We start from the raw sequence: 121,896 nt of genomic DNA on the forward strand, positions 1-121,896 counted from the left end.
AAGGGGGGTGTATTAATTAAGGGGGGTGTGGATTAATTAAAGGGGGCTGTGGATTAAAGAATTAAAGGGGAGGTTTAAATAATGGGGGTGCAGGGTTTTTTTGATTAAGGGGGTTGCAGTATTCTATTTATTAAGGGAGGATGTGCACTGCAGATTTTTGTTTTTTTGTTAAGGGGGTGTGCAGGGTTTTTATAAGGGGGGTGTGCAGGGTTTTTATAAGGGGGGTGTGCAGTTTTTTTGTTATTAAGAGGGGTTGTGCACGTTTTTGTTTTTTATTAAGGGGGTGTGCAGGGTTTTTTATTAAGGGGTGTGCAGGATTTTTATGTGTAGGGAGTGAATGAAATTTATGTGATCGGGGTGCAGGGTTTTTATGTGTAGGGAGTGTATGAAATGTATGTGATCGGGGTGCAGGGTTTTTATATGAAGGGCGAGACAAGGGGCTTTGTAGAAAGGAGCAGGGCAGTTCTCACCAGCCCCTTTCTACAAAAGCACTGGTCTTCCCCCTTCTACAAAACTGGCGCATTTTACAAATGTTACAAGCAGTTTACAAATTTGTGCAATAAATATTATTGAAAACATTGAAAAAAATGTGGGTGTTTTCTTACATTTTTATTATGGGGGGGGGGGGGGCAGGGGGGTGCCACACTCAGGGTCCGCCCCGGGTGCCAAATGCTCTAGGTACGCCCCTGCACCCATGTACACTAGGCCATGAGGGAGGGCCAGGAATTTGTCTCGAAGCGTGGACCAGAAGGCAGGCTCCGGTTGATTTGGTGACGAATTCAGAATTCTAACTGCACAGATCATGTTATAATACTGTAATTCAGGACATCAGTCAGCAATCTAAGTACTTAGTATCCACCATCATGAGGATCCAGCCTCATACTTATCCTCTGATTACACTAGCACATTTTGTTTAGTGTACAAATGTAATATTACAGAAGCATTTGGGTTGATAAGTCTGGAAAACGACATAGATGTTTATTTTCAAGGGACCAGCTGTTGAAATCATGGAATGAATAGATCACCAGAATGAAATAGAAGCCCTACACTAACGAAATGTTAAATATAATAAGTATCTACATTCTGACAGTTTTTATTGAACCCTTGGAGAGAGCTGAAATCTCTTGGGGAATGCAAACATTATTGAGGAAATCTAAGCAGGGGTAGCAGAAAATCAGTTTTTTTCACTATAGGAAAGAGGCCATCTGTCCCCTGTTTGCCCATCATAAAATGCTCCCATTGGAAAGCCAGTGACTCAGTGACTGCGAGATTCACATATTATAAAACATGTGTCTAACTGGCTGATAAGACAGTGTGGGTGTTGGGTAGGCAGTGAGTGGGAGGATCAGTGGTCAGTCAAAAGTGTATATTAGTGTAGTTAACACCTTCTGCTACACTGAACACTTTCACTACAGAGTTCTTTTCATTTAATACACTGCGACTATTTAAAACAATAAATGATTTGCTATTGCTAGCACATTAAACATACCACAAAACAGCAGTTCGAAAAATGTAAGTTTGCCAATTTCTGTCAACACACAACAAGATGTGTTGGGGGGGTGGGGAGGGGGTAACACGTTTTAGAGATTATACTGTATCCATCTATTATCATGCAATATTACAAACAGTCCTGTACTGCAAAATTATTTAGCCTGTATATAGATAAGGTTGGAAGAGATGGCGTTAAAAGGACACTATAGTCACCAGAACCACTACAGCTAAATGTAGCTGTTCTGGTGTCTGTAGTGTGTTCCTATAGGTTTTTCAATGTAAACGCTGCCTTTTCAGAGAAGAAGTAGTGTTTACACTGTTGCCCAGGTACACCTTTAGGTGCAGACACTCAGATGTCCACAAGAGGTGCTTCCTATACGTTCAGGGTCTCCACGCTCTGTATGGAGATGCTGAACGCTTCCCACAGAGATGCATTGATTCTATGATGTTGATTAGCGCAGTGTGACATTTTGGCATTCGCGATACCACACACGGAGTAATGTTCGGCAGATTTTACCCTTTTTCTGCTGAAATGGAAGAGGCCCATTTTCGCCGGAAAATGTAGGCAGGCGAAAGTTCGGTGCATCCATCCTTTCAATGCTTTACTATGGGTATAGCATTGGATTGGCTGAGATCATGAAGCCACAGAGGCGGGATTAGCACAGAGATGGTCTCGCTGTGGCTGGCAAAAATAAGTTTAAACACCTTTTCTTTTTTTTTTTTAATTCTTTATTTTTCATTCAATAGCACGTACAGGTGCACATCAGTTTACGGGCTTACGCAGAAGCCGACATTATCGACATTATGGTAAAATACAGCGTTACAATCACAGTATTATAAGCCTCAGTTTTCTTATCAAAACCGATGGCGCCTGCCGGCCATTGAGGTATTTCGTAAATTTTAACTTCACAGTACCCCTTGTTAGTATATACATCATTTTACTTTTAGCTCCACAGGTAAACAAACTCTGTTAGGCTAAGGAAGAGGCCAAGTAAATTACAAACCCTCCTTCGGAGACCTTAGTTCTCTGTAACATTGTAAACGTGGGTCTGAACCCAGGCTTGGCACTCGCCGTTTGTAGGGGAAAATTATGTTAGGTATATACACAGGCCAGTGGGCTAAAAATAGTCAGCTATCGTATGTGCCAGTTAAATTTAAACACCTTTTCATGCGCTTGGAGGACATGTTTGTATTCCTAACACTATAGTGTTCCTTTAAGGTAATAGATTCAGAATATAAACACTGCAATTATGACTCAATTTCTATAAACTGAACAATTAACAGGTAACATATTAAATTTTAAATATTAAATATTAAGCCAAAAGTGAGTCCTGTTCAGTCCAAAAGAAAAAATACATTCAGATATGTAAATATATTCACATACACACACACACACACACACACACACACATATATATCCGTTAAAGTGGGAGAGAGATGACTGAGCAGTTTTAAGACACTCCTATGCACGAGTGTATAAAATGCTTTTAAATTGACTAAGAGGGACTCTTTCATTTTAGGGGTATGACTGGGGGTGTGGCCAGTAGCAGGGCTATTTTGAATTTTTTTTTTTTTTTTTTTTTTGTAAATCTGTTTATTGTGGTATAACACGTACGATAGATCGGCTCGCAGGCCGGAAACAAAGGAGTACATTGTTTTAAAGGTTAACAGGGTAAACATTAAAGTATGCGTTTCATCAAAATACAAATATGCGCATCATGTCTAGTCACATTCCAAAGTTCTGGGTGCATGGTTGGATACAGCACCTATGGCACCTAACCTCAGGGAAGAGGTGCGACATGTTCCTCTCGTCCATGATTGGTATATTCGCATAAACGGACCCAACCGTGACTGTGGGCCCAATAGGCTGCAATATACTTATGATCGCTTTGGGTGAAAGCGTTATGCATAATGTGGGTGTACAAGTAAAAGTATAATTTAACAAACTGCGGATAGGTTCAACAATTGTATGTAGGTACAGGTGCACCCAGCGCACTGACATTTTTATGTCGGAAACTACTTGTGTTCGTGTTTGTTGTAGGTTAGGTTAATACATCTTATATATAGTCATCTCCAACTAAGCAAAGTCATTTATACCCTGTCATGTTGGGGGGAAGGTGAGTCGGGTAGCCCGTGAAGAGGGGTATGCCATTTCAGGTCAGGAGGGACAGGGTAGTATCGAGCCTAGGAGGGGCAAGGGTCGGGGACCAACTGGGTTATATCGGGCACATGCGGTAGGGTATCAGAGTTATTGCCTCTTCCGCGTCTTGGTCGTGTATCAATTATGCTGTTTTGTGGTTAATGACGCCTATGTATCTTTTTCTGCCGGGTTAATCATCCCGTTCCCCGTCCCTCCCCAGCTCCAAACGCGGAGTCCACAACCCATATTTGAGAGTATCATCCCCTAGGGCTCGTGACTAAGGGGGGGGCTCTTCCGATCCCCACGACCGCCACCTGAAGCGGAGCTCGAGACTCAGTTGTTGGGCTATGTCGGCCCCATTCCATTGTATCTACGTCAGGATCAAGTCTCATGCGAGTCATGGCCGGAGTTACCGAACCCGTCACTCATGTATTGGTAGGTGCTGTTTAGTCGAGGCATCGAAGTTTAGATTTCGTCCCGTTCATAGGTCGGTCAGGGCGGTACTTATCCCTGGTGATGGGTGAGTAATCCGCGTCTACAACCCGTTCTCGGATTACAGTCAAAGAGTCACTATCCTTAGATGTCATTGTCTGTCACAAGTCGTATGTTGAAACTTCCGTTCTGTATGTGACCCTGCCAGTCCCGGGCCCGTGTACACCTGGCCCTTATGGGTCCAGAGCATAGTGGGGAAGGAGGGGAGTTAGAGGGGGGTGGGCATTGCACTGTCAGCACCGCTACCACGAGCTACCTCCTCCTGTCGATATCTGGCAATATATAAGAACCACGGGGTCCACATTTCGACATGTTTGGTCCCCCGGCCAGTGATGGTGGCCCGAGCCTCCTCTGCCCCTTGAATCTCCTCCACCCTGTGCATCCATTCTTGCTTGGTCGGCACCACGTCCGTCTTCCAGTGGGCTGGGATGTTTGCTTTGGCGGCGTTAAGTAAATGTCGGAGGATTGACTTCTTGTATACTGAGATGGGCTGAGTGGAGATGTGTAATAGGGCAAGTTCTGCTGTCCAATCAGGTATGTCCCCCAAGATGAGTTCCAGCGAGGTTTTGATCAGGTCCCAGTAGGGTGTTATTATTCTGCACTCCCACCAGATATGGGATACCGTCCCCCTTTCGTCTTGGCATCTCCAGCACACCGAGGGGTGGGACGGATTAATGCGGTGCAAAAATACTGGTGTCCTGTACCATAGGGATATGAGTTTGTAATTCATCTCTTGGTAGTAAGAGCTCGTAGTACTCTTATGTTGCCAAAGTAACGCTAATTCCCACTGTTGAGTAGTGAGTGCTCTTCCCAGCTGACACTCCCATTGTCGTTTAAATGTCGTCTGGGTGGAAGCGCCACCTGCTAGCAAATGTTGATATAACTTCGAGATAGCATGCTCAAGGGGGGTTCCCCGGTCACATAGTTCTTCGAACCAAGTGAGGTCTCTATTTAAACGTTCGTTATGCGGTATTGAGGCATGGAAGTGTTTCAGCTGTAGGTACCGAAGATGTAAGATAGGTGTCCGTGGTCTGTCCGCTAGCAATGATGGGAAGTCTCGCACCCTTCCAGCAGAGAGGACCGTGTAAATGGGTATATAGTCACGCGTGTTCTCACTGGTCCACGTTCCCGCTGGGAGGCCTCCGCCCAGCTCCTCGTTATGCGTGATCGGTAGCATAGGGCTGGGTAGTGGGGATATGTGTTCCTGTCCCCTCAGTGTTTGCCAGCTCCGCAGGGTCTGTAGGGTCAATCCCTCCTCGGTCGCTGGGGCGGGCCGTCCCGCATACTTCCCCCAGATTTTTGCCTCCATCGCCCGGCCCATAAGGCCCCTGTCCAGGGTCACCCATTGTTTGGTCGTAGGTGTTATGTGCCAATCCAGTATGCGTTGAAGTACTGCCGCCTGATAATACTTCCGGAAGTCCGGCAGTGCGAGCCCACCTTGTATCCTGGGGCGACACAGAATGTCATGACGTAGCCGGGATCGGCTTCCATTCCAGACATATTTGATCACACCCGTTTTTAGGGCAGAGAAGAAAGTTGCTGGCATGGCAAGGGGTATGGTCTGCATGAGGTATAAAACCCTCGGGAGGATATTCATTTTAATCACAGCCACCCTGCCATGCCACGAGATGTGTGGGTGGGACCATCTAGCCAGATCCATTAAGATCTTCTTCAGAAGGGGTGTAAAGTTATGATCGTACATATCCGTAGGTTCCGTGGTCACCCATACACCTAGGTACTTCATCTTGCCATAGCACCAGTGGAACGCGAATTGTGACTCCAGGGAATGGTATTCCTCCGCAGGGAGCGAGATGTTCAGCGTTTCACATTTGGAAATGTTAAGTTTGAAGCCGGATATCCGTCCGAATCTGTTGATTTCTGTGAGGAGGCAAGGTAGAGTGACTCGTGGGTTGTGTACGAAGAAGAGGAGATCGTCCGCGTAAGCAGCTACCTTGTGTTGTATACCCTGCCACTCGTAGCCCAAAACGTCTGGGTTTCGCCTGATCGCCTGGAGAAGGGGTTCCAGGTGAAGCGCGAACAGCAGAGGCGAGAGTGGGCAGCCTTGTCTGGTGCCGTTGCGGATTGGGAACTCGGCAGTTGTGGCGCCATTAATCCGTACCGTTGCTCTGGGATCCGTGTATAGAGCTGAGATCCACGTTAAGAGCCTCTCTCCAAAGCCCAGCCACTTCAACGTTTCCAACAGGTATATCCAGTTGACCCGATCGAATGCCTTCTCCGCATCCGTTGACAGTAGCATTATTCGGGTCCCCCGTTTTCGAGCGTGGTGTTGGATAGCGAATAGTCTCAGCGTGCTGTCTCTGGCTTCCCTACCTGGAATAAATCCCGTTTGGTCCGCGTGTACTAGGTCAGGCAGGAGGTGTTTCATGCGGGATGCCAGCACCTTCGTGAACAGTTTGGAATCTACATTTATGAGCGAGATCGGGCGGTAGCTACCGCACTGTAGGGGGTCTTTCCCCGGTTTGAGGAGAACAGTGATGGTGGCCGCCACCGACTCTCTGCCCAGGGTTCCCCCTTCTCCCGCTTTGTTCAATGCATCAGTAAGTCGTGACAAGAGCAGACCTGAGAAGCTTTTGTAATATCCTAGGGAGAAGCCATCTGGGCCTGGTGCTTTGCCAGTCTTGGACGATTTGAGAGCAGCTGCCAATTCCTCTACGCTGATCGGGGCATCCATCATCGCCGCCGAATCCCTATCCAACGTGCTCAAGACTGTTTCAGATAGATAGTCATGTATCGTCAAACGTTTCCGTGCAGCCTCGGCGCCAGCAGCAGTTGGGTGTAGATTGTAAAGTTTCTCGTAGAAGATCCTGAATTCCTCTGCGATCTTTTCGGGAAAAGGGGAAATTTCCCCAGTTGACAAGCGTATCTGACGGATTTGTCTATGGGGGGCGGGGCCTCTCAACAATCTAGCTAAATATTTGCCGCCTTTATTAGCGTGGGCGTAGTAAAAGCCCTTGGTGCGTTGCACCGCGCGGAGATGTCTTTTCAAGAGGAGCGCTTTGAGTTTCCGCCTGTGTTCCATCAGTTCGCCATACACCGCGGTCAGTTGTGATCGCTTGTGGCGGCATTCCAGAGCTGCGATTGTTTGATGTAATTCGGTGAGTTCGGCCATAAACGATTTCCGTTTCTGCGAAGCAAGGCGTATGAGCGTACCCCGGATCACACTCTTATGTGCTTCCCAAAGGGATATCGGGGAGATGTCCGGAGTATCGTTTTCCTGGAAGTATCGTTCTAACTCCTGCTGAATCTGTTCCTTAATGTTTGGGTCCAGTAGCAGGGCTTCATTCAATCTCCAGTTCCATCCCGCCGGTTTATATAAGGGGGCAGCGAGTGTCATCTCGACCGAACCGTGATCCGACCAGGTTGCCGGGGTGATGTCAGCTCCCTGCAAGTGTGTCAGCCCCTCACGTGTGATAAAGAGATAATCTATGCGAGAATAGCGGTTGTGGAATGCCGAGTAATAGGTATAATCCTTCACCGAGGGATGAAGCACTCTCCAGCAATCTACTAGTCTTAGATCTTCCATCGTTTGTCTGATTAATTTGATAGTACGCTGCGGTATGCAGCTATGTCCCGTCGAGGAGTCTAAGATCGGGTCCAGCGGGACGTTGAAGTCACCTCCCGCAATCAAGATTCCATCCGAGAAGTCTTCCAACTGCTGTAGAGTGTTGCGGAGGAAGGGGGCCTGCCTCTTATTTGGTGTATAGATGGAGGCTATTGTGTAGATCTTGCCGGCTATAACTCCCTTAAGGAAGAGATATCTCCCTAGTGAATCCTGCTGTCGATCCAGTTCCTCAAAACCGAGTTCAGCTGCCAGGAGAATGGCCACTCCAGTTTTGTGCGACATAGGGTGGTTACTGAAATAGTTATTGGGGTAATGTCGATTCCGTAACCTGGGCTGTGAGCCCTCTTTAAAGTGGGTCTCCTGTAGTAAGGCAATCGACACATGGTTTTTCCTCAGTTCCCTCAGTAGGTGGGTCCTACGCTCTGGTATATTAAGGCCCCTACAGTTCTGTGTGACAATCTTCAGGGGGGTGTTGCAATAGGCCATGGTTACTGGGCCAGTCGACAATGAAGGTACTGTATTGCCCCAGGGAAGGTGCTCAGCCGATAGAGCTACTAGTGCAGTGCCCAAGCGGAGGAAGGAAGGGGGGGGGAGATAGCGATGGGGGGGGGGTAGAAAGGGTCAGAGAGAAAGCGGGTACGTTAAGAAGGAGAGTAAGTCAGGAGCCGGTGGTCCAGGTGCGGGACTGGTAATCCTGTTGTTAGTTAAAAGGAGGTATGTATCCCTATCGTGGATACCCTCTCAGAATTTGGACTAGGTCCAAATCTATGTCCCCCTTCCCGAGTGGGGGGGGGGGGATTGTCTCGTGCAGCGACCGACACTAGCGGGACCTCGGACCGGAACCAGCCCAGGTGACCGAAGCACTCCCTGTGTGGCCGCGCTACGGTCAGCACGAGCGTGTGGGTGTGAGGGTGTGTCTCGAGCTCCGACCAGATGAGGTTCACTGATGAACGGTATGCTCCCGCCCCCGTTCGCCCCCTCAGTGCTGTATTTTTTTTTTTTGACATTCTTTATTTAGTTTTATGTTTAGGTAACAGTACAAACATTTTTTTTGACATAACAATGGTTTGCTAAAGACCCCATCTAGTATACCCTTCCCCCGTGTCATTCCCTCCGTTGAGTTACTGGCCTATTGTTGGGGCTCCGCAGGTGATTGAGTCCGTGTGGGTTGGTGGAGTCGGCCCCTGGAGGTCAACTAAGGATGTCACTATTCCCAATGCCCACCCCACGGCCCCCACACCCACCCCGTGGTCTTGGGGGGGTGGCAGACCGGGGGGTGCATTTCGATGTGCGGTTGGGTTGTGGTTCCTCGGTTCGAGGTGTGGGTCATGCCCGTTCCCCTAGGGGGAGGGTGGTAGGTGGAATTGCCCTGTGGAGCGTCAGTTTCCCTAGGGTCGCGGCCTCGTCGGCCTGATGTACGGGCAGTGTCTCCCACCATCTGTGTCTTGGGGATGGGTGTCGTAGCGTCCCTGAGCCGTCCTGGGTGGAGAGAGCCACCTTTGGGCTGCCTGCGTCGCTTATGTCTTGGCCGGGGGTAAGGGGTCCCTGTACGGGTCACCCCCCTGAGAGATCCTATCAGTACTATGGTGGGGCCCACTGGTCTCGTCCGATGTCCGTCTAGTTTTAGAGCCCGGCTATGTCCTATCGCTTGTCTAGTTGTGTGCAGCGAGTGTGTCTCTCCCCGCTCTGTCTCCCACCCGCTTATGTCCGCCTATGGAGTCTGGTGTCGCTATGCTACTCGCGCGGGCCTATCGGTCCCCCTCGTGGCTGCGCTCGGGCCTCGGGAGGCTAGTCTTGTGTGGGTGGGGGCCCTTAACGTACATTCCGAGTCCTATTGGTTGGGGGGGGTGTCAGTCGAGTCCTGTTGGTCGGGGGGGGTCAGTCGAGTCTTGGGCGCGAGGCAAGGGTAGGGGGTGGAGGGGAAGGGGGGGGAGAAGGGAGAAGAAGAAGAAGAAGAAGAAGAAGGAAGGGAAAAAAAAAAGGGAAGGGGGGGGTCTGCGTCCCTGTGTCTCACGTTCCCCCCTATGCATCCCCAGCTCCTCCCCCAGGTCCCTGGCGGGCCCGCCCCGGCGCGTCCCGCCCCCGGTCCGCCATGTAGATGATCCAAGGGGTCCACAGTTGGGTGCAGCGCTCCTGAGTCCCCCGTAGCTCAGCCGTGAGGGTCTCCATCGTGTATGTTTCGTCCACCTTATCTATCCATTGTGATATCGTGGGGACATCCGCCGACTTCCATCTGGCTGGGACCAGGCTCTTGGCCGCATTGAGGAAGTGCCTAATTAGAGATTTTTTGTAGCGTGGTATCGGCATCTGCGTGTGGTTGAGCAACATAGGCATGGGTTCCATGGGTATGTCTTCGTCTAGGATTTCCACGAGTTTGTCATGGATCTGTTGCCAGTAGCCTGTGATCCGGGGGCATGCCCACCACACGTGTAGGTCTGTTCCCTCGGCGGCGTTGCATCGCCAGCATGTGCCATCTGATGTCAGCCCCATGGATCTCAGTTTGGATGGGGTCCTGTACCAGCAGGTCAGGACTTTATAGTTAAGTTCCTGCATTTTGGTGCTCAGTATCCCTTGGTGCGCTAGGATATGTATCTTCCCCCATTGCTGGTCCGTCAGGGCGACCCCCGTAGCCTGCTCCCACTTAGAGTGGAAATGTGCCGGCGTCCCTTGGTCAGCTGACCCGAGCATTGCATAGAGTGTCGATATTCCACGAGTCAAATGTTCTCCATTGGAGCAGAATGCCTCGAATTGTGTGGGGTCTCTGTGTAGTAACTGTTTCCCTTGGAGAGTGGCGTAGTAATGTTTAACCTGGTGGTATCGGAATTGGTGTAGGCCCGTGGGCCTGGTATGTGTTGTCATGGCGGCACATGTTTTCATTTCTGTCCTGGTACACCACGCCCGGAGGTGTTGGGCCCCCCTCCCTCCAAAACCTTCTATGTCCCGCATTCGCAGGCCGTCAGCCAGTTCCGGGTTGTGTATTACCGGTGTCATGGGCGCGGGGTAGGTCGTGAACTGCAGCTTGTAGCGGATGGTCGACCATATCCTCAGTGTCGCCCCAATAAAGGGGTGGTTCCTGAGTTCCTGATCTCGCATCGGGGTTCGTGTCCACACCACCAGTGGGATCCGTCCCCCCGCCCACGTCCGCTCCAGGTGGACCCATTGTTTGTCCGTGTCCGTCACATGCCAGTCGATGATGCGGGAGAGATGGGAGGCTTGGTAGTATCCCTGTATAGATGGCAGTCCCGTGCCTCCACGATGTTTCGGGAGGGTAAGTTGAGCCCTCCTCACTCTCGGTGGGCCCGACGACCACACAAATTTCAGTATCGCAGAGCCCAGGGACTTGAAGAAGGCTTGTGGGAGAGCTATTGGAATGGTCTGGAACAGATACAGCAGGCGTGGTAGCAAGTTCATCTTCACTGTATTTATCCGTCCAAACCATGATACACATAGCTTCCCCCAACGCATCAGGTCCGTTTGGAGTGTGCGGAGGATGGGGAGAAAGTTCTCCTGGTAGAGCCGGTCCAGGTCCCTCGTCAGCCAGATTCCGAGGTATTTTAGTCGTTGCGGGCACCACCGAAAGGGAAAGCGTGCCTCCAGTTGTTCCACCTGCCCGTGAGTCAGGGATATGGGGAGAGCTTCCGACTTTGTCGCGTTAAGTTTCAAGTTTGAGAGTGCTCCATACGCGTCGAAAGCCGAGAGTAGGTTAGGTAACGAGACCAGTGGTGTTCTTATAAAGAAGAGGAGGTCATCCGCGTAGGCTGCCACTTTGTGTTCTCGGTCGCCCTGGGTGATCCCCGTAATACCCCCATCCCGTCTGACCGCCTCCAGAAATGGTTCCAGAGAGAGGGCAAACAGGAGGGGGGACAGGGGACACCCCTGCCGGGTCCCGTTTGTTATCTCAAATGTCGGGGAGAGAACCCCGTTGATCCGGAGCTGGGCCCTCGGGGTCTCGTAAAGCGCCGCGATCCATCGCAGTATGTTGGGACCGAAACCCATCCTCCGTAGCGTGGTTTGTAGGAACTGCCAGTCCACCCTATCAAAAGCCTTCTCGGCGTCGGTGGAAAGGAGAAGGCTACCCCGGTCGGAGTGCTGTTGTGAGTGCATGATGTTAAGTGCCCGGACCGTGTTGTCCTTGGCCTCTCTCCCCGGGATGAAGCCCGTTTGATCCGGGTGGATTAGAGTGGAGACCAGTCGGCCTATGCGGGTCGCTAGGATCTTTGTGAATAGCTTAAGGTCCGAGTTTAGCAGCGATATCGGCCTGTAACTGGAGCATGCGGCCGGGTCCTTGCCCTCCTTGGGTATGACCGTTATGGTTGCCAGAAGGGTGTCCCCCTGAAACCGTCCATCCTCCAGAAGCGAGTTCAGGCCCGGCAGCAGCTCTGGCAGCAGTATCTCTCCGAAGGCCTTAAGGTAGCGTGGGGGTAGCCCGTCTGGTCCCGGGGCCTTGTTGAGCGGAGTGTTTTTTAGGGCCCCCTGTAGCTCCTCGATCGTAATGGGGGATTCAAGTTCCTCGCTTTGTTCTTGTGTGAGAGTCCGAGTAACGTGCTGATCTAGGTATGCTTGTATCTGCGTTTGTCTCCTGTGTGTCTCAATGTCTGTTCTGTCAGGTGTAATGTTGTAGAGTTTGGTGTAATATTCCCGGAATTCTCCTATTATTTTGTCGGGGACTTGCGTGAGGGGACCACTGCGCGTCTTGATTTTGGTAATGTGGCTCTGGCGGCGTTTCTGTTGAAGCATTCTGGCGAGCAGGCGGCCACACTTATTGGAGAACTCATAGAAGTGGCGGTTGGACCTCCTCAACGAGTGTGCCAGTTGCTTTGACAGTTGGCGTTGTAGGGCCCGTCGGGCTTCCAATAGCGCTTGGTATGCTTCTTCTGAGTTTGTGGTTTTGTGCTCTTGGTCTAGCTGGGCGACCCGCGTATGGAGATCCGTTAGGAGCCTGTGTAGTTCCTTCTTTCGCGCTGTGCCGACCTTGATAAAGTGTCCCCTGATTACGCACTTATGTGCTTCCCAGCGGGTCAGGTGCGATGTCTCCATGGGGTCGTTTTCATCGAAGTATTGGCGAAGCACTGTTTTAGCGTCCGCAAGGGCTATCGTGTCGGTCAGCAGTTGGTCGTTCAGTTTCCAGTGCCGGCGCGTGGGCTTATGGAGGGGGGACGCCATGACGGCCAGGACTGGTGAGTGATCGGACCAGTTAGCAGGGAGGATCTCACACGAGTGTAGCAAGTGAAGGTACTCCTGTGAGATAAAGATGTAATCAAGCCTACTGTGTCCACAGTGTACTGGGGAGTAGTAGGAATAATCCCTCACCTCCGGGTGAAGGACCCGCCATCCATCCGCCAGCCCTGCTGTTCGAAGTGCCGTCTGAGTGGCCCGGAGGCAGGTTCCCGACAATGAGCTAGTGCCCCTCGAGGTGTCCATTCGGGGGTCCATTGGGACGTTAATGTCGCCTGCGAGGATCAGGAGCCCCTCCCGAAAGCTTTCCAATAACCGTAAGGTATTAGCGAGGAAGCGGTGTTGTCTGGCATTGGGGGCGTATACAGAGGCGAAGGTGAAGCGCCGGTCCGCTATTGTGCCTTTAAGGAACAAGTAGCGCCCATTCGGGTCCGCCTTTTCTTCTATGCAGTGAAATGGCACAGTGCTAGCGAAGAGGATGGCCACTCCTGCTTTCTTGGAGTCTCCGTGGTTGGCGAAGTATCCCAAGGGGTACCTCCAATCCCGAAGTGCCGGGGCGCTACCCCCCTGGAAGTGGGTTTCCTGGAGGAATGCCACCGACGCCCTGTCTGCCCACATTGTTCTCAGTAGGTGCGACCTCCGTTCCGGTGTATTCAGACCCCTAACATTGTTGGACCAGAGGCGCAGGGGCGCCGGGGCGAACCCCCCAGCCCCCGGGGAGGGCATGAGGGCAGGGACGGCGACGCAGGGAGGGGGAGGAGAAGGGGTCGGGAGGGGGGGGGGGAGTCCGGGTGTGTCTGTCTGGTGTGGTAGGCTCGCGTATAGTCGGTATCCTCAAGTCGCGGTGTCGCGGTGGGGTGGTTGCGTCTGTGATCGCGGGGTGAGTGGGTCAAAAGAGGTAAACAAACACAACAATGAAACTATGTACAAAGGTCGACTTGACTGTCTAGGTGGCGGATCCGGTCTGGGCGTTCCGTGTCTTAAGTTAACAACCCTTCCGTTCCCCAGTCCTAGTGTGATTTACAGTCCGTCTGTGGGTGTGCGTGCGGCCTGCAATGTGGGCAGGTGTGAAGGATGGGTGTGTCCCCAGATAAGAACTACCTGTCCTGTATATATGTGGTTCCATCGTGACCTCCCCCCTGGCCCTCAGCGTCTGTCTGGGCCAGCCATTACTAAGTTGCGGTCTGGTTTGAGAATATACTGGTCAGGTTCCCGTTCTGATGCTATCATGGTGTGGGGCAGTGTCGGGCGGGCTGCTCCGGCGGGTCTCTCTCGGTCCAGTCTCCCACAACCCAGGGGACTTAAAGGTCTGGGGCGACCGCTAGTCGGTCTCCGCTGGTGGCCCCGGGACAGATCCCCCCCCCCCACCAGCCCCCCAAGCTTGATCCCCCCCGCAGCCCCTCCCCCCCCCGCAGCCCCAGACCAAATTGACCCCCATCCCGAGTCTCCCCGGGTGCTGTCCAGGCACAGAGCGTACAGTTCACTTCCCCGAGTCCCACTCCCCGTCCGCACTCCAAGTGCCCTCACAGCCCACCCAAAACCCCGGGCAGGGGCTACCGCTTCCGGTCCCTATTCTAACTCGGGGGGTGGGGGGGTCGCTGGTGTGTGTAGAGTGCCACTCAGTGATTTGTGGTTGGCTCCCGTTCGTGGCCTTACTTGCTTATATGCGACTGCTGTCTAAGTATAACAAAGCGCCATGTGGGATGTGTGTTATGTGTCCACAATGAGCGTTACCAGCTTTCTTGGGGGTTGTGTGCTCAGGCCAGTGGTTGCATGAGCTGCCCATCCATTATCTGCTCAAACGCGCTGTGTGCTATCCTCACAATATGGACCTTGAGAGGCCTCTTGTTCGTGTGAAATGCTCCTCTGAATGGGCGGCCGCGGCATCACGCACAGCCCAATATTGGCAATAGGCCTATGCTTCTGGGATAGGGCCAGTGAGCTTCGCAGTTAGCACTGTTGCAGTTCAGTTATCGCAATCTAGGGGACTAGGATCAATGGGTTCAGGAGGGACTGACTTCTAGGGTTATCCTCCGCTGGGGGGGGGGGGGGGAGGGGGGCACAACGAGTACTACAGTCACGGTTACATGGGGCACCGCGGGGCAGGGAGCCAGGGACGTCCTGCCCGGCAGAGGAGGCGGCTCCGTTGATGTTCATGGGGTTGCTTCGTCCTCCCACCCCACCTATGCTAAACTATCCCGCTAGGGGTCTGCTGCTCCCCAGCTCCCAGGACCACCCCAGTACCTCGCGGTCCGGTCGGTACCGGACCGCTCATGCTCCCTGTTCCAGGGTCACTCCTCCGCTCCGCCCGGTCCACCCCACATCCTGGGTGTCTGGGCATCTTCTCTCCTTGTCGCGGGCGGGTGGTCCTCTATGCCCGGGTCCTGTCTGGGTGCCAGTGGGGTGTCCAGGAGCCAATTGCGGACCCGGATGCTCGGCAGTCTGAGGGTCCTCAGTGCCCTGGGGATATCGTCGGGCCAGCGCACCTGGATCCACGTGTTGCCGTGCTTGATTTGAAGGCTGAAGGGGAAGCCCCATCGGTAAGGGATCCCCCTATCTCGCAGGGTGGTCGTGAGGGGTCGGAGGGCACGTCTGGCATCCAATGTGAGGCTGGAGAGGTCCTGATAGAGGGTTACTTCTGAGCCTCGGAACTGGATGCTCTCTGTGTCCCTGGCAGCTGCCATTAGTTTCTCCTTAAGACTGTACGCGTGGAGGCAGCAAAGGACATCGCGAGGCCTGCTGTCTGGGCGCTGGGGCCCCAGTGCCCTGTGCACGCGGTCAAACTGGATCTCCCTGGGGCACTCCTGGCCCAGGATCTGTTGGAAGAGGGCCCGCAGGGTGTCAGGCAGAGGAGCTGTATCGGGCTCTGGGAGTCCCCGGATCCGAATATTCTGCCGCCGACTCCTGTTTTCCAGGTCTTCAACCTGGCGTCGGAGGGATAGCAGCATGTTCCCTTGTCTCGTGGTCGCCAGTTCCGCGGCCCGGTGTTGCGTGCGGCTGGCCTGCGCCTCAGTCTCCAGGGCCTCCACTCTCACCTCAACCGCCGTCAAATCAGTCCGCAAGGCCGTGATCTCCTCCCTGATAGCCGTCCGGAGTTCCTTCAGGAGGCCGCCCGAGTCAGCTTTGGTAAGCATTTGGGTTGAGATCCTGGACAGCTCCTGCCTGATCTGGGTCAGCGTGTCGTCTGGGAGGGAATCCCCCATGCTATCTTGGCTCGGGGATCCGGGCGCCATTTTGTCCGGCGGTCCGGAGCTGCCCTGTGTGCTCGGTGTGCAGATGAAGCTGTCCATCGTGCCCGTGTGGCGGCGTGGGGAGCCACCCTGGGCCTGGGATTTTTTGTTTCGGACCATTTTGGATTATTTTGGATCGTTTGGGCCGCTATTTATTTGCTATTTGTTAGCCAGGGGGTGAGGAGCTCGGTCCCTACACGTCCTGCTGCATGCTCAGCTCGGCCACGCCCCCCCTCAGTGCTGTATTAGCAAAGTAAAGCAGTCCCTGTAATTGGGCGTCAGCGGTAAGAAGATACATAAGCGTCAGGGGTTAGGTTTTTGGTGATTATTCTAAGAGTTACTTATGATCTGGCTATTTTCCAGAGGAACCCCACTTTCCCCAGGTATATCCCTCCCACATGGAGCTCCCGTGTGAAATTCCTTCTGCTTACTCTCGGTGTATCCCAGCAACCTATGAGTGAGGAGTGGCCGTAACGGCAGTCTGGTGACGTACGTCTGGTTCCCCAAACTAATGGTATGTACAAGGGTCCGTCGCTAGGGGACCTCATTCCCCTCCAGAGTGACCCTCTGTATCAACTATCCCCTATCCACCCGCCGCGGTTTTGCGTTACGTCCGCCTTGAGTGTCGCAATGTCCCTGGAGGGGGGGGGCAGGTGGAGAGGTGGAGGGGAGGGGGGCTGAGTGAGAAAGAGGGGGGTCACGTTTGTGTATCAGTTGTTAGGTGGCCGCGGTTAGCGGGCCTGACGTGGGGTGTACACGCGAAGGTGTATGTCTAGGGCGTGAGTAGCAGACATTATGTGGATGTGAGGTGTGGTATGTTTGGGGGTATATATAAGTGTGAACAGTCGTAGTAAACATATGCAGTCAACGGTGTGCACATAGCAGTAAAAAGGCAATACATTAATACATGTTTCGACATAGAACATAACCTGATCTCCCTCCATGATCCTCCCCCAAGGCGTAAAGGTGAGTTGTCATGCAAGTGTATCCTATGGGGCGCTTAGATAAATCTAGAAGACCAAGCAATCGCAAGATCCACATGAATGTAACAGTTTATGCATATCGGGAAAAGGTAACATATCAATACATGCATTAAGAATAAAACACAACGCTACTAGTTCTCCTTCCACAAGACCCCTCATCTACCAATATACCACCCAATTTCTTCCATGCCCACCTCTCCCCCCAGATCCCCCCACCCAAGGGTCCGCCAAACTGCTCCACTTAAGGTATTGTCTCTGGTCAAAAAGCTGTGAGTCTCGCTGAGAGAGTGGAGTGGAGTGCGGGAGGTATAGGCGTATGTTTAGATGTAGATGTAAGTATGCCAGGACCAGGTATGTGCCCCCCCTCCCAGTGCCCCCCACCCCAAACCTTGAATACAGTGTCCCAGAGTACCTGAAAGCACACTACTCGTGAATCTCGGATTCTGTGGATCGGTAGAAGCAAATGCGAGGCCCTGTTCCCGTCAAGAGGGGGAGCTCAAGTCGTGGTGTCAGCATCGTCCTGAGACAGGACCCTCTAGTGGAAAGTATCCTGCGGTTGCCCGCGGTGGGTGGATGGGGCTGCAACTATTCTTCCGGTGATGTCGGTCTTCCATATCGTCCGGGATGGGGGGTAGCCTGGGCACCCGTGGCCCGTTGTCTCGGCTCCCTCCGCGGCCTCGGGGGGGGGCCCAATGAGCTGAGAATCCAGTTGGGGACTGTCTGAGAGGGGAGGCCTAGTTCCTCCAGGAATCTCGGTACCTCCTCAGGCCATCTCAGGGTAATCCATCGGTTTTGGTGTCTTGCCATTAAAGCGAAGGGGAAGCCCCATTTGTAGGTTACGTTATGTTCCCTCAGGGCCGCTGTTACAGGGCGAAGAGCTCGCCTGGCATCTAGTGTGATAGGCGATAGGTCATTATACAGCGAGACCTGGGCTCCCCGGAAGGGCCAAGTGGGCCTGTCCCGGGCTTTTGTCATGATGTTACTTTTCACCGGGAAGGAGCTTAGGCAACAGACAAGGTCCCTCGGGCCATCTTCTGCATTCCTGGGTCGCAGAGCCCTATGAGCTCTGTCGAAATCAATTTGTGGCAGGGGGGTAGGCAGCATAATGAGTTGAAAGAGTTCCCTAAGGGTGTTTGTCGCATCCTCCACCCCTTCTTCTTCGGGTACACCCCGCACGCGGATGTTGCATCGCCTACCTCTATTGTCCACATCTTCAAGGTGGCGACGCATATTCAGCAGCATCTCCCCCTGTCTGGCCACCGCTGTGTCTGTGGACGCTGCACGCGCCGCCAGGGCTGTATCCGCCTCTTCCAATGCGGTAATGCGGCCCGCATGAGTGGTTAGTTCTGCGCGGAGCCCTGCGACCTCCGCCCTCATGGACTCTTGAAGCGTGGCTGTGGCGGTCTGTAAGTCAGCCTTCGTGGCCATAGCTGTTGTTAGGTCTCGGAGTGTGCCCTCAATCCGCTCCAGTGCAGCGTCTGTTGCGGTGTGGTTAGGCCCGGCCGCCATCTTGGGGCTCGCGGGATCACCGCTCGCTCCGTGTTGCGGGTGAAAGAACCCGTCTAAGGGGCCCTGTTGGGAGTTCCCTGGGGTCTGGGGATGCTCTGGGCGTTTTGTGCGCCCCATGGGTGCTTACTTGCGGCTTAGAAAAGCTTCAACGGGGGTTCGGCGGGACGGAGCTCACTCCTCACGCGGCCATCTTGGTCTGCGCCGAAACCACGCCCCCTTTTGAATTTTTTTTTAGGGGACTTACTAATCATTTATGTAACTAAACATTCTTTTTAAAAAAAGAACAATGTATCCCATTTACACAGATTAATTTCCAAATACATTTATTTATTTTACTGTGAGTATTATTGCTATGGAGCTCTGTTATACACTCAGACACAAACAATATGGAGCTCCTAGAAAAGAGGGACATTAGGTAGAAAAGAGGGACAGAGGGATTTTGGACCAAAATAGGGACTATCCCTCCTAAATAGAGACTATTGTGAAGTATGTTTAAGCCAGGTGTGATAATGATTATAGCCTGGCTTTTATTCCAGAGACATTACCATGAAAAAATAGATAAAAAACAAAACAATAAACAAAATATAAATGTAGCCAGTGACAAGAGAAGGGCTTAGTAATAACCAGATTAATAATGTTGATAATGGATTTATAGACTGGGAGGTGAAGAAAAAATAGTCGACTCTAGTGGTGCAGTTTACTAATAAGGATTAACGGTTTAGCACAATACAAATAGTTAATGTAAAGGCTGAAGGACCTATCAATACTATCCTGGAAGATTACCTCGATTGCCCATTATTATAATCCACCGTCCCCCAGCTGCAGTATAATGAGGACAGGTATGAGGACTGTATTCTGTTACCTAGAAATGTTTATTGATGGTACTGATCTCCACGTTGTTTTATTAACCCCTTAAGGACACATGACGTGTGTGACATGTCATGATTCCATTTTATTCCAGAAGTTTGGTCCTTAAGGGGTTAAATTAGATATATGGAGGAATTTGGAGACTAAAAAAAACAAGAAAGAATAATATATATACAAGGAACAATTTGTATAGTAACAAAAGCCATTTGAAATATGCATCGGAATCTGTTGGCGCTATATAAATGGCAATAATAATAATAATAATAATAATAATAAAATAAAAATATTTGCATGTTCTCCAAACTTGGTCACTTAAGCCAGTATGACTGCCACCCACTGTGAACTTTGACCCCTTTATTGTTCTCTTTAGCATTTATTATGTTCAAATAAAATAGTGCTATTTTTTTTCTCAATAAAGAGGCATTTTATTTTATCTCCAGAAGCCTTTGCATATTCTTTAAAAAACATGATATACCTGGGCAATGTGTGGCAGCCATGAGGTGAAGCTAAAGTTATACTTACCTAAATCGCTCCCTTGTGGGCGCTGCCATCTTGTATTCTTCAGTTCCTGGCACTTTATGTGCCAGTTACCACTGTCACTGACACTGCTCTACTGTCCAATATGCACGAGGGTTAGAGCATGGAGCATGTGTATAGAGGATTCAGCAAAACGTGTGATGCACAAGATGCATGTTTCACACAGTCAATGTTAGCATACATGTATGCCTTTCTCACATTTTTTTTCATTTATCTGATTGATTGTACATTTTTGTTGTAATACTTATCTGGGTATTTTTGTTTATGTGTTTGACCGATTTCTATTGTATTGTATTCTAGGTATTTTATACCTACATCTTACAATTTTATTTTCCAATTAATATTTTTAAGTTCTTTTATGTGACTTCGCGCAGCAAAGATAACTTGGCGTTGATTTGATTAATTTAAAGAGGACAACATAATTGTGCTGAGAATTCAATGTGAATTTTACATTTACGGCACAAACACCTGAAATGGAAGCATACCGGACTTGGAGAATGTATCCAGTTCTGAAATTATTACTTTGAATTTGATATTCACTTTAAATTCTCACTTTTGTGAATAACCCTGTAACAGAAGAAAGTAAACCTGTCATAGCAGCCAGGTCTGGGTTTGCCCTCCTTGCTGCCACAAGGCCAATTTACTCAATGTACCCCTCTCCATTACATATATTACACATACACGGATGCAAAAGCTTGGTATGCGTTTGTATGCGCTAATGCAAGGTTTGTCAAGATGTTGCTTGCGGGGTTGCGTGTGTGGAGTGGCTGCTGGTTGTGTTGCATGTTTGTGGGTATGCGGTTTCTGAGGATGCTGTTTGTGTAGTTGGTTGTGTGTGTGTTTGTGGGGATGCCGCTTGTGGGATTGTGTATGTGGAGTAAGCTGATTGTAGGGTTGCAGGTTTTGTCGGTGTGGGGGAGATGCTGCTTGTGTGGTTGCGTGTTGTGTATGTGGATGGTGCTGTTTGCGATGTAGTATGGTTGTTGGCATGTCACGATGGTTTGTGGATAGTGGCTGTAGTGTGTGTGTTAAGATGGATAGTGGCTGTAGTGTGTGTGTTTGGAAGGGGAGGGCCTTTTTGTTTTAGTTGATGAGGATAGCGGCTATATAGGGGCTGTATTTTGTGTTTTTGGAAAAAATGTGGCTATAGAGTGTGTGGGGAAACTGAGGTTGTAGGGAGTGTAAGGGGGATCAGGTCTGTAGTATATGTGTGCAGGGAATATAGGCTATATTTTGCATTTTGGGATGATAGTGACTCTTGTATGTGTTGAGAGAGACAGTGGCTGTTATGTAAGTATTAAGAGGGGAAGAGGGGCTATGGTTGTGAAAGAAGGGGTACAGGTACTGTAGTGAGGAGATAGTGGATTAAGTGGGGGGACAGGGCAGTGGTGGGGGACAAGGGCTGTGTTAGGAGCTACATGGGCCATGGTGGGGGGTTAGGGCTGTGTTGAGAAGATAGAGAAAACATAGCATATAGCGGGAGGATAGGGGCAGTAGTGTGTGGGATAAGGGCTGTGGTGGCTGGATAGTGGCAGTGGTACAGATACTGTTTTGAGGGTAGAGGCTCTGGTGGCTGGGTAGTGGCAGTGGTTGTGGAACAGATATTGCTTTCAAGGTAGGGGCTGTGGTGGGGGGATAGGAGTGGTAGTAGGGGAATAGTGGCTGTAGAGGCACCTGGTGGCTGCCATCAGATCATTCTGCCCACTGCTGAGGGATTGTATCAGAGTGTTCCCGGGAAATGCTCTGATGCAATAAAATGTACTTGAGTTCCATCAGACCTGCAGGAGATCTCCTTGTCAGTTTGGATGGGATATCAGCTGGCCAGTACCGCTCCTTGCGCCTGCCACCCGGAGGCTGTGGTCTTGGTGGCCTTGTGTCAAATCCAACCCTGATAACAGCTTCACTTTAAAAGTTAACAGTTACTAAAGCAGTAATTAGTTCTGTTATCTCATAGGTAAGTTATATTTAAATTACTTAAGAGATAACAGATATATTGTTACTTATCTCCTCTACAGCTTCCCAGTGCCACCATAACAGAATGACCATTCATCCACCTTTGGAATGATTGGCCCAGTTTGGGAAAACTTCTCCAAGCAGAAATATTCTCCTCCGTAACGCTAACACACTGCCTTAATTGTCATTCCATTCCTATGCTCCTCTAGCAATGAGAGACACATTTGTTATGGGAGTAATCACAGCAACTACAGCGCATGTGCTGCAATTGATGCTCCTGAGATGGACAGCAGGAAATGCAGCAGTAGGAAGGTTCTCCTGCCCTCCCCTGTCACTCAATTTGTATCACACAAGTTATGCCAAAAATTGTCTGATAGGTGAGGGCAGTGCCCACATTTCTAGAATTGCAGGAAAATCTTAACATTTGTTAGAAATTTTTTTTTTTTTTTAAATTCTTTATTTTTGCACTCGACAGGAAAGGCAGAAGCAATACGACATGTAAGCTTGCGCAGAAGCCAAAATATACAGGAACATATAATCAAAAACAAAAATATAACACCTTTGGCACCCACAACAATTCAATGTATGCAGTCTGTAATACCTGCCCCCTATCGAGGGATTTTTTTTTTTTTTTTTGTAGCAACATCAATTAAGTTCCTCACTGTTACACAGGAGAGGCATAGCGAGAAATAGCGGTAAGGCAAATCCTGTGCAATAGTATACAATGTTAGATAACCCCTACCAGAGCTCTTATCGTAACACATACCAGTCCTATAGATAATCCACCTCCGGAATTCCAGGCTATCCGCCTCTCTGCAAGTATTTTGTACTACTAGACAGGTCTTGTACCTTAAGCAATAGCCCAGAGGCCACCCAAAGTAGGATGAGCCCCAGGGATCCCCGTCTCTCCAACATGTCCCATGTCTGTGCTAGGAAGGAACCACTTCCAAGTGAACTGAGACAACACAAATGAAAGAATAACAGAATAGAAGAGAAAACCCCTATATATATCAAGGGTTTTGTAGAAGTATAAAAAGAAGAGAAGAAGAGAGAAGAGAGAATAGAAACAAGGATTGAGGAATAAAGAGGGGGGGGGGAGGGAGGGCTGACGAGCTAGGGACCCCCCGAAGTAGTGTGCGTGATCCCATCCCATTAAGTATCCCCAGTGCCCGGGGCGCTATTGTCCCACGGTTCCCAAACTTTTTGGAAGGCCGCTACGGTCCCTCGCATCCTGGCAGTAAGATCCTCCATGATCCTGCTGTCCCTTATTCTAGAGATCACCCCCCCGAACTCCGGTCCTCCAGGTGTTAACCAAGCCGCTGCTATAGTTCTACGCGCACTCAAGGTGATTGTCCTCACCAATCTCTGTTCTTTCCTGGACCATCCCTCTATAGTTCTATTTAAAAGATAGATCCAAGGGTCTAGGGGGAGGGGTCTGCCAAATGTCTGTCTCATTAGGTTTTCAACAGCCTTCCAGAAACCCTGGAGCGCCGGGCATTCCCACCACATATGGAGATACGTACCCCGGAAACCGCAGCTCCTCCAACAATCGTCGGAGTCTAGTTTGTGCATTTTGTGTAAAATGACCGGGGTAGTATACCATCTGAGCATGGTTTTCCATGCCTGTTCTTGTTGTGTGACGCATATAGAGGCGCTCTTGGTGGCTTCCCAGATTTCCTGCCATTCGATACCTTCGAGTACTTCCCCTAAGTCCTGTTCCCATTTGTCAATGTACGCCAGTCTGCCCCATTCTCTAGTTTCTGTACTAAGGTGAGCGTATATGAGGGTGATCATCCCCTTGGGGGCAGATGCATCTCTACAAAGTTTCTCGTAGAAGGTGAACTGCCCCTTGGCCGCGGCTATAATATCTGGTTTCCTAGCAAAGTCCCTCACCTGGAGGTATCGAAAATAATCTGTTGGAGTCAGGTGGGTGATTTGTTGGAGGTCTTGAAAAGGGATCACGGTCCCCCCTCGATAGAGTTGGTAATACCGTTGAACCCCGTTTTTTTCTATATTGCGAAAATTCCTCGGGGCCATACCAGGTGGAAATGCTCGATTCCTAAGTATCGGAGTCATGGGGGAGGGGGATGAGGTGAGTCCGAATTTGGTGCTGTTCACATCCCATAATCGTAGAGAATTAAGGATGGCCGGGCAGGTTACTCTGACCATGGGCCTATGTTCTCTCGGGACCCACATAGTGAATTGGGGAACATCAAGACCGACCATCAAAGATTCTATTTCCACCCATCTCCTGTCACCCACAGGGGAATGCCACATAATCACCTGGGACAGCTGGGCCGCCAAATAGTAATAGTACAAGTTTGGAAGCCCCAATCCCCCTCTATCTTTACGCCTATACAAAACTTGTCTGGCTATTCTATGCCGCTTATTCCGCCACACGAAGTTACAGATCGCCCTTTGTAGCGGCTGTAATTGAGATTTCGTGACGCGGATGGGGAGGGCTTGAAACAGGAATAGAATACGAGGGAGGATGTTCATCTTGGCGGAGTGAATACGACCCAGCCAAGAGATAGATTTATCGGTCCATTTGTCCATGTCATTCATTAAAGCCCGTAACATGGGTTCGTAATTGCTAGAGTACAGTCGGTTCGGGTCTGCCGTCAAATGAACTCCCAGGTATTTGAGGGAGTGCGGTTCCATTCGTATGTGGTAAGCGGTCTGTATCTGAGCCACATCTTCAGCTGTCATGCCGATTGGCATCGCGCTGGATTTTGGAATGTTTGCTTTGTATCCAGATAGGTCCCCGTATTCTCCTATAACTCTCTGTAATGCGGTCATCGACTCGAGCGGGTTCGTAACGGTGAGGAGATCATCTGCGTAGGCAGATACGGTGAATTCTACCCCTCCGACTTCTACTCCATGAATGTTCGGATGCCTGCGAATCGCCTGTAGAAGAGGCTCGAGGGCCAGCACAAAGAGGAGGGGAGAGAGAGGGCACCCCTGCCTGGTTCCATTATGTAGGTGGAAAGGAGTAAGCGGGGCCCCTGAGATCTGTATCTGAGCCCTTACATCATGGTACATTGCCCTCATGATGTGCACGAACTCGTCCGGAAATCCCAGGTGTGACAATACAGCGAATAGGAAATTCCATTTGACCCTGTCGAAGGCCTTCTCGGCATCGATAGATATTACCAGGGAGGGCGTATTCGTCGCCACCTGTTTCCAGATCAGATCAACCGTTCGCCTTGTATTTTCGAACAATTGTCGGCCTTGTATGAACCCCACCTGATTGGCATGTATAAGAGTAGTCAGAAGTGGGTTCAGCCTGTCTGCCTGTATTTTGGCCAAGATCTTCACATCATGGTTAATCAATGATATAGGCCTGTAGTTTTCAGGTAGGTGTGCATCCTTATCCGGTTTGGGTAGTAATATGATCGTAGCCAATGACATGTCAGGGCCCAGTCTTCCTCCCTGTCTTAAGGAATTAAACAGCGTGGCCAGGTGAGGTGCTAGCTCCTCCCTGAAGGCCTTGTAGTATGATCCATCATATCCATCAGGGCCAGGTGCCTTGTTCCCTTTAAGGCTCGATATGGCCTTGTCTACCTCCTCAGTACTGATCTCCGCCGCCAGGTTCCCGGCAGCGTCCCCTGACAATTTGGGCAAGTCTAGTCCCTCGAGAAATCGTTTTATGCTTCGGTCCTCTTGGCCTCCCATCAAGTGACCGTTCGGGGAGTGATTATACAATTGTTTATAATATTCTTCAAATACCTTTGCGATGTCTGTCGGTTTTGTTTTTGTCGTGCCATCTGGGTGTCTGATGGCCGTGATGTGGGGCCGTTGTTGCCTGGGCCTAAGCGTCCTGGCCAATAGCGTATCCATTTTATTGGCTTTATCGAAATAGGTCCGTCTGGACCATGTCATGGCCTTAGCCGTGTCATCTAGCAGAAGTGTGCGTATGTCCCGTCTGACTGCCTCCAGTCTACCGTGTATTTCAGCGTCCGGGGTAGCCTGGTGTTGCTGCTCAAGGTTCCTCAGCCGTTTAAGTAGAGTTTCCAGGTGAAGGTGTTTTAGTCGTTTCTTTCTTGTGGCCAGTTTAATCAATTCCCCTCTTATGACCGCCTTGTGTGCAGCCCAAATCGTGCTGTTGCTTACGTCAGGTGTGGTGTTGACCTGAAAGTAATCCGTAATAGCCTTCCGAATGCTGTCTAGAATCGACTCATCTCTCAGCAGCGATGAATTCAGTCTCCAGGACCATGGACTCGCCGTGCAAAGATTACCTAAGACTATAGATGCGTCAGCGTGGTCAGACCAGGATATACTTCCCACCTCTGAGCTCGAGAGCCTGGAAAGGCTAGCTGCATTTATTAAAAATAGGTCTATTCTAGAATAGGTGCCATGGGGAGCAGAGTAAAAAGTATAATCTCTGTCCATAGGGTGTTGCGCCCTCCAAGCATCCACCAGTCCTGTTTCCGCAATAAAGGTCTTAAGCTGGCGGTCCTGTCCCCCGCGTCCCTGCGATCTCGGACCTCCAGCCCTGGAGCTCCTATCCATCGCCGGACAGGGTGTAGCATTAAAATCTCCCCCCATAAGGACCATTCCGTGTGGCAATGCGGCAACCTTATCACGCAGTGTAGACCAAAACCCAGCATCTGGCTGATTCGGGGCGTAAATGTTGATCAGGTGTACAACGTGGGAGTGGAGAGTCCCGGTAACTATAATGTATCGTCCCTTCGGATCCGCATCCTGGGCAGACAGCTGGAAGGGGCAAGAGCGTTTGAGAACTATAGCGACACCGTTCCGTTTGCGATGCGACCTGGCTTCAAAGGAGCCCGTGTAGACATGGTCTCGTAATTGAAAAGTAGCCTGTTTAGGTAGGTGAGTTTCCTGAAGGTATACAACGTCTGAGTTCATCCTTTTCAGGGCCCTAAACATTAGACGTCTTTTTTTGGGTGGTTTCAGACTTTTGACGTTTAGAGTGGTAATCTTAATCGCCATCGTGTGATAGATTACTCACCGCTAACGCTCTGCTGCCACTGTTTGTATTAGGGAGGATCTCCTGAGCAGCCGGGATCCGCGTCGGGATGGTCCACTCGTCCGCCCCCCCCCAGGAGCGAAGAAGGGTGGGAAGGGTCAGGATGGGAAAAGAAAAGAGAAAGACAGAAGAAAGGATATGACAGAAAGAAAGGCATCCGGACAAAATCCGATGCGGTGAAAATTCTGGTCTTACAACTCGCCAGAACATTTTCGGTAGCGAGGGCCCTCGTTCCCTGCACGATCAACGCGTGGAGGATACTGAGGATCCCTAAAGCCCCGCCCACCCGCGCCCTAAGCATGCTATAGAGACCTTACCGGCATAGTGGTATCCCGCCCCCAACCATCCCGGATCCCACCCGATGGACATAAATTACGGTAACCCCTTTACCGGACTGTCCCCAACCGCCAGTTAATCTCTCACCCCTGAAAATACCCCGCAGCTAATGAGGGGCCGCTGCTCCCTGCCTCCGGTTAAGCCACCACTACCATTCCAACACATGTCGCGTTTACAGTATCTACATTAGGTTTTTACACATTGGCTGATCATATTCTCTCCCCCTGTTTGTTTTGGATTTTGATAGGATAAATGCGACTCGGCTACCAGCATGCATCAGGCCCTCAAACAACTAAATGTAGCGATAACCAATTTTTAAACATGCATAACACGCAATAAAACGTAGATTAGTAGAGATACACAAGCTTTGAAATGTTCCATACCGGAGGAAGGGCAAAGGGTGCTCTTTGTCCCCATTGCCCCCGTGTCATCATACAATTTTACCCTGAACATATATACATTCATTTTTGTTTTTTAAATATTTTGCTGTTTTTCGTTGTTTTTTATATTTTCTGTAGTGCAGCAAAATGCAGCTAGGCCAAGAGCACGTAGCAGGCTATCAACCTACATCGCTCCATGTCCTCTGTGCTCCAGCTGCATCCCACAATTTTACCATAAGCACATATACAGGTAGTGACAGAAAGTGCAATGTAACTTGGCGAGTGGTATACATCAAGCTATTGAGACTACTTAGCATTTCGCCCCCTCTGCTCTAATTTTACCGTATGAATTGAACATATAACATATATACAATTATATATATTTTTTTGTTTGTTTGTCGTTTTGTTTTTAATATTATGGGGATAAGCAAAATAGCACTAAGCTAACAGCTTACTTCAGGTTCTAAAGACTGTCCCGGTCCCTGTCCCCCATGCTCCGGTGTCTAAATGGAGAAGCAAAGTGTAACTAGACTAGTCGTACAGACCGGGCTATCAAACTGCTGTGCCCCTCGTCATCTTTGCTCCAGTTTCGTCAAACAATTCCGCCCTAAACAGATATACATTTTACATATTTTGTTATTTATTTTTCATCATTTTTTTTTTTCCCCTTTTTTTTCTGTTTTTTAAATTTTAACTTATTTTTTTTTTTTTTTTTTTAAGTTTTAGGTAACGGCGAGCAATACAGAGCCTGGTAAACCGGGCACCTCAGGCTATCGAAGTGTTCCGCTCTGCATTCTCTCCGCTCTGGTGTTTACCACGCCATTTTAACAAATACAAATTAACATTTTAAATTTTAAACAATTTTGTTAAGTGTATAGCCGCCACACCCCAGACTCAGCAAGGGTGTAGCCACCATCACCCACAGAACCCCGACCCCCTCCACCCCCCCCCCCGGGGGCGCAGGGCCTCAGCCGAGGAAAAAAGGACCAGGCCGGAGACCAGGCCCGTATAGACGGGGAGAGGACCGAAGCCCCTACAGCCCCAACCAGGAAAATGGCGCCCCCCGGGGGGAGGAAGCAGAGAGGTCGAGTGAGCATTATTAGGGAACAGGAGCAGGGGAAAAGGACCAACAAGCAAACCAACCCGGAGAAGTCCAGTCCGATCCTCTCTCGTTGGAAGATTCTTCCCTAGGTAAGTAACACCCCGTGTTGCAGGAAAGGACTACAGGTGGAAGCAGCATAGCCCGAAACCCCTCCCAAACCAACGGCAAGCCCTCCCAGACCCTAACGGGCAAAAAAGAAAAAATACAGCCCGGTGACAGAGGAGGAGAAGGGCAGTCCGCAGCACTCCTGCAACTCGAGGTAGGCAAGTCCGCAGGCCCAAAGGACATGGCTGGGCAGCGTCCACAGGGGGGGGGTACCAGGCTATAAAAATAGAAAAACAAACCCACAACTTTGGGCTCCATCCCGTACCCCACCCCAATTAAACTTTACTGAAAAAACCTCCAGCCTTCCGCAAGGCACTGGCTAGCATAGGCCTGGGAGACCAGGGAAACCAGCTAGAAGGGAAACAACGATGCAGGCTACCTTCAACTGCGTCCCCGCGATCCTGCCTCCTTCCACTCCGACACCAAACGAGGGAGATCCTCCGGGTATATCGCCAAATCGGGTAGGTCAGCAGGCGGATGTATGCCCAGGCCGTTGAGCATGCGGCGGGGGTCCCCTCCCGGTGCGAGTATGTGCACTCGATCTCCCCGGAACACCATCAGCTTGAAGGGGAACCCCCATGCATACCTGATGCCGGCTGCCCGCAAGGCCTCGGTGATGGGCCGCCAATCCCTTCTCCGTTGCAGCGTGGAGGGAGCTAGATCTTGAAAGAGGGTAATCTCGTTACCGGCATATCTAATGGGCCCCTCTCGGCTCTTTTTCATCAACGCCTCCTTGGTGCGGTAGTATAGGAAGCGGACGACGACATCCCTCGGGGAGTTGGCGTCGTTCCTCTGGCCCCTAAAGGCCCTGTGAGCCCTCTCCATGTGCCACTGATCGTCTGGCAATTGTGGAAGGAGCGGTTTCAAGACGGTGAACAGGAGCCCCTGTAAATCCTCACCAGCGCTCTCAGGTAGGCCCCGCAGGCGGACATTATTTCTCCGGGACCGGTTGGCTAGATCTTCAAAGGCAAGGTCCATCGCCACCAGCTGGGTCGCCATGCCATTGAGCCTGTCGACAACCGCGTTGTGGGCCTGAGTCGAGGCCTCCATGCGGTCTTCCAGTTTCGCGGTACGCTCTCCCAAGGCCCCAATCTCGGCCTGGAGGACCGCTGTGGATTTGGCGATTTCGCCTGCCAGGAACGTTTTCACCTCAGCCAGTGTAGCCAGTATAGTGTCCCGGTCGTCGGGGGAGGCCTCCCTGTCCGCACGAGGTGATGCCTGAGGGGTCGCTCCGGCGCCATCTTGGGGCCCCGACCGGCTCTGTTTCTGTGCCGACATGAGGTCTAGGACTGATCCGCCCGATTCCGTGCCCCGTCTTTGCTGTCTTTTAGGGGGGGGCCTCTTCTCCATGTCAGCAGGTATCTTGGGGTAATCAAAAGTCTGGTAAGGTCGCTGATTTTAGCTATTTTGGGCGTGTTTCGCCGGGAGCTCTAGTGAGACACGTCTAGTCTCATCGACGGTCAGACCACGCCCCCACCTTGTTAGAAATTCTAACAACGTGACAGGTACACTTTAAGGTTTATTCCTCCACATTTCCCACTTTCATGTCTATGTATTACACTGTAGCTTGCAAGAGGAGAGAGCGGAGTAAAATTCATATTTACCTTTTCTTTTCAGCCTGCAGAGTTAGGCAGCTAACTAAAATCTAAATTTTTTGAATGAGACAGTTGGCTCAAAGTAATGTATGTCCCTTAAAAACAAGGAAAAATGGAATATTAGTGAGAAAGTAAACCAAAACAACCAGCATAACTAATTGGATATAAAATTACTCCAGTGGGTACTGGAGTGTCTTTTTAAATATATTGGTCAATAATTTACCCTTTGAAGTTGGTTACTAAAACTGTTTTCTAAAACCTTTAAAAACAGATTTACAAAAACACCACAGCAATTTTTGCTAGATTATTCTTTCTATGCCGGGAACAAACGCTACGTATAACATCAGAATTGCCGTCATGTTGTAACAAAAAAAACAAAACAGTTTGACATTTACAAGCCATGAGTCAATCATTCCAGTAAACAGCAACTTAGTGACAACCAATCATTTTTGTTCTAACGATTCACTGACCTGAAACAGTGTATATCAGTTTACACTTGTAGGGGATTATTCACTAAACAGTGATCTGGAATATCAGTTGCAAATTATTAACCATAGTTCCAGGATTGAGGAAAATAAATCTGTTGAAAGCAATTTCCATGGATTATGTTGACTTTATGGAACACTCCAAGCATCATAACCTCTACAGCTCTCTGTAGTGGTTATGGTGCCAATAATACCCTGGCACCAACATTGTAACTAGTAAAACCATTTTAGAACTGTTTGACTTCTTAAAGGAACACTATAGTCACCTAAATTACTTTAGCTAAATAAAGCAGTTTTAGTGTATAGATCATTCCCCTGCAATTTCACTGCTCAATTCACTGTCATTTAGGAGTTAAATAACTTTGTTTCCGTTTAAGCAGCCCTAGCCACACCTCCCCTGGCTATGACTGACAGAGCCTGCATGAAAAAAAAAACTGGTTTCACTTTCAAACAGATGTAATTTACCTTAAATAATTGTATCTCAATCTCTAAATTGAACTTTAATCACATACAGGAGGCTCTTGCAGGGTCTAGCAAGCTATTAACATAGCAGGGGATAAGAAAATCTTAATTAAACAGAACTTGCAATAAAGAAAGCCTAAATAGGGCTCTCTTTACAGGAAGTGTTTATGGAAGGCTGTGCAAGTCACATGCAGGGAGGTGTGACTAGGGTTCATAAACAAAGGGATTTAACTCCTAAATGGCAGAGGATTGAGCAGTGAGGCTGCAGGGGTATGTTCTATACACCAAAACTGCTTAATTAAGCTAAAGTTGTTCAGGTGACTATAGTGTCCCTTTAACTGTGTTCATCAGATGCTGCTCCTGCCTCCACTACCTCCTATGGGAAGTTCTGAAAGGGGCTTCTGTTAGCTCTCTTGAACTTGTCGTGCAATGCAGGCTTAGCTCATTGGCTAAAATGGTCTGGTAATTACCCTCAGGCAGATATGCATGACGTAGTCCCGATCGAGAACTTCCATTTTTCTATAGGAAGTGTTGGGGGCGGGCAGCAGTGTATAACAAACCCCAGGTGAGGTGCCATAAAAGCTGACAGAGATGTAACCGCTGTAGTGGTTATGGTTCTTGGAGCAATTCTTTAATTTCATAGCTCAGTTTTCAATGTATTGCAAATCACTGTTTATTCCAAGGGACACTATATGCACCAAGACCACTTCATTTCATTAAAGTGGTCTGGGCGAAGTGTCCCTGTTCCATTAACCCTGCAATGTAAAACATCGAGGCTTCAGAGAAACTACAATGTTCGCATTGCAGCATTAAAACTGCCTCTAGTGGTTGTGTTCCAGACAGTCACTAGAGGGGCTTCATGGATTATAACCTCCCAATGGGGAAACTCTAACACGTGTGCCGAGAATGCACATTAGGTTCCTCCATCGCTGTAACGTCCCTGGAGGGGGAGACCGATCCATCACTCTACATATCTTACAGACTATCAGGGTTATTCACTACATCACAAATTGTCAGGAATTGTTAATTTTGGGCAAAAATTTACTTCACAACCCTTAAAGGTTTGGGGGTGTATTCACTAAACATTGAGCTGTACTGAATTGATATCCAAAATGTAAATTTCAGGCGAAAATAGCCGTGTGGCGACTATAGCTGGCTAGCAGAATTTTATTTTCTTCAAATCAGCTATTTTGGTCCAAATTTTGCATTTCATTTTTTTAATTTAGTTAATAAACTCCATAGTGAACAAACTTCTCTTCTGAAATATCTGAGCTGAAAGACAGGCTAGTTATAGAAAATGATTAGAATGACTATTCTGCCCTACAATTTGTAGTTCCCCAATTTGGTCATGAATAAACCCCAATAGGTAATACAAGTGGGGGTCATATTTATTCAGAGTTGTTGCGGGAGCTGGCCTCATATCTGCTCAACATGTCCTTTGCAACCCAGTCAATAAATAGCCATACAGACTCTATAATGCATGGCACCGCAGGCGACTGATCACATGAAAAAATGTGTGTTTTACAATATTCGTATAAAGGGCAGCACAATGAGAGGCGAAGACAAAGGTTCAGCTTAGAGAATACACATGGCACTGATGGCAGATGCATGTGTCACACAGGGCAGACCCTATACAAGTCTCCCAGTGACACTCTGTGATACCAGCTGTTACTTTGTCATACACTTGTCTCAGGTCTCAGACTCCAGAGCCTAAGCCTACAGAGGGGAACTTGAAACTGCCAGAGCTTTTCGCTGATTGGTGGAGGGCCCTGTGTGACGCTTAACTCCCCCATTATCAGGAAGGAGACTGAGAACAGGATCCCAAGAGGACAGAACAACCCCCCCTCCTGCTGCTGCCTGTAACATTATATGACTTGTGTATACCCCCCCTGTGTTCACTCCACGTGTGGCTGTGCTAACAGTTCCTGCCCTAAAGAGCTTTCATTCTGTTCTGTGGTTATGTACCGGACATATAGAGTAACTCTTTCAGCGCCAGCAGGGGATGCACGTCACAATGGCTGGAAGGAGTGGGTTTTTTAGGGCAGCGTGGCCAGATTAGACGTGATATAAAACACTATCCCCAAAATATTGCCCTTATAAAATATCTGTGTGACTAATAAAAAATATAATAATACATTGAAGCACTGCATTATTTTGTATCTATCTATTATTGGAATTTAACAATAAATGAAATAATTACAAAATGTTACAAGAAAATAGGTTGATGAGGCTCTGTTTAAATGAGCTTTCTATCTATCTATGTATCTATCTATCTAATTATTACTAGTATTTATAAAGCGCCAACAGATTCCGCAGCGCTGTACAATTAATGGAGGACGTACAATATACTCAGACAACTACAAAACGGTAGAGAGGGCACTGCCCGTAAGCTGATATCTAGCCATTTAACCTCTTTTATACATAGTGCTTAGCTAGATAGCCCCTCAGCTTACAATCTAAATGACACAGTGGGGATGTGAGACAAGAGGTAGCAGCATTTCTTTCTTTCTATCTATCTATCTATCTTTTTACAGTCTTCCCCTTTCCCTTCATATAGAGAGAGGTTAGTTAGTGTATTTTTAGGGAGGTGTGCATTAATGTGTGAGAAATTGGGAGACCCCATACTGAGATTCTGGAGAGCTATTGTACTGCTGTGAGAGATTTAACTCACCTTGGTATATAACGCCCAAAAGAATGATCCTCAATGTAGCGAAAGGTCTTCAGTACGCAGATTGCACCAACATCATTGCTAGAGATACATTTAGAATGGCTCTTTGTGAAAAAACAAAATATGTGCACAAATATATTAACTATAAGAGAAAAAAAAACAAAAAACCCAAAACATTTATTTAAGATAGTGTGTCAATATACAGTGGTGCTTTAAATATATGTTTATAGAAGGAATTTAACAAAGACAGGCTTTGATTGGATGATTTTCGGGCAATTAAAAAGTAGAAGCTGGCTGGATGGGGTGACTTATGCATATGGACTGGTTTTTTTTTTCACTGTAGGAGCATCCTGCTCAATCACAGACTGAAATAACCGTTTTACTAAAATGTGTTGCACACCCCTCACCCCTGGCAAGAAGAATTGCTGAGTTAGGCAATTTCTCCATTTGGGTTATTTTGTTCCGAAATTACCCTGAAATATGTCACAATTGCCAGGTTACTAAATAAACCCATGCATTCTCATTTGATCGAGCACAAAGAAAAACCCATTATAAAACACCCAGGTCAATAAAGGGATATTATCCCTTATTTATAATAAATCACCATCTTCCACTGAGATACAAATGGATAAAACAGATACAGGATTAGGATCACCAGATATATTACATTTTCCCGGACACATATCATATATTGACGGGTACTGCTCTGCAATTTGTAAAATTCATATTTTGTACGTAGGAACACAATCTTTAAAAGAGGAATCCTGCAGTATTTGAATGATAAATCCTATAGGGCAGCACTTCTGATAAGCTGCCCATCAACAGGGGTGGATCCAGAAATGCAATTGAGCAGGGGAACTACTGGATTCTTACATAAAGCAGGCTATAGGCATTTGGTTGGGTGGTCTTGCATTCCGTCTCGAGAGCTCCCTCCTGCACCCGCCACTAACCATCAACATGAACAAGTGATAAGTGTTCTGAAAAATATGGTGCCTTTTATTAGGATTACTGCTGCAAATCTGTTCAAATATCTATTTTGTTTTCTTCAAATTTTGGTACTTTGCTCTACGCCCCATGATGGTCTGCCTGGCAGTATGGAGCCAATAAGAGTGAAGTATTAAAAGTTAACCAGCACAATTCTATGGAACATGTTTCGGACATTAAGAAAACCATTTGGTGTTCGTCAAGAAACCAAACATTATGGAAAATAGATGAGAGAATTTTAGTCTGAAATACAATTTTTCAATTTTCCACAATTCTAGAGTAATCTTGCGAGGCTGATGCCTGTGAGCCATGGGTTTATGAAGGAGCTTCCTTTTTTCTTTACTATAGGTATTTACGGTGCTTTCAGGGTAGGGGTATCTTGACTGTTAATTGATGATGTGGTGGGCGCAGTGTTATTTCTACTAGATCTAGGCTTACAGACTGAGGAGATGATCTATTGTGAAGGCAATTCCTCCCTGCTTGAGACACAAACTAGCAATGTGTGGTTGTAAATGTAAAAGGAGGTTACACACTGCCATCTGCTGGTAGTATAATGACACACATTTGCTAAACATCGACACTATGGGATGATTTTGTTTTTTGACTAGTGATAAATTAAAGGGTTACTCCAAGCATTATAATCAATAAAGCCTGCTGTAGTGCTTAGGATGGAAGGAGTACCCTGGCCTTGTTTTACGATAACAGAGCAAAATCAGCAAACCATTTTGCCTTGGTCTTCAACAGGCACTGAGGGCAGGGACGTATTAGCCTGCGAGGCAAACAAAGCATTTGCCTTGGGCGCCATTTTCCAGGAGGCGGCTTTTTTTTGCCCAGGCAAATGTCTTGTTAGCCTGGCGGCTAACTAAATACCTGGGCGGGCGGTCGGCGCTGGCGAGGGAGCACTGATTAGTGAGCTCTCTGTTCAGCCCCCTCGCGCACCGCAGAGTGATGCTGAGAGCCGGAATATGACATCATATTATGGCTCCTGGCATCACTCTGCGGCGCGCCTGAGTTTTGTCATGCCTAGGGCAGCACAAAACCAGGATACACCACTGACTGAGGGTACTCTATAGTGACGTCAGGTGCCACCCCGGAACTCTTCATTCTCTTGAACTTCAACAGAGAAGAGCAACGGAATGGCATATTTCAGGGAAAATGGCTAAATTAAAAAAGAAAAAAAAATCTTTATTTTCTATTTTCTCACTTTTTTTTTTGTCCTGAAGCTTGCAATCTTCTTACACATTTCCAGAATTCTGATGAATGAAAACTTGCACAGGAGATACCATTGACACAACATCAGGATCTCACACCCAGGAAGAATTATGAAAGAGTTGATGGCAGTACGATGATCTAAGAGAGATGGATTTGATACAATATTAAAAATAAAATGTATGATTTTTTGGGGAAATCCTCTACATTTTATGTTAAACAGAACGTACAGTAAGAATAAGACAATTATAGTACTTTTCATAGGTATCCACAATATTTAAGTGCAATAAGATATAGCAAGGCACAGAAAAAAAATACTTTCTTGAATAAAAAGTTCTCATAAGAATGTGTACTGAGTGTCAATAGTGGAACTTGACTGTAGCGTTAATAAGGAACATCATAGACGTGCAAAAATACCAACTGTGGTCAATACACTAAAATACGTCAGATGTATAAGATGAGAATTATAACTTCATAAAATGGAACTGGAAAGATAAATTCAGACCAAACAGAATAGTCCTTGCTGGACAGTGCTTAGGATTAGGAGGAGAACCAGGGCTTGATGCAGCCAGTTTCAGCCGGAGAGGAGACATTGTGTCAGACACAAGATCAGCATTGACAGATACCACTTATTGCATAATTATACTAGTATCAACCTCCAAAGTGTCTCCGTTTAGGAGGGACAGTCCCTATTTGGGGCCCAAATCCCTCTGTTCCTCCACCATTATAACACTCCAAAATGTTATTGTTGATGTGTCTGAATGTGTAACAGAGCTCCAATGTGATAACACACCAACATTTTATGGAGGCTCAGGGGTCCAATACCACGATGTTGATACACTATGTCAAAGGGTTCCACGGGAAAAAATAATTGGGAACCCCTGTCCTGTTTCTTTTAGGAAGATTAAATCCTAGGGGGCGGGGCCGGACCGCCGAGCTGGACGGTCGCACACAAGAGCAGCTCCTGCAAACCACCGACATTAATGCTTTACAATAATGCCTTATTATACACAATCAGACCGTCAGCGATGGTGCCCAGAACACAGGGACTGCTGGACACCGGGAGAGGCTGGCTCAGAGAGCTACAGTCCCCGGGAGGAGATACTCTCGTCGCCACGAACGGGGCCTTCTCCAGCGGTGAGTGGGGCAGACGGCCGCTGCCCCACTATCCTGCACCACGGTTCCCAGCTCGAGGCGCACCTGCAGGTGGATCCGGACCCCCTCCTCCCCCCTTGGACCGGCGGGGGTTATCCCGGTCCTCACCCGGAGGCCCCTCTCAGGATAACGCTGAGGGAGCTGGAGGCCTGAGAACGGCTACCAAGATGGCGGGCGCCATGTGCGCGGGTGGCGGGAAGGAGACCTGCACCATCTCCACGCTCATGGGAGACAACGGAACCCCAACACCCTGGCCCTGTAACAAAAAAGGGGCGAACAACCCTACTCCAGCAGCCACACATGCCGAAGCTGAGTGGCACAAGAGACCCCAAAGAGCGTTGTGAGGAGAACGCACCGGGGGGAAGAAACATCGTCCCATGACAACTTCCACATGGGATGTCAGAACCAGCCACCGAGCGAGCTACGCCTGCACGAAGAACCACCTTGCACCATACTGCCACTCAACATGCAACACCCCGAAAACAGCAAACACATGGGACCGAGGCCGAGCTCCCGACTAGACCTGACTCCAGCCTCCAGACAACCGACATTGGCAAGTCCCACAGCAAGGGAACACGGCAAGGAACTCAAAAGACAACGCGGATGGACTATGCCTGGATACCTGCTCTGATGGACGATTGCAACCTGACACTGAGTACTAGCAGAGCAGGTATCGGTTAACCATTTCACTCCTCCGGTTTGTCTGGACTCGGAAACACTATGAAGTCAGCCCTGTCTCACGGCAGAAACATGGGAAACCTCCATGATACATCAGGGTGACAGATCTACTACAGCGACCTGCTTTGATTTCTTCTGTGACATGTATTGTATATTATCTTGTGTAATAACCGTATGACACTCATATGCACACACCCGTATAATTATTGCTACCCTACAGGCAACGCACAACCAGCACAACGCAACCACACTGCAGCATGTCATACAACAACATAGCGAGAATGTCCACTTGCAATGTGGTCCTAGCTTTAAACAGCTTACCTGACACGTCAAGCATCGTAACACACCACACTGTCACACCAAGCGACAACGACTTTAATATGTACGCACATAGCCTAGCGTGTTTATCATAATCCACTACTGTCTTATAGCTCGTTAATTTCAAGATGAAAATAGAAAACTGTGCTGTTTAATCTGCCACGTTTTGTGATGTTCTGAAACTGCTTGCAGCAGCTGTCGTGGCTCTGCATGCTCATTGTCAAACCATGCACAAATAAAATAAAGAATTAAAAAAAAAAAAAATCCTAGTTCAGGTTAGACTAGCAGGCATTGTGGTGGGTGTTGGTGGATTGCGTTTGTGGGTGGAGGTAGAGAGACCAAACCTGAAGACAAGACTGAAACATTGTTAAAAGAAGAGAGAAATCCAGCAGTCCCCTAGGTCTCCAACCCTTGGGCCCTGAGGGGGGTAACTTAGTAGAATCATGGTAGATCAGAAAGGTGAACAAATAAAAAGAACTGCTTGGTCTTACAACCTGTGCCAGGTTTAGTGTTTGAAGGAATGTGGGTATGTCCTGTATAGGACCGGTCGAGGACCTATTGTCCCAGGTGTCGTGGAACATGATAGAGGTAGGTCCTGGGGTTCTTCCTGCCCCAGGTGTGTGACAGTTTGCACGTGACCGATGCACAGCAGGGAGTGGAAGTGCCGGGGGCCTTCCCTGTTGGTGTTTGGTATCCTTTGGTGGTTATGGGGTTGTGGGGTCCCTGTTTTTCCCCCACAGGGGTCTTGGTTGCTGTTGTGCTAGGGGATTAGGTGTAAGGTTCGGCCTTGCCATACCCTTGTTGGAGTGGGGATGTGCGTGATTTGGAGTGGAGACAGGGGCGTGCCCCGAGTGATAAGGGTGTGGTAGGGGCGGCATGGGACAGCGCATGCGTATATACTTTACAGACAGTCATAAATACATACACATATATTTCAGCTTGCGTCCATATACCTCAGTGTGGTTCCCCGTCTTTAGGTGTTTGTATTAGCCGGTATGTTTCATCAGCGCTATCCCTCCCCTCCCCTGTTTTGGGGTAAGGGAGCTATTCGGTGGTGTCTAGCTTAGTGGTTGCCCCCTACTCTCCCCGTCGGGGTGTGCCCCACAGAGTTTAGCAATATTATAACTTTAACCACAAAGGGATCTACACATTAAGCAGGCTTTTTTTTTTTTTTTTAAATTCTTTATTTTTGCGAGTATTTGCATCCAATGTAACATATATTGTGATCACCAGATAAAACAATTTTACAGTACAACAATAATTTCGCCACTTAGCTTATTCAACTCAGTTTTAATTTTTGGTATATGCGGGTTCACCCAGGTGTCCCTAGCGGCCTTCCTTAAGCTTGCGACAGGGTGGGGCGGTAAACTTGGGCCTTATGTGCCTTGTGGCTAGTTTACAGTACGCCTTGATACCAAGGCCAGATTGAGGCACGTTATAAAGGTTTTATTGGGTAGGGGAGCCCTTGGGTCCGGGTGTGGGTTCCCGGATAGTTTTGCTGTATCTGGGGGTGGGAGTTGTGCTCTGGGTACCCGGAGGGCTGCTATTTTTAAAGCTAGCGTGTCGCATGGTGTCGCTTGGGGGATGCTACGGGGTTGAGCTAGGTCTAAGGCTTTCGGAGCCGGCAACAGAAAATAACAGATATAACGTATAGAAACATATACAATTAGAAACATAAACATAGACCACTTCCTTTCTCTATAAAGTTAGTGAAGGAAAAAGGCAACAGGTTTAGGTATAGGGTTTTGCGAAAGGCAAAGTTCAGTCCCGAGGTTCAGGGTGGCTGTGCTGCTGTCGTGGGTGTTCCTCCTCTTGGCACAAATGGAGTAATGTCCGCTACATTCCAGGTTGGATGGGCTGTGGCCTGTGGCTGCGCTGTCGGTAGACCGAGGGCATGCAGGAAAGTAGAGGCTTCAGCAGGGTGTGAGATAGCGTGTGTTTTCCCTGCCATATTGGCCAGTAGTCTGCGGGGGCCCCACTTGTAGGCAATGGATTTCTCCTGAAGCACTTGGGTTATGGGCTTGAGAGAGCGCCGCCAGGACAGGGTATATCTGGAGAAGTCCCGATAGAATGCCAGCTGGTCGCCCTCGAAGGGCACCGTGGGAGTACCCCTTACTGCCCCCATAATAATGCCACGGTCCGCGTCACGAACCAGTTTAAGCAGAACTTCCTTAGGCGTCTCCTGGGTTGCAGCAGCCGGTTTATTAAGTCTGTAGCAGGAGTCCACTATTATCTGTTTAGAGTGCTTGGGCATCAGGAGGGTGGCAAGGAGCCTCCTGCAGTAGTGGGGGAGTTCTGCGTCCGATATAGTATCTGGAATGCCTTTTATACGTAGGTTGCGTGCCCTGGCCTTGTCCTCCAAGTTAGCCAGTTGGGCTTGCTGAGCAGCGCTTTGTTTCTGTAGTGCTTCTATGGCAGCGTCTGTGGCTGTCTGAGCGAGCTCGTGGCCTGCCATACCTTCCTCCATTTTGTGCATGCGGGTATTGAGTGTGGAGACCTCCTCCCGTATCGGCGCCAAGTCCGCCTTGAACATTGCCTGAATCTCAGCTACCAGGGCTCTAATATCTGCCCTCGTGGCAGGAGCCGAGTCCCCAAGCGTTGTGGTCGCTATCGGCTCCGTTCGCCGTCTCGGCGGAGGAGAGAGGTCGTCAGCTGTGTTGCTGTCCTCATCTGAGGACAGATGCGTGTGGGCCGCTGCGGGCGCCATCTTGGCGTGTGTCGGCCTCACTGCCGACCGCATGTAAGTGGCTATATCCTGCGAACCCGAGCCCGGGTCTGGACGCAGCTTTTTGCTTTTTTTCCCCATGTCGTCGGGGATCCGACTGCTACTAGTGGAGGTCTAGTTGCGGGGTATATCGGGGTTTGCTGGCTTTTACTCGGGCTGAGTGTCGGAGCAGCTCCGAGACACGTCTATCTCGTTTGGGCGCCGGCTCCGCCCCTCATTAAGCAGGCTTTTAACTTGCAATAACTTCGAAAAAGGATATATGTGAGAGTTCATTTCGGTTGTAACTTGCGGTGAGGATTAGTCCATCAGGATAATAGACCAGAGGAGTTTGTCCTTGGAGGCACTTTTAGGTGCATAAATTGTGGAGTACCAATGTCCATGTGTTTATGGAACGTTCGCTCTGGTGCCTGGCGTTGCTTGTAGCTGCCTCTTCTTGGAGCGGTTCCGAGGTGGTAAAGGATTCTCCCATAAGGGAGGTACTGCTGGTCGGGTTCCTGCTGTGTAAAGTGTATTTTTAGCTAAGCAAGCTATAATAAATTTAGCTAGAATTAACACTTGAAAATCTGTCATTGTTCGCACATGGAAGCATCCATGCAACTGATCACAAGTTTTCCAACTGCTATCAATAAAAAAAATAAAAAAAACAAAAAAACAGGATTTGCAAATCAACGCTCAGCTTTCCAGAGTGCAGGAAATAGGAAATAGTTCTTTAAACTCTCTGTAAACTGTCTGTCCATGGCGGGATAGAAGCTATTTATTTGAGGTTTATAAAAAAAATAATAGAACAAACTACATACAGAGTTCCGAACATTTTAACATGCTATGTGATGGTGAATAGTCCGTTTCATTTTAAAGTGAATTCATTCTGATGTAACCTCCCTTCTGTAAGTCCTATATCTTCCTTTTAACAATGCCGACCTTCCAGAACCTGACTTTTGCATATCTGCCTTTTATTCACGTCGTACCTCATACTCATTTTAGAATTCTTTATTTAAGAGATAAAAGAGTAAAAAAAAAACACTACACAGTCTGATAAAATAACTGCAAATGAACAATGAATGGTAAAGAAAAAAAAATTCTGATATTCAATAACGGTACATAAAACTTTACCAATAAAGAGGAGTAGAGCAATGAGGATTAAATTGAATAAATTGTGATATTATGAAAATGGAGTCGGTGATGGGACCATCTACTTTTTAGGGGATTAAAAAGGATCGGCCCTGGTGTGGTAAATAACCTTGAACTGTATTTGCCTTTAGAAAATTTGTGAATTGCAAGTACTGATGAAAATAGTTATTTTATCCAATCTCGACCAAATGCACTCTTTCAGGGTTATTCACAAATGTGAGAATTCAGTGGCTTTTACATTTTAGATCATAATGGGCAAATTGGGAAATTTCTCTAAAGGTCAGCAATGCTTTCAGTTTGGCTTCTCTGGCCTTAAAGGGACACTATAGGCACCCAGACCACGTAATCTCATTGGTCTGGGTGCAGTGTCCCTGTCCCATTGAGTCCTGCAATGTAAAATAGATAGCCACCGGAGGCGCTTCCTGGATTTTCTGAGTCTCTTAAATGACGCGGGACCTGCTCACGCTGTGCATAAGGACATCCAGTGTCAGTTAAATCCTCATAGGAGAGCACTGACAGATTGCTTTCCTATGACGAGTAGGGCCTAATAAGCTCACAGTGCTAGCTGCACATGTGCATTGGTCCCCCGTTGGATGACGTCAGAGGTTGCGAACTGCCAACCCTTGGTGCTGGAATTGGGTTAGTGAATAAAGTATTTTTTTTTAACTCTTTACATGTAGGAGGAGGGGCCGTGAGGGAGAGGGGGACCAAAGGGCATTAAAGTCTTAGGAAAACAGGTTTTCTGAACAATATAGAATCCCTTTAAATTTGTCTCATTTAATTATCACTTTTAGTCCAGTAGTGGTTCACCAACCAGTGCTCATGGCCCACCACCAACCCAGGACTTCCCTGCTTCATTCTAATGGAGATACAGACAAAACCTGGACTGTTATTGGGTCTTGAGGACTGGCTTGGGAAACACTGCATTTAGTGAATAACCCTGTCAGTGTATACCCCCCACCCATTTGCATGTTGTCCCTGTTGGTACCTGGTGACGCTGTAATTCATTGTGCAGTCAGTAGGGAGGCGGTAAGTTCTGTTGATGGAAAGTGGCGCAGAGAATAGTTTGGGCCACTTTGCATTTGTTTATAGAAGTGTTTGGCATTTTATAAAATCATTTTGTTTTTGCATTTCTGAGCATTATGTAACGTTTACACTTACCTGACAATTATTCAAAATGACTTATTAAAGATTTGCAGAAAATTATATTTTGCTATTAACCCAGTCAGACTGAAGGCTGCTCTCTGTTAACCCTATCACAGCCACCAGACTGTTTGCTATTAACCCTATCAGACTGAAGGCAGCTCTATTTTAACCCTATCACAGCCACCAGACTGTTTGCTATTAACCCTATCAGACTGAAGGCAGCTCTATTTTAACCCTATCACAGCCACCAGACTGTTTGCTATTAACCCTATCAGACTGAAGGCAACTCTATTTTAACCCTATCACAGCCACCAGACTGCTTGCTATTAACCCTATCAGACTGAAGGCAGCTCTCTGTTTACCCTATCACAACCTTCAGACTGAAGGTAGCTTGTGTTTAACCCCTTCATAGACTGCTTGCTTTTAACTCTATAACAGACACAGGTCTGAAGGCAGCTTACTATTAACCCCATTCGAGGTGTCAGACTAAAGGCTTCAGTGTCAGTCCAGTTCTACTCTCATTTAAGAGATTGACCAAGGGATCCTGAATGAGGCCTCCAGCCTGCTCACTTCACTCCCTCACTGATGCAAACTAATCCCATATGACTGAGTTCCTGTGTTCCCAGTCCGCACAGTGTAGGAACTGTTTGTTTATTTCAGGAGGGTTGGAGATTACACTCTTTTCCAGTGACATGTAAAAAATTATGTTCAGACCCAAACCAGAGACATGCAGTCAGGAAGTGAACACCTTGACCTCCTGGGCTGCATTGCTGGTAAGATCTGAGTATTGATATTGTTCAGATTATTCTACATCTACACTATGGATAATTCGCTATTGACAATCCAACTGTTCTATGGACTACTTTACTCAGTATGCTCAGTGAGGACTAGATGTGCATCACTTGCAAACACTTGCCAGAAGGTAGGATATATCAGAAAAGGACATAGATACAAACACAACTATGTGAATCTTTTGGATAATTTGCATTTCCTTGTAGAATTCCAGACAATCCCCAATTTAAAGCAACACTCCAAGCACCATAACTACTACAGACTGCTGTATTGGAGAGACATCGACTTATCCTGCAGGAGATGCCGGATATGGCACTGGTGCTTGGGTGGGTGGGGTGTAAGTTAAATCACTGATGGGAGGACATGGAGGAAGCACTGTTTCATTGCTCTTTGCAAGGCTCTAGTGCCCTGAGTGAGGCGCTTGTGCTACACTTTTTGGTGACCGTTCCCTGATGTTCTCAAAAGCAGGTTGGCCTAAAAGGGCATAAAAATCGTGACTACCCCGCAAAAATGAGGATGGTTGGAAGGTATGTATATACACTATTTAGATCACATGACATTTAGAGATACAGTATTCTCTAGGAGAGTCCTGATAACACTGCACGATGATCATGTTACATATTTAGCTGTAGCAGTCTATGTAGCATTCTATGTCTGATCCAGCCCTAAGATCTCTTTACAAACAAACCCTGCACTGCCTGACCCTGTTTAGTAACTCTGCAGCCTGGAGATCACATTACATATTAACCCTTTACTGCCTGAGCCTGTTTGACAACCTACAGCCATTGAATTTCACGACATTTAAATCCTACATTTCTGAGCCTGTCCTGATAATTTGCAATCAGGAGATGACATTTCACTAAACATTAGCCCTGTTAGATTGACAAGATCTCCTCTAATGAAATGTGCTATTCTCGCCAGTGTTTGTTGGAAGTCAAGATACGGACATTCCCAAAATGCACAAAGTGCCAGAGGGACATGTTTGCTCTAACAGGTTTAGCTGGAGTAGAGCGGTTCAAAAACATTTTGAGTGTTTTCATATGGTGTAACTGAATCCCCATATTTGTTAAGATATGGGATTTTAAGTAGTCTTGTAAAATGTTATTTTTGTGAGTGTGTGCTATTCCTTAATCTGTATTGTGCATATGTTCCAGGTGTGCTACTAATTCCCATTTTCTTCTGTGTAGATTTGGAATCCAGACCAGATTCCTTTTGGGCTGAGCATCCCACCCATCCTCTGTAGGTGTCCCTTTGTAAGGTGACCATGGTAAAGCATAAATTGAGGAGTTTCTGGATGCAGTTTAAGCTGTAAATATTGCAAATTTAACATGTAAATCTCCCATGTAAAAATTTGAGTAGACCCATCGATATTGGGGTACTGTGACATAGGGTGGGCTTAACACAATATGGCCATATGGTGGAACTGAATCCTCATATTTGTTTGCTAAGATGCGTTGTGGCAAACGTGCCTATGCCACAAGCTCCTGGAGGAGCCTGCTAGCTAGCCTCTTGCCCAAGGATTATGGTCCGTATCCAAAGACCCCGTTCGGGGGTTAACCTGCCCAGCCTCCCCAAGAGACTTCTCCTTGGTTCCCCTGGTTCAGTACCTTGCCTCTCCTATATTCAGCTGAACGCTCGCTCCCTGGCGGTCTTTCGCATGAACCAACTTGCGAATCAGCGGTACTCAGCTGCGATCACTCTGAAACAGTTTTTTGGCTATGTGATCTTGCGGTTCCTGGTCATATTGGTCCAGTTTTTTGACCCCCTTGCCGACCCGCCAGGAGAGCGCTTTTTGGAGGGAAGGTGCCTGAGAGCCAGGAGAAGCACCTCATAGTTCGTCCACAGGAGCTCCCAAAAGTTGACCAGCAAATGCACTGAACGCCCTGGAACTATTTTGGGAATAGGACTATGTGTGCGGCCGGTCAGAACTTGACCCCAGTGGCGTTTTCCCTATATTGCATGGATCTGAGTGCTATTTGGACAACTTGGGCGCTCAGATCAGGGCTGTTTAGGGGTGTAGGACATGTGGGGTTATTGTATGTTTTTATTATGTTTTGGGGTACTTTTATGTTTTTGTCTTGGATCTATGTTCCCGGGAGATAATTAGCTTACCAGTATTTAACTCAATTATCTCCCAGGCACAGAGATCTCTGGGAGGGGCTTGTATTATATTGAATGAAGACCCCATGCTGGGGGTCTGTGTATAAATTAATTAACCCTATCAGACTGAAGGCAGCTCTCTGTTAACCCTATCACAGTCACAGGTGTGTCTTGTCTGAATAAACCAGTTCATTTTCACCCTTCACTGAGTCTAGGCTAGTGTTTGGGTGAACCGGCTATACAGCCATACTCTCTTATGCTTAAAGGGAAACTATAAGTGCAGAAGGGGTTAATAACCCCTTTTGTCCCTCGGAGCTGGCTCAGCTCTGCCCATGCTTCTCCCCTGCCAAAGTCTGCCAGCAGGGGAGACCGTGCTCGCATTAGGATCTCCCCATAGGAAAGAATCGAATAATGGGGATTTTGGCGATGCTGGAAGTAATTGTAATTGTCCCATTTATAGTTAAATCCCCCCTCTCTTAATATTGGAAAGCGCTACAGAATCTGTTGGCGCTATATAGATGGCAATAATAATGATAAGCACCGGGAAGTTCCTCTAGTGGCTGTCTGGTAGACAGCCACTAGAGGAGGAGTTAACCCTAGCAGGTAATTATTGCAGTTTATAAAAACTGCAATAATTACATGCTCAGGGTTAAGGATGATGGGAGTTTGCACCCAGACCACTTCAATCGGCTGAAGTGGTCTGGGTGCCCTCAGTGTCCCTTTAATCACTTGGAGCTGTACCCTGTTCCAGGACGGGAAGCTACGGAGAAACCCTAGTCAAGCTGAGGCAGCTATGGGCTGAAGCACTACGGGTGTCCCGGTTGAGAACTAGGAAGCGAGCTTGACGGAGGTCCCCAGCTGGGGTGCCATGCAGTCCGGTCCGTCACAAGCGTGATTTTAAAGGAGCACTATAGGGTCAGGAACACAAACATATATTTCTGACCCTATAGTGTTAAAACCACCAACTAGCCCCCCCTGGCCCTCTCTTGCCACCCTAAATATAGTAAAATCTTACTTGTATTCAAGCCTGAAGCTGCTGTCTCTACCCCTGTCTGCCTCAGACCTGAAATCTGTCTGCTGACATCATCAGAAGTGTTATTCTGAGCCAATCACAATGCTTCCCCATAGGATTGGCTGAGACTGTGAAGGCTGGCTGGCATTTGACTCCAATTTTGCACAGGATTGATATTAGCCAAAAACTCTTATTCCAGACTGTCTAATGATACCCAATGACACTTACAAGCACCATAACCACTCCAAATCTATGAACTGGTCTGTAGTATCTCTTTTAATTTTCCTATAAATCCAATTTTAAAAAAACAACAACAAAAAATGGACAAAGAGACGTATTGATTTAATTCCAAACAGTTGCCTCCTTGAATATTACTTGAAACATAGTTTAATAACATCCGAGGTGACAAAGTTAGCCATATTCTCGGAGTACTGTGAGCCAGCCCTGATAATCTCTAATCCGCAGATTACGTCTTGTTTGGTAGAAGCCCTGCTCTGTCCTTGTCTTTTATAATAATTTGTAAGCAGCTGAGGTTACATTAATTTATATATAAGCCCCTTACTATTAATCTACAGGCCTTCATTCGGTTTTGCAGTGTGATTTTGTATATTTTCTTTGATATATTCCAGCAGTAAGCAGAGCGTCTCTGCGTAGAATGTCAGAATCCCTGGTTAGAACACGCCTGCTCTGCTGGATTGAGGAAGTTTGTTTGTGGGAGGGAGAGGAGGAGGGCCGGAGAGAGACAGAACATGTCCTGCACTGAGGCTCTGCAGCAGGTGGAAAGGCTGGACTGAGAGGAGGGACTGGGTTCTGTGTGAGGTACTGTAACAATGTCTCTCCAATCCTTACCTTCTCTCCTACCTCTGGACATGCAAGCCTTTCTCTGCAACTGTTACCAGTCTTAATCCAATCACAACATCTGCAGTGGGAAATGAAACCACTTTATTTACCAATATCTGTGTCTTCTACTTCAAGCCGCTTTCTGAAACTCTCCCAAACTGTTTTATTGCATTACATACATACATGTCCCAGCTCGGCGAGTCTGTGTTTTCTCCAGTTTCTCCAGTCTCCAGTTCCTTTGTGCCCTATCTCTCCTGCTTCCTACTGCTTTAGGTAAACACTCTGTAGAGATACCATTCACTGTATGTTGCTTGTAACTCCTAATTATTCCTCCAATAACCCCTCTGCCTCTGCATGTACTATAACTCATCCTTCCCAGTGCACAGAGCAACCTCTGTATGACTATTCTGTATAGTAGCACCCCAAACCTCTTCATTAAAGCTAACATCAGCTCCCCAGCTGTATAGGCTGCAAGCATCTTCCATTTCTGGGACTGACTGAGAGTGTTGGGAGTTTCCAGCAACGGCTAAAAGCTATCCATTCCCCAAACTGTCCGGTAACCTCTCCAATTTGTTTCTATGATCATTCCAAACTTATTACCATCACCATCCTATAATGCATGCTTGTTGTGTTTACAAATGCATAATCAACTTATAGACCTGTATTTTCGATGGCTAACATCTGCCACTGTGTACTGCGTTTCCCATGGTGCTCTGTCAGCTGCTAGTTTTCTGTGCATCATGGGATATAACGTCTAGATTTTAACCATCACTGACGTCTGTCGCACTATATAGTTTTAACATTGGTATTAACGTTCGGCAGGTTCCTCCTGAAGGGCAAATCTGCAGTTCTCCATCATGGAAGATGGCACTGGGGACCTGCGCCATCCCACAGAGGTGCACATGAGTCAGATGGTGATGCCATGCCATGCCAATCACCGCGGTCAGCTCAGTTCTGGGCAACTCCTCAAATGGATTGACACAGCAGCCTGCCTATCCGGTGAGTAGGCACTGACACCTGGGTGTGTTTGAGATAAAAGATGTGTTACTAAAGGTCTGCATCACATTTGGCAACAAAGTAGCCGTGGGGGGCATGGTGCCAAATGTAAAGCAAAAAACTACAAAAGCAAACATATACATTGCAGACTATAGTGCACCTTCAAAGTCAGCACACTGGCATTTTAGCAGGTATCAGAATCCACTGATACATTATGCTTGCCAACTCTCAAAACAAAGACCATAGTCGTTTCCCCATTAGACAGCATAAAATGGAACATGCACTGAAATAGAACATAATAGCACACCTACGGGGACAACAAAACGCTAATCATAAGCTACGCAGACTCCGAACCCAAAGCATAACCAACAAATTGAGAATAAGCACGAGAATCAGAGACGGATGCTCAGGCACCCCTCAGAGGAGTACAGGATAAGGGGCATAGACAAGGCTCTGTTACTAAGCCAAAAGTCACGGGGGGAACAACCCAAAACTCCGATCCTCGCACCACGCAAGAACCTTAAAACAATGCATATAACATAGATGGTATTTGCATATAGATGATCTGAAGGAGACCTGCGTGTCCCACAATGCGAACCTTCCTGCCTTATGTATCGATTGTAAGACAAACCTTTCAATAAAAACAAATTGACAAAATAAAATTGTGCTGGCCAAATTGCTAGCAAAAGTAGAGATACAATATTCTTTATCAATGAAGATGCATCTATGCTAATCAGAGAGTTGCATTTCTCAGCAAAACAAAAAGATGGGTATATTATTTCAACAAAAAATGTTTTTCTTTAAAAGAACACTATATGATCAGGAACACAAACCTGTATTCCTGACCCTATATTGTTAAAACCACCATCTAGACCCCTCTTCCCTCTCTAAATATAGTAAAATCTTACTTGTATTCAAGTCTGCAGCTGCTGCCTCGGCCCTTGACCTGCCTGCTTACAGGTGACCTCATCACAACGCTTTCCCATAGGATTGGCTGAGACTGTCAAGGAGGCAGATCAGGGGCAGAGCCAGCACAAGCCAAACAAAGCCCATTGAATCAATGCATCTCTATGAGGAAAGTTCAGTTTCTCCATGCAGAAAGTGTGCAGCACTGCCCCAGGAAGCACCTCTAGCAGCCATATGAGAAGTGGCTAGTGGAGTTATCCCTACACTGTAATGTAAACACTGCATTTTCTCTGAAAAGACAGTGTTTACAGCAAAAAGCCTGAATGTGATTAGTCTACTCACCAGAACAAATGCAATAAGCTGTAGTTGTTCTGGTGACTATAGTGTCCCTTTATTTTTTTGTAAATTTTACTTTTTTATATTTTTACACTCCTTTTTTTTTTTTAATTCTTTATTTTTACGTGCATGAAAGATACAAGACAGCTTACCACGCCACAACAGCGTTTGTAAGTCTAAACATATCACAGTTATCGTATAGTTATGGCATTGAAACAGAGCACTGTTTTTTTTTAAATGACACAAGCTTATTCGTTGTAAGGCAATATATGAACAATAAAGTGGTAAAGACATGCAAATTGTCAATTGATTAAGCTAGAGGTACATAAAAGTAAGTCTGACAATGTTGCAGAACATATAAACTCTTAGAGCGATTAATACTGTTTTATTCCTAGCAGTTATCTCTTATATTAGATTGGGTTATGCTTGTTTAGTTTGGGCCGTTAACAGGAGACACATACCAGGGTACAAGTTTTAAGCCGCGCGTAGCATAGTAGTAATAAATAAATAAATTGAATGATGCTTGACAGGTTGGTTGTGTTAGAGTAGATATAAGGTAGGAACAGTTATTTAGCTTTAAGTGGTCTACATTATGCTGGTACAATATACACATCTTATAGGTAAACTGAAGCTTGCCCCTGGGGCCGACCTCGTATTTTTAAGTATCTATATGTTTGTCAGGCTTTAGTTCCACTGGGAATGAGTAAAAAAAAACTATAAAAAGAGTAAACTTGAAAACATATCATGCATGAAGAGAATAGTAATACTGCATAAAAACAGGCATTATAAACATGCTTAGTGAAGTCTCTAGCTTAGTAGGGACTCTGCTGAGCAATGATTTGTGTCCAGTCAGCCAATTCCCAAGATACCTATGTGAGCGTGGCCGCTATATAGGTCGGTCATATAGAGCTTCACCCGGAGTTGCAAGGCATGGCTCTAGTGAGGTTATGCTATAGGTGTGTCAGCCTATGCCCCTCATTGGTAAGTCCCGGTCAGTGCCATAGTAAGTTCCTCCTTCGGGGCCCCTGCACATGGTGTCGCCGCGCCTGGAATCAGCTCCGGTGGTACTTCGGGGGATGTGCAGCCGCACAGCCCCTTGTGTTGCAGCGTTGGCGGTGGGGAGCTGGTTCATGCTGCGCTGGCCAGTGATGGTTTTGTCCGGTGAGTGCTCCGTACGGGTGGCCTGTGTAGCAGTCCCGGGTTTGTGTGACAGCAAATGAGAGCGTGCATATGAGAGACTTGGCACCGTATCCCGCCTCGAGGAGTGCTGGAACCTGCGTAGCCGGACTGCCGCTTTGGAGGCCCGAGGTATGTGCCTATAGTGGCTGCGTCGTGCAGCCGGTCTGAGCCAAGAGGCTACGATTGTTTCTGCCTCGTGGTAGGTTCTTCCCCCGCTATGCAGTATGTCCCAGAGCCTCTTGCAAAGCCAGTCAAGATTTTCTTGTTGAGGTTTGAAGGTCTTGGAGTGGGCGCTCCGCTCTTGGGGCATTTGCTGGGCAGCCATTTTGACAGGGCCCTGGTGGCCTGTTGCCCCTGCATGCCGTGGAGCCTGCTTGTCCGCTTTTCGCTCCTGCCGAGTCGTCCAGCGGGGACCGGGATGTCCCCCACCGGTCCATAGGGGGGGGGGGTAGGTTGCCGTAGTGTCGCTTGAGGGCCCTGGTGCCGGGGAGAGCGGCCGCCTCCCCCCAGCTCCAGCCCCAGTAGGCCGCATTCGTTTGTTTATTTCCCCGGCTCCGGCGAGCCCCGGGGTGGTATCTGTCGGATTTGCTGTGCACCCCTGACCTGGGTAGTGCACCTTTGAAGGTCCCTGGACCATGTAGCTGCCGCTTTTACCCCGTTTTTCAGCCTGTCTAGCAGGAGCTCATGGCAGGTGCGTCTGCACGGCTCGGTACCCAGGCTCCGCCCCCCTTTACACTCCTTTTAATTATTTCTTTCTTATTTTTCTTTTGTCTGGCTCTAGGAATCTTGTTGGTATAGCCACTGCTTTTTGTGTTGTTTGTATTATAGTCAATGCCTGTTGGTAGCTTTGCTGGGTTACATTATAATACTTCCCTGATGTGGACCCGATCATGCAAACATTGTGTATCAGCAGTCTGCTTTTATTGAGGATTGAACATTTTGTAGTATATCTTGTGCAACTTTCCGAATAGGTCCACACGTTGGTGCAGATGGTGACACATCGTGCATTGAACTTGCTGGTATTCAGCCTAGCGTAGGTCATAGATCTTTAAATAGACAAGCAGAACACTATTGCCACAATGTTATAAGGAAAGATTCTGTGATGCACAAAGCTTTTCCTTACTCGTGTGACTCATGATGGGACAGGCAGTGATTTGTGATTGTTCACAGAGCTGACTCACTAAATTTCAAGGGTCATTGTGTTCCCAAGAGCACTCTTAACATCTTCACTCTGTTCTAAATTTCCATCACTATTATCTGCTCAAGGACCAATTTTCAAACATTGCGTATTACATCTCTCAGTTCCTCTAACTTGGGTGTATATTGAGGCTTGTTTTGATGTAGCAGACGTCACTTACTGACATTTGTTGGTTTTTTTTAGCATTCTTTATTTTTGTGTGCAGCGATTTATATACAGGTTTGGGTTGACATACCCACATAAGAAAAGTTGCAGGTTTTGTACAGGGCATGTCATGAAAAATGGCACCTTTTTTTTGAGAAATATATAGAACAGGGGTCCTCAAACTCTGGCCCCCCAGATGTTGTTGAACTACAACTCCCATGATTCTCTGGCTATCTATGTAATTCAAAGAATCATGGGATTTGTAGTTCAGCAACATCTGGGGGGCCGGAGTTTGAGGACCCCTGATATAGAATAAGAAAAACATGAGAAACACTTATCCTGTGTAAGCTAGACAAAATAATGCCAAATCGATATACCTAATACAGAACATGTTGCAGGAAAAACCACCAGGTAAGTATCAGAATGGCTTTGTAGGTAACTAAAGAAGGGGGTACAGCTATATGTAATACAATGTATAGAGCAGTAAGCTCGGCTTGAAGTAAGCCAATGTCCTTGCATCAGCCAATGCCGTGGTTATGCTGCAGATGGGTGTAAGCTCTGCTTTCCTCCAGCAGATGCCTGTTAAGCCCCCTACCTCCTCCCAGTTTCATGTAGGAATCCTTCGTGTCGCTGGGAGTAAGATGTTGGTGCGTCTGTGTCTTTGCATCCCATGCCCAAGTTGGTGCGCAAGCCAGTGTCTGCTGTCCCTGAGGTAGTCTAGCTTCAGAGTTAGGGCCAAAATCCTGCTGGATAGATAGCCTTACAGGGTTGTGAATGGTCGACGGGACTACTATCCATTGGGGCTGTAGACCCGGATGAGGTACGGAGTGTCGGAGCACCTCTAGGGGCCTTCGGGGTCGCAGCTGTGGTATGTATCTGTTGTTTCTGGAGAGATGCAATACGAGACCAAAAGACGTCACACACAGCATCGAAAGCCGCATAGAACCTTGGCTCCCACTGGGACAGTGAACTCTCGGGCTGCGTGGCAGCCATCTTAGGTGTGCCGCAAGGACTCTTCACGGGTAGATGAGAGATGCCTTCAGGTTCTATAGCTGTCACTGGTGGGAACGGGAATAACCCCCACCAGTCCAAAGGGGGGGGTAACTGGTCACCTGGTCAGCTACAGTGCGGCTAGAGCTCCAAGTCAGGGGATCAGCCGCTTCTCCCGACAATTCGCCTGTCGGCCTCAAGGCTGGTTGTGTGTGAGTCCGCGGTCTAGGCGCCACGAGCCAGGCTACAGAGTTGGCGAACAGGATTTAGGTTGGCAGCTTGTGACTCTGAGCCTTGTGTGCAGGTGGATTAGCTTGCTTTATGCTGTTAATGTAATGAACGGTAAGAGCTCCACAGAAACACATCTTGCCTGTCAGGCACCTGACAGTTTTGTTTTGCTCATATTTAAGTTTCAGTACAGCCTGAATTATTATAAAGTAGTTTTATGTCAGTATATGTATTGTATAGTATTGTAATCTCGTGTGTGTGTATATATGTCCACCTCGTCTCCCTTTTCTTTTTTTTTGCAAGGAAATAAATTCAAATTCTTCCCTAATTAGACTGCTTTCAATGAACAGAAACCTATATGGCAGTCTATGAGCTCCAGTGTCATTGAACTTCATCAACAGGTTCTGCAGACGACAAAATCGTCAAGTCAGGCCAAGCTGTGGTTTTTAGTATAGAGGAAGCAGACAACTGCTATCAGCAAACTCGGGTTCTCCACTTTTGCAGGATTAGATCTTGCATAATACCCCGCCAGACATAGACACGGATATCACATAGTATTAGTTATATATCATATATAATCTAGCGTGTATACTTATACAAATTATGCTAATTGTATGTCTTTATGTTCAATCAATAAACCAGAAAAAAATTGTTAGATATTTTTTGTTTTAACTGATCTTAAAGAGTTATTCCAACCAAAAATGTAAAGTCCCTTAAAGGAACACGATATTCACCCAGACCACTTCATCTCAATAAGTGGTCTGGGGTCTGGATGCAGTGGTCCTGTCCTTTTAACCACATAATGTAAAATATTGCATTTTTTCTAAAAAAAAAAAACAAAACAAAACAAAAAAAAAAACTACAATGTTAACATTGCAGGGTTAAATCCACCTCTAGTAAAACTCAGTCATGTGATGCAGAAACCCACATTAGGATTCATATATTTTTCTATGGGGCACTTTGAATGTGCATGTGATGCTCGCAATGCATTTGCATTAGGTATTTGCATTAGATCTCAAATTCTCCTTTCGGAACATGATGTCGCTGGTGGCCGAGAGGTGGAGAAAGGTAAGTTAATCATTTAGTATTTATGGCATATGTGGATGGGGCGCATTAATAGCACCAGGTTTGTATTTCTAATAGTATAGTAAGGACGAATGGTTTAAATAGGAAATCTAAGAATTGCCTTCTACATTTGTAGTGTGTGTCAAATTTATTTCTTTTTCTTTTCTGCAAATCACGATAATTCAGATAGAATGTTAAAGGTTCCAAATGTTAGATTGTAATTCTAAATACGTAGTTTTTGCTGTTTGCTGTTTAGTAGATAGGAGAGTGCGCTGGATCTTGTGTATTGTTTATTGTATATTATGGCCCCCAGCAGCACCCCATTTAACCCCTTCAGGACCGGCCTGTTTTTGCGATGTTTGTACGTTAAGGACCAGAGCAGTTTTAACACTTTTGTGGTGTTTGTGTTTAGCTGTAATTTTCCGCTCTCTCATTTACGGTTCCCATACAAGTTATATATTGTTTTTTTCAGGACAAAAGGGGCTTTCTTTACATACCATTATTTGTATTATGTCCAATATTGTATTTAAAAAAAATAATAAAATATGGTGAAAAATTAAAAAAAAAAACATGTTTTTGGACTTTTACTTGAAAAATCTTTTACTTATCTACAAAAGCTAATGAAAAAAACTGCTAAATAGATTCAAAATTTTGTCCCGAGTTTAAAAACACCCAGTGTTTACATGCTTTATTGCTTTTTTTTGCAAGTTATAGGCCTATAAATACAAGTAGGAAATTGCTGTTTCAATATATATATATTTTAAATGTATCAATAGTGACCTTGTAACACCGTTATCTGTCATAAATCCCCAAAACACACCTAACATGTACATATTTTTTTAAAGTAGACAACCCAGGGTATTCAAAATTGGGTATGTCCAGTTTTTTTTAGTAGCCACTTAGTCACAAACACTGGCCAAAGTTAGCATTTATATTTGTTTGTGTGTTAAAAATGCAAGAAACGCTAACTTTGGCCGGTGTTTGTGACTAAGTGGCTACTAAAAAAGGCTGAACATACCCCATTTGCAATACCTTGGGTTGTCTTCTTTTGCAAATGGTATGCCATCATGGGGCTAATTCTCATTCCTTGGCTACCATACGCTCTCAAAGGCAACCTAACCAATCCGACAAATTTCAATTAAAAAAAAAGTAAAATCAAGCCTTATATTTGACCCTGTAACTTTCACAAACACTATAAAACCTCTACATGTGGGGTACTGTTATACTCAGGAGACTTCGCTGAACACAAATATTAGTGTATCAGAACAGTAAAATGTATCACAGCAATAATATCCTCAGTGAAAGTGCTGTTTGTGTGTGAAAAATGCAAAAAACTTCACTTTCACTGACAATATCATCGCTGTGATATGTTTTACTGTTTTGAAACACTAATATTTGTGTTCAGCGAAGTCTCCCGAGAAAAACAGGTTTTAGGGTGTCATAGAAAGTTACAGGGTTAAACACAGTGCTAGCAAATTAAATTATCTGGACTTTCGGCCTGGGATGGCAGGCAGGTCCCTCAAATTGCAATCATTAAAATTACTTAATTAGGTAAAAATATTACATAAATACACATGTAGAATTTTAATATATATACATATTTATATATTTGACGTCTACGTGTATATTTATGAAATTATTTATGTAATTATGTATATGGACATATGTATATTTCGTATTGTTTTTATTTATTTATTTATACATAGATATATATATATATATATATATATATATATATATATATATATATATATATATATATATATAAAATTTACTGGAGAAAATTCTGGATAGATTATTTTGAAAGGAAATTTTTCTAAATATTTGGCTTTTTAAAAATGTATTTATTTATTTTTTGTATTGAAGCGGAGAGACATGCTGGTTGTGCCTGTGTTACTGCATCTATGGACGATATTTACTTTGAGCACACAATCAGGTACTTTCTCCTATGCTGTATCTATTACTTTATCCCTTCCAAAAAGCATACTTATCTATAATTGTTCAACAGACCAGGACTATTAAAGTAAGTCGTCCCCACCCCCCCCTGATAAACAAGTTATTCACACCTGTGGATTAGCACATTAAATGATTTGCAGAATTTGGGACCAATTTACAGATATAGAGCTTCCACTTTCTATAACTCACGGATCTGACACCAGCCTTGCAGGATCCTGTTTGGAAACCAGGCTTAAAGGTCATTGATTGGAGGACTTTTATCAAAGTACTATCAGAATTGGTTCTTGTGCTAAATGTTTTCCAAAATATTTTGGCTGACAAGCAACACTGTACCATATCGAATTGTCCTCCGAAGCATGCCAGGAGAAAACCTTTCTATTTTCAGATTATAGGATCATTGGAATCTAATTATAGGATCATTGGAATCTAATTATATTTCATCACCTAATTCTTTATATACACAGATAAAATATTCCAATATATCACCATAATAAAATGTCATTTGAAAAAAAAAAATAGAAATGAGAAGATGAGCACAGGTTTGTTAGCATTCTAAAAGGGACATGTTTAATATTTGCATCATACAGCGTTATTAATATAGTTTGAATTATAACTGTTCCATGAAATAACTGTTTGTTCTATGTTTCATTGTGTCCCTTCTAGCGTGGGACAAGTTGTTAACGTGAAGACAAAAGTGAATCGTGCTTTTAACTCCAGCATGGAGGTTTGTTTCAGAGGATTATAATTTCACTGTGTTTTATTTTCATATATACAGTTTGTGGTAGGCCCTGTAAATATTTCTTCAAACTCTTCTTTTATGGTTTAAATAATGCAACTCCATTGTCCGCTTGTAATTCATTACTCACTGTTTAGTGCACAAACCTCTAACGCTTAAGTGTTATTCAGTAAAATGTCATAATTTCTGGTACTTCAAAGCAACATGTCCATCTGAAACATTAGCTTTTTCCTCATTTATTTAAATGTAGTTATTATTATTATTATTATTATTATTATTATTATTATTAGAATGTTATGGTCCAGCACTTTGGTCTAATAAGATATTCCTTTATTTTTACACAGTTTAAACAGTTAGGAACAATCCATGCACCATAACCTAAAATGCTTATTGTAGTGTCTATGCTGCAAGACTGTGTGCAGGCTTTTGGTTTTTCATAAAGTTATATTCAAGGAGTTTGACAAAAAAAAACCCACAAGATTTCCCAGCATCCAGACCAGCAGACTAGGCAGGCCCCTTTACTGCCGCTGAGATAATGTGGAAGGTTCACTTCCTTATCCATACAATTTGTACGGCAGAGAAGGTATCAAGGGTTTATTCCACGGATTGCAACCTATTTGTCTTACAAGTTTGAACAGGTTTCAGTCTGCACACTATACTGCATTAATATTAACAAGCGTGGCTGAATTTGGCTAAGGTTTGCCCCAGTAGAAAAATTATTTACGTTAATGCAACAAAATACACTAAAAACTAGGTTTAAAAAAAAAAAAATGTCAGTAACTGTTCCTCTATTGGTTGTGTTTTATAACCATGTGTCTATTGCTTACTGCCTTGTGATTTCCAGGTTGGAATACAGGTTACCTCTGAGGATCTGTGCAGTGGAAAGGAATGGAATGTGTGCCAGGCCTTCGCTACATTTGTAGCACAAGGCAAGGAGAAGGTGAGATAATGTCTGAACACCAGGAATATATAGACCTGCTTCTCATTAGTGAGCATCCTGGAGAGTTGTGAGCAAAAGGTAGAACTGCAGACTAATAGGTCAGAAGGCCTTTGATGTAACAGAGCATTAAATCACTAGCCCTGCCAGGGCTGTCTACCAATATATATATTTTTTTTTTAAAATGAGCACTCTAAACATTTAATGAACACAATTATTGGATGGAGTGACAGTTACAAGCATGCTCCCCCCTCCCGTCCACCCCCCCTTTAAAAAAATAATAATATAAATAAATAAAGTTCTTAGATAACCTGATCTTCTTTTGGTGACATCACTTCTCCTCACTGTAAGGACAGGGATGTCTCAGGTGACAAGCTGAGGGGAGAATTAGGGTGGCATGGATGTGGGGGCACGCTGCCATTGGTTGTCTGTCGAATATGCACAGAATTGATATTAGCCAGCCTGGAACTCTTCTTCCTGGGTAGCTAATGACACTGCTGGGGGTGGAGTTACACCTCTGGCAACTATGTGCTTTAACACTTAATGTGCATCCTTTCTCTGGGAAATGCTGGACAAGCAGAGTATCTAAGCATTGTGACCTCTTCAAATCACTGACGTGGTCATGGTGCTTGGAATAATCCTTCAAAACCAAATACAATTTATTTTTACCATCAGAATGTTTTTTGTGTGTGTTTTTTTTTTTTTGAGGTTTTTGTTTAGATTTAGGGCCCTCTAAAAAAACAAAAAAAATCTTACCTTTTAATCCAGCCCAGAGAAACACTGCTGTTTTTGCCTATGGTGAAATCAAGCATGGTGATTTTGATCCAATACAATGCAAACCTCCTGCTCTCAATCAATCCAAAGTTTCTCATAGACACGATGGAATCCAATGCTTATCTATGAGAAGCATGAGTTGCGTTCATCATCGTCATGCTGTCAGTAATAACGTCAGAAAATTGAAGGTCTTATAGGAACACTGCCATCAAATAAAAAAAAAACTATATAAAAAATAAAGGTAGATAAAAAAAAAAAAATCAACATTAATGAATGAAAAAATTGAGATGGTAAATTATAACCTAAATATTCTATTATGATATTTTAAAAATGATGACCCTGTTAAGTTAGAATTATCTGACAGTCTGTAGCTGCATGTTTTTAGCTGTAAATACATCAGAATGGAGGAGGGGACCACCTTGGAATTGCTTTCCAACTTTGAAACCCCCAGTGGCAGTTAGTGATAAGGAGTCTAAGAACATGCAACATCATTAACCAATCAGAATTTGGAATTCTCATAGTTGTGCTGACTTGTCCCAATTTCCCTCTGCAAAGAAAAGACCATGTGTAGTTGAAAAGTTTGATAATGGTGAATACCCTATATGCCCAAAGAAAGTCAGATTAGCCATAAATGTGAAAAATACCGCACTTAAAGGCGCTGGGAGAACAATAACCACTTTAGTCTATTGTAATGGTGATAGAATGCCCATTACTTTTAATAATTCCACCATTCCATTTTTTCTGTTTTTAAACCATTTTGTGATTTCAGTGATTCAACACCAGTATTAATTTTGTCGACTAATAATTTTAGTCGACTAAAATGTGACTAAAACTAAAATGACGACTTAAAACTAAATTGAAATTTGCCACCAAAATTAACACTGCACAGAGAGGATTTGGAAGGGACAAAATAGACAGAACAGGGCTTGGGAGAGAGACACCTAAAAGGTCTGGGAGGACACGAAGGGGCAAAAGAGACAGAGGTTTTTACTAAACCCATTAGATTTTAGTTGTGTTGACTAAGATCTATTGGAGATTTAGTTGACTTAAACGAAAACCATTCAGATTAAAAGACTATGACTAAAACTGAACTGAAATTTGCCACCAAAATTAACAATATTGAACATAAAGCAATGGAAGACTTGCTTCTCACTGTTCATTCTTAGTGGCAATAAAACTCACATCATCCTGCTTATGAATGGCTCTGTGTGCAGGTGAAGTTGAAGCCCGTGGTTCCTGTCTCTGACAAAGAAAAGTTGGAGTACAGCCTTGCCGCAGAGAGGCGTCGGATGAGACTGGTCCATACTGACAATATCAAAGAACTGCTGACTACTAGCGCCCCGAGAGACGGTATAATTTCTTTGTTTATTTTGTATCCTAACTAGTGCCAGATTCTCAACTCACTGTTTAGTATTAATGAAACACACACACCTGAAGGTCAACTTTGGCTCTTATCTCCTCAACAATGATTCCATACTCATGCCTACAATTAGTTATTGGACTTGCGCAATAAAATGTGCTGTTTGTTTACACAAACTATATCCCAGTGCCAGAGTATTATGTTAGGTGAAGGGTCACCATAATATTTGCTGATTTATCACATTGACTACCTGAGATCTCTCTATTGTAAGTACACCTATTTCCTGTTTTATATATTTTTAAAAAAATGTTTCAAAATATTAAAAGCACACACACACACACACACACATTTCTGGTTTTAGGGTACCTTTGTCAGTAGGATGGAGGGTCCTTAAATCAATCTAAAAAGCAAAATAGTATCGAATAGACAAGTAATATAAATGTCAGTCTCAGGGGACAAATTGGTACAGTAAACCCTAGACAGGGTCCAGTGTAAGAATATATATGTATCTTTAAAAAATATATTTAAAAAAAAAAAAGTTAGATGAAACCTGTGTCTTAAACCATAAAAGTGGCTCTCCTGGGATAGGGAGAGGAGTTGGAGTTGAATACCCAAAGAGCTGTATGAGACCGTTCGTGGAAAGCAAGCAGCTGTTTCCCAAGCACTATTAAAAAGCCAGTCAGAGTCCTCAGCGATTTATATAAGTTCAGGCAATGATGAAACCTGTATATAAGGGTTTCCTCCAAGACAGGTAGGTATATGCAGTAAATTCGTAGAATGCAAGTCCCGCCAGGAACAGTTGCGTGATGTTATAAAGGTGGTTTGGGATTATGTATCGGTGTAAGAGGTGCCTGCCGCCACACTGGTAGTATATAGTGTCTGCCAGTTGTTTATGTGCATGCTGTCATGGCAAGGGTACATAATTCATTGTTGCACTATAGAATATTGCTATTTAATATAACTTGTGCAGTGCATCAATAATTTGACCCCTGGGTAGAGGACAAATGGCTCCGGTATTTTTACAGATGTATACACTCTGCCTCCAGTAAGACCAGCTTTTTATACCAGCAGCTCTCTATATACAGCCTGCACATAACCAACTGGCAGACACTATATACTACCGGTGTGCCGGCACGCACCTCACACACTGATATATAATCCTGGCCACCTTTATAACCTCATGTTCTCTGTTCCTGGTGGGACTTGCATTCTACGATTTTATTGCATATACCTACATGTTTGGAGGAAACCCCTTAATACATATGCATAGAAAAAGAAAATGAAAATAACAGGGAGAGTGTGTCAGACTGCTGAAATTGACTGGGGGGTAACCCCTACTGAATAATGATAGGAAAAAAGAGAGAATTCCTAGTATGCCTGGAGAGTACAGATAGAGTAGAACAGTACCCCTACTGGATACTAGTATAGAAAGCAGCAGTCCTGAAATAAAATGTAACTTTTAATAATCAATTTAAAAGTGGTACATGTAGAGGGGGCGGAGCCGAGCAGCCAGACTGAGCAGACGTGCCGAGACACAGCTCCTGAGCCAAATCGTCTTTTTCTGGGGTAAAACCCAGGCAACTCGGCACGCCAGACTCTAAGCTCTTAACAAGCAGGGGACAACCTGGTGAATACCCCGATACCAAAAACGAGCAGTTTGACAGCCGGGTGCCCCGATCCACCTACTGAGGCCTGCTGACACACCGCACGGCACCAACATGCGGCCTGTTCACACAGGCAGCGCGGGAGAGACGGCCGCTCTCCCGCCGCCTCCATATCCGGCTGATTTACCGCTTAGCCCACGTCCCCCCCCTACGGACCGGTGGGGGTCATCCCGGTCCACAAGCTCCCACAAACTCCTGGGATCGCAAGCAACCCGAAACTGGCAACCAAGATGGCGGCCGCCATCCACGCTCCGGGGCCTACACTCACCAAGTCTCCACAAGCGGAACCAATAGGTGGGATCCCCCACAAAGACAGGATAAAAGCGGCATTTGACCGATTTTGGGTGCAGCTATGGGCCAAGTTGGCACAGACCCAAACAGCCGAAACAGCCGTGCGACAGCCAAGCACCCCCCCTGCATACAAACCAGCTCTGAAAAGCACCACCGAGCCACTAAACGAGACAAAGCATGTGAGCAGAGCAGGGGTTGCCCCCCGACCCTTAGGCGGCAGACCACGCATCAAACACCACCTACCCGGGCCTCGACGCGGGCGGAGGACCCACACGCAAGGCCCACCGCTGCTTAAACTAAAAAGACGCACCCGGAGGGGCAACCCTCGGCCGGCTAGCGCACCACAAGCGAGGGAACAGAGGCGAAGGCCTTGTAAAGTGTCCGGATGCAATTCTGACCGGGGGTCGCACTCAGCTCCTGACAAGCGACGGAAGCCACCAGCAGCTCCCAGAGCGGCACCTACATCGGCAAACCTGTTGAAGCAGCAGAACCACTTGAAGGTGACCTCCAACCATAATCCACTGAATACCCGCTATGAGAATAGCACGTTACAAAGAGATTGGGAGCCAAGACAAGGAATGGGGTGAACTCCTACTAAGGTCGGCCTGGGCATATCAGTGACTACCATGCTTTTACCACACTGACCGATCTGCCCCGGCCCAAGCCAGAATTGTCTGTGCCACATCACCTGCTAACTCGACCTCATTGGACTTCCTTTATAACCCTAATGATACCGAGTTCTACCCGACCTGAACAGTAAAGCTTAATGTTTAAATGTCAAATGTTAACTGTTTATGTTCCACTCAAAGAAAGGACTCAAACTGTTATATTTAATTTAATTTTATTTTCTTTGCTGTTCGCACCAATACCTCACACCCTGCAACCGACAACCGGAGGCCTCCTCCTACACACCACACGACTCACTCGTAAGCACCTTCCTGTCCATCCCCGCCATACCAAGGCTCAGGGTGCACACACATATCACACATAGCTAGGCAGACATTGACATACGTTTATTGCCCAGCATAGCATAACTCACATCCATACCTGATATATCTCCAGCGATCTCCTAGCTGTTCAACTTTTTACATGTTTACTCATGAGTAAATCAGCACAACACCTAGATAGAAATGTTTTATCTTGTATTACTCGACTACCCAGCGACATTTGTTTTTTCTGCATGTATAATCTAGCTTATCCACCGTATGGCGTATCGTTTAAACCTTGTACTACACACACTAGGCATGCACTTAGCGTAACGCTTAGATAGAAATGTTTTTCTCTTGTATTAACCGACTATTCAGCGACATTTGTTTTTTCTGCATGTATAATCTTACTTATGTACCACATAGCATATCGTTAAAACCTTGTACTGCACACGCTAGGCGTGCATTTAGCGCAAAACTTAGATAGAAATGCTTTGTCTTATACTCATCGACCACTCAGCGACAATTGTTTTTTCTGCATGTATAATCTTACTTGTACACCTACAAAAAAAAAAAAAGCGCACATCATCTTGACCTTTTCCGCATATACCTGTGACTACACTCATTGTGAAATGCATATGTCTTATTTTGAGCTTGTACTTAACATTGCGCTTCCAAAAATAAAGAATTTAAAAAAAAAAAAAAAAAAAAAAAGTGGTACATGTAAACTAGAAAACAAATACTAGGGACAGAATACTTCAAAAGAGACAGGGCTAGTAGAGCAGGGGTGAAACAGAAGGCTAATCGTTATTGACTTAATCTAATAAACAAAAATAAATGCCACATAAGTGGAATTATTAGTTAGTCCCAGCTGCACTGTAAAGGGGAAGGGGAGAGAGGGGTGAGACGCGCGTTTCGCCGACTTGCGGCTCTACCAAGGGACCCTTGGTAGAGCCGCAAGTCGGCGAAACGCGCGTCGGGAATTTTCAAAGAGGAGGGAGGAGGAGAGAGACAGGGCAGATACAAGCTACCTAGACACAGATAGTTGGAAGACTTTACAACCCTCTACCCTCCACTCGATCGTATACTTGATTTGATTTTGGCAGAGACAGAATCTTAGAGAATAGGGCTGTTTACTCTGACTAGACTTTGAGGAGACAGGAGTTTCGTCTATTGAGACTCAATTGGGGCTTAGACTTCAGGAGGGGACGTTGGGGAATTTGTATGCACGGATATCTCTTTTTTTTTACCCCTCTCTCCCCTTCCCCTTTACAGTGCAGCTGGGACTAACTAATAATTCCACTTATGTGGCATTTATTTTTGTTTATTAGATTAAGTCAATAACGATTAGCCTTCTGTTTCACCCCTGCTCTACTAGCCCTGTCTCTTTTGAAGTATTCTGTCCCTAGTATTTGTTTTTTAGTTTACATGTACCACTTTTAAATTGATTATTAAAAGTTAAATTTTATTTCAGGACTGCTGCTTTCTATACTAGTATCCAGTAGGGGTACTGTTCTACTCTATCTGTACCCTCCAGGCATACTAGGAATTCTCTCTTTTTTCCTATCAAACCCCTTAATACAGATTTAGCGGTCATCATTGCCTGAACTTATATAATCGTTGAAAACTCTGACCAACTTTTATTGGTGCATGTACAACAGCTGCTTGCTTTCCACGAATGGTCTCATACAGCTCGTTGGGTATTCAACTCCAACTCTTCTTTTTTCCCCCAACCTGGAGGGGGGGTTACTTTTATGGTTTAAGATGCAGGTGTTTTTTTGTTTTGTTTTTTAAATACATTTTATTTATTTCACTTGACCCTGCCCGGTGTTTACTGTACCGGTTTGTTATCTGATACTGACATTTATTTTGCTTATCTTGTTGATACTATATATTGGATACTATTTTGCTTTTTTGATGTTACTGTTTCAGCGATTTGTTTAATAAATGTATCTATATTTAGAGACTTGACATAATACTTTGGGCTACACACCTTAACCATGCTGAGGCAGATGGGATCCAGAAGCCCCAGGCTGATTTTGTTCTCAGAAAGGCCTTATACATACTCAACCCTTCCCTTCTACAGTTATTTTACTTAGAATTTAACTCCCAAACTAGAACATCGTTAATGAAAATTAGAAGGAAAAAAAACAGCCAAAAAAATATGGTTTGTTTTCAAGGAAATTCAACCTGCTGATTTTTTTTTTTGATTTTTTTAATTTTTTTTATTTTGTATTACATTCCTTTTTACTTTGTTAATTAATATCTTGCAGAAAGGAGCCAGGAAGGTGGGGTAAATGGATTTGTGATGGCCCAGAAGACACGTGTAGAGAGTGTGGAATTGGTTTTACCTCCGCATGCCAATCACCAGGGGAACACTTTTGGTGGACAAATTATGGCTTGGATGGAGAATGTTGCAACAATTGCTGCCAGGTTAGCTCACTATTAAAATGTATTATTGAGATCTTTTCATTCTAAATACCATATCTGAACATGGCGTTAATATATACAGTGAGCTTACAGATGATTTAGGTCATTCTAGAGAAAAACATAGAAACAGAATGTGACGGCAGATAAGAACCATTCGGCCCATCTAGTCTGCCCAATTTTCTAAATACTTTCATTAGTCCCTGGCCTTATCTTATAGTTAGGATAGCCTTATGCCTATCACACGCATGCTTTTTTTTAAAATCTAATTTATTTTGAGTTTTCAATGAGGCTTTAGATACTATGTCAAATTTTATTAGCAATAATTTTTTACACACGTGGCTCTTATGACCAATCAAGGATTTCATATTGAGAGCGTGTGGTCATTTACTGACAACAGAAGTAAAAGAATACACTTTCAAAAACCCTGGAGTATTTACAAACACAGGGCACCCCTAATCCACATGTGTGCCTGCATTGATCTAGGAAAACTGTTTATTCCCTGTTGAAACGTGGTGAGCTAAGAAAGTATTGCAAAATTTAGGTCGTTGTTGGACAGTTGGAGAACAAACAAAAAAGCTATGCTCTCTTTTTTTGGAGATTTTTCCCAAAACAATTAGATTTGAGCAGTTGTGATGTTAACTGGCCAAGACTCGCAGCTTAGTGAATAAAACCTATAAGCAGCCTGACGTTGTATCATGGTTGGTTAACCAGAGGCAGCACCTGATCCCTTACATCTACTGGCATCCAGATCAGGAACTACTGTGACCTCATCTCGTACCATCACATTGCCATGACATCAGTAGCCTTCCTTTTTGTTTTTGTATAACATATAATGCATACAGTAAAATTGTCATGGGACACATTACAATTCTATTCGTTTACACGAACAATTAGTTGGGAACTCTGATGAATATACATAAAAAGAAGGAAAAGACAAAAAGGTGAGACAGGACAGTTTTGTAAAAGAGCAGAACCCGAGCGGCAGACATAGCATAGGGAGTTTAAAGGCTACAGACACATGCAAAGGAGCAACTGACATAATGGGTTGGAAGCTGAGAATCAATTGAATGGATGAGGTGAGAATCTGGGAGAGACCGATATTTGCGAGAGACATAAGTATGCTTGGATGGTTAGGAGACAGAATTAGAGGGGACTAAAAACCAAACCAAATGGAAAGGGACTGTGCGAGAGGTATGTTAGGCAGATATACTATATCTTAGTATGTGGAATGTCAATACTTTTACTCTACAATATGATTAAAGGGACACTCCACTGCCCACATAGATAATGCATTAATAAGATCTCTGTTTAGTTACTATACTCCAATGAAAACATGCGTACATTTAATTATACATTTTTTTTCAGGGGTATATCTAAAAACAGCTTGCAAAAGCTGTAGATCTCTTACCTAAATCCGTTGCAAACCCTCCCCTTCTAACCCCGCCCAGACTTTCTGTGACTGTCCAATTACAGCCTTCCCAATGCTGTTCAATGAGAAGTCTTTGCAAGGCAGGGGGCTCTGGGCAATTGCTGCCTATTGAGTTTATCTGCAATGAGCTAAGCAACCAGGAAGTAATGAGAGGTTCTTTGACAGGCAGAGAGGCGTAACAAGGTTCATTTTTAAACGTGCCAATTTCTATTGAAATCTGCACTTTCTGTAAAATTTGGTCACAAATGAATATGAGGTCCAAAAATACAAAGTCATGGCTTTCAGCTGAAATCATCAAGATGGAATATCCAAAAACAATCACACCAGAAAGTGCAAAGCACGCACCCACAATAAATATTAATATGACACACAGTTAAATGCAGTGTGTCTGAACAGTAATCATATAATGCCTAATATAAAGAAACACAGACATAGAAAAAACTTAAAGAACTGCAAAGAGAAGGCAGAACAGGTGCCCTTTAACAAATCTATTTAAATGTTACTTCACACGTTTTGCTTTCCTGATTAAATTTCCATAATTGTGCAAAAATAAATAAATTCAAATGATGTAGATAAAGTAAATGAATGTACATGTAACCAAATTTAAAAATTCCAGTGTTTACAGATAAAAGCAGCTGCAAAACAAAAGGCTGGCTACCGTATGTATGTGTGTGTGTGTGTGTGTGTGTGTGTGTATCTGAAGTATTATTAATGAACAGAAAAGGTCACTGATAAATATTTAGTACCACTAAATGTAAAAGTGTCAAGCCTCAAATATCCCATTTCATAAGATCAAATATGAACAATGGATTAATATATTGCGCATTAAAGCAGCACTGTCACCGTCTGGGGACTTTACATAAATTTGCAAAGTCCCCCCGACAGTGACATCACCACTGGTGGTCAGGTGGCTGTGGGTGCAGGGAAAGGTGAGATTTACTTATCTGAACCTGTCCCGGGCGTGCATATTTTCTTCTAGCCAGTCCGCTTCTGCCTCTGGCTCCATGAGCTGTACTCCCACGCATGTGAGTCTAGAAGTGTCAGGTGTAGTCCCTACTTTGTCTCAGTGTATTTTTTTGAGTGGATTGGTATTTCAGTGAAATTCCAACACAATCAGTATAAGGATTAAGGATTTCATAAAGATTTTTATCTTTATGAAATGCTCACTGTGCAGAGGGTGTGTGAGACAGTGCCGCTTTAAATCTCTTACATTACAGAACTTCCCAAACATTACCCACGTCACTACATGTGGCAAAGTTTAGCATTGCTGTACAAGAGTTACGGGACATGGAGTTTTTACTGCGACCACAAGCTGGTGCTCACAGTACTGATTACATATCAGCTAACGCTAGGAGCCGGGTCAGGTACTTGGCATACACAGACAGCTCGATGTTTAGTCTTTGTTTATTAATTATGCCATTGTTGAACTCTGTGTGCTGTTTAAATAAAATGCATCTTTTTATTTTTTTCTTCACTAAAACCATGAGGAATTTTTACTTTTTTTATAAAAATGACAGAAGTGTTCATTATGTTTTGATGTGATATCTATAATTTCAGGACATAAACAGTTTATATTAGAAACCAAAGTGAAAATCCACGCAGAAAGCTTGTCTGCGATTGACCGGGAGTTCTTCTCCATGGATTCACCTTCGTATTTTTCATTTCATCAATAGCCTAATCAATAAACCATTCAACTGATTAAACATTTGCATTGAACAACGCAAAATTTACAAATAAAGAATTCAAAAAACAAAATAAAACCTTTTCATTGATAGAATAGGTACCTCTAGCATACAGGTTCCTGGAGGCAGCTGCCTATCCTCCCTCAGTGTTTTCTTCTATGGCTGCTTTCCTCTGTGATGGACCACTATAGTGCCAGGAAAACAAACTCGTTGGCACTATAGGGTCTTTAGGTTCCCCCCCCCCCCCTCCATGCTCAGGGCCCCCCCCCCCCCGCTGGGCTCTAGGGGACTGAAGGGGTTGAATTCTTACCTTTCTCCAGCGCCGGGCTCCCACGGCGCTGGGGAACTCTCCTACCTTTTCCGACATCAGCTTTGAATGCGCATGCACGGCAAGAGCCGCACGCGCACTCAATCAGTCCATAGGAAAGCATTTCTCAATGCTTTCCTATGGACGTCCAGCGTCTTCTCGCCGTGATTTTCACAGTGAGAAGAGCGGAAGCGCCTCTAGCGGCTGTCAGTGAGACAGCCACTAGAGGCTGGATTAACCCTAGTGTAAACAAAGCAGTTTCTCTGAAACTGCTATGTTTACAGCTGCAGGGTTAACCCTAGATGGACCTGGCACCCTGACCACTTCATTGAGCTGAAGTGGTCTGGGTGCCTATAGTGGTCCTTTAATTCTATCCATTGTAATACAGCTTACTTACAAAGGGATGATCTATTGAAGCCACTGCATTGGAGCAATCTATTACCTTTACCTTAAAATTGCTAGAGATTGTTAAAGATCTAGATTTAAAGAGTTAAATAAAAATTCATATTCTGTATACCTAATAATAAGAAATATTGACAGGATATAGTATATATTTAAATGTAAATCCAAGATGGTTCTTTAAACCCTTTCACACACCGTATTCCTTCTTCTTTTTTTCATTTTATTATTTAGGCTAACTGTTATGACTTCTCCTGCTTTCTCTGTAATAGAATTTCTGTCTTCTCTTTACACAGTCGTCTTTGCCACGCTCACCCCACTCTGAAGGTTATTGAGATGTTCCACTTTCGAGGTCCGTCTCAGGTGGGGGACCGACTGATTCTTAAAGCCATTGTGAATAACTCTTTCAAAGACAGGTCAGTAAGAAACCGAGCAGTGGGGCACATTGGAGGAGAGTCTTGGTATGTCCCATGGTTCTATGTAATGGGTGTTCAACCTCTCTGCCTGTCAACTTGATTATGTATGTCAACTATTTCCTGCTACATATTCCCACTGTTTAATTATAAAGCACTACAAAACATGTTAACAAAATAGAATTATTATAAAGGTTGTGTCATCTTCAACTTCACATTATAGTAAGCCGTTCCTTTGGGGGAGGATGGAGTTATAAAAAAACAATTCAGGTTTTCTGTGGGCAATTCACTATGTCAGTTGGAAACAGATGTCCTCTGTGTACAATATAGAATCCCTCTAGCATGTTCACAACACCCTAACTGGGGGGGTTTAGTTAACAATTGCAAATATTTGCCTCCTAGAAACCATTTTCCATTTTATTTAATTTTAACTTTCTGCTCTTCGTGGACTACAGGAGGTTAACAGATGAATACATAGTTACCGCGGACTTGAATCAGTTCGTACCATCTGTGTTTTTTTTTCCCTTTTAAATTCAATGTAAAAATGGTTTTGTGCTAAAATATGGCAACAAAAATGATTCAAAAAAATATATCGCAAAATAAGAAGAATGCAGAGAACTACAAACGTTCCAATAGATTGTCCAATGAAAGAACAAATACATTCAAGTTGAAAGAAATTCTGGTGTACAAACCAGCCATCTTAAAATGGGTCAGTATCGAAAGAAAAAAAAAAAGGTCCATAATGAAGTAGAGAGAAAATCAAAGTGCCGTATAGGAAGATCTCCAAGATGTAACTTGACCGTGATATTAAAAGAAAACACATATAGGGGTAGTTGGCAAAGCTTTCAGAAGTACAGTGTTTGTAGTGTAGCTAAAGGAAAACTAAATGCTCCTAGGTCACTTCATCTCAATTGCACACCTAGTGGATTGTAGAAAGATAGTCACTAGAGGTGCTTCTTCTGGTATAACCGAGTAGAACTTGGTTACAGGGCAAATGACTCAACTGGAACATAATTTACTGTGCATCTGCAATAGCCTTCCAATGCTTTGCTATGGGGAAGCATTGGATTGGCTGAGATGATCAACATCGATGATCTAAGCCAGGGGTAGGCAACCTTCGGCTCTCCAGATGTTGTGGACTACATCTCCCTTGATGCTTTGCCAGCAATATGGCTGTAAAAGCATTATGGGAGATGTAGTCCCAAACATCTGGAGAGCCGAAGGTTGCCTACCCCTGATCTAAGCCAAAGAGGCAGAGTGACAGTGAGGAGAGTAGCATGACGAGGGTTGGAAGGTAAGTAATACTCACCTTTCAAATTCTCACACGGCAGGGAATATGTCTCAGGACAGTGTAGCATTAGAAATACATAGTTTAAGATTTTGCCCTTGCCGTTCTGTGTGTTAGCCAGCAAACTAGGGAACTAAACTTTGAAAGTTACTGAATAGGTTCAATCAACTATGAGGAAAGTATTTGTTAAATCTAGGAACATTTATGACATGTGATTCATACAGCTGTGACTCGCTTTTATTCTAAATAGTCCGTAACCTGAGAAACCTCTTTCTTGACAATACTTTAAGTAACCACAAGTACCCACCAGTCTAGAGGAACATGATCTACTGGAATTTTAATTGTACAGTAAAAGGACCTTCTGAAATTTCAGCTCAAAGTACTGTGTTTCAGGTCAAAGTACCGTGTTAGGTGGGAGCCCTTCGATCAGGTTGTGTAATGTGTAAAAAGTTTAGATGTAACACACTTTAAATTGAATACTGGTCTGTTTTCATTAGTATGTACAACCGGCGTTACTGATGAAATGCCAGAAGAGATGACCATCAGGGCCGGATTTTCCTATAGGCTAACTAGGCTTCAGCCTAGGGCCTCAAGATCAAGAGGGGCCTACATTCAAATTGTTAGCAAAATTAAAATTGCACTATTCTAAAAACAGTGAACACTAAAACACTGAACCGAAAATAAGGAGAAATTCTACGAATATGATATGACCAGTGGCGTGCTAAGGGGGGGGGGGCGGTCCGCCCCGGGTGCCACTTACTAGGGGGGTGCCCGGGGCAGACTGCAATGCCCCTCCTGCCGCGATCGCCGAGACCGGCGGTCTGCAGCTCCGCAATGTGCAGAGCTGCAGACCATGGATCTCGCGTGCACTGCCCAATCAGAGTGTTGCTGCGGGTTACCACGGCAATGCTCTGATTGGGTCTCGCGAGATCCATGGTCTGCAGATCTGCGGAGCTGTAGACCGGAAATGAGGGCCACCGGACCACCAGGGACCCCACCAGACCACCAGGCAGCCCCCACTGGACCACCAGGGATTTAAGGTAATATTTTTAGTCACCCCCCTCTCCTCATCACCCCCCTCTCCTCATCACCCCCCTCTCCTCATCACCCCCCTCTCCTCATCACCCCCCTCTCCTCATCACCCCCCTCCCTCTCACAATCACCCCCCCTCCTCATCACCCCCCCCTCTCCTCATCACCCCCTCCCTCTCACAATCACCCCCCATCTCCCATCTCACAATCACCCCCCCCCTTTCCTCATCAACCCCCTCCCTCTCGCAATCACCCCCCCTCTGCTCATCTCGACTTTTTTTAAATTTATTATACGTGCCACATTTTTTATAAAGGTTCGTACCAATCACAACATGTTTCATTTAACATATTGATATATCACAGTAATGATGTATTTTATTGTCTCTCATGTAATTTACAAACTTAAAAATGGGAGGTGAAAGGGCCTCATAAGTGGAATAGCCTAGGGCCTCTTTTCATCTAATTCCGGCCCTGATGACCATAAATGAGAATGGGAGCAGGCAAGGCTTCCATAGCCTGGAAGAAGAGAATTGACAAATTATTAACAGGCTTATTTACTAAAGTGAGAATTTTAAAGCGAATTTCAAATTTAAAGTGACTGAATGGGAAACATAACTGAAAAACAAACAAACAAAAAAACAACAATGTGTGAACGCTATAGAATATAACTCAAGCACAGTGATACAAAAGTATACACAGAATACAGGCAAATGTTTACCAAAAAGAGCGCGCTAAACTGATAAAGCAGGTCTGTAAATGCAAAAACACATAAAATAGTGCAGACTATCTGGACCAGAAAAAATGTAATATGGGAATGTGGGGGGAAAAACTTACCTTTACCAGAGCCCTATCACCCCTGGCTCTGGGTTTGCAATGCTCCACTTGAGAGGGAAGACTCCCACACTGAATAGACTCCAAGTGGTGTGTTCACTGGAAGCTGGTAGTACTGTGCAATATAGGACAGGGAGAGGCAGGACCTCTAATTGAATAGTATCTCATACTGACTTAGAGAATTTTTATAGTTAATCTACTTTGACCTTAAAGGAACACTATGGTGTCAGGAATGCAAACGTGTATCCCTGACACTATAGCTTTAACCCCTTAAGGACACATGACGTGTGACATGTCATGATTCCCTTTTATTCCAGAAGTTTGGTCCTTAAGGGGTTAAAATGGCTGTTTAGGTTTTCGACTCCCCTTACACTAAAAAGGTGATCTACTCATCTTTATTCCAGAGCCACCCAGGTCTCCCCCTTTAGATTGCTCTGCTCCGCCTCCTTGGCTGAGATTATCAAATTTGATTATCTCAGCCAATCCAATATTTTCTCATAGGAAAGCATTGGTAGGCTATTGTGCATGTGCAGCAAAACACAGAGCTGTGCCAATTAGCATCTTCTCATAAGGATGCATTGAATCAATGCATCTCTATGAGAAGTGTTCAGGACACTGTGCAGCACTGCCCCAGGAAGCACCTCTAGTGGCCATCTGAGTGACTGCCACTAGAGGTTTTCCTAGGGAGTAATGTTAACAGTGCCTGTTCTCTGAAAAGGCAGTGTTTACATTGAAATGCCTGCCTGGGTAGGCTATATACACCAGAGCAACCTAATTAAGCTGTAGTTGTTCTGGTGACTATAGTGTCCCTTTAAATTGGAAATTTCCTTTTGAATTATTTTAATAAACATGTGTGTTATGAGTAAATGTTAATGACTTCTGCCCTATCTCATGCCGATTTTATGATCCTAACTGCGGTACAAAGCCCAAGGCAATGTTTTTAGATAATCCTGAGAAGAAGTAACATTTATATCTTTATTGCTTCTACAGTCGATTAGATTTTAATATTCATACAAGAAAAAAAACCTTACATTGTCCAGTCCAGGCTTATGTTCTTTAGGAACGCTTTTAGTGAGGTGGTCATTAGAACCGTAGAGACTGTTTGTTTTTTCTTTTCTTATGGGGAATGTGAATCTTTTGCAATGTGAAGCGCTTAAGTTTTATATCAGTTGCCATGGCAATTTACCCTTAATCTATCAGTCAAAAGAATCCCACAGAAGGGAAAACTGCAGACATGGACAGCAGAGCACAAAATAGAGGCGCCCAGATATTGAAAAGATCAATATAGACCAATAACATTGGAGGGAGTATAATCATTGTGATTAAAGTAGTAGGAGGAAAATAACTGAAAGAAAAAACAAACCTAACATTCTCACTTTAATTTTATATTTTACACTTCACATATATTTATGTATGGGATAACTAAACATGTAACAAGGTGTTTAAATAGAGGTAGCGATGCAAGCAGCCGAGGTGGATGGACACAGTCTCACTTAGCTCCAACCCAATACAGCTATATTACGGTTTTACCGAGGGCTTTCCTCCCGAAATTGATATCAACTGCTTTTACCAGTGATACTGCTTGATATAGGCCAGAAAAGCAAGAAACAGTCAGAAGACAAACCATCTGGGAGCTTACATATTGGAAACGTGTTCTTTAGGCCTCAACGAGAGTATCTTTCAAAGATGGCGCTGGAGTTGGACGAACTCTTCTTCTTATCGGGTGATCGTCCCTTTGCTACCACAGAGAGGTCAAGTTCGGTTGTCACCTCTTTCCAGTCCTCCTCTATCGGCGATAGAGGCTACTATGGTAACCAACAGAGGGGATTTACAATCTCTTCTGGCGGGCAATCTGTGACTTAAAGCTTAGGATGTTGCTGTTGTAGAAAGAGAAAAGAACAGATTGGGTACAGCTCACTCTGGTATACTGGAGGAGAAGGGGGGTAACCCCTAGTGGAATCAAAAGGAAAAGAAAATGGGTAGTATACCAATGTTAGGGTACTAGAAACACATAGGAAGTACTATGAGTTATAATACCAGTGGAGGCTAAGGATACCAATCAGGATTAATAATCAAAAATAAAAAAGAATTTATTGAAAAAATATAGATGTTAAAAATTGCCAATCACCCAGAGTGTAACACACTAACTAAATATAGTGGAAAAAAACTACAATAAAATAAATAATTAAGTGAAAAATGGCTTGATAACTAGAGATTCAACAGTTCTAAAGTTGCACTCCATTTGTTGTCCATGGAGCACACGTCTGTGTTTCACAAAAATTATGATAATGGATTTGAAACCTGAAAGTTGGTTCACTCCCAACCTAAGTGAAGTATTTAGTGTAGATTTGTTCACGCAAATGACCACATCTGCAATTGAATCTCTTACCATTCCCAAAACCCAACACGACAACCTTACTGTACAACAGCGCAAGGCGCTAAAGGAATTGAATACTGATCAAAATATCATCATAAAATCTTCTGACAAGGGTGGTAATGTGGTCATAATGGATAGAGACCACTATATGGATATGTGCATGGAACATCTAAAAGATCCATCAGCATACAGAAAATTATCTAAGGATCCCACCACACTCTATCTAAGTGAATTAAAACATATCTTGGATTTGGCATTAGACAATGATATTATAACAAGTGAAGAGTACAAATGTATACTACCGCATTTTACTCCTGCCATTGCTACTCTATATTGCCTTCCAAAGATACATAAGAATTTGAACAATCCACCAGGGAGACCAATAGTGTCCGGTAATGGCTCTATTACTGAAAGAAGTAGCCAATTTTTGGAAAAACTATTACATCCATTAGTAATCAGCCTAAGATCGTACCTCCAGGACACTAAGCAAACACTCATTTTACTAGAGGACCTTATAGTACCACCTTACTGTCTTTTCGGAAGCCTTGACGTGGTCGCACTCTACAATAATATACCTCACGAAAAAGGACTTGTAGCTACTGGATATTTCCTGCAGAAATCTGGGCAATTCACTCCAACACAAAGTGAATTCATCATCCAACTTTTAAAATACGTCCTAACACATTTCTTTGTGTTTAATGGAACATATTACCTCCAACTCAGGGGCACCGCTATGGGCACAGCTTGTGCCCCTAGCTATGCCAATTTGTACCTGGGTTGGTGGGAAGAAACTATCCTGGAACTTACCATCGAAGACACATATCAGTCCTATATCTATAATTGGCACAGATATATTGACGATATTTTGGTATTCTGGTTGGGCACCATTACTCAATTCGAAGAAATGGTCGATTTACTTAATGACAACACCATTGGTCTACAATTGACGCATGTAATCGATGCCGAACAATTTGTGTTCTTAGACCTCAAAATTAAGATTCTACTTGACGGAACAATCGAAACGGAGTTATATCGGAAGACCACTGCAACAAACAATTTACTAAACTGGTCCAGTCACCATCCAATCAAACTCAAATCAGGCATTCCATATGGGCAATACTTAAGGGCTAGACGCAACTGCTCCAATTACGAAATATTCCAACAGGAAGCTAAAAAATTGCGTATAATGTTCAAACAAAAAGGCTATCCAAACAAAATTTTGAAAAGAGCATACCAACAGGCGTCCGCAATCAACAGAAGTGAGAGTCTACGAAACCAGAGACCCAAAACTGATTCCAAATATTTCCGTTGTATTGGAACATTTGACCAATACTGGGAACCAGTTCTGGAAATTATGTCCAAAAATTGGCCCATTTTACAGTATGACAAAGACCTTAAATATAGCATTAGTAACTTTCCAACCATCACTGCAAGCAGAGCAATAAATCTAAGGGATTATTTGGTTCATAGTCATATTGAACCTAACACTCAGAATCCAACATGGTTAACACCGACAGCAGGGATTTATCAATGTGGCCACTGCAAGGCCTGCAAATATGTGAAACCATCCAAAACGGTTGTGAGCACAACAACATCAAAGGTATACAAGGTGAAATAATTCATCAACTGCAGTTCTACCAAAGTAATTTACTTGATAACATGTAGCTGAAGGATTCTCCAACACATTGGTTCCATTTCTAACTTGAAGGTTTCCACCCCTGTCGGAAATCATGTGAGATTACATCACAGTGGTGACCCCACTCACCTTACCTTCCAAGCTATAGAGAGACTATCCATGAACGCCAGGAAAGGCAATTACAACAAGATGTTGTTAATGAAGGAATCAAGATGGATCTATTACTTCAAAACTCTGACTCCGAACGGTCTAAATGAGGAGTTTAATTTTACTCCCTTTATTCACAAATAAACATATTCATTTCTAAGGTACTACAATGCAGGTTACCATCATATACCATTCATTTTCAAATCAAAAACCCTCTCGCTTTATAATAGATTGTTGGATTCATGATACTGATTTTTCACATATTTGGGCATCCAACATATCTTACCAGGCTTATTTTTCTTCCCTTCTGTGGTGACAAGATACATATTTACTTTTTTTATACAAATTTATATCACCGTTACTCAGATTAACTTGTATGCCCATTATGGGGCAAAACATACTGTACTATATTGGCGAACAGTCTCCCTTTTCATTTTTTCTTACATTGATAATCCTGCTAATTTCGTATTCTTTGAAATCAACTTTACATTGCAGCTAACGTTGCCCTTGATGGTCAACAATACACTGTACACCTTTTTAATACATTTATCACCTATGGATATAGTTACGGTCATTCCACCTTATTCTGTGATTAATTCTTAATTCCATTCAATCTTGCACTCGGTTTTTGGTGCTAATATTACACTACACCGTATATGTGAACATTCTCTCTCCTTACATCATTCATGGCTATATTTATGTTAATCCCCCTTTTTTCCTTCCTAATGGTACTAACCACATGTCCCTTCTCCCTATTGTAGATGCATCCTTTTCCCCATATATTATTAGTAATATCATCATCATCAATGATTTTATTCAAGTATGTAGCTTCTATTTATTACTTCCCACAGAAATCCATAATATTATTATTAATCATTTTTTTCTGTTTATATGTCTAGATTTACCAGTATCATTTCTAGATCTACTCTATATTTATTAACATTGTAATATACATTTTATTTATCTTTTTATTATGTTTTATTAAATTCTGGACAAACTTATAGCAGTTATTTTCTCTGCTCCAAATATTTTCGTCATTGTTCCCTCTCCGTCTGGGAGCTTAGGGGTTAACATTCTCCCCCTTCTTTCCGATGTCACGAAATGGGCAGACCCATCTCCATGATGTCAGACTCATTCACCAATCACACGCATTCTCTGCCAACCAATCATGAGCTACCTGTTCTCTTTTAAACCGAGTGTTTCACACCGACCGGTTCCCTTCTGACGAGCCTGGTCGGGTGAAACGCGCGCATCAAGGGAATTACTATGCGGCTTATCAGATCACGTTAACTATCAGTCTCTATGCTTGCACTCTATTCTCTCCGTATACTTTACTAGTGGGGTTGGATTTAGGTGCCCTTGAAGGCACAGGGAGGCTTTCCACGGATAGTATATTTAGCAGTTTCGGCTCTTTTTCTTATTGCTATTAACTCATCTCTATTTCTCCCCCTGTCATTCTGTGAATGTTTAGCACACCAGTGTTTTTCTTATAATCCTGTGTCTTGCCAGTAACCATTCTAGTTCTACATCTATTTCATATCCAGTACTCTGGTTATCCATTCGAATTTTCATTCTTAGAAAGAGATTACATTACTAAGAAACATTACCCAGTATCATTGACACAATCTACGTGCATTTAATCCTATCGGGCAATGTGACAGCCTTAATTGCTCTGTAGTTCACAGAGACTCATTGCCAGTTTATCCATATACTGAACGGACAGTGTACAAAATTGCCAACACGTACTGATGAACTGTTCAAACGTGCACTTATCTTATCGGGTTAAGTGACAGCCTTATATTGCTCTGTGTTTCGCAGAGACTCACTGTCAGTCTATATACAGACAACGAACGGACAGTGCTAATAATTGGCAACACACACTGATGAATTGTTACATCTTATCACGTATGCCAAGTTATTGAGCCTGCTGTTTGCAGACTTTGTATCAAGGCTTCTTTTCTACTCAGGCATTTTCCTTGATATTACACACACAGGTTTTATATCTTCCACACTCCTAAGGCATCCTATCCTTCCTCCTCCAATACTCCCGGCTTATCATAATTTTTGTGAAACACAGACGAGTGCTCCATGGACAACAAATGGAGTGCAACTTTAGAACTGTTGAATCTCTAGTTATCAAGCCATTTTTCACTTAATTATTTATTTTATTGTAGGGTTTTTCCACTATATTTAGTGTGTTACACTCTGGGAGATTGCCAATTTTTTCGGCAATTTTTAACATCTATATTTTTTCAATAAATTCTTTTTTATTATTAATCCTGATTGGTATCCTTAGCCTCCACTGGTATTATAACTCATAGTACTTCCTATGTGTTTCTAGTACCCTAACATTGGTATACTACCCATTTTCTTTTCCCTTTGTTGTAGAAAGAGGATATTAAAGGCCTAACGGGCAAGATGAAGGCTGTAAAACAGTATTTGGGGGACCTTCGGTTCAGACAGACCACTTTAAAGTCTGGCAAGTAGCGAAACATCAGCGGTTTCAACAGGCTAGAATTCATAGTCCCAGGTTTCTTTGGCTCAGCCCCATTCTTTTCAAAATGTATTGCGTCTCTCCTGGATACCCGTACAAATGCTATATTACAAACTGAAAACGTTTGTGAATTCTCTTGAGGACACACATATTAAGTTTAATCAGTAAACCATGAACTGAAGTCAAAATATTCTAATTCAGCGGCCCATACTAGCCAAGTTGGAAAAATATCTAATGGAATAATTTCGCTAGTTCAGCTACTTTACAGTTGTCTTTTGGCCAGTTATGTTTTGGTATGTTACATAAATTGAAGGACTGTGTGTATAAACTGCTGTGGTTGTAAATACTGTGGTATTAAAGAGACACTATAGTCACCAGAACAACTACAGCTGAATGTAGTTGTCCTGGTGAGTATAGTCAGTCCCTGCAGGCTTTTTGCAATAAACACAGTTTTTTGGTTGTTGTTTTTTTTCAGAGACAAGGCAGTGTACATTGTTCCCTAGGGACACCTCGAGTGGCAGTCATTTAGATAGCCACTAGAGGTGCTTCCTGGGGCAGAACTGCACAGTGTGCAGGACTAACATTCAGTATCTCCACGCTCTGCATGGAGACGTTGAACTTTCCACATAGAGATGCTGATTGACCAAACCTGTGCTTGGCCCTGCCCCCACCCTGCCTCCTTAAAAATTTCAGCCAATGCAATGCGTTTCGTACGGGAACGCATTGGATTGGCCAAGATCATCAATTTTGATGTCGGTCAAGAAGGCGGATCGGGGGCAAGGCCAGTGTCGGCAGACCCATGCGGTGCTGGAATAAAAGTACGTTTTCTTACCTTTTAAGTGGGAGCAACACACGTAAATGGTGTTTTTAACACTATAGGGTCAGGAATACACATTTGTGTAAAGTGCCATAGTACAAATCTAGCACAACCGTACATTGGTAAAAGTCCATATGGACTACATATGTGAATGTAATGTATGTTCATTAATCTGGAAATGAAATATTGGTTTAGTAAACTGTACGGTGTGTGTGTGTATATAATCTTTATTTATTCAACAATTTATGGATGAAGGTTCGGGAATTAACATTTTCTTTGTGTCTGTATTGCAGTATGGAAGTCGGGGTCTGTGTGGAGGCCTTTTGCCATGAGATGAATGTTCCAAGGAGACATATAAATAGTGCTTTCATGACCTTCGTAGTTCTCAATGAAAAAGATCACCTGTGTGTATTACCACGTATCAAGCCAGAGTCAGGGGTAGGTAATCTTCTTTGTAATGAACCTCTTTATAATCCATCCCATTCACAGGGCAAGCACAATCCATTCTATAGTCACAGACCATGACAATATGATCAAATACACCTCTACCAGATTTCTATATATTTTTATTTTTTTTATGAATGTGTAAAATAGTAAATTAAGCCAAATCCACGTGGTGCTTTGAGCTCTCCATCCAATCCATCTTCCAACTTCTTATTATTGTCATTGTAACAGGTAAGTGTGGATTCTCTCAATCCCCCTTCTCTAAGTCTCTTCTGTCTCTCCTAAGCAGTGCTGAGTGCTACATAACTGTGCTAAAAGGAATGGACTATGATTTACTGTCTATAATTAAATATCATTTTTTTTTTAGTAAATTCTATGGGGAAGCTGGGCAGTTTTTATTTTGTTTGTGGGTTTTTTTTCAGCAGACTTTGCTGTGTCAAAATATAAAATTTGTGGGGGGCGGAGCCTGACAGCCGAGGCAGCCAGACGTGCTCTGTAAGAGCTCCTGCTTCTGGCCCGAAGTAATTGAGTTTTAAGCCCGGGCTATCCAGCGATCAAGCTGCAAAAAGCACGCATCTTGCTAAAGGGTCCTTGATGCACCGGAGGATACCCGCTGTGAGCCTGTCCGGCCCTGGTCCATTCTGGTAGCGGCTTGCGGCCTACACAAGCCTGAGCTGGGGGAGACGGCTGCTCTCCTAGCTCCTCGGAAGAACGGAACAGACTCGGGAATAAAACAAATCTTTCCCCCCCTCCCCTCTGGACCGGTGGGGGTTATCCCGGTATCCACTGGCTGAAGCCTATACCGACCCTAAGCGACTATCACCCCACGACTTCTGATCGCGGCTGACTAATCTAAGATGGCAGCCATGCCTCTGCCCCGCCAACCAAGCCTGAAACAGCCGATGGAGCCACGAGGAGGGGCCGACGAACTGGTGCTGGAGCGCTTGGATGCGATCTTTACTAACTTCTGGGCCAAGTTGGCGGCTCGTATCACAGTGACACAAAACCGACCTCCTGAGGGAGAGCAGCCCAAAGAGCTACCCTATAAGCTTTCGGAAAGCCCAGCAGCTCCCGGGGGCCACCCTGCTGCACACAGCGGCAAGAACAAACATCCCCCCGCATGACTACCAAAAGGAGAAGGCACAAGAAACCACAGTGGCGGGCAACACTTTACCGAAAAGCCCAGCAGCATGGACCTTTCTACCCACCTCGACCACAGAGCTCCAGACTCACCCGTCAGGGGCAGCGCGACCCAGAGAGAGTCCCCTTAAGCCACACGGCAGACGAGACCAACGGCACACGGAGGACACACCTGCTCCTACCGCTGCACCACACACAGAGAGAGCAGGTGGGGGAAACAGAGACTGGTATCAGGCGTCCTCACAGTACTTGGACTTTAAGTGGCATAGGCTAAACGCCATACACAGACTCACACCAGACCCAGTATAACGGGTATCAGCCAGTTATATTCTACCAACATGATTTAACGTTGATTATATTCCTTTTTCTTTTTGTTGTTTGTTTATTTAATATTCATTTATATATTGCCCATGTTGCCCTGAGTACACGCTGTTCGGGGAATGTACCCTGCCATTGGTAGGCATTGGGTGAGCTGAGCTCATGGACTGGGACTTACAAAAGGCATACGACCACTCACCTTCTCTCTCGTCACGGTATCTGCGGACATAACACTTTAACGGTGACTTCATCCTGTGCCAGTAGCTTTAATAGGCATGATTGATTTACGTTGCATTTGTAATGTTTCTAAAGCTCACAGTACTTAGCATGAATGTAGTTCAGCATGTCCATCCATATATTTTATAATTTATCAGATAGTCCCCGTCATGCATGATCTTTCGTTATACTCATGGTTTCTGGCCTATTTACACACAGGTCTTAGTTTACAATCAGCAGCTGCTACCGGTGGCATCACTCTCTAATGCAGGATATTACACGACCACAGCGGGCACTTACCCAGCACTGCTCCCTGTACGCAGTGCCCTAACTTAGCATAGCACATTAGTGCCAACCAGCCTACCAAGCAGACCTTCTTTATAACCCTGCAACATATGACAGCAATTCCAAGACTACACATCTCTCACTGCTTACTCTCCTACGTTGTATTTAAAGCTTTAACATGCACGTTCTCTTGTTTAATACTACCTTTTAAAAATTGTGCTGATTTTCTAATGCCATACATCTGTTTTACTATGTTGAAATAACTGAGCCTGTTTCTGTTGATGTGGCATTACAGGCATCATTGTATTCATCTGCACAACAAAAATAAAGAATATAAAAAAAATATATATATATATAAAATGTGTGTTTGAATAAATGCTCATCCAGAATTTAAAAAAGAAAATACATTTTTATAAAATCTATAAGAACATGCACAAGTACTTTACATGTTGAAACATTGCCTGGAAGTATTAAATAAACCACATCACAGAAGAAGCGATGCTTCTTTTATTTATTTTACGCTACTTTGCTGGTGTGATAACTCCTTGTTTCTCACCCCAGTGAACCATATCGGAATGTTTACTTGGGTGAACTTGTACCTCCACGGCAGTTCAGTGTCCTTTGCTTCCCCCATGGTGCTTCATGGGTTCATTTCTTCTTGGGTATCTCCTGAGAAATGCCGAGACACGCGAGCTTGGACTATGTACTGCGGGAGATAAGCTAATTTACATAGTATGCTCTCTGGCTGTGCTCTGACAACCTGGCATTCCTTTCAATGAAAAAAATAAAAGCGTTTAAAGATTTTTTTTTTTAGGAAAAAAATGCACAAACCATTATATAGTTTTGCATAAATCTTACAGTCCCACGTATCTTTAAAACTCCAGACCTTGCTGCAAAAAATGCTATGTATGATTGTAGAGCATTACAATGTTTATTAAAAATAGAACACTGTTTTTAACCTGACTCTACAGATAAAACGCATTGATTTATGTGTTTCAAATATGCAAAAAGAAGCCCCAATCTCTGCTATATTTACTCAGGAACAAACAAAAGTCCATAATTGAGAGAAGACAATTCCGCAGGTAAATACATCCCAGTGTAACCCACAGGAGTGTCAGTACATTAACATTAATACATTATGACCCCTGGCAAATAAACTGCAAATGCCTCTGTGCTGCAGTGTTAAATACATGGCGGTTCTCACTCTGGTACATAGAATTTAAGGTTTGAGTGCTCTCATTTTGTAAGGCAGTCAGTAGGCTGTCCGACTAATCTGTGGATATATTATGTTCTGGATAATAATGTATTTTTAATAGGACGGACTAAGACGCTACAATGAAGCAAATGCTCGCAGGAAAATCAGACTTGATCGGTGAGTGGCATTTTAGGTTGTTGTTGTTTGAATATACCTGAAATGTAAATGTCTGTGTCATCACAATGCTTAGCATTTTCATAATGTTTATTTGAAGCTCCCTATAGCATGTCTGGAATATGATATTCTGATAATATTATATTCTGTCTTCTCAATGAGAATCCTAATTCATGGAAATATGAGAATAGGTGTCTAGCGGCAGTGAAGCGGTTAAGGGTGTGTATTGCAAAGTAGGTTTAAATGAACACAAAGAGTTGGATCACACTTTCATTGGAAATTGGAAATATATCACAATTCAAAGTGGATTGGTGTAAAAGGTCAAAGTTTATTTCCGGTGTAAAGAGTTTAAAAAAAAAAAAAAAAAAAACGTGAGAGAGGGCAATCAACCTGAACTTCAAATAAAAAATAGGGGTAGGACACAATTTAACAAGATACTTTCTCTGGAGCTCACCCCTGTCTCCGGTCCTGCAAGGATAAATCTTATTATTATATGCCTTTTGTGTGCATCATTATGGAATGAATATATATAGAACCCTTTTTATTTATTTTTGCTGTATGGGGGTTACATAGCTGAAAAGAGACTTGCGTCCATCAAGTTCAGCCTTCCTCACATATGTTTTTGCTGTTGATCCAAAAAAAGTCCTCTTTGGTCAGAACCAGCGCTTGTCTGTTACGACCGTCTGCAATTTGAAGGCCTACAACCATCTCACAGTGCATTTTTGAGATGCTCCGTGCTTGCTCGTGATTCCAGGTTTTGCGAACACTCGCTCACTTTTGATAACTAATGCTTCTGACCGAACAGGAATTAATGATGGCTGCCCCCATAGTGCAAACGTAGGTCAGGAGATGCAGTGAAAAAGTAATTACCGTATGCTTTACAAAATGATAGGCTATAATGTATACAAACTTTCATTTGCAATTTTATGTTTTCCTTCAAAGGGTTACGCTAACCCTTATAAAGATATATTGTTAAAAAAACATTTTTTTTTTTAAAAGTCCCCTTTCAGCATTACTCTCAGCATTAAACAGATGGAATCAGGAGGTGGGAGTGCAGTGACATTAGGCAGCCACTAGAGGCAGTTTTGCAGCACTAAGGGCAATAGGGACACTGTACCCAGATCACTTCAATGAGCTGAAGTGTTCTGGATGCCTATAGTGTCCCTTTCATCTGTTCACTCCCTTTTAATATTATTATAACAATCTTTAAATAATTTAGCAAAAAAAAAAAAAAAAAGAAAACATTATTTACTTCTATAATATGATATTCAGCATTGTATGAGGACTGGAGCTCCCAGACAGTCTCAGTTAACACAGCTAATCCTGCCATTCTCAGGATTGGTAATACTTGCTTTATTCCCACTCTACCCTGCCATATATCCAAGTTCTGATCAAATGATCGTTACCACCACTTCTAAAGGCTATTTAATGGATTTACTGCATTTCTTTACTGAGTTAGAACTTTGGCTAACCATAAAGTAGATAAGCCGAACTTCATACAAGTACCAGAAAATGGTCAGATAACTTTGTGTCTGTTAGTTGACCAAGTATGGTGATGCTTTACCGCGAGCAACCTTTATCTGTCATTTCTACAAATGTTATTAATCTTGTTCCAACAGTAAATATGTTATTTCCTGTAATCCGTCTGAGGTTCCGCTGTCTGTCCCTTGGGATCCAAGTAATCAGGTAAATCCAGAAACCATCGCTAGACTCCAAACCTTGATTTTATTAACCGTGTAAAAGGTTTGGTGGGTGGATGAGTTTGTATGTATTTATATACACAAAGTCTAGTATTTATTAAAGGCTACACAAATTAATTAGACCACTAAGAGTACTAGAAATTTAAGCAGTTGTAGCAGTAACTGCTATTTGGGTCACTTGCTTCAACCCATGATTTGTGTTGATGGGAAAAGAAAAGGTACTGCTAAAATCCAGTTTGAAATCATGATAATTCATACCTTGTTCAATAACACTGTTAGACAGGAATCCATTTTTTTATATCTGTTATTGTTGTAAAATAATATTTACGTAAGAGAACCTTTAGTTCTATTTTGTATTTTTCTATCTAATTGTATCCTGCTGTAAAACCATTCCATCAGCTCTGTACACCCGCATTCTCAGAGCTGTGTTGCTGAATTTTGTTTTACAGGTCTATCTCAGTTACAATAATGTATCTTCTCTGAAGATGTTGGTGTCCAAAGCCCAGTGGGCCCTAGCTTCCGAAATAAACCAGGTAAGGAAGATTATATTAAGCTACACACATTTCTAAGCGAGTCTAAATTGATTAATGTCTTGTGCTGATCCACAGTTCTTGTTCATGGGGTTTCATATAATAAAAATATTAAATGATTTAACCGGTGCAGGTATAGTCCTGTGGTCTAGATGTTTTTACAACCTTAATATTGGTAAAGCTAGTTGACTTTGGTGTGAATGGAACCTGTGACCTCGACATATTGTAAGTGGAATCTCCTCTCCTGCTGTCTCATTATTTTTTTAATATTGCCCAACTTTTACTATAAGGGGTATTTAATATCAGTGCCAGGAAAACCAAGGCTGTTTCATATGTCACCATTTTTTTAGTAGCCATTAAGCATTATTGTTGGCCTTATTCAGTGCGGAACACAGAGAATGGCAACAATATTAGACATTCTATTTCTGGACATATTTTAATTCCTCTGCATCCTTCCTGTGATGGGCATGATTTACTTATAACTAGGCTTAAATGAACCATCACAGACTAGAAGCCAGAAATTCTCATATACAGCTCCTTTTCTAGTCTGGCTGTTATAGCTTAGCTTTTGTAGTTCAGTTTTCAGTCCATAACAAGTAATTGTTCAATGAATAAACTACATTATTTAACGTGATGAACAAAAATTAGTTTTAGCCAAGTTGCCCAAATCTTTAGTTTCTTTCACTAAAGGTAAAAATAAAACCTTGACCAATAAACATAATCAATATTTGAATATATATTTATATTAAGAAGTCAGCAGTGATCTGCAAGTGTTGATCCATTGTCCTTGTCTGTCATGTAGGTCCATCTATACACCTTGGAGGACAATGGCTTCCTGTCTTTCAAGGTTGAAATAAATGTGTCCATTGATGCCCAACAAGCCTTTAATCTGCTTTCTGATCTGCGTCGCAGAAACACATGGGATCGCTATTACAAGTAAGTTCTCCCAAAAGTGTTATCCAAACAGATGCCAGTCTTTGGGCCTGGGAACTGCTTTCTGGAAAAGAGGGCATCAGTTAGCTAATTTGTTAAAATGTTTTATTTTGCTTTTGAACTTCTGACAGCTATGCTGCTCGCTGCAATGGTAGGGAATAGGGTGCAAGAGGGTACATGGGCAGTGTTTAGCTATTTAAGGGTTGAAATGTATAGTGTAAAGAGTCAGAGAAGAAGCCAGTCAACTTTGTTTATTTTACTCTGTCCACATGCTCTCCAGTCTCCTCCTTTAGAGCCCATACCCAGCTGCAGGATGCCAACATGGGCTGTCAGTATGGCCATCGGTCCATATACCTGTTAACAGCCACAACTGGGACCCTATGCAGACCCCACCCCCTATACCTGTTAACATTCTCCTGGACTTGTCCCAGATTTGTGAATGTCATTGCATCATTTATCAGTCTTTGTGCCTGGCTAGCACTATGGGAGATGTGGCCACCGTACATGACTGCCAGTATCCTGATTTCATGCTAGATCAACCTATGTGTGGTGTTGATTGGAACCTGCCTGATAAACTCCATCTGGAAATCCAGGGCGTGTTAGGCCATCGTAATATTCAGGAGACTCTGAACAATAAAAACACAGGAGCAATGATTTATTCGCATTTCTAAACCCTATGAAATGCAGCATTATTTTAAACCAGTAAATGCACCTAGCTGTGATTGGTGATATCTTCTACAAACCTCCTTACATATAGGCTTAGACAGATCCTGTTTGTACTGTGCATTGTGCGACCTAACCCTATCAAGAATTGAATCCAATTAATTTGTTTCAATATTAAGAGCTGCTATAAGAAACTTATCATTTATTGAGTATCTCTTATTGCTGAGTGTTTGACTAAGCACTATATGTACTTTTATGAATATGACTTGTTGTTAAAAGGACACTATAGTCACCAGAACAACTACAGTTTAATGTAGTTGTTATGGTGAGTATAATCATTGCCTTCAGGCATTTTTATGCCATCACTGGTTTACATTGCCCCTAAGGACACCTCCAAATGGCCACTACTCAGATGGCCACTGGAGGTGCTTCCTGGCTCAGCGCTGCACAGTAGGCAGCACTGCAGTTCAGCGTCTCCACACTCTGCATGGGGACTCTGAATTTCCTCATAGAGATGCATTGATTTAATGCATATCTATGAGGAGGTGCTGATTGGTTGAAATGGTGTTTGGAATTTTATTACAGGTTGTTGTATGGTATTTAACCCATTATTGAGGGAGAATGCTACTGTCACATATGATAATTTGGATATATTTCCTCTCGATTGCTACTTCAGTCACTTATTGGCTTTTGATTGATGCATTTCTTTACATAGTAATCTGTCTCATGAAGGCAGGTGTTCTGCATCTCCGATAACTTAATTTTGTAACTATTAACTTATGGTTTGTTTTTATCTTTCATCGTTTTCTTTTGCATTCTAGCCCAAGGTTATTAAAAGTTTCTTCAACTTTGCTATTTTTGAATTTTTTTTAAATGCAGTTCCCTCCTCAATTCTCCGTGATTCTGCAATCTCCTCCGATGCAGACCTGGATTATTTTGATTTGTCATTTCTGTGCTTTTTTCAGCCTGTTTGCATAATTATCCACAAAATAAAAGTAGTATATTTCTTCCTTAGAGAATGTCATCTCTTACAACAAGTGAACGAAGATGATGCAATTTACCATGTGGTCAGCACAGTGCGTTCTGCGGAGAACAAACTGCAGGATTTTATCATCCTGGCGTCCCGGAGACAGCCCTGCGACGTTGGGTAAAGCGAGACTAATTTAATGACTGAGTATATAACCTAAAATCTGATTCATGGTGAAGGGTTTATTGCATTTTCTGATGGATGAATGATTTGATTGATAAGCAAGACCTGAGCTATGTTCACTTTATACGTTTGTCTCTTTTGGTGGTTTTCCCTCTTCATTTCCCAAGTTTTATAAGAAGGTAAGTGGGGAATATGTAGCATACTATATCTTCCTCTATTCCTAATTTGTAGATCGCGCCAACCTATTCCTTTACAATATTATAAAAGGGGGAAATGTAACAATAAATGAGACCATTACAAAATGTTGCAGGAACAATAGGTTGACGAGGGCACTGTTCAAACGAGCTTACAGTCTATGAATAAATATAATCTTCTTGCAAGCATAATCAGATCTGGGCGAAATAAGCTGGCCAATTGTCCTTGCTGTGGCAAGATGACGCAAAGAAGTACATTTTACTTGTCACTTTCCGAAATGGCCAGTTAGTTCAAAAGTTAAATATTTTGTAGAAAGCGTATACAGTCTTTCAGTGTCTGCAGAATGTGTCTTTAACACGCTGCAGACATCAGCCCAAACTCTCCGAAATGTCAGTGAGGCTTTGTGTGTGTGTGTTTTCTCAAGTGGCTTATGCATTTTTTGGATTATGTTGTAGACGGGGACGCATTTGGACTTTCTTCTGAAGATCTGCAGATTACATAAGACTGTATAATGTGCAGAAGCTAAGGTTTAGACCAGGGGTCCTGTAGTTCAGCAACATCTGGGGGGCCGGAGTTTGAGGACCCCTGGTTTGTCCCCAGAAAGTCTGCATGAAAACACTAATTAAAACCTCTTCACACTGCTTTACCATACAGGGATCCTTATGTTATAGCCTTCCGTTCCGTAACGCTCAAAACTCATCAACCGTCTGAGGAGTACACCCGCAGTGAGACGCTTTGTTCTGGGTTCTGCATCTGGCCCCAGGAAGGACATGTAACAAAGGTAACACATTAACTAAATCTTTGTTGTTTTGTGACACTGAAAATTCATGTCTTTTCTGTGTATAAATTCAATCAACAAATCTCACAATGAATGTGCATACACAGGAGGTAGATATATACCACCCTGTGTGTTGTTTTGCACCATTTTAATAATTTGCAAACAAAAATGAATTCTATTCTTAATATCATATTTTGGAGATTTATAGTGTTGTGTCGAAAGGAAAGGACTTAACAATAAACGGTTCCATCTGGTTCCAATAATCCCTATGGTGATTACTTTTTAGTACTTTGCATTCTTTTTCAGAAAAGGGTACTTTGAAAGGTCTCCTCCATTGCATACTCTGCTTTAACTTCTTTATTAAAATTTGGGGGAATTTGTTTCTGGGGGGTTTTCCCGACCATTAAATAAATAATCTGATTTAGTTGTAGCTATCCATGCTAAGCAGAAAAATACATTTACACGGCTTCTAAAATGAAAGACTCCGATTCTGGCTTTTCTGCAAATATCTAGGTAGGGATGAGGGTAAAGTAATCTTTCTGTAAAAATACTATGATAATATGTAATTATGAAATTGTATTTCATGGCATTGAAAGTGGTGTGAAAAGGTTTAACAGTGCTACGGGTGGAAACTTGGCTAGATGTTTTAAAGCTACGTCAGACGTCACTTGTCAGACACAAGTTAGCTATAGGTTGTGTAATTTAATTTTTTTTAAACCTCCCTAGTTTTAATTTTAATTTTGTAAAGCATGTCTGGCTGTTCGGATCTCCTTGCCCAGCCCTGCAATTTCTCACTTCATTGAGGGAGCATCATGGTCTGTAGCAATATCATTGAGGGTACCCTCATCATGTTCCTCCAGCACTTCTTGGTGATTTAGAGTGCCACAGTCAGTGCTCTGAGTCATTGAGTGAGTGTCAGAACCATTACAGACAATGGAGCTTCCCCACTGAATCACCAGGGATCCTGTTTATCCACCACTGGAAAGGTAAGCTAGGGGTGGGAGGTGAAGCGCAAAACATACACACACCACTCGGCCATACTCAGACACACACACACACGCTCTCACACAACACTCTGTCAACACGCACTGCTCACTGTAACAGAGCACTAAAATCAGGGGAAATTGGTTCTGATATTGTGTCCCTTTTAACAGAAAAAAAACAAGTCTCAAACTGTAAATTAGTGATTCAAAGTTGGTGTTAAGTGGCAGTGGCTACCGAATGCAGAATCAACTGAATTGGCCCCGCTAATGCTAGTGCGATTCAGTTGATTCTGAATTCGGCTTTACTATGCTGCAGAAATTCGAAAGGACACCGAATCGGTCGAAATTCAGACCGCCCTGAATCTCCAAGTTTATTAAATACCATGTTTCATTTTACATGTTTTTCTGGTTTCATAGATGCAGACTTTTTGATGCTGATTTGGATTTGTTTTTATTATCTCCCAGATTTCTTACTATAACCAGTTTACTCCGGGAGTGGTTTCGTATTTGACAACGAACATTGCTGGACTGTCATCTGATTTCTCCACCACCTACAAAGCCTGTGAACAGTTCCTTATTGAGAACACAAGGATGTCTTCAGTGGAAATTAAATCACCAACTCCCAAGGACCCTCTGTAAATGAACACTAAAATTATATTTTGTAGGTAGGCTGCAAAATTCTGCAACAAAACAATAATTTGTGTGTACATAAAACCAGCGTAGCAAATGATCTCACTCGTGCACAGCTGCACCACGCAGTCACCTAGAGGGATCTGTGAAAATCTTCCAGAACTCTAACAAACGTTGTAACCAAGATGATCATCTCATTACATCTCAGCATAATGTATCAAAGTAATCAGCAGAACAATAGGAATGCTGCTAACAAAGCTTAGTTGTGTTGGATGTGTAAAATGAAATACTCAGAAGTGCAATATATATATCTTCCTTTTTTTGTGATAGAATGTTTTTCCTTGATGATACTGTAGCTAAGGTGACTCAACCCTCCCCCCCCCCCCACACCCCACCTCTCTTCCCAACCGCACCCCTCTCCCCAACCCCTTTTTAGGTCTGTTTTGTAGAATCCATACTGTGAGGCTTCTTTGAAATCACTGTAGGGACAGCTTTGTCTCTGTATTTTTCATACACCTGACACTTCTAGACAATGGGTGGAGCTACCGCAATCTAGAACCAGTGACTGCTGCAGGGAATTGGCTTTATCTATAGACCTCAATGCTGTAGTCTTGTACATGCACAAGAGAACGGTAGTGACATCAGCTCCTGGTACTTAAGCAGCTGGAGCTGAAGAGGACCGGCCAGACACTGGTCCCCTATTGGCGATGTCACTGTTTGGGATCTTAGACATTCCGGCAAAGTCCTCAGAGGGTGACAGTGCTGCTTTATGTGTCCCTGGTTATATGTTCATTTAGTTCCCAATGTAAGCGTTACAATGCACATACTGGTGCCTTTTTAAAAAAATCAAATAGTTTATCTATATTTTTTAAGCTAGAATATGCATATCTCAAAGCACAAGGATCTGTGTTTTTTATGTAATTTTTATATAGCATCTTTTTATTATTCACTCTTTGTGGTTTTAAACTTTTCTCACATAAGGCTTTGTGTAAGACTATTGTACACTTGGTCCTTGTTCCATTAAAGCCAAGATTAGGAATCTGGAGTTCACGGACTACAAGATCCGTATGGCAAACTAAAGCTGATGGGAGTTGTTGTCTAGAAGTTGGGCTGCCAAAATCTTGAAGATTCACCACAGAGCACGTATTAAACAATGTATTCTGAATGCATCAACAGGACAGATTATATCCCCTCTGTACGGAGGAAGACTTGCTCGCAATGGGCCATGTTCCTGCCATTAAAAACCTCACTATAGGACAGACCATTTATTCTGGTAGTAAAACACTTTGCACAAAGAGCACTTTTGGTTCTCAAACAGAGAGCCCTTCACTACATAATTGAATAAGTAGGACATCCATTCATGTATTTTGCTGTATTGCTTTGGCGTTACCATATTGTAGCTAATCGGTGTTTGCATTGTGACTGTATATCTCTGGCTTCTATTGGGCTGGGTGTAGTATAAGTTGTTTCTTTCAGTTTTGTGCCACTAACTTTGCTATTTGTATACTTTTTGTATTTGATTCTTCTTAAAATAAACTGTCAGCTAAAACTGGGTTCTTTTTAAAACTGTGTTTTCTGTAAAAATTAAGAATCTAATGTCTGACGTGATGTTAAAGGGACACTTTAACACCTCTGTCTCTTAATGAAGTGGTCTGGGTGCAATGCCACTTATTTTCGCCCTGCAATCTTGAAACATTGCCATTTAGTAGATACATTAAATGTTTTGAATGCAGGGCTAAACACACTTCTAGTGGCTGGCTTCGTGACAGCCACTAGGGGGTGCTTCCATACTCAAAGTCTGACTCGGGGGGCGGGGCCTGACCGCAGAGCTGAGAGGAAGCAAACCTCTGCAGCTCCTGCTGACTGCCAGAGAAAAAGCAGAATTTAACTAACAAAAAGACGATTTCTCACTACAGAGAGGCCACCCAGCTCTTACTGAGACGAATAGGATGATACCATCCAAGCGACAATCCGAGCTGTGGCCACTCGCAACTACTCTGCGGCCTACAAGCGTGGCGGGCGTGGGGGAGACGGCCGCTCTCCCACAGCCACGACAAACTGAGACCCTAAGACTGGACCTACGTTCCCCCCCCCTCTGGACCGGTGGGGGTTATCCCGGTCCACCCTCATGCGAACCCCAAGCAAAGCAGGGGACTCAATACATCGACACAGGGCCCTAACCCTAACACCAGAGAGACCTCTAAAATGGCGGATGCCTGTGTTACAAATCGCTATTTGTAACTGGCCCTTTAAATGAGAAATTGCCCTGCTTCCCTGGATTGTGGAGAAGCATGTTTGCCAGCCTCCTGCCTCATGACTATGGCCCCTGGAAGATTGTGCCCCTGAAAACTTATTAACATTTATTGGGTGTGTATGGCCCTTTAAGAACCGTCTGGGGACATATTGTGACTTTGCTGAACAATGCCCCTTTAAGACTATGTCCCCAGACCGGTAAAATAACTTGTTCCTGGCTTTCTCCCTCTTGGTTCAGTAAATAGGGCTTACTGAACCAAGTATTACACAGGCGGACCACCCAGAAGTTAAAGTGTGCAGGCAATTTACCTCCCAGGCTGTGAGGTTACTGCAGGTTAATTGCACGTGGCGGCGGCCATCTTGGTTTCCTCGAATGCGGTCAGCGGTGTATGCTAAAGATTCTGTGGAACTGAAATCGGCTACACATTTTGCCGAACACCGCTGACCCTTACCTTCTCCCATACGGAATTTGCAGCTCCAGAGACTAAGTCCCGTTCGAAATGGGACTTAGTCGTTTTTTCGCATGAAATTGACCGACCGCACAGCCCAAATCTATGGAACTGTTTTGGGCAGGAAATTGTGCTTGCGGTCGGTCATAAAGGGACCTCCAGCTAACTTTTGATCCACTGGAGGGATTTGGCTGATTTTTGGAAGGGTTTATGTTTGATGTATGCTGAGTCTGAATATGCAGAATGTATGGTTTTAAAGTTACAGTGTGTGTGTAAAAACTGTATTTTTATTGTATGTAATAATTGGTTTAACTGTTTATCTGAGGGGAGGGAACCTGTGGGCTGTACTATGCTGTTATTGGTTAATTTCATCCTCCCCCTGGGAGTGTCCTGTGTGTACCTTATCCTAATAAAAAGCAGGCTGGGTGTTCCAGTCCTCAGACCTCTTCTGACCCTCAATACGTAGCCTCGTCTCGTTATTGGAGGGAATTGCTGTATCACACTGGGGATTGCTATGCTCTGCATATTCCCCTGAGCTCTTAATCACTTAGCTCTTGTAAGAGCTTGTTCCGGATACGCTCTCCTGGAGGAGAGGTCTTCCCCACACGGTCCTGGAGGACAGAAGCCGATCCAGGGTGGAAGGAAGACGGCGCGGCTCCAGTTAAGCTACGGCGGTTGTGGAGCCTGCGGTGGTTGTGGTGTCGTCTGCAGTGCTTGGAGTCCTCTGAGAGCGCTAGGAGCATCCATCAACGGAGGGTACTCGGTCGGAGTACACGGAGCTCCGTTACAGCCTGCCACGACACCGGCCTCAGCCAAGCATGGACAGACACGGAACAGACACGGAACAAAATATTCGCCTCTTTCTGGGAGAAACTAGAGGCCCGCATGCAGCCCCCAGTACCAGGGGGCACTGCCTGAGGACCCGCCGCGGAACCAGACGCGTGTGACCCAGGGAGGTAAGGCAGTGACCAAACCCGACCATCCATCCATGGCGGGCATAGCAAAGACCGCCTCCTGGCAACGCCATATGAACCCCAGGAGGGGCGTGAAACCCAAGAAAGCGACCTCATCAGGAGGGCTAATGAAGAGGTTTAGCAGCCCCCGACAGGCAAACAAAGCTCTGAACATACCTTGAAGGACATATCCTCAGACAAGCACACCACCTCGCGGCACAGGGGCTCCACACTTCCCCATACCCTGGAGACGGAGCAAGCTGCATTGAACAGAGCGGTGGGAATACACACAGCATCGGCTGAACCAGGACTGGGACTTAATACCAGGCAAAGTGCCTTATATCTCCCACCTTACTATGCTTCAGATAAACACACTCATAAGATTTATGTACACTCTAGTGAACTTATCATTTCGTTTATGATCATCCAGGGGATCGTAGGGGGGACATCAATAGATGTTATTCGACTAAACACTATTTGCACCCACACGTTGTATAGCTCACATTCATGCAGTTATAACTATTAGCATTTTTGCTTTAACCTAATATCAGTCTAGATTGCAAAACCTTATGTACAAATGTATGATAAGCACAGTATAGACCTGTATTTCTAGCTTACTAACTACGGTACTCCTCTATATAAAAAAAAAGTGCATTGTATCTGCAGCCACACTGTTGATCACCAATGTGTATTGCTATGATTGCACTAGCTATTGTGGCAGTGCACATCTGCTTGTTAACTCATGCACAACCTAAATAATAAAAAAAAAATAAAGTCTGACTCGTTTATGGGACATTGGAAGCATGTGACTGGATGCCGCTGTTTGAGAAGCATTGTATTGGATGAGAAGGCAATGAAGCAACACCTGCCGGTGACCTCACACAGGTGGTGCCGGCAACCGCACAAAGGGAGTTTCGGAGCTGGAAAAAGTGAATAAAAAATATTTTTCCTTTTTTTTTTGTTAGGGGGAGGTCCCTTTAATCTAAATAGTGCAGACACATGTTTGTATTCCTGACACTACAGTGTTCCTTTAATTATTGCTGTGTCTATGGTACTACCTTACTTTAAACATTCATTCAAAAAAGAAAAACCTACTAGCTTGGAGACATGCAACCTATCCAGCCAGGTGCCCACTGGAACTTGTTAGTAGATTCAGTTCATGAACCGCAGAGTTGCTTTGACAAGACAGCTATAGCACAAACTCATTTGATAAGCCTTGATGGTCTATAGTGATCGATGGAGGCGGATATTTTTGCAGTAGTAAAACTTTCTTTATTTATCATAAAGCTTTTTATGCAGATTGTCCTCCTGACAAGTTCTGAGCCAGAACAAGCACTTTAACTTGCATAAATGGATTTGTCACCAGTCTTTGACATATTGACGCCAAACATTTGTTGCATTACTTGGTAAAAGAGTTATAAAGATATCCATTAAACAAATTGTGAATTGCCAGGAGCTTAAAGTGAATTTAGAATGTTAAGCCTTTCCACTATATACCTGCCAAATGTCCTGACAGTCCTTGTTTTAAGTACAAATCCATCTGTCCCTCTTTTCTATCCTAATATCCCTATTTTCTAAGAGTTCCGTATTGTTGGTGTGTCTGAGTGTATAACAGAGCTCCACAGCAATAAAACTCACATTGATGGGTCTTAAAACTATATTTTTCGAAATCAGTACGTGTGAAAAAGATACATCCTTCTTGTTCTTATAATTTAGTGGCTTAAGTTAATAGTAAGTCAGCTAAAATGTCTCAAAAACAGCCCTTACCCATGGCCACACACCAACTTACACCCCTAAAAGGAAAGTGTCCCTCTTTGTTTTGATACGTTGGATAGTACACCCTAGCATTGTCTCCCTAACTTTATTACATGCAGTAACACCATGGAAGGTTTCTGTAAAGATTTTATTCAACATTTTTTATCACTTTCATAATCACAATTCTTTTCTGATTTAGGTTAGGTTACATACACAGTTTATTGCTTAATTTAAAAAATAAATAAAATGAAGTGTATTAGTTATGTATCACAATGAAACTAATTGTCTCTGTCACTGAATAAAATACACTTTAACTCTTGGCCAGGTTTCCATCAAGTCAAGTGAAATGCGTTGTCTACTTTCTAGAAAGCGCCTACTTTTCTGAAGCCCTTACTGTTATTCTTACCAATGATACATTTGTGCAATTACGATCTTCAGTTCAGTAAAGGGGAGACCATGTGTTAATCTGACCAACAGAGAATTTCAAGAAAGCACTTTTTACAGCACTTCTACAATCAAAGCACATTCTACAAAATATCTATACTTACAAATTACAGTGTTCCACCTGAGATTAATTAATTTTATGAGGTATAGACTGAGTATAGAAATGAAATGCGGTCATCATGTGTCAATTTGTAGTACACTTTGTTTTCGGCGTGCGATCGAATTGTCATTAGTCCCTTATATCCGTCCATGAATTTTTCTGGTGGTCCGTCATGTTGCACAGTAAGTGAGTAAATTGGCGAAGTGTTCTTAAGTTTTATAGCACCTTCCCAGGCTACCCCTAGTGCTACGGCCTGTAACTGAAAGGAAACCTCTTGCCAGAGGCCCTCACAGAGTTTCAGCATGTCCTGTGCCATCTGATCAGTGTAGCCCAGACCCAGCACTTCTGCTGGCCATCCTGGTGCAATGGTAACAAACGGGAAGATGTCGTTGATGCTGTTGATAAAGTCTTTGCCATCTATGTATCCTGGAACAGTGAAAGAGCCATATGATACGTCCATGTTTATCCACAATGGGAAACACAGCTCTTGCTGCTTAGATCGATCCCTGAGAATACGAAGTGTCTCATTGAGGGAAGCGTGATCACTTATTCTCAAGAAGACCCCCCAAGGACTGAAGTGGTCAGATACTAACTTCAGAGCTGTTTCCAATGTCAGCACAGTGTCTGACCCAGACAGAACAACTGCAGCAATGACACTGGAATTAATATCTCGCATCTCAACTTGGAAAGTTATCATTCCAGAATTACCTACAACAGAACAAAGATGTAATGACAAGGTTAAACAAGGCAACCACAAACATGTGCAATGTACAGGTTGGGTTACAGTCACTTATAACTAGTGCTTGTTACAACAAACTTTTTTTTTTTTTTTTAAAGTAATCGTTTTGTTCAATTGCCCTATACCCTTATGCTAATATTTCCCTTTTTTTTGCTCCATAATACTCCAGTACATACTGTTGTAACTTAGGTTTCTGGGAGATGTAGTTATGTAATCAGCTAGGTAAACAACATCTCCCAGAATCTTGTACTGTGGTTATAAAAGGGCGAATATCTGCAGTTCTATAGAAAGGCTTCTTGCATTATGTATTTAGTTCATCATCTATTCAATGCATAAATGAAGAGTGGTTAGTCCCCAGCCTGAAGTTACTTTTTAACGAACAAGAAGCACTCACCTGAACATAAATCATAATGAAGAAGATATAAAGACTGTACACCGCCTTCAGGTAGATGCATTGAAGAAACACTGTAGTGTCAGGATTACACTATAGTTTTAAAAACACCATCTCCGAATAGGCAGTGTTTACAGCAAAAGGCCAGCATGGACATACTAGACTCACCAGAACAACTATATTAAGCTGTAGTTGTTCTGGTGACTATAGTGTTCCTCTAAAGAAAAAAATATATATATATTTTCTTCCACCTGTCATCAATTCTTTGACAGACTCTATGCCAAAGAATTGATAGGCAGAGAGAGCAACAGTCTCCCCTCTTGGAAATGTTTTTTTTTTTGCATTATACGCTGGTGGATTTATGTTGTGTCTGCGTTATTCCTATTAAACTGGCCTAGCAAGGAATACTTCCTTTGTTTCTTAACACATGATCTACCCAACTGCGCAGTACATATTTATATTTTCTATTTGAGGGATTTCACGAATTGAAACACCAGCACTGGGGATGAGACTAAGTGTGAGAATCTTCAAGGTAAGTGGATACGTTTCTATAAATAGATACATCTTCCTGATACTTTGTTAAGACTGGGGCAGCCACAATCTTTGGTTGCATCGATCATAATGGATGCAATCTATAGAAGCAGAGTTCACCCTTCTGAAGTAGTTTTTTTTTAATTCAGGTCTTTGTGTGTTTTGTAAATACCAGTGACATGCCTGCTTTGTCTGCTGTAAGTGGCGTGTGAAACTGAAGTGAGTTATACTTATTTGATTCTCCCTCCTGTACCCTCTGCTCAAAATTACAATAGTGACAGCTATGGAAGAGCCTGCAAAACAGGTGAATTCTCCGTAGACTGACAATCACTATGCTCAAGGAACCTTATCCCACAGCCGTCACTTGCAATGGCTATGGGAGTTGAAAAACGGTGATAGTAGAAACTCTACCTTTTGTTAACTTTGACCATAAGAATACGTTTTTATCTGTCTTAAATATTTTGTGTGCTTTAGAATTTTAATGAAACTGTCAACGGGTATCTCATAAAGATTTTAACTTTCTAATGTACTCTGGGACATGAAAAAACAGAGCTGCTTTAATGATTATAACATTTCTAAAATCAATTATCTCATGTAATAATAACGGACCTTTAACCCCTTAAGGACACATGACATGTGTGACATGTCATGACTCCCTTTTATTCCAGACGTTTGGTCCTTAAGGGGTTAATCACCAGATATACTCATTCATTGCATAAGCCTACTACCACTTACAATTTCTGTATTATGTATAATTTAGCTCTAACACAACCTTTGTGATACAGGCAGTTTGAGATGATTTGTGCTTATTATATACTGAATGTTTGGCCAAAATGTATTCGGTTATACTAATATCTGTCCTGGTCAGAGGTTTGGCCTTCTAAATTGTTATTTTACTAAGCAGATTAATGCTTGCAGATTAAATAACTTCTGTGTAGGGAGTGAAGCAGGGAAGATCATGGAAACTAAATATTGGGTTTCAAACACTGTCTGACCCAAGGTGCATGTATACGGCTGAAGGATCATCATCCTGCCACATACTAAAGGTAGAGATCAGTTTTTCAAATTGCTCTACATATATATACTTATTTAAAAACGAAACAAAAATCTATGTCCTTTTGAAACTTGACGAAAGGATTTTATAATATTAAAAAATGTTGAAGGGACAGTTGTTCTTTAATCCATAGGGGATACTTCATCACTGAATTCAAGGGTTACTCCATCCATCACGACCACTTCTGATTTGTGCAGTGATCGTGGTGGTGGGAGCCTGGATTTGCAATGTTTCTGCTTGAAACAAGTCACATCAAGACAAATTTGTAATTGTGTTCGGGGGGGGGGGGGCTAGTTGCAATCCCAGCACACAGGACGTTGTGCCAGGCTGCCTAATGTCAATTCAGTGTATAAATGATATCGGTCATCCGCTCGCACTGCATGCTGGCGATAGACGTAACTGCTTCTAAGGTACATATAAAACACAATAGAAGAAAGTAAAAATATTGATAAAAAATGCTCAAATCACCAGGTGTGAGTCACTCCAAATCACACAGAAAATATACAGTAAAATAGCATAGGTAGTATGGTGAGAGCAGACTGTATACACCAAATATAAGACAGATAGAATGTGTGAAACAGGCAATATTACCATATATCTTTAGGACATTTAGATAAGCCCAAGATATATGGTAATATTGCCTGTTTCACACGTTCTATCTGTCTTATACTTGGTGTATACAGTCTACTACCTATGCTATTTTACTGTAACTACTTCTAAACTCTTGTCTTACCTCCCTCCCACATGGAGAGACCCAATTGCAATCATTTATAATATGTGAAAAAGGGTTGGAGAAACCCATTAAGGGCTTTTGAAACACAATTAGCATTTTCAAATATAGTACTTTGTAAAAGGAATCAGTCCTTTGTCAGTTTCTCACATATAAAAACTACAAAAATACAATTTTCTTCTATATGACATTTCAGTTTAGGACGTAAACTTGACTTACCATTCAAAATGCTCTCTACATATGTGATGTTACCTTCTGCGTCGAACCATTCTATCCATAGTCCATCATCATCATCTGGGTGGAAATATAGCTCCAAACTGCCCCCAGAGTAAAACAGTCTCTTTCTGTGTGGATTTACTGTGTAAAAATGAAAGTGGTTTACAATATGTACATATACACACATTTATTATGGGTTTTTTTTCTACTAAACAGTAGATCAAAAGATATTGCAGCTCATTAAACAGTAGGCAGTGCTACATTGATTCCCAAAAGTAGAGGATGATGTAGAACCAAGGAGCAAGATGGAAATACATGTGATTACCACCCTTTTAGCTGTCTCTCCCTGTATGTCTAAGTACCCTTCTGTTTTTAATTGCTACCTTCATTTTTTGGTCTTTATCTGTTTCATAGGTCTCCCTACATAACTAGGGATAGCAGTTGTCCTGGTTTGACCCGGCGGCCCGTCTGGTCGGTAATTCTGTCATCAAGGGCCATCAGGTGTCCTTTACACTTAGAGACACTCAATGGGCATCTCTGATTAGGATCCCAGCCGGGTCCCTGTAAGATGGTGCAGACTCCAGCAGCCCCAGACTACCATCATCGTCAACCTGCAGGGCATACTGGACCCAAGGGTAGCCACCCTCCTGCAACCAAAAGGCACGAAAAAAGGAGTGTGGCTAAAAGTATGCACATTATGACTTGTGTTTGTATCAGTGTGTGTGTCAGTATGTTTGTGCATCTGTGTCATGATATATGTTTATGTGTCAGCATGTGTGTGTCTGTATCAGTAGGTGAGTGTGTGTCACCGTGTATGTGCATCTGTATCAGTAGGTGTGTGTGTGTCAGTATGTGTGCATATGTATGTTTGTCTGTATGCATCTGTATTCAGTGGCGTACCTACCACAGTTGCAGGGGTCGCAGCTGTGATCAGCCTGTCACTGTGGGGGGCTCAGCCACAGATATGACCCCTGAGTCATACAGTCAGGGCTGGTTCACAGCCACACCGGCCAGAGCCCGCAGTTGTCAGGTTACCAGCAGAAGGGGAGCACAGTGCTGCTCCGCTCCTGCGTCTGTATGTTCAACCAAAAAACAAACAAGATTCCTGCGCATCCAGAATAGGTGTTCACACCCAGGTGCTCGTTTGTTTTTTGGTTGCATATACACTGTTGGGACTTCAGTGTGGAGTATCTGCAGCACAGGTCTAATTTTTCTTTTGTTTGTACTTTGAAATTTGTAAGTATTTTTTGCCTCTACCTCACCCTATATATGGCGTCTGTATGTTCTGTGGCCCAGCGGTCAGAGGAAAAGCCCACCGTGCCCAGACTAAGTGGTGGTAAAATCCCTACTTGACCCCACCACTATGAAATGTCATTGCCAGTTTCTCCATGGCTACAGGAACACAGATTGGAGAGTCTCAGGGGCTAATTTACTGAACTATGCCAACTTAAAATCTGGATTTTAAGGATAAAATAGCAGATTTGTAAACATTCTTCTACTCCGTTATAGGCTAAGCTTTACTAAGCTATAGGCACTAGGCTGCCAAATTTATGTTTAAAATGGTCAAGCTATTTTTTTGTATAGCTGCAATTGTACTATTTCATTTTCAATCCAATAAGATCCCAATAATAACTAATCTCATTTAGCATAGAATGGAAAGTAGATGTGATGGGAAGGCTGTGGATAAATATCAATAGCTAATCAAGCTGGCTGGCCTTTGTCCATATCGTGGATCTTTGACACATATCGCAGACTCTGGACCGACACTTACATGCAATTTGTTTGAAGTCAGATAACAGAGGTTCATAAATATCATAATAGATTTGCTCAGGCTGACTGTTATCTCGGATAAACAATAGGTCTTCCAGAGTCAGAGGGTCTGAACTCCCTTGCCATAAAGTGAGAGTATACCTGCAAGGATGAGACATACAGGGCATTATATAGGGTACACCACGTATTAATTCCTATATTGAATACCATAAAGTGAGGGAAGACCTGCAAGGATGATACATACAGGGCCTTATATGTACACTGTACACTGTATATATGCTTATTTTGAAATACCAGGACCTTTAGCTCTACAGCTCTGCAAACCGGGCAATTTAATCACAACAAAACAATTATTTTTGATGTGTAAATGCCAAATTGCAAAATCAAAAGCCATATTAGTCAAATTTCAACAAAACTCAGAGTGGGAGAGTTTTCTTAACTTAATGGAACATTCACATAGATTAGAGCCTCTAAGCCAGCTCTAACTGTCTGTGTCTTTGGGCCACTCATCTCTTCTCTCAGGAGCTGCTGGATCAATCTTTGCCATAAATAAATTCTCAAGAGAAAGAAATTGGCGTAGTATAATACTCTATACTACTTGATTTATCCAAGAGCTAGAGGGATTGTGCAGCCAGCCAACAGGTCTGAAGACTCTGTGTCCTGTGTGGATGTTTAGGGATCCCAGTAACATCAAAGCTTTATTTTTACTTGGGACAGCCCATATGATCATTACATAAAACTTACGGTGACACATCCAATAAATACATAAAACCAAATCATGTGAAGAAACATACAGGTACTCATAATAACACATAAACATAATAATAAAGGGGTGGGGAAGACAATAACTAACCTGAAATATCTCCTGCCTACAGAAACCATAATATGCAAATCTAACTGAATATGCAAATTAGGAAGCCTTACTATTCAGGTAGTGCATATTGCTGTTGCTACCAATAGGTGGCACTGTAAAGGCTCCATAGCCAAATGCACCTACTTGGTAGCAAGCATCACCAGGACAGGAGAGCACACAAAACATATAACAATAAAACTACAATAGACACATACACTATTCACACCCTGCACCCAGGGCTGTATTTACCGTGAGGCTAACAGGGCGGCACTTTCAAAGGGGTGGCAAAAACTCCGCCCTCAAATGGCCAGGCAAATGCCTTCTTAGCCTCGTTTTCTGTGTGAGGGAGTGCTTATCTGTGAGCTTTTCTTACTCGGCTCCATCGCGCGACCCCCTGCCTGCCCGCAAGGCAGCCTAGCAGCTCCACTGGACCCCAGGTAAATAATCCACCCAGCTCTCCCAAAAGTAGAGAGGCTGGGTGGATTTAAATAAAATGAAAAAAATAACAATTATTTGGGACTTTTGGGGGGAAATGTGTGTTTGTGTGTCTTTGAGTGTGTGTGTATATCTGTCAGTGAGTGTGTGTGTATGTCTGTCAGTGAGTTTGTGTCTGTCAGTGAATGTGTGTGTATATCTGTCAGTGAGTTTGTGTATGTGTCTGTCAATTTGTCTGTGAGTGAGTGTGTGTGTGTGTGTGTCTGTGAATGTAGGTGTATATGTGTCTGTCAGTATGTGTCTAGGAGTGATTGTGTCTCAGTGATTGTGCGTGTGTCTGTCAGTGAGGGTGTGTGTCTGTTGGTTTGTGTCTGAGTGATTGTGCGTGTCTGCATATGTCAGTGTATCTGAGAGTGTGTACTTGTCTGTGAGTGGGTGTGTCAGTCAGTCAACATGTGTTAGTCTAACAGGAAGAGGTGTGGCCTTGGCAGGAAGGGGTGAGGCAAATTAAAATTAGGGGGTGCCAGAGTTCCGTCATGCCTCAGGCAGCGCAAATCCAAATACACCACTGCCTGCACCTATAATGGGCAAGGGTGACTTAGGAGAAGTCCAGGGTCCTACATAAAATGTTCGTCTGAAACTCCTGTTGATAGTGAATACCGTCACAATTGCCTCGCCCTCTAATAAGACATTTTTACTTTTAGCATTTTAAAAATCTGCTGATACACAAATTCAGTATTTAATGTAAGTTGGTATTGCTGTGCAAGTCAGAAGCACCCCTACTTTTGTAAATGTACAAAAGCATTTTTACAAGAGTCACAATTTTTAAATTGTTCACAATGTTTTTTTGATTTATTTTTTATCTCTCTTGGGTTCTATGACCAAACTGAATTATTTGAACACATTGTTCTTGATCATCACTAAATCACCAATATGATAACTAGCAAATGAAGTTGAATTTACCAGGAATTTGCAAACTTCGAGGGTGATACATAGTCCTGGTATTTCATAGATTCGCTTAAATTAGACCAATATAGGGTTGAAACATACAGGTTCCAGTTATATACCGGTACTTTGTTTTCATAGATGCATGTCACACCAATTGGACAGATAGGAGTAGGACCTTAAGTGTGGATGCCAAATTAATTGATAGGTAAGAAACCTACATGGGTGGATTGAAGAACAATGAACAGGCTGGCACAAGGGACGACATTCAGACATAGTATGTATTGGTTAAAACAGGACACCTATCACATGGGCAAATGACTTCATAGGACACAAACACAAAGAAAGGTGTAGCGCTACATACATATGTTTAGTTCTGCTGAGCCAGACCAGAGAATACTCGTTCCAATAACAATTTCACAGTGAATATGTTTTTCAAAATACACCTATAGAATAAATTAAAATTCCCAATAGTGTGAAGTATATAAGACCATTGGAGATCTAAAATACTGCACCATATATTCGTTTTATTTAAATCCTAGAGGATACTGCACAAGACCACCCAACTAGAAGAAGGGAAAGGTCGCCTCTACGAACCTATAAGCGTTTTTCCCTGAGCTTGGTGTTAAGCTCAGGAGAATGTGAGTGTATTATCTGACATTTATATAAGAATATGTAATAATATACGGTATCACACTATTGGAAATTTTAATTTATTCTATAGGTGTATTTTTAAAAACATATTCACTGTGAAATTGTTATTGGAACGAGTATTCTCTGGTCTGGCTCAGCAGAACTAAACATATGTAGGTAGCGCTACACCTTTCTTTGTGTTTGTGTTATATGTGAGTTGGTGAAAATAAGACAGATTACATCTAGGTGTTACAGCAGCTATTTTTAAAAAAGTGATTTACATTGGGTATTTTCTAATATAATATTTTAGCGCCAGTATGTAGTTTCTATTTTACAAATGACTTCATAGGACTGACAAAACATCTAACCAAAGGACGTGGAATCTACTTAGATGGACATAACATCAAACAGATGAACATAGGTGGTCCAAATATCACATGTTTAACATCTAATCTAACTGATGGGCATGGTACGTATTCATATATATATAAATTAGTTACAACGCAACAAATATATGGACCTGGGACTTGCTAATGAAGACTTGGCATATCCAAATGGAACTGCCAAAGTTAATCAATGAAAAGAGTGCTTGCATTACCTGTCAGATTGCTGTAGGAGCCAGTGGAAGTGTTGCCACGCTGAGCGAGTCAAAGCAGCTCGAGCTGGGAAAGTCACCCGCTGGGGCAACGATTTCACTAAATTGTACATCTCCTGGATCATCTCCCATGAGTAGGTCCGGTTTGATAGGATGGGTGGTAGATAGAGAGTTACCCAACCCGGGGAAATGGTCACATCAGGAAACTTTGTTTGAATTAACTCTAAAAACCTGCAATCGGGAAATATGGCTGGTTATTACTATTAGTACAGAGGTGTCTTAAAGGGAGAGAAAAGGAAATGCAACTATTGCATTGAATATGGGAAGAAAACTGAGCCAGGAAATTCTCTCACAAATTCAAATTGACTAAATTAGAAAAACCCAGTAGACAATATAATAACAACATTATCTTAGGATAAGGGGCATTTTTGTGGCCTCCATATGTGTCCTATTACTGGTTGAGAGTTTGTGCAAGGGTCACAATCCCAGGTTGTCTCATGTTAATGATGCATCCAGGTCCTCTGGTTTCTTGGATCACAAGGAGATTACATAGAGATGCTGTATAATGATATCTGCCGATGCAGTCATTATTTCCACCTGAGAGATGGACACAACCGCCAAGGAATATTCACTAACCCAGCTAACCTTATTAATCCCATTTTTATGTAATTAACCATGATTACTGGTGCATATCTCGATACAGAATGCACCTGTAATCATGGTTGAGTATATTTCTTACCTGTTCTGTGTTAAATGTATATATGTGTATTTTAATATTATTTTGTAATTTTAATATTACAGTGTACTCTCTTGTAACAACTGAATGTTTGTGGGCCCAGGACAAACGAGAGAAATCTAAATGTATCCTTACTGATAAAATATTTTATAAATAAATAAATAAAATTCACTAGCCCAGCTAACCTTGCTAATCTCATTTTTAACTAACCTCAGAACACGATTCAGTAGGTCACTGAGCACTATTAAAATGCAGCCAGGATGATAATTGATTAAGTAACAGAGAAGAACGGCCATTGTAGAGTATGGCTCCCATGAAGCTCAGCCAGCCATTCCGCTAACTGACCATCATGGAAGCCCTAACAATCAATTCTATGTTACGGTATTTGCAGTGTGAACTCCGATACATTTTGCTATAAAGATTGAAAATATGTAATAAAAAATACTAACTGGCTTGCGTTCACTGCGATATTATGATTGACATTGGGCCCAATCACGATGTCTGCATTTAGCCAGATGGGCTGTCTAATTTGTCCCTTTGATGCTTTTGCATTTAATATGTTGAGTGAGGGGCTAACCGCTTCAATGCTTTTGAAATCCAGTTTGATACCTGTACGGGGTAAAAGGAGAATGATCATGTATTATTTTTGTTAGGTGATCATGTCTAATCACTATTCTAAAATCTTCAGGTTACATCAACTGCGGCAAAAAGAGTTCACATTGCGTATTGCACACTGTTTATAAATACAAAACCATTATAATAAATAAAAAATGGATAAAAAGATGGGGCATTCACACACAGGGTTCTTCACTAACATCTGAATTGTAGGGAATCAAAATCTGACTTACAAAACTAAAATAGCCAAACTGTGACTAGCGGTAGGATCCATGATTTTGGTATAATTTTCTAATTCCTGACAATTTACACTTTAGTGAATAAACCTAAATGCATAGATTTAATATTTCCAGATTACATATTTTTTTTCTCGATTTCACTACAATATGGAGTTCAGTAAACATTTATGACATTGAGAACCGCCAGGAATACAAAGTAGTGATTTCAAAGTGAATTCAAATTTTTAGCCTAAATTGGCAGAAATTGAAAAAAAATTCAACTCAGCTATGTTTCCAGTTTTGCTTTTTCGGCTTAAAATGTAAAAATTCCCTTTGAATTTCCAGTAATTCACACTTCAGTAACTGAGAAGACAATATATTGGTATATTCTCAGATTAAACTTAAAGGGTTAATTCCAACTAAAAAACAGTGCTTTAAGAAAACATGTTTTTGGTTAGAGTAACTCTTACTTATCCTGGTCCCCATTCCATCAAAGCGAAAGTAAAATAAAGTAGCTAAAACTCACCTTCAGCGCCAAGGCCAAGTTATCCCTCAGTCCATTCCTCAACTGCTGAGATCATACCGTCTCGCTTGAGGGGGATGGACATGAGTGAGGGTTGGTTGAGGGGATAACATTGGCGGGACAGGAGGGGCCCTGATGCCATCGATTGTCCGTTGCCAGCATGCAGACGCTAAACATGCACAGAATTAACATTAGTCACCTGGAACTCACCTTCAAATAATGCTGGCACCGGCAGAAGGGCTAAACTCTGTATGCACAACATTTCATAGTGAAACGCTGCACGTACAGACTCCAGGCACCATGACCACTTCAAATCACTGAAGTGGTCATGGTGCTTGGAGTGCCCCTTTAATGGGATGAGATGCTCGGAAGTGTCAGATCCACTTTTTTGCAGGATGTGGTACCTTTTGAGGAGACCACAACAGTGTCCAGCCATTCCTGGAGTGTGTTGTCACTGTATACTGCCGGAGGATGAGCCATGATGGGAATATTTGTCTGATTTTTCGTTCCATATCCTTCCACGTTGACATCAGCTTCTAGAACCATGATATCACCTGTCGGAGAACAGAAAAATTACATGATGTGAGCCCACACAAAAAAACATATAGGTCAAATTTATTCTGGCTTGACTGCGTTTTTTTTTTAATCGGAAGCCCATAAAAGCCTCCAGCATTGACCGACTGCTTTTTCCCTGATTCACTGACTGCCATTACTAAATAGAAAGCCACATTTAATTTGCTGTATATCAAATTATAAACATATATATGATTTAAAGGAAAACTATAGGCACTATAACAACTTAATTTTATTAAAGTTGTTACAGTTCCTTAAGTTCTAGCCCAGTCCCGTCATATCCCCAAATGTAATTTTTATAATTTGGCTTCAAGCCACGCTCCAACCCCTTTGTGTATGAGACATCCCGGCTCTCATACCTAGGCATACCAGTACCATTGCGGTCAATCGTAGAGCATCATTGCATTCAATGATTCATAGAATCATAGGCGGATCAGTATGAGTGCAGCACATGTGCCTACGGTCCCCAGTGCTCTTCTATTAGTAGCATTGGATTGGACCGTCATCCAAGAGGCACGCACCCAGGATGACATTTCGCAAGAAAGAGCCCACCACAGTACAGCGTGAGCCTCAGCAAGAAAATGTACGGTAAGTAAAATTATTTGTTTAAATTTTTTAAGCGCTCACTCAGAGGAGCTAAGGACATTAAGATTACAGTGTTACGGGGCGGAGCCTGGGACTGAACCCGACCAGACACCATCTCTGTTAGCTCCCGTCCGAAACGAGCGAAACCGGGTAAAAACTGCCCACCAACCCGCAGCAAATTACCCCCGAGACCTCTCACCGACTCAGGGCACAACGGGGAACGGGCGGATGCCCTTCTTTCAACCCCCGAAGACCGGGAAGGCAAAGCGCCGAACCAAGGCCTGCTACTCACCGGCCCTCTGCTCCCTGGAGACTCTCCTCGACGACTACCGGGGTTACCACGATCCGGGAGACGGAGAGGTGAGCTCAACAGCACCTACACACACCTCTGTGACAATGAAACGCCGCACACAAAAAAGTCAGCAGCACATGCCGGCAGAACAACCCGATATCGGGGAAATGCTGCAACGCCAGTCGCAAACCAAGATGGCGGCGGAGGCAGCCTCTCATACTCCAACGAGGCCTATTCCACCAGCCCCAACCCCGGCCTTGCACAGCACTGAACTACCAGCCCTTCAAACCATAGGGGAACATAATTTGGCTACCAAACAAGACCTCCAACACTGGATGCACGAAATCCAGACACTATTAGCCAAAGATATAGGCACTATAAAAGCTGAAGTGCGCCAAAACACCGAAAATATAGGTGCAGTGACAGAGAAAGTAACGGCAACTAACAACGAGATCATACAGCTTAAAGAGGCAGTACACACCCTGCAAGCAGCCCACCAGGCGCTAACGGTGCAGGTCTCAAACCAAGGGGATCGTCTGCGCCGCAACCACATAAAGCTCCGCGGAGTGCCCACGACAATTACTCAGACCGAGTTACCGCACTTTCTTAGGAGGCTACTGGCTACAATCCTACCACCAACAACAGCCCTGAAAATCACTTTGGAGAGTTTCTACCAGCTACCAGCTGGACCCAACTCACCACCCACAGAAGCCAGAGACATTATCCTGTGTTGCGCCACGACACAGGATAAAATCACTATCATGTCGGCAGTGAAGGGCAAAACGCCCCTGACATTTGAGAACGCACAACTTCTTTTTTTCCAAGACCTGACTAGGGCAACGCTGCAGTGGCGGAAAACTTTGTATGAACTAACTAGCCGCCTGAGACGCGCTGGAATACAATATCGCTGGGGGAGTGCCCAGAGTTGTGACACTCACCCACGACTGCACCACCTACAAGGTCACATCTGAGACCGAAATCCCCACTATACTCACCACACTGGGTCTTACCAACCTTCCCACACCTGGAACAGCGAATAACTCGTCTCAGATGGGACATCCCGCCACGACGAGCCCATTTACACCTCGATCACAAGGAAGCGCATCCACAACGCCTTGACAGGGACTGCAAATCTCGGCTAGCCATAGCTGAAACAACCTCTCGGGCACTGATATGTCCCCGTGACAGATGCTACAGAAGTTAACTAAATGTTATTTGTTTTATGTTTTATGTTTGACTCATACATGTCCACATGCAGTAGACAACAAAGTCGGGTTCACTAGTCAACTCGAACCACACACTACCAAACTCACTCCCCCCCCCCCCCACATGCCCCTGGGTTAAGGGCAACCACTAACATGCAACTACACCTTAGTCCCCCAATTTTTTTTACATAGCACGGCACTCTTAGCTCATACAAGGGCACACAGACAAAATCTACCTCCCTCGGTACATACACCACAACAGCCAAAAGTTACGCAACACCAGAGGAGACGCGACACTAACACAGGGTAACACACCATCGCTTACCATACCCAAAGCCAACAGAAGAGAAGCACGTGCTGAAACCTGTTATAACATTGTAATGTAACCTGTTTAAAAAATTATAAAATGTGTGCATATCTATGAGACAGAGAAATTAACCAATTTCCTATTTTACCATGTACAATGCAAAACTCTTGTCGCTGATATTGAAATGTAACCTAGCACATCTAAAATAAAGAATTAAAAAAAAAAAAGATTACAGTGTTAGGAATATCAACATGTATTAATAATGCTATAGTGTTTCTGTAACATATCATGTAACCAATTCTACAAACCATTGAGTATATTTACAGATACACTCCAGGCTGCGTAGACCATTGATTTCATAGTGCCATGCTCTTGTAGTGTGCCACTGCAGGGGTCAAGTTTATTTTCCTGACTTGCTGTGGTTGTGCCAGGACCGTCAATGTCAATTAAAAAATAAAAACCAACAAGAATTAAAAATAAAAATATAGCATAACCCTTAGTTAAATTTTAGTTATTTATTAGGTTGTTGAGAATTGTCAGGAATTTTTTTTTTTTTTGTAAATCTTTATTTTTCAGTGCCATAAAATTAGTACAGACATTTCTTCACTTGCCACAACAGCAATGAGTGAACCTGTCTACCAGACATGTCAATACATTGAATTGGCTGAATCATATTGTGCACATTTTTAGTATGAAGGACTGTTAGGTTGTAACGATTGACTCACTGTATTATGTGTGTAAGCTAGGTAGTGCTGTGTACTGGGGTGGCTCTTCCACTGGGTGTTGTCTACTATGTGTTGGGCTCTTGTCGGCCGTCAGAATCGCCACCTGGCGTTGTTTGTCGTGTGGGCCCAAGGCTTGTTGTCGTCTTCGTGTCTACCCCATATGGTGGAGGTTGCCTAGTGCGCACCGTTAGGGTCGGCGTATGTAGTCGTGGGGCAGCTGGATTGTAGGTGGGGGTGTGGGCGTGTGAAAGTGTGTCGGGCAGGGTTAGTTAGCACCGGTGTTTAGTCATTATGAGGTGTTATGGTCTGTCCAGCCCCTGAGTGTTTTGGGCCCGTGTAGGATGGCCTGTGACCTAGCTGGTAGGTGTCGCCTATCTGGGTACGTGTTGTGGTGTGGAGCGCGTTTATCCATTTTATAGGTTTATAGGGGTACGCCCATCGTGTCTGTGCTCCTTAGTTATGTGTTCCCTCTGTGTTGAGGTCTAGGTTGTAGCGCTCTGTGTTAATTGTGCCCTGTAACCCCAGGGCGTTGGGGGGGGGGGGGAAGCGCCAGACCCGGTATGAAGGGTCGTCGCCATGTTAATGGAGACTAGCATTGAGCGTGTGGGTGGCATCGCAGAGCCTAGGTGTTGTGTGGTGGGAGATATTGAGTGTAGTATGTATCATAAGAGTATGGTCTCAACTTATTCTTAACAATAAAAACACATAAACAGAAAGAAAAAGAAAGGAGGTCATGTGGTATCAAATTGAAAACATCAAGTCCGTTCTTTTGGACAAGTTCAGGTGTCCGGCTCTCGTCCTCCTCCGCGTGTGGGAGAGGGGGGGTTCTCTGAGTCTCTCTGGCGGTTATCGGGTGTGCCTGGGATAGGAGCCCCTTGCGGAGTGAGGCCCAGGGCTGTTATGAAGGCAGGGCCGTTCGCAGGGTCCGTGGTCTTGTAAGTTTTCCCTTCCTTCGTGACTAGCAGCGATCTGGGGGTGGACCACCGGTATGGTAGACCTGCTTTTTGGAGAAGTCTAGTGATGGGCTGCATTTCCTTGCGCCATATTAGAGTCGTTCTGCTTAAGTCCTGAAAGGCGGAGATGTTGCTGTCCTCAAATTTGTACGGCGTCTTCCCCTTAAGGGCAGCTATTAGGCCCATTTTGTCTGTCATAGAATGGCACCGTAGGATGACGTCGCGTGGTGCTGCGGTAGGGGCTTGCGGGGATTTGGTAATCCTATAGACCCCGTCGAAGGAAAATTGTTTTATTTGTCGAGTTGGGAGAAGAGTTGATACCAGTCTTCTGATAAAGTGTGGTAGCTCCTCCAATGGTACTACCTCTGAAATCCCCCTGAGTTTAATGTTTTTCCTTCTGCCCCTATCATCAAGTATGCTGACTTGGTTTGCTATGGTGAGCTGAGTGGCTTGCATCTGTTGTACCTGGTCACGTAATGTGTGCAGGTCTTGTTTCAGGCCTTGGACATCTGTTTCGGTCGTGTGAGTGCGGGCTGTCAGCGTTTGTACCTCTGTTTGGAGTATTGCCAGGTCGGCCTCCCACATTTGGCGGAGGTTCCGTTGGAGGGTAGTCAGCATCTCCTGGATGTCCCCCTTTGTTGCCGGAGTCCCTTCTTCCGCCCTGTTTGGGGTAGAAGTCCCCATTTCTGCTGGAGTTTGGAGGCGGTGAGTGTCTGTTTCCTCTGCCTGGTGAGTCTGGGCTGGGGCCGGCATTGGTGATCTTAGTAGTTGGCTGATGTCCCGGTGTGTTTGTGGGGTTGATGGCGTTTGTTTCTGCAGCTTCCTTCCCATTTCTTCCGCAGAGGGTGCTTTCTGGGTCGGGTCGAGTGTGTAGAGACTGCTCCACACCTCCGGGGTCCACTCCAACTCGAGTGCGCTGCTTCCCGCGTGGTAGGCCTTAGGGCCGCGGCTGCGGGTTTTACGCGTCGCGGTGTGAAAGAACGGCATCGGCGGGTTCCTCACGGTGCCCTCCTTCCTTATCTGGTGCCGTCGTGTGTCTTAGGGGTGCGATGTGCGTGATATTTGCGGGATTCTATTTTATTCCGTCGGAGCTGTGGAATATGGCGACTGCTCCCTTGTGTAGTCAGGCTCCGCCCCTCCCCTCAATTGTCAGGAATTAAAAATAAATACAAAGTTAATGTCATATTTAAGGAACCCTATAGCATTAGGCATACACTTACCTGTACTTCCTTGCCGCACTCGTCTTGCTGTGGCCTGGCCGCTCCACCTCTCCCTGGCTGAGATCATCAAGATTGATAATCTCAGCCAATCCAATACTTCCCCTTAGGAAAACATTAGGAGGCTAGTACATATGTCCGGCAAATCGCTGAGCTGTGCCAATCAAATGCTGTCTGGGAGCAACACTTGGAAATAGCCAGTAGAAGTGCTTTAACACGGTAATGGAAACATTGCAGTTTCTACAAAATAACAATGTTTTACTTTACAGACCACTTCATTTAGGTTATGTGGTGTGGGAAACTTTCAGGCCATTGGAATTGGGGAAAAAAAAACAAATTAAAAGTAATTGGTTCTTTTAGTTTGTCTATTCTTCAATAGTTTGTACTTTATTGAATAACGTAAGTCTGATGTACTAGAAAATTATAAATTAGGCAAATGTCAACGGTAACAGAGTTCAGGAAGATCACAAATTCTAACTAGGACAAACACATTTTTTTTTAATACATGCACTTTAGGGTTTCCAAAGCCACAAAAGGGCAGGCCCTGTACCACCAATGGTCTACAGGTTAAGACGTTGGCTGGGATTTAGGTCCAGTTTGGCTGCATAGAAAGATTGGAGAGTGCATGTAACGCAGGGATTCATAGCAGCAAAATAGACATAAGCCCCTTGTTAGCTAGAAGTGAAGGCAGTAAGGAAATTAGTAGCATTGACCATGATGGTATTGGCAGCAGAGTGTGGATTCTAGAATGCAAGCCGAGTATTCCGGAAACGTGGTACACACCGAGGCCACAAGGGAACAATGGATCAGTGATGTAGACTGATATCACTTCATGGGCCATTCTGTTTCATTCTACATACAGTCCCAGACCTCAGTGGTATTGGTTAATGAACTGTCAGACAAAACCAAACTAATTTTATTTTTTCTAAATTGTATTAATTCCCCTTTTAACTTGGGGATAATACTAACACATTCTCAAACCTCCCAAGAAATGGTGTATTTCAGTTTTTGCTGCCTTAGGCATGACTAAACGTGGGCACCACCCTGATCTATATCATAGTCATGGTCAACCTTTTCATGTTTGAGCCCGATTACGCACTTTGACTGACACATGCCCTCACTGATACATACACTGACATACACTCACTGACTGAAAGACAATCATTGGCACACACAGTGTTTAACCAACACACACTTTCACTGACAGACACACACATTTTCTCATACACTCACAATTTTTTTTTTTTTTTAGAATTAATTTTAAGTCCACTCAGCCTCCCTCCTTATGGGAGAGCTGGAGTGGATTATTTCCCTGAGGTCCAGCATGGAGTTGCTGTGATCTTCTTGCTCTTCTCACTTATGTGCCGTTCAATGACATGGGCCGTTTTGGGGGCTGCATTTTTTGTCGCCCCCCTGGAAAGTGCCACCCAAGGCAAATGCCTTGTTAGCCTCACGGTAAATACAGTGCTACTCCCAAGTGTCCCTATCCCTCTGTGTGTCTTTTCTGTCCTAATGTCTCTCTTTTCTATGAGCTTCATATTTTTGTTGTATTTGCGTGCATAACAGAACAGCAACGATACAGTCATTTATAGTTAAACTACAATTAATATGTTTAGAAATCAGTCTGTGTAAATACAATATGTTGTTCTAAGTTACATTTTAGTTGTATAAGTTTCTATTAGCAAGTCACCTAAAATTTCTCAAAATAGCCCTGACCCCGGCCACACCCCCACTCAGCCCCCTAAATTTAAAGTGTCCCACTTTGTCCATTTAAATTGTTGGGAGGCATGCATTCTTTTCAGAGTATAGGCCTAAAAGCCTTGGACATATTTATTAGTTTTGACCTTTGAATGAAGGATGATAGCATGTAATGGCCTCCCCTTCACCTTGTGAACACATTCTTCCATTGAAAGCTCCAATTGCCCCTTATTGTGTAATACTATTCCCAGTATTATACAAGGAGAGAATGCAGTTTTGTGAACAATAGGATCACACCCGTACATATATTGACGTCACGCAAATGAATGGGTTTCGGGGATTATATAACTTCCAGCGCAGGGGCTCAATAACTAAACAGTGAAATGCGGAATATTCATAAGGTGATCTACAAAATTCACGGTAAATGATTTCAGATTAAAGAATAATCTGGCACATCTGCGTATACTAGATTAAATATTATAATTCCCCACATTTTAAACTCTGCATTGGTTTAGTAAATAAAACCTTGAATCTGAAACCAGAGGGTTGTATACAAGAGTATATACCTGGATTTCTTGCAAACTTGTGTGATGTGTGTTGGTGGTTGTGTACTAGGGTTGAAACCTTTTTTCGGAAAAATATAACGGCCATGCTAATTTGCTATATATATATAAATATATATATATATATATATATATATATATATATATATATATATATATATAGAGAGAGAGAGAGAGAGAGAGAGATAGCGAGAGAGAGATAGCTAATTTGCTATATGTATATATATATATATATATATATATATAGAGAGAGAGAGAGAGCGCTAATTTGCTATATGTATGTATATTAGAGAGAGAGGTCACATCACCGGAAGTGGCATTAGAGAAAAATTTAAATACATAATGGTTTTATCTCTCATAATGTAGGACTGGTAGGGAGTTAGCATCCTGACATCCAATCCAACAAGAGACAGATTTACATCAAAAGCACCTGTAGGTTGCACAGCATTCTAAGATGCCCCCCAATAGGGCAGGTATAGAGGCATCTATGAACCAACAGGATAAAGACAGTAGGGGGCGGCAGAGCAAAGATATCCAAAGAGGCTCCCATGGTGAAGAATCTATTTGGTAAAATGAGCAACAATTCAAGAACGTGCATAGGGTTATAGGCAGCAAGAAGGTCAATGTGGGTAAATTGCCAATAGCGACAGTAATACAGGAACAGGTTATATGGAGCATCGTTATGGAGATTAATTGGCTTCAGAATCATCACAAGTGTAAAGCAAGGCAATGAAGCTATATTTACTTTTCAACGCTTCCTCCATCTGGCTCTTATTGTTGGCTCCATGACTCCAGCTCACTAGTAGCCCGTCCTTGGAATGAATCACACCCTGCAGCTTCAGATAATCCAGCATGTCTTCTCCAGAGATGAATGTCTGTCTGTGGTCTGTAAAAGTCAATGGGCAATGATGGGTTTACAGGCGTCTTAATTACCATATCCTGCCATGTAAACATTAAGTGGGTGCAGAGATGCCTACCACAATCAGAGGCAGAAGGCATCAACATTTGGAAACCCTACAACATGGTTTTTTTTCAGGCACTGACCACTACATCCTTCAAGAACCTGGCCCAATGGTAGACATCTGAACTAATGAAGAATAATACTACTTCTATACACTGCACTAGGTCCAGCAAGTGATAAAGATTTACAGAAAACTATAGAATACTTTTCCATGCATGATGGACTCATCCCATCATGATACGCCTATGGGAGAAACAAATTACTGCAAGAAGCCATACCTCTTGGTCTTTCGGTCACTCTACAAAGTTTTAATTAAAAAAGCATCAAAACATATTGCAAAAAAGTAACATAGGAAAATAAACGCATAAACAGACTTTTAAATATTATAAAGCTACTATACTTTGACAGCAAGTGTCAGCAGCCAGAAGATTTCTCCCTGACCAGGAATGTGCTCCACCAATCAGGAGCCTCTAATCCTGAACATATGAGGTTTATGGGATATGTTTTATGTAATGGATCCCCTAGCATAGTATGAGTCTGTGTCTGCTATCATTTTATATACAGCCCAGTTCGCAGAATTCTATGTGACATTGCTGTACTACACTTCTCAGTGGTCACATGACTTGGTTGACTGCGGCAGTAAAGTCAATTAAAGGAGTCTATTCTTTGTGTTTATAAACTATGTGACTGCTCAGTTCAGTTGGAGCAAAGTACGTCTGTTTCAGCTTAGCTTATTACAATGATCAAATCTGGTTTCAAGCTGGAGTAGGTAGGAACTTGGATGTAAAGTCCAAAGTGAACTCTGCAGGCTGATCTTTGGTAAAAAAATAAATAAAAAAAAATAACTAAACAGGTTACCATATACAAATTAGTGTTTTTTTTTTTTTTTTTTATAGCTCAGCAATTTTGCTTTCTAATTTGTAATTGTTTTGTGAGTTTTCCATAATAAATGTTTTTGTAACCAATTTTTTTGTTTGTTTTTATAAACACACCTTATATAAAATACAAACACAGACATCAGACATGTTCGGACACAGTGGCCATACTCTAAACATACATAATGTATATCTAAGCATAGATATAATCTTTATGAAATAATAACTGTCTTGAAATGTGCCTGAGGTTGTGAAGAGATGCCAACAGTTTGCAAATCTCTTGTTAATGTTCCATAATTCCTTGTTAAGTGAATACACCTCGCAATAATACAACATAGCGTTAATCCGTCAGTACTCCCTGCACGAACACAGTCATCATGTATATTTTGGGCCAGCATATTTTTCAGCACGTTACACTTATACATAGATACAGAAATACAGTTATAGAGGATAACGAATGAAATAAAATACATCTTAATGTAATATCACTAAACAGTAAATTGTGTGTGGTTTCTATCAGGCACAGGGGTAGGCAACATTTGGCACTCCAGATGTTGTGGACTACATCCCCCTGATGCTTTGCCATCATTATGGCTGTAAGAGCATTAAAGAAGGGGTTAGTTCACAACATCTGGAGTGCCAAAGGTTGCCTACCCCTGTGCCTGATAGAAACCATATAATCTTAATATAACAACAAGGACATCGGTGACGAAGATGTGACTTACAATGAATGTGCAATGTCTATGGTTGTTTATTATATAACAACGTTCAAATGCATGACATGTTACTTGGCTTTTGCACAAGCTAATATGCTAACAAGCTATCACTATGTCTACCAAGATGGAAAAAATAAAGAATTATAAAAAAAACAAAAAACAACAACAACAAGAACATGAGCAGAAAAGTAAAACAAGAAACAGCTTGAGAAAGACTGGGGAAGTTGGCACCAAGTTTCAGTTTCACTCGGTGGGGCCCCATCCTTACCTTTAGGGGGTCGGCCCAATGTCAGACACAACACGATGATTGTAACACAAACTGCTATGAAGACACAGACTCCAGCAATATTCCGAAGGTAAGAAACCGAGCATCGCTTCATCTTGTATTTCTCCCAGTAACAGTGGCACACATCAACTTCACTTCTTTAAGACCCTTTAGAGTAAAAATGTTCTCTCTCTCTCCTTTTCCCTCCAGTATCAAGCTGACTCAGCCAGTTCCAACCCTTTATTTGGACCCACAAAAGAAGTTATCCCATTGCACTGAAATATGCAGCTTACTCCAGTTACAGGGAAGGCAAAGTTACCCGTTAAACCATAACCATAGTTCTGTGTGTATAATTACAGGATACACAATATTTAGAGTCCTGCACTTGGACCTTGTGCAGCTATCGTTTCAGTTACACAACAAGAAAAGAAAAAAAGCACAGCCTTCATTCCTTGCTGTAGGATATTTACATTCAAACTGATTTGAGAAAGACAGAGAGGTGTAATGGAATCTCCACAGCTGTTGGCAAACTCGGCTTCATTCAAAGATTTTATTTTTACTATAATCTCTAGTGACCAAAGACAATATCTTTAGATGTGCCAGGTATTACCCGTGTATCTCTCACATTAAATTATTTTGCACCAATGTGATTTATTTTATTAAACGTTCTTAAAACGTTCTCTCAACTCAACTCTAGTCCCTGCTCAGTTATTTTAACCTACAATTTGAAATACGGTTTTCAATTTACTACAGTTTGGAGTTTGGTGAATAAACCCCTTTGTGTGTATTTTAATCTAGTGTTTCCACTAAAATGATTGTTGCCTGAATGCAGGGATTTCTTTACTTTGTAGATTTCAGTTCTCTTGGTACAGTTAGGAGGGTGGTGGTAGGGGTGTATCAAAAATGGATTTTAGGATGTAGTGAAGAAGGTCTCCCTGGTCAAGTCTATAGGGTTCATCCACTAAACACCAAATTGCAGAAATATTTAGACAAACGTAGCTGATTTGAAAACATTTTCCAAATCTACTATAGACACAAAGATTGGCAATTTACACCTAAATTGTGTTCAAGGGGGTTTAAAATATATTCATTAATGAATATCCCTGTGCACTGATGTCATCACTTGCAGTTTGCAGACACCTGCAGTGATGCAGTAATAACCGATTTATTGGGGACGGGTGTATGTGACGGCAGATAAGAACCATTCGGCCCATCTAGTCTGCCCAATTTTATAAATACTTTCATTAGTCCCTGGCCTTATCTTATAGCTAGGATAGCCTTATGACTACGCCACGCATGCTTAAACCACTTAACTGTGTTAACCACTACCACTTAAGCTGGAAGGCTATTCCATACATCCACTACCCTCTCAGTAAAGTAATACTTCCTGATGCTATTTTTAAACCTTTACCCCTCTAATTTAAGACTATGTCCTCTTGTTGTTGTAGTTTTTCTTCTTATCAATATAGTGTGGAACCAGTGAACTCACTTAGAGTATTGTACGCAGATACATTATGTACCTGTTTCAATCACTGAAACAACATGAGGA

At 43.7% G+C, this 121,896-nt stretch overlaps 2 protein-coding genes across 4 annotated transcripts; one reads left to right on the top strand and one right to left on the bottom strand.

Annotated features, from left to right (window-relative positions):
• Positions 1-44,116: 44,116 nt before the first annotated feature.
• ACOT11 (acyl-CoA thioesterase 11) lies at positions 44,117-92,844 on the top strand. 3 transcript variants are annotated; one of them, XM_063428136.1, is made up of 17 exons: positions 44,117-44,202; positions 47,963-48,152; positions 48,996-49,172; positions 57,082-57,151; positions 57,835-57,895; positions 58,752-58,847; positions 60,833-60,968; positions 66,133-66,292; positions 70,403-70,522; positions 81,434-81,578; positions 84,860-84,915; positions 86,532-86,598; positions 87,062-87,145; positions 87,945-88,078; positions 89,754-89,885; positions 90,738-90,864; positions 92,310-92,844. In XM_063428136.1, the coding sequence occupies exons 3-17, from the start codon at positions 49,031-49,033 to the stop codon at positions 92,481-92,483; spliced, it is 1,704 nt and encodes a 567-aa protein (XP_063284206.1). In that variant the 5' UTR covers positions 44,117-44,202; positions 47,963-48,152; positions 48,996-49,030; the 3' UTR covers positions 92,484-92,844. The 3 variants fall into 3 exon arrangements, with proteins under 3 accessions (XP_063284206.1, XP_063284208.1, XP_063284207.1); XM_063428138.1 differs by having other exon boundaries at positions 44,180-44,202; positions 47,966-48,152; XM_063428137.1 differs by lacking the exon at positions 44,117-44,202 and having other exon boundaries at positions 47,929-48,152.
• Positions 92,845-97,847: 5,003 nt separating this feature from the next.
• On the bottom strand, positions 97,848-120,755 carry FAM151A (family with sequence similarity 151 member A). Its single transcript, XM_063427261.1, has 8 exons — positions 120,351-120,755; positions 118,276-118,416; positions 109,817-109,966; positions 108,506-108,665; positions 107,324-107,551; positions 103,861-104,000; positions 102,093-102,230; positions 97,848-99,136 (listed from the first exon to the last, which is right to left on the bottom strand). Exons 1-8 carry the CDS (start codon positions 120,460-120,462, stop codon positions 98,466-98,468), a joined length of 1,740 nt encoding a protein of 579 aa, XP_063283331.1. The 5' UTR covers positions 120,463-120,755; the 3' UTR covers positions 97,848-98,465.
• Between the last annotated feature and the right edge of the window lie 1,141 nt (positions 120,756-121,896).

This window comes from Pelobates fuscus, chromosome 7, assembly GCF_036172605.1.
Source record: "Pelobates fuscus isolate aPelFus1 chromosome 7, aPelFus1.pri, whole genome shotgun sequence".
Taxonomy (NCBI): domain Eukaryota; kingdom Metazoa; phylum Chordata; class Amphibia; order Anura; family Pelobatidae; genus Pelobates; species Pelobates fuscus.

Excerpts from the sequence above, each read along its gene's own strand:
- ACOT11 (XM_063428136.1), top strand. The coding sequence starts at position 49,031 with ATGGAAGATGGCACTGGGGACCTGCGCCATCCCACAGAGGTGCACATG. Across the intron at positions 57,896-58,751 it reads CTTTTAACTCCAGCATGGAG|GTTGGAATACAGGTTACCTC; the intron begins GTTTGTTTCAGA and ends TGTGATTTCCAG. Across the intron at positions 84,916-86,531 it reads AGGAAAATCAGACTTGATCG|TAAATATGTTATTTCCTGTA; the intron begins GTGAGTGGCATT and ends TTGTTCCAACAG.
- FAM151A (XM_063427261.1), bottom strand. The coding sequence starts at position 120,462 with ATGAAGCGATGCTCGGTTTCTTACCTTCGGAATATTGCTGGAGTCTGT. Across the intron at positions 108,666-109,816 it reads TGTTGTGGTCTCCTCAAAAG|GTATCAAACTGGATTTCAAA; the intron begins GTACCACATCCT and ends TACCCCGTACAG. Across the intron at positions 104,001-107,323 it reads CTCCTACAGCAATCTGACAG|GTATACTCTCACTTTATGGC; the intron begins GTAATGCAAGCA and ends TCATCCTTGCAG.